The sequence below is a fragment of the Amblyomma mixtum genome, chromosome 3 (genome assembly GCF_055824585.1).
Source record: "Amblyomma mixtum isolate Tamu chromosome 3, ASM5582458v1, whole genome shotgun sequence".
NCBI lineage: Eukaryota > Metazoa > Arthropoda > Arachnida > Ixodida > Ixodidae > Amblyomma > Amblyomma mixtum.
The window spans coordinates 253,405,057-253,549,235 of NC_143014.1; the positions used below are offsets into that span (position 1 = coordinate 253,405,057).

The 144,179-nt window shown below is 47.7% G+C and overlaps 1 protein-coding gene across 1 annotated transcript; it reads left to right on the forward strand.

The window, feature by feature from the left end:
* The first annotated feature begins 6,650 nt into the window (after positions 1-6,650).
* On the forward strand, positions 6,651-64,291 carry LOC149354392 (nose resistant to fluoxetine protein 6-like). The gene is made up of 15 exons (XM_089575975.1): positions 6,651-6,834; positions 15,940-16,151; positions 18,943-19,054; positions 19,911-19,995; positions 20,648-20,736; positions 34,138-34,317; positions 34,625-34,718; positions 34,942-35,028; positions 53,785-53,950; positions 54,901-54,983; positions 57,004-57,126; positions 57,324-57,444; positions 58,061-58,250; positions 58,976-59,118; positions 63,995-64,291. The coding sequence occupies exons 1-15, from the start codon at positions 6,651-6,653 to the stop codon at positions 64,289-64,291; spliced, it is 2,166 nt and encodes a 721-aa protein (XP_089432101.1).
* The last annotated feature ends 79,888 nt before the right edge of the window (positions 64,292-144,179 follow it).

Here is a 144,179-nt window from a genome sequence, read left to right on the forward strand (position 1 = left end):
TGATATACAGGGTGTGCCAGCTAACTTGGACCAAGATTTAAAAAAAAAACTAAGCGTTCTTCTAACCTGAAATTGCGTGGATGTTGTTAGGGTTTATCTAAAGTTACACTACTATTTTTTCGGTCCTCCTATTTGAATAATTAGTCGAGTTAAATAAATTATTTTTTAAAATATAGCTTGAAACGTTCAGGCGTCAATAGGAAAGTTGTGGAGCTCCACAAATATTGTCCAACCCAGGCACTTCCAACGAAATAGACTTAGCGTGGCGGTTTTTATGCGGGAAAAAGAAAAGCCCGCGCAGTTTAAAAAATACCACGTGACAGTGCACTCCGTGCGGCCGAATGCGCCGCGATTACAGCGCTCTTATCCGTGTTTTGTAAGAACCATCACTCGCTTAGCGCCTTTCGTGCTGCCCAACACAGGGCTTCGCGTTGTGCTTGGTTCCAAGATAAGCGCCAGTGGGCACGGGCGGCAGTTGAAAGAAAGCACGGCTCCCGTTTCTGCGGCGATTATTGCGCTTTCACGTTAGCAGAATGCATGCGGAAGAACGATGACAATCTCATGAGTTTGAATTCGGGAGCAAGATCCCAACAAGCAAAGAAGTATATAACAAGCCTGATAACGTCGCGTGAATTACACTGAGGAACAGGAGCCGCGCTTTCATTTGCCGCCCGAACCCACTGGCGCTTATCTTGGAACCAAGCGCTACGCGAAGCCCTGTCTTGGGCAGCACTAAAGGTGCTAAGCGAGTGATGGTTCTTACAAAACAAGGATGAGAGCGCTGTAATCGCGGCGCATTCGGGCGCACGGAGCGCGCTGTCACGTGGTATTTTTTAAACTCCGCGGGCTGTCGTTTTTTTCGAATAAAAACGGCCACGCTAAGTCTATCTCGTTGGAAGTGCCTGGGTTGAACAATATTTGTGGAGCTCCACAACACTCCTATTTACGCCTGAACGTTTCAAGCTATATTTCAAAAGATAATTTTTTAATCTCGACTAATTATTCAAATAGGAGGACCGCAAAAATAGTACTGTAACTTTAGATAAACCCTAACAAAATCCACGCGATTTCAGTGCAGAAGAACGTTTAGTTTCTTTGTAAATCTTGGTCCAAGTTAGCTGGGACACCCTGTATAAATGGCGCATCTCACAGTGTATGGCGGTATACTATGGAACGTTTAGTTTTTACGTTGTGGAGTGAATATTTTGGATTTACCTTGTCTTTTTTTATGGGTCTCATAGCGTTAGATATTTTCTGGGAAAGAGATAAAGTGATGCATAAAGCGAAAAAGAAGTTTTAGGGAGGCAGACACATTATTTTATCTTCTACAATTGATTACCGCTGGAAAATCCACAATCACCAGTGGTCTGCGAACTATTCTGATGTGCCGTAGCATTTCTACTCGGGTTCACGATCTGAAGGCAAACTAAATTGATGGGTCGATTCTTTGCGCGGGGGACTGTTTCATGTCCAAGAATAAATCTGCCGTTAAATCCATGCAGCAACGAGACCCCTGTGCGCATTTAAATCCAAATGCAGCCATATGCAGTCATAGCTCATTCCGGGGATCACTAAACGCAGTGTTGCGCATGGCATGCCGTTCAGAACAAATCTCAACGAGAAGTCAGGAACGCCGGCGCGAATATGCGAACACTATGGCGCACTCTAATCTTAGGAATCAACCAATGCACGCTGGTCACCGAAACTGCAGTTGGTAAATTTCTCATTTTCTGGCGGAGCGTTCGGGCACAAACCTTTGCTAAGCGCCAGAACACATAGCAGTCATTTCGGCATTTCAGTAAATGAGGTGGAACCAGGAACTTTACGCTGCAATTGCGAATGAATTGTCAGAATAGGAAAGCGGTGTTTCTACCTCCATGTCTTCGGAATGGCGTTCGCAAGTAACTCATCCTTCCCTTATAAAAGCACCTCATTGATGTTATTAGCTTTTTATCGGAATTTTACTAACCCCGGCTTACAGTGTGCCACCTTTTAAAAACCGGCATTTAATTGTGCAGCTGCACAAGCACTGCACATGTTTTACGGTACAGGGAAAATGTCCTTCAGGTTCACTTCAACTCTACTGCTCATTCTTACGATTTACTTTGTGTAAAAAGAAGTCAGTTTGTAGCTAGCTTCTTGCGAAAATTTGGATTTCCGGAGGCGCTTCTGCTTTCCTGTAGTCTAACATAACCCGTCCGATATATATATATATATATATATATATATATATAGACGAAGCTGGCAGTGGCGCGGGACGGAGCGCTCGCGCTAGGTCAGCGGCCATTAAATCATCTCTTATCCATCGTTCATCACGCCTCATTCTTCGGCTGGCCGCCACGTTACATTTGGTGTGAGGTGCTGGGTCCCTCCATCGCCATCCTCGTCACGGAGCTTCGGCGTCCTGCGCCTGCCGTGAACGTCGGCCGTGAGTACCTGGTCGCTCCGCAGGGCCGTGCCCCAGCCTGCCCGACATGAACCGACGTCACCGCTTACCCCAGCCCCGTCCCCCGCCCGGACCACAAGACACTTCAACCTGACACCGCTGCCGCGACCATAATGACCCGACCGACGCAAGAACCTGCCCACACAAGAGGATACCGCCCCCCTGCCCCTGCCGTTCGATGCGTCCAAGGACCTCGGCCGTCAGCTCCGGGCACCCTACCGCCCGGATGCTTCGTGGACCGGGACTCATCCGCCTATCATCTCAATCATCGTGGCGGCCAGCACTTCATCACCTTGCCACTTCTTTTCTGCAATGAACGCCATCGCTGAATCACGCATCCCTTCGTCCACGTCTTCCTCAGTTTACGATCTGGACGATCGCTTGGTGGCCCCGGGTAATATTACGAAGAAGCCGAGCTGGCAGTGGCGCGGGATGGAGCGCTCGCGATAGGTCAGCGGCCATTAAATCGTCTTTTATCCATCGTTCATCACGCCTAATTCTTCGGCTGGCCGCCACGTTACAATATAATCGGCTGCTTAAGGCTGAGACTGCCCAAAACGCAAAACCTTTACTAAAAACTAAACAGGTGATCAGTGCTCAGGAGCGAAGCTTAATTGGATATAAGCCAGCGAAAGCTGTCTGAAGCCGGAGTCTTGGAGGTATGTTTTGAAGCAAATCGGCTGACGTTACGTAAAATAGCAGTAATTGTGCTACAAAAGGCTCTTGGAAAATTTGTTTTGACAACCGTAGAAGCAATAGGCGTAAAAGATAAGTGTGCGCTTTCTGTAAGCAGAGCGAGAGGTTTGCACACATTTGAGTAAACGGAACGTGGTATAAGCGTTCCTGATAAGTTGTATTGATGCAAAACTATCGGGAAATAGCATATCAATAGTATCGATAGTTTTTTTTTAAACTATCGATAGTGTAAACAAACTCGATCGAACGATAGAATCGATAGAACTATCGAAAGTACTAACTATCGATAGTACTATCGAGAGTGCGCTATCGATCGTACTATCGATAGTTTTTTTGCCATCGATAGTTCAATGGTGACTCAACTATCGATAGTATCCATAGTACTATCGATAGTTTTGCATCACTACACTGAACCCATCGCTGAGGTACCGCCACTAGTTGCTCGCCAGCCGTCATTGAGGGTGCCCACTGCCAAAGAAGTAGTCAAGGCTGCGTCCTTCTGATTCCGATCATGTTTTCGTGGTTCCGGATTCAGCATTGACGCCCTGGCTACTAAAATGTTGTTTCCATGGCCAACGACAAAAAGTGCCAGTTCTTTGTGACTACTGGAAAGACATTCTATCGGTCATGTGGCGTTTATTGAAGCAAAACATTTGTTTCATCATTTTGTTTTATTTCTGTCTGTTTAAAGCGAAAGCTGCACTTTGGTGCATAACGCTTTGGTTAGTTTTTTTTCTATTATTCTTTCTTTCTTTCGTTTGTGCGCATTCTGCTCCCAAGCCTCTTAATTCGTCGTACTTCACACTCTCAGCTGCTCAGTGTGTCCACGGAGCACATTCCCGTCTGGACCTTCCAGGAGTGCGGATGTTCCTTGCGACTCCTCTCGCGAAGTATTCGCGCCTGCCGACGTTACCGTCGTGCTTTAGCCCTCGCCGCGCCCGGCCCCACCTCGTGCCTGCCCTCCGGACGAGCTCGAGGAACACCGCGCGCGTCCAGCGCCGTCCGGCGCTCTCCCGCCCCTACTAGGGCTTCTCCACCAGCCGTCGGTCGCTTAGGCGGCCGCGTTCCTACTACAAGTAGGCCTCCCTACACGTCGAACCCGCGGCGGTCGCGTCGTCTACCCCCACCGGGACAGCCTCACCGGGCCGCCGTCGTGTGCTGCAGCGGCGGCGGCCCCTTCCTCCCTGGATGCTCCCAGCAGCTGGCACAGCGGATACCGATGGCGGCGGCCTGCCCACCTCATCAAGGACTGGTGCGCCAAACTTGGACGTGAGAGCGGCCTGCCTGCTGCCCTCTGCCCTCCCCACGTGCACTTGTGCGCGCGGGGCCTCATCGCTCCGCTCACCATGGCGGTTTTCAGCGACACCATCCAGCTGCCCCTCTGGAGCGGCTTCCAGTGGACTACCCAGGACACTGCAGTGCTCCTGCTAAAGCCCGCTGGCCTTCGTGGTGCTAGCATCCTAGTGCCACTGCTGTGTACACAGCCCGTCACGCGCCGGAAGAAACGCCGGTCTACAGCGTCCCCCGCCGCGCTGCTCCCTCGGAGCAGTTACCTGCGGTCTTCACCTGCTGTCGCGAGGACCATCATCGTGACAGTGTCCTGCTGACAGCCCCGGCTGCCATGCAGTCCTTCCTGGCCCCTGGCTAGCCTTCCAGCTGGTCGGAGGCCATGCTGCTTGCCTCCAGCAAGCCCCCAACGTGCGCGCGCCACTCCCAGCGTGCTGCCGTTTATCTCCCCTTCCCCGGCGGGCCTGCCTACCTCGGACAACTTGGATACGAGTGCCCTGGATTTCGGCAAGCTTGGAGACGGCGGCGACTGCAAATCCCCCTCCCCTTACCCTTCCCAACTCCCACTTCCCTTCCCCCTGGTCCCCAAGAGTGATGCCGTGAACAAGGCCAACATACGTCGGGACCAGTATCCCCCCCCCCCCAAGAATATACCATAATGATTCAAGTCAAGTCAAGCACTGACCTGAATCATTTTGGCTGTTGCTTTTGTTGATGCCATCCCAAAGAATGACGGGCGCGCCCCAGCGACCAGAAAACCATGCACGAGAGGGAAAAATTATGAAGCTTTTCTTACTTCTCACTTTTCCTTTCATCTCTGGAGAGGAAAGAATTGAGCTTCTTGTCGAAAATACCTTTGCCAGCTACGGCTCGTGAGATTCGTTTCACGTCGGTGCATCGTAACGCATTCCTTTTCCTCCCCGGTCTGCTTGTCCCAAACGGGTAAGCTGTGACATATTTTGTGCAAAGGTATCAAGTCAGATTTAGGGTAATTAGCCCTACTTCGGGCACTTGCAGTGTGAAATGTGTGCGTGCTGAGGATGCATTTAATGTTCTCAATTTTTTGCCTAAAAGTAGTTTCAACAGTTTTTGCAGCGATTCTTCGGAACCAGTATTGCCTACACTTCGAGTAACGCTTTCGGAGTCAGCTATCGTTCAATTGCTTCAAACAGGTTCCACTTAAAGCATGGCGACATCAATGCAAAGAGGCACGTCCTCGGGCTACGAACGATTGCTTCCCTCCGCTGTTAGCGCCAAGTAAGAGAGGCACTAGCGAATATGCGACATGGTAGCATTTGCATCAACGTCCCTCTCTCACCACATGCATTTTGCCAAGCTTGCGAAAGCGTGTCACGGACTTGCTGGCAGTCCCCACACGTTTTCCGTTCATGGCACGAGCAAGATTATGAAACAGCAGAAGAGAGAGTGAAAGAGGTCGTTTTTTCGCTTGAGGTTAGATCGGGAAATATATTGGTCATGATAAAAAAGCGCTAATGCAGAGTGACTGGCTCAAAGCGGCATCCTGCACTGACGCGGCCGGAGTTTGGTGGGACAAGAGACAAAGAAGCAAGACCTGCAGCTTGCACTACACCCGTTGCAGCCTGCTCAGCCCTGGCTTGTCGGTTTTGTGCCCTAGAATGCAGTCTGTCTGCTACTATACCGCGATTTACATCGCTGAGCTTTAAACGATCTTCACTACTGATTTTGCGGCCCGTGCAAATTACTTGCTGCCCGACAGGAGACTTCGACGAAGTGCTTCCGGTAGAAAATGACTCGTATGGCACCCATTTACTGCACAATATTTCTGTTATTCAATGCGTGCTGTGTTAAGTCGGCGACACCTTCAAGTGTCACTGCTAAACCGAATGTCAACGTGGAGGCTTCGACCACCAGTCTCAGGCTATCAACAGTTACAGAAAAGCCAGAGTATTTTGTAACGACACATGTGTTTGCTCAGTTGCTGCCCGACAGTCAAACCACAATTCAGGATGGAGCAGCCACGGCTGAAATTTCAGGGACCAACGGTGAACAAGCATCTGAAAAGGGGGGGGCTGTCGCTGCAGCTACCTCACCTGCGACGCTTGACTCGACGCACGCGATCACGTCAGCGTCTGACGCTTCGTACGATTCAACAAATTCAACCCCCATAAGTACGCCAAGCCTCGGCTTCGCATCGGTCGTGACTGAGCCTTCGACTGCAGAGGCAATGACAGCGTCTACCATGCAGCCAACAAAGAAGGCAAGGTTCTTCGACAATATCCGCAGCACGATCAAGAAGCTCATGTCCACTGGAGGTGGCGATTTCACCCGCCAGTTGCTTGAGGCCGACATATCAGCCGACTGCGTCCTCGGGTTGCTTCAGTTTATGCGCGCCTTCCGAGAGCTTGAGCCATGGGCTCTGAGACGTAAGTATACTGCAGGTATACTATTTGCTTTTTAACGTGTTCAGTATCGCTCGATTCTAACTGCGTAATGAAGTGACAGTCGCGTACTTCTCAGTGCATGAATGTCCCCGGCTTCGTTCTTACAAGGAGATTTTAAACTGTGAGGCCGGAAAGTGCTTCGATGATATTTGTGTGACTTTTGTTTAACGTATTACACAGATGTCGCAAATTTATTTTTACTCCTATGCATTTATTATCCTGTTTAGAAATGTAAATATTCTTCCTTTATTATATTTCAGAGTTTCTTTTTTTTGTTACTTGGTAGGTACAGCGCTGTTTATTTAGTATGGAAACTTAGTAACGCCTCCTACATACACCTTGGTTCGTAACGAGTACTATTTAAGCAAGAGAATATTTCAAATGTGCCGTAGTATTTTTTTGTAATGCATGAATATTTACTTCGCCGAGAAATGTTTCGTATGTGACAGTGATCATGAGGCACAGGCTTGAATGTCAAAGCAAAAGCCTTAAGCGGTGTCGAAAAAAATCTCCTTTCCTTACTCTTTGTGTACAATCATAATGCGCTGCATCAACCATTTATTAAAATTTTCGCTTGTTTGTTAATAGCTAAAATGCAACAGAAAGGTGGAATTACATAGCGAAGGAGCTGAAAGTTGAAATTAAATGATATTCGAAGTTAGGCTTAAAATGCAGTGGACCGGAGTGGTGAACAATGTCGAAGGAAAGACTCTTCCAGTCCCGAGCCATTTTCACAAAGAAAGAGCATGTAAGCCCATTGGTATGTGGTGGGGAAGGGTAGACGACTTTAAACTGGCTGATTAGACTTGAAAGGCGGTGAGCTGTAGAAGTGAGTGAAATATCAAGTGGTGCATGATAAACTTTGTTTTAACGGCACATACTAAAGATTGGACGTCTAGATTTGAGATTAGTGAGGTTAATCTGGGATTTAAGTACATGGCCGCTGGTATGGGCCGAAAAAGTATGTCTGGCTATGCGATTCTGAACCGATTGGAGGATGTTTGAAAGGCTAGATTCTTGAGGGTCCCAGACTGAGCAAACGTGTTCTGATTTAGGCCGGACAAATCTGCGATAAGTTAACGTTTTAATCTAGGGAGAGGCGAGTCGCAAGTTTCGATGGAGGTAACCAAGAGTGCGAGTGGCGTCGTTAGTAATGTTCATTACATGCGCAGACCAACTGAAAGTATTAGAAGAGGTGATGCCGAAAGCAATTATAGGAATTAACAAGGGGTACTTCAGAGCGGCATATCACACATTTTCAGGGTTGGTAGTGTTGCCGACGATAAATACAGATTAATAACGCTTATTTGTGTTTGAGCGCAATCACCCCTTCAGCGCCGCCGCGGTGGCTCAGTGGCAACAGTGCTCGGCTGATGACCCGAAAGACGCGGGTTCGATCCCAATCGCGAAAATCTAGTGGCCCGTATTCTGTGCGTTGCTGGTTACAGAACCCCAGGTGGTCGAAATTTAAGGAGCCCTCCAATATGGCGTCCCTCATTGCCCGAGTCGCTTTGGGACGTTAAACCCCCTATACTATAAACCATTCTTAGCAACGCTGAAGGTTGTGTTGAAGTATGCAAGAATCAGAGCTGTTATTGAATATGCAACGGTAGCATTTCACAATGAACAAAAACGCTACAGAACGACATTTTTTCTTTAAGGCCATGCTGCAGCTCACAAAACTTTGCGAAAAAAAATTCCGGTGGTTTAGCATTGCGAAAGCACGCGTTTTTACAGGTGGACACCACCGCCACGTGCCTTAAAGCGAGATTGAACTGTCCGCTGGCTAAGGGAGTCAGTTATACCCCTTTACTTTACTCTTTTACAATCAACGGAGTCAGCCTTCAGGTGGTTTTCAGAAAAGAAAGGCGCTTAAACTCCTAATGTGCAGGTTGACGCCACCGCCTACTGACATCGCGATCGAGGTGTCCGCTGACCCAGTGAGCCAGTTACACTTGCGATACAGAGGCTTTACACAGACACCGCTTAAACCCGGCGAGTGCGACTAGAAGTGCTTCCGCAGTAAAAAACACCGGCATTGTGTTAGGTGCTGTTATGGACGAAAAATGGGTCCGGTATTCTTTTAGCTTCATCACACACTAACTTCGACTTAGCCACCCTTCCCGTTCCTTTGGTGCATATACACCTCCTTCCCCCTGGATTACATTAATCCTGGTGAATTTTTGCCCGTAGATTTGTTTCCGGGAGATTTTATTCGGCAGTGGATGCTCTCAAAGGGTGTGGAGCATGAGTGGATGCATCCATTCTACGCCCACTGCGATTGCATCGACTCTCTTAGACAACCAGACCAAAATGACTAGGGACACCAGACTGTCCAGAGCGCTGCGACTACTTCGATGTACTCATACTACAGCCCCGAGTGCACCTACTGTAATCAGATAACTCATAACCGTGCAGAAAAAATAAAAGGATGTTAGTGACGGAAAATAGCACAATGTATCCTCAGCACCAGTGTGCATTATTCAAAGAGCTCACTTTTTTCTTGCTTTGTACGCTCACTTTAGACACAGTTAAAAACCAACTACAAAAACTTTGAATAAGAGATAGAGGACACAACAAAGGGGCACTCGCAAATGAAACGAAGTTAATGAAATCTGCTGTAACCTATCTACCGCTCGTTCAAGTGCGCACCGGAAACGGGCGAGGAAGTACATGATCAAAGACTGACTGAAATTTCAAGCGGTTAAAGATGAATAAAAAAAATGATTCACCAGCAGACATTTAAATCGCAAAATTAAACCATAAATACTTCTATGATACGCTGAGGCTCTTAGTCCGACTATACTGACACGCAAATGGTTTAATGAAAAGTAACATTTCAAAGACGAACTGCAAAAGCATCGGCTGCCATATTCTGACAAGAGAGCGAGTGCATCATTCTCCCTTCCACTGCTGCAGCCAATAAGAAAGTGCGTTTAAGTAGCAGCCTTCCGCATGCTGGTTTCCATTAATGTTCGTACTTTCTTCAAGACTTCCTTCTCGCGTAATTTATTTATTTGTCGGTTTTATTTCTTTCTCATTTCTCGTGCACATATACGCGTGCGGAATGCCGATTTCACCGGGTTTCAACATATGTTTCGGCTGCTGGTGCCAAACTCCTACGTCTCTGCTTGTTCCGTATCAGTTCGGTTGCGGCTTTTAATGAAGGCTGATTGACCAAACTTGCGGCTTAGTTGCGTATTGAGTTGCATCTTAATGCGTTCTGAGGTACACCTTGGACAAGACCGCCAAGTTGAAGGGAAATTTTTGGCACATTTCCTTCATTATCCTGTCGTTTACGTAAGCACCCCCAAGATAAGCGAAAGCAAGGCGGCGTGCCCCTCAAGGAAACTTGCGGTCGGCTGAAAATGCAGAGGCAAAAGGAGCCGTTTTAGAAAGAACCTTTTGAAGAAAACAACAAAATTCGAACAAACACACCTATAAAGAGCAAAAAGGTCAAAGTAGTGCCTTCGCCAAATCGTGAGGCACACACGAGCCGCATTTCAATCTAGTAAATCAAGGCCGAATAGTCGCGGTGCTTAGCATTTCCCGCAATTTATTATGCACAAAACTTATCCGGTGAACTTGCCGTCTGCAGTTGTTGGAGGATAAAGTATGCGCGTTCTCCATAGTTCAGCCTGTATGCAGATCCTCACAGGGTTTAGATGACGACACAGATTTTTAATATGGAAGCGTCCTCACTTACTCGCGCATGCGCCTTTCATTGTATACGCCAAGCAAGGCTTCTGTTTCAATAATTGTGTACGCTACATGGCCCATTATTTTGGCGCTCCATTCCGACTAATAGCCCTTGGAAAATAATGGTTCTTGACTTTGATTTGGCGTACTATGTGCTATTTTTGTATAAATTGCGGTGTTCCGGATGTTAACCCACACCGCAGTGAACGCGTGTTGACCTTCATGCACTACTCGTTAGCCCGCCACACTTTGAATAATCCTACCCGCCAGTCGGTGACCAGCCCAGTTTGTCCTGAGGAGACATCCACCTCACATAGAGCCAGTGACATGCTTAGGTATAACCACTGAGACTAAATGACGAGTGGCACTCCGTTCTACGGTTTTCGGTTGCATTCTGCAGGCGGCAGAGTTCCGTCTAGACGGAACTGTATCCACAGCCTAAGGAAGGAATCTAACGTCTTTCAGCAGTGCTGTGGACTGGTGCGAATCTTTTTCTCTTCACTGAGTAGACCAGTTTTTTTTTAATGCTGAGCGAACAATTGTCTCACATCAAAAGGCTCAATCGACGTAATTCATTTTCATTTGTAATTTTAAGCTAAAAAGTCCTTGTGCTGAAGGAAAGCTTGAAATTGTTTCGTATACTTTGCTTTCACGATGTTAACACTTTTTCTGCTTGGTATAGTTGCTCCCTGGTAAAGGACTCGGATGAACAGTCATTTTCACATCCCAAAAAGGTCTCTTCACACATCACAATCATTTCGAATCTTCGATTTAATTATTTTATAGTTTGCCTGCCAACAATTTAAGTTAAGCTGAAGTAGATGGCTAAGAATTAATTTAGACGGCACTGGAAAGCAGAACACAGCACTAATACACCGTGGTACGGCCCAGTAGCTCGCCTAAACAAGTTGTAATAGCTTTTTGGACCAAGAAGTGATTTCCAACGGGATGAAAAACGCAAAGAATAGGAAAAATAATACGGCTAAGTACCTTCTTTTTTTCGCTGCACACATAACATCGAAAAGCTCACCTGCATAGATGCAGAATATACCTGAGATTTGGACTTGCTTCCAAGCTGCTGCTTGCATGAACCTTTTAACCACACTGTCTTAAAGCTTAGCTGCGCAGGAATGTTTTGCAAATAAATCAACCTTAGTCAAGCGCGCAAGTGCTGCGGCCGTAGCTGCCCGCACAAGGCGCGTGGCTGCCCGTTAGAGCTCGCGGCTTAATCTCACAGCGTTAGTCCTTCCAGAATGCACCGAAAAATGTGCATGTCCTGTTGTGGATACCGCTACTTTATTTATTTATATTATTTATTTTGAACCTCAAGGTACCCGGCGGGACATGAAATGAGGCGTGGGCTCTTCAACAGTGGTTGATGATGACTACTGCGTGGTAATCATTAAGATGATACAGCTTCCTCGATGGCAGTCTTCAAATGAGCAGGATCAGGAATTTGCGCTAGGCGCTGGTAAGGCCATTCGAGTCGTGAGTTTTGTGCACAAAAACTGACTTCTGAGGTGGAGTAGCGCGGGCACGATCCGGGATGGCGCTGTTAGGATCGCCTGTGTCAGGTATTCGACACAATGGTTGAATGAGCTGGCTGTTGTGGGGTGAACAAGAAGGAAAAAAAGCCTTTGATAAATGTAGAGGCGGGAAATTCGTCCAAGTGAAGCGAGTGAAAGAAGCTGTAGCTGAAATTTTAAGTCATATGCAAGAGTATCGTGAGTAGTGCGAAAGAATGTAGCGACCAGAAAAATGTAGCGACCAGAACAAGAGCTGAATAAGGTTAGAGATGTGGATCAGAGATAGCGCTTTCGAATTCAAGTTTAGGTCGCACAAGTGTTGTATAAGTAATTTTGAGGAAGAAGGCGCCTTGTGCGGGTTACGACAGAGGTACGTAATTGTTCGGTTATATGTATTTATTATCCGGTTAACGTGGCAATACAATGATAAATTACTAGTGAGGTTAATACCAAAGTATTTAAAGGATTTAGCGGAAATAATAGTAACATCGTTAACTTTATCAGCAGGTGGAGTAGAATTTCGGCGGTGGTGAAAAGAAATCACTACAGTCTTTGTATTTGTAGTATTAAGGGACATTAGCGATGGAGTACACAATTTATGTATGCAATACAGGTCATTTTGGAGGACAGATGCATCGTCGCGTTAGTTATGGGGCGGTAGAGTACGCAGTCATCGCTAAAAAGGCGTATGACAGATGTTACTGTGGAAGGCAGGTCGTCGATGTATATTAGAAAGAGAAAGGGGCAAAAAATTTTGCCTTGGTGTCCTCCTGAAAGAACACATAAGGCATGAGAAGTCATTAGCGCAAACAAATTGAATGCGGTCGGTTAAAATGCTTCAAATTCAGTTCAGGACATATGGATGAAGGCGCGAAGTTTAAGTAAAAGGCGGGAGTGCGATACCTTGTCGCAAGCTTCCTCGAAATTTAGGAATAGTGCATCAGTTGGGAAATTGTGGTCAAGATTGGAATGAATTTCATGCAGCAACCAAACTAATTTGGTTTCACATGAGTGTTCCTTTCTGAATCAGTGCTGGTTTGGATGAAAGTGTGGCTTAGCGGTGTTATAAGTGTAGCAACGTTAGAGTAAGGACGTGTTGCATGATCTTGGAGAATACACTAGTCAGCGAAATGGGTCATCAGTTGTCCTTGGATGATCGGTTACTTTTCTTGAAAGCTGGAATGACCTTGATAACTCGCCAGTAATGTGCAACGGAGCCTGCTTCAAACGACTGCTGAAAAATGAGGGAAAGAATAGGATTGCAAACATGCTTAGGCTTTCTTAAAACTGTCGACTTAATTCCAGAGATAATGCAGGAAGATGACAATTTAGCCAGTCGATAATATTAAAAATACCTTGTGAGTTGAAGGTGATGCTGTTCATTAGTGGAAGCGGTAATGGGGGAAGATCAGGAATATTATGAATTTCTTTATTAATAAAAGCTAAAAAAATAGCGTAGTTCGATATGTGGAGCACCTCAGATACGCGTACTGGTGAGCACGTGCTGTAGCAGAGTGAAATAATAGTATTTATATAAGGGTTAAATGTTTCGGGGAGCGCTTTGGGTTTGTTTATAGCGTCTCAGGTACAGTAGTAGAAAAGAAGAGGTGTTTAGTTTGGATAGTGAGGACGGAATAATGCTCGGCATTCAGGTGGTATTTTGTTCTGTGCGCATCCGGTGTTAGATAAATTCGCAGAACAAGAAAGGAGCTTTTTATCGTCATTTAAACGTTTTAGTTTGATATTAAGCCATGAAGAACATGTTCGCTCTGTTGCCGCTGAGGGTAGGAATGTAGTCTTATCAAACGCAACAAAGTGAGTTTGAAGAGGCACCAGTTCGACTCAGTAGAACGTAGTTGATAAGTAGAGGCGATATCATTAGGGAATTCATGTTATTGTAGTCTCCTTTGTCGTATGGTGCCAGTATTTTTATGCGAAGCATATTGCTAGAGCTACCACTCACGCCGTCGCCGTGGGACCCCCCCGTGACGCCGTGACGTCACACCACGTGACACCACGTGACACCGTGACGTCACACCACGTGACACCATGACGTCATACCACGTGGCACCGTGACGTCACACCACGTGACATCGGATGAGAGAGCCGGCCTCCACCTTGCGCCGTCGCCGCGGGACCCCTAGCCGTCACACCACGTGACACCGTGATGTCACACCACGTGACATCGGATGAGAGAGCCGGCCTCCATCTCGCGCCGTCGAACTGTGTTTCAACCAGTGCGGACAGTGGTGTATCGACTCTGGTGCAAGAGTTAAACTGTGCTTCAATCAGTGTGGACGGTAGTGAGTGTAGTAGTATGTCGACTCGTTTGGAGCGTCGGAATGCCTATAGACGACAAAGGCGCGCCATGGAATCCTCCGAAGAACGAGAGCACCGGCTGGAAGAGCGTTGTTTCTAATACAACCACTTGAATGTCCTTGTGTCTCATACTATAAAGAGAAGTTTATTGACTTCCAAACGATCAGGACAAAAATATCTGCCTCTCCCGTAACCGACAGTACAGTAAGCATGAAATGTTTACGGGCCTAATGTCATCTCGGAGGACACCCGAACCGCACCGTACAGGAAGGGAGGAACGCCACCACCCGTTCGGCGCGATGCCTTGCCCTTTGAACGCAGGCTTCCGTGGCAATCCAGGCGCTCACCCAACGCGCGTCTCGGGGTTAGTCGGCGTTCCGCTGTAGCCATGCCGTTGTCTTCCCCCACGACGAAGGCTTCTAGTGGTTGTATTAAAATGACCAAGTATTCAACCAAGGAAAGCCACGTATTACCAAGCCTAGCCACTAATATGCTTCGCATTCCCCAGGCTCAGCCAAGCTGAGCCTCAGCAATTTTTTTTCGGATTTAGGACATCAGGTAATGTTGGTAGAAAAAGTAGAGTGAACTACTACGTGGTCATTCTGGCTCATAACGTAGGAATGAGTAGAAGTGGTGAATAGTGTTTAGTTAAGTTCGTTTTCTTGAAGGGCCTTTAATCACGGGTGCTGCACAAAGGTTTGTCTTAATTGCGACATTATGCCTACGGCATATGTTAAGTCCGAATAATTGGATGAACCCCAGATTCCTCGATGGAAGCTATACAGCAGCGTGGCGCGGTCCCCAGATCTAGCATTCGAATCCAGGTACCCATGGATGTAACTGTTCATCGGCATGCAAGTGATATATCCCAGGGATATGGCTATTCTTAAGCTATTTCTCTGACGGATCCAGACAAAAAAAAAGGAATGTAGAAACCATCAAGTTTTGAGAAAAAAAAGGAAGGTAGAAACCATCAAGAAAGTCAGTAAATACATAAAATGGAAGGAAGCGAAAACCCAAATTTTTCTCCATTTAAATGGGGGAAAAGTGAATGTGACAGCTGCTCTTACTCATTCTTCCCTTCCTGAGCTTCTCTAATAGACTGAGCCGCGTCAGTCTGACTGACGCGGGAAAAGCGAGATGGATCGCAAAATCGCATATGGAGCTTTCGACTCCATGTCCAGGTCCACGTGGTCAGCAAATGAACACAAAAATTTGGGGTTGTTACCTGCTTCAAGGATGGCAACGGTGACGAATTCCTTCGTCCAACCATTGATGTAAAATGAATGATGAACACCCTTTACTTAAGATCTACAGCGACCAACTCATGACGAAAAATGCCCCTTTCGTTCTTTCTAGACCTCAGCAAGGCAGCCACAGTTTTGTGCTCACTAGAGCAACGACAGCTGTGCCGATTATAATGTCCTTCCGATTGTAGTAGCACGTTTTGTGGTTGAAAGTTTTTTCTTTGTCTACTGCCCCACCCGTCTGAAGAAACTACCCAAATTTTCTCTCCCTCTTTCTCGTCATAACATTCACGCAGTATTCGACGCCACGGCCAAGTATCCGACAGGTTTACTGCATGGGACATCGGCTGAGCTTGGTGCTTACGACGAGTGCATCAAGACCGTGGTGCGGGACGAAAATGGCGCAGAGAAAGTTCGAGGCCAATATTGCAATATGCGTTTCTCAATCATCGACGAAGACTCTTTCCTTGAGGAAATCCGGCCGGCTATTGCTTTTTCCCACAGGAGGGTGAGCATTTGACGGCTTCTCGCTGTATGTTTTTTCTATTTATTATGCTTATTCCCATCCCGAGAGCTGCTAAAACTGTCCCCATCATAAAGCCGTTTCAGCGCTCTCGCCATAAAGAAGTGCTTCAGGTCTTAAATCGAAATGAGTAAAGAACTGAGCATTACCATAAATAAGCCGCGTCAACTCCTCCGATGAAAGGATCCCGGCGACATAGCCGCTGAACCTTCCCTGCGAGAACAGTAACTTCCAGTGACCTTGGTAACCTGCATAACTTGCTTTTTGACTGCGTTGGATATCATTCAAGTACTCTCAAGTATGAATCGAGTTGACTTCTGTGCTCATGACAACCTCCGCCTTTGCTTCAGTCTTCGGCACCCTTTTTTTCCGATTCAATTCGCCATTCGAGGCAAGCATCGAATAAACCAGACTGAAACTTGCTCTTCTCTCTTCACGTGATCTCTACGCGTAATCCTCAGCTTCCACAACGCACAGATTTACATAGGGGTTCGAGTTTCCTATGCCATGCGGGCGCGCACGAAAGCGCGGGCGAACTTACGGACAGTGAGTTGACAGTGAGCGCTGTCTGTCATAGAGAGTTGACAGTGAGCGCTTGTGTTTGTCTCTTCTTTCCTTGGTTCCGTCTGCTGCGCTGCTCTTATGCAAATAATGTACCAACTAGATATTCATTTCTTGGTGTTTCCTGCTGTTGAACTCACATTCCATGGCGTACTTGAAAACATTACGCGGAAAGAAACCGAAGTGCCTTAAACCCAGGCGGATAAGACATGAAATACAGAAAAATGGCAGTCGGAAAGTGAAATGCGAGAGTCTCATAACCAGGTGATCAGCGAAATAAAATAAAGAAGAGAGCTGGGAGTTGCAGGCGCCGCGAGAAAAAGTGAGTGGCCACAAGAAAAACAGTGGCGCCACTGTAAATAAGAATTAAGTGGCCCGTCTATTCATATTCTGGGCGGCGGCTATGTCGGCGTTGTTACGTCTGGCCTTCGTCGTGGGGAAGACAACGACATGGCAGCACCGAAACGCCGACAAACCCCGAGACGCGCGTTGGGTGAGCGCCTGGATTGCCACGGAAGCCGCGTCCGTCTGCCCGGTTGAGCGAGCGTTTCCCGTACACCGAGTGTGAACGCGCGTTCGAAATGCGCGCGAACGCCGCTCATGGACATTTCGGCGTCTGCGCTACGTGGTTGGCATCGTTCCCCTCTCCCAGCGCGTGACGACGGCGTGATCTCTCGGGAGCGAGTGAGTGCGTCGGTGTCTGTGATTGGTGCCAGTGAAACCCGGCCCCCATCTAGGGACCCTAGGGAAGAGAACTCTTAAAAAGCCGGCAGCGGCACGGCCGAAGAGCTTCTTGGTCATCATGGTCTCCTGTTGAGCTGTCGTGATGCAGCGTTCCTGCAGCTCACTTGTAAATATTCCTGTATAAAGTCCTCTAATTGTCTTTTCCAGCAGCCTCGTCTCAGTCGTCCCTGATTCTCTCTCCGGCACACGTCCATGCTACCTCGTCCGTAACAAACTGGTGGCAGCGGTGGGATGCTGCTACCTCGTCCCTAACAGCGTGTATGCAAGTCGCGTGCTGCGCAACGTCCGGAATAAGTTTCCACAACGTGGCTGAGCAATGCCTCCGTGGCGACAGCAGGGCAGAAAGGACATGTCCGGATCTGGCTTCGAACATGCAGATCTTAATTGGACGTCCCTCGGACATTCTTGGCTTGGTGGGTGAATGCCACACGGCCTTGTCTTGCGCATCCCCTGAAGCAATCACCCTTCTATGCGATGTAACACGCGGAGCCTGTGGGCCACTTGGAGACGTCGAACAGAGGGAAATGGAGAGTAAATGTAAAGACGAAGAGGACGCAGACAAATAAAAAAAATAGGACTCGTTTATCAGTTTAAAGAAGCCTCAGCGACAAATTAGAGGAACTTCAATTTGTGCTAGATTTGGACTGACGTACGGGAATGCATATGTGGGCCGAACGATGCGTTGTGTGAATGAACGTGCGGCTTAACACGAAAAGAAGAGGGAGGCCGGTATTTTTCCCAACATTGTGCAGAATGCCATGCGTGTCACCGAGCGGCAGACCAAGTGCCAGCGGTAAAATGCTCGCGCTACGAGAAGTGTGAACCTCGGTTTTATGAGATAGATTCTGCAATAAGGAGATAAGTAGAAGCTTTCCAAACAAGGAAGAGAGGAAGAGATGTGTTTGTGATACCATGAGCCTTTCCAAGTAGGAGGTTTTGTATCTTCGGCACATATCTTGGTATTCCTTTAATTTGCTTGCTTCTCAGCGAATAGTTAGATGAAGTGGTCACTTGTCCTGCGTCGTCCTTCCGGTGTGTTTGACTTTGTAGGCGTTATTGTTTCCCTTCTGAAGTACTCAACGACGAGTACTACACCCATCAGCATGACCGAAAAAGAGAAGCTCTATCTGTGTACCTCCTACCCTGCGACATGCTCATCGCTGCCTGCCGCTGTTTATTAGTTATATATGTCGTGCATTCATTTTTCCCCGCATCTGCACTCCAGCTTTAAAAGACCGACTTTAAATCAACAATTCAGATGTTGTTTTCCCTTGCCTTTGCTTAACTTCTTCCGACGCCTTCCGCTCTAAGCTAATATCAACACTATGACGTTGCAAGGATCTGTAGTCAATGATAGCTGGAACGGCAGCCTCCAGATTGTATATCCCGCTGCACCCAAAGTTCTGCTTCGCTGCAGAAAAATTTGCGCTTTAACTCTCCACTATACCTGTCATAATCTTTGCTTTCTCAGGCAGACAAATTTGCGAGTTATTCCGTAGACAAGAAGCTGCCCGGTCTTCGCCTCGGCCTGTGTTTCGTCAGCACATGCAGTGCGCAGGACCTGACGAACATCGCCCAGACCAGTATGTATCGCAAGTTCTCTAAAACTTAACAACACAAGACCAGCTGCCTTATTTCACATAACTGCTCCTATAAAGCCTGCTGGTCGAAATGTGGGGTGCAACAATTAACATTTTGATTTTCAGTAACGATCATTTAGTTTTTTGTCTCTCATTTTCGCTCCGCGCTGTTCACCAAACAGAACCGGCGCTACTCAGCGCCCTTTGCGCGTCCAGCTGTTCCGCCCATAAGGTCGCAGGATGAAGCCCAGGCTGCTACCGCGCTCGAATTTCGACGGAGGCAGAACATGAAAACGGCCGCTTGCTGGGCGATGCCACTGCGCGTCGAAATACCTCAGACATTTCGTTTTATAAAGTAAAATGCAAAGAGCGATTTTGTAAGTTTTTAACATTACGAATAACCCATTTTAGTAGCGATGCTATCCTACCAAGAAAAGAGTGTAAAGAAAAAGGAAGCTGTAATTATTTTAAATCTTGCGCTACTACGGTGTTTATCGCTAATAAGAGACAGGCACAGTTTACAAAGTGCTGATAACCAAATCTCCGCCAGAATCGGTTCATACGGCTATTTGATTGGCGCTACATTTTTCTTTTTTGCGGCAGGAAACATGTGAACGAGTATAAACACTCCTGGCGGCAATTGATGGCGCCTGTTTAGGTTGCGTTGCTACAGATAGTCCAGGAAAGCAACCGTCCTGTGCTTGTGCGTTACGATAGATTATTTCCACTAACACAGGCAATTATGAGTCGATAGATGCCTCACCTTCTGATTTAGCAAGCATCCTACGCTCGTCAGTAAATTTGTAACACGTACACATAGAGAAGTTTATCCACAAATAATTTTATATTCTGTTCTTAGTGGCAGGTAGCGCAGCCAAGGTTGTTGTCGACAACTGTGTGACAAGTGTGGACGACGGAATAAACAGCACTCAAGCAGGGATCATGTAAGTACACACCATAGAGGCACACGCATACAGACACGTACAGTCGTCAGTAATTTGAGATGGCAAGAAGTTTTAGCACTCATTTATTAGTTACAATTAAATGTGACAAGCTTAGTTTTTGTTTTTTAGATAGTTTTCTTCTTAACGTGCAATATCAAAAGTCATTCTGACACTTTGTGAAAAAATAATCATGAAATTCGCAGTTTTTTGGAAAACGATTTTTCCATCTCATATGATAATGGTCACTACTGTCATCATCAACCTGACTACACCCACTGCAGGGCAAAGGCCTCTCCCATGTCTCTCCAATTAACCCTGTCCTTTGTCAGTTGCCGCCACACTGTACGCACCAAAAATGTCTATTTTGGTGGGCAGTTTTTTTGGAGGCTTCCCTGCCCTTTTTCAAGGTGAAAAACTCGTACTTAACACCAATGTTCTGCAATTAGGAGCAAAAATGTGTATCAAAGAAAACTTAAAATGCGTCTTTTCCGATTACCCCCGAAAATGGGAGCTTGCTGGCGCTTTACCAATAAGAGCAAAGAGGAAAGAAAGAAAATCATACTTATATTGCACAGCTACCAGTGATGGCACACTGGCAATGCTAGATGATCGTTCTTTGAAAACAACGCACTTTTTTTGCAATTGTGTGCAGAGCTTTCTTGGCGGTCCTTGCGACGGTTATTGTTGCTGCAACAGGCTTTGATCTGCTAACGGAAAAGTGGGACAAGCACCAAAAGAATGGTAAGTAAAATTCTTATCACTGAGAAAACAGCAAGGGAGGTTATAAGCGTCATGGCCAGACGACAATAGCGTGTACTGCAGCGAATGGCCTTTAGCAGCAGCAACAAGCTTGCCGAAACAAAATGAAAACTCTGACCTGCATTATAAAAAATCCCTGGATACGCAGACAGCAGGTTGTATGCTTTTTTTTTTGCTAGCTTCTTCACAGGCAGACGCAAGAATAAGTTAAACTTTACATTTTTTGGCATGAATTCTCTATCAGTATACAGCGAATCTTACGTTCGCTAGTAGTTATTCTAGCGCCCACTGTTCCTTCAGCAATATTGTCACGGTGGTAATCAGCGGCTGAGGGTCAACAGCGGCGTAGCCGAGACGTGCGCTTCCAGGTGCACTTTCACACACACACTTCCTCTTCTTCTTGAAAGGCGCTTCCGTCTGCACGAGCGCTGGCGTCATGAGCCCCCTCCTCCGAAGGCATCGACCCGATGCCGCCACGAACACAGGAGTGGTCTCGAGAAAAGTTAGTGCGCCCTTTCGTAGTAGGGCTTCAGGCGAACGACGTGGACCACCTCGGGGCGGGGGTGGCGGCGAGATTGTTGGGGCTCGTGAGGGATGACTTCATAATTCAGGGCTCCAAGGCGTCGCACAATTCGGTAAGGACCGAAATAGCGGCGCAAGAGCTTTTCACTTAGGCCGCGTCGTCGGATTGGGGACCAAACCCAGACGAGGTCACCCGGGAGGTATTCAACAAGCCGCCTCCGTAGGTTGTAGCGTTGCGCGTCCTGGCCCTGTTGATCTTGAATGCGAAGCCGTACGAGTTGGCGGGCAGCTTCGGCGCGTTGTAAGAAAGATGCAACGTCGTCATTTGGGTGGTCTTCGTCATGGGGCAGCATGGCATCGAGTGTTGTCGTCACCTGACGGCCATTAACGAGGCTAAAGGGCGTCATGTTGGTGGTTTCTTGTACGGCTGTATTAAGGCGAACGTGACATAGGGCAGGATGTCGTCCCAGGTTTTATGTTCAACATCCACGTACATGGAAAACATGTCTGTAAGCGTCTTGTTTAGACGTTTCGTCAGTCCGTTAGTTTGGGGATGATAGGAAGTCGTCCTACGGTGGCTGGTGTGACTAAAAACTAGAATATGGTGCAAGTGCTCAGAGGAGAAGGCAGCCCCTCTGTCCGTAATTAAAACTTGTGGAGCTCCATGACGTAAGACGATTTGATGCACAAAGAACTGGGCTACTTCGAGGGCGGTGCTACTCGGAAGGGATGCTGTCTCTGCATAACGCGTGAGATAATCAGTGGCTACGATTATCCACCTTTTCCCGGAGCCTGATGTAGGGAAAGGTCCCAGCAAGTCCATGCCGACTTGTTGAAATGCTTGCGAAGGCGGCTCAACGGGCTTGAGGAATCCGGCTGGCTTCACGGGCGGGACCTTACGGCGCTGGCAATCCCGGCAAGTGCGGACGTAGTGTGCAACGTCATGACCCAGGCGCGGCCAGTAGTACTTCTCTTGAATTCTCGCTTGTGCTCTAGTAATCTCAAGGTGGCCGGAAGCTGGTTCGTCACGGCAGGCGTGAGGAATTTCATTGTGTAGGGACACGGGGACGACCAGCAAGTACGGCCTAGTGTTGGCAGCGAAGTTCTTCTTAAAGAGAACACCATTACGTATGCAGAGAGTCGACAAAGAGCGCCTGAAAGCTTTAGGAACTGTGCTGCTGGCTCCTTCAAGATAACGAATGAGGTCGCGAAGATCGGGGTCGGCGCGTTGATGCTCGGCGAAATCGTTGGTATGGACGGCACTCAGGAAGGTATGGTCTGAACTTGGAAACTGCCCACACGATGGCGAGGCACTCTTTTTCAGAGGCAGAGTAGTTGGCTTCTGTCTTGGAGAGTGCACGGCTGGCATAGGCGATGACACGTTCTTGGTCTCGGTGAACTTGAGCAAGGACAGCACCCAAACCAACTTTGATCGCATCGGTGTGTACCCGTGTGTAAGCAAGCTCATCAAAGTGCGCCAGCACGGGGGGTGACTGTAGGCGGCGTTGAAGCTCTTGAAACGCCTTCTGCTGCGGAGGTTCCCACTTGAAAGGGTACATGCGCTTTTGACAGGTCAGTAAGGGGTGAAGGAATTTTAGCGAAATTCTCCACGAAGCGGCGGTAATATGCGCATAACGCGAGGAAGCGACGAACTTCCTTTTCGTCACGCAGCGGTGGATAATTGGCAATGGCGGATGTTTTTTCAGGATACGGAAGAACCCCTTCTTGGTTCACGACATGGCCTAAAAACTTTTACTCTTCATAAGCAAAATGGCATTTTTCAGCTTTTAGAGTAAGGCCTGATGACGTTATGGCCTGCAGGACCTTCTCGAGGTGACGAAGGCGCTCCTCGAAAGACGGCGCAAAAACGATGACGTCGTCCAGGTAGACCAGAGAAGTTTGCCACTTCAAATCCGCAAGAACGGTGTCCATGAGCCTTTGGAAAGTCGCGGGTGCCGAACAAAGACCAAATGGCATCACCTGGAACTCATACAAGCCGTCTGGAGTGATGAATGCTGTCTTTTCGCGGTCTCTTTCGTCTACCTCAATTTGCCAATATCCAGACTTCAAATCCATGGAAGAAAATTATCTGGTGTTGCACAAGCGATCCAAGGCGTCGTGAATCCTGGGCAGCGGATGCACATCCTTTTTAGTGATGTTGTTTAACCGACGGTAGTCAACGCAGAATCGTAAGGTGCCGTCCTTCTTCTTCACAAGCACTACAGATGCCGCCCACGGGCTCCTAGAAGGGCGAATAACGTCGTTTGCGAGCATTTCTTTCACCTGTGTGGTAATAGCCTCACGTTCTTTAGTAGACACTCGATAAGGTGACTGTCGGAGTGGCGGAACATTTTCTTCTGTAATAATGCGATGTTTCGCAAGATGCGTCCGCCCGATGCGTGGCGAGGACGCGAAGGCACCACGGTAGCGATTGAGCAGTTCCCACACTTTGTCTCGTTGGTCGAGCGGGAGGGTTGGGTTAATGTCGTACTTAACACCAGCAAGTCCGTCGGGCTCAGTTGTTGAAGCAGTTGTTAAACTGTGCACACACCTATTGTCCCTAAGAGCGTCAATATACGCCACAGTCGTCCCCTTGTTAAGGTGTTGGTGTTCGTAGCTGAAGTTGGTGAGAAGAACGTTGACCTTGCTATCTTCAAGGAAGACAACCGCCCTGGCGACGGAAATTGCTATGTCCAGTAGCAACAGCAGCTTGCTTTCGACGACAGCCTCAATTTGCCGTATGTGCTTTGTGCCGACGGTTACCATCACACTGGAACGTGGAGGCACGGTCACGTGTTCGTCCAGAATGTGCAGCGCCGCTGGCAGAACACTCCACAGATATGGCCTTCGCGGTCGAGAACTTGACGGGCTGCGATTGCAGATCAATAACTGCACCGTTTTCGGTCAGAAAGTCCATACCGAGTATGACGTCCCCGGAGCACTCGGCTAACACTACGAACGTTGCCAAGAATGTTTGGCCTTGCACGGTTACCCTCGACGTGCACATTCCCGTAGGTGTAATTAAATGTCCCCCTTGCAGTACGCATCTGTGGGCCGTCCCAAGCGGTTGTGACCTTGTTTAGTGCCGCGGCGAATTGTCCACTAAGTACTCAATAATCGGCACCAGTATCCACCAGCGCGGTTATATCGGCGCCGTCAACCGAAACCTCCAAGTCGGCAGTTGGTGGTGTTTTCCTTTGGGGATGTCGAGGCATTCGGTCTCGGCTGCGGTGCGTCGAAGGAGTTCGGCATGCAGGAAAGGCGTCGTGGGCATGGAGGGGTGCGTCAGGACATCGGCGAGTTTTGAGGTACGTGGGCTCAAGAATCGTCGGTACGGCTATGGAATTCGGCGTTGGTTGAGAAATGTCTTGTGGCGATGGAGGATCTTGCATAATTCGTCGTTGAGCAGCCGCACCTCCAGAGGCTGCTGTATCTAGTTTCCCCTACGGGGACTCTGAGACTGGCCTCGTCCTGGGGAACTGTAGCGACGCGGTGATGGAGATCGAGAGAAACGGGGCTGTACGGAGTCCGCTTGCGAGATGTAGTCCGCGATCTCCTGCTGTCGTTCTCCATACATCGGACAAGGACAACCGACGGGGAATCATCGAAGGCCCATCTCTTTGTATGGGCAGCGGCGATAAACATGTCCAGCCTCACCGCAATGGTAGCACAGCGGCTGATCGTCTGGCGCTCTCCAGACATCCGTTCTGCGGCGTCCTAGCCGCTGTGGAGAATTCGGCTGGGAAGGTGGAGTTCGTGTAGCGGCGGAGGCAGGTGTGTCGTAACGTCGGTTCGGCTGGGATGGAATAAAACGGCGTGTGATGGCGGCGTAGCTGAGATTCGGGGGCTGAGGCTGCACAGGGCCGGGAACAGGTAGTGCTGTACAAGTACCTAGCGCTTGCTGCACCTCCTCACGGACAACGTCAGCAAGTGTGCTAGGCTGAGGCTTTTCCTTGTCCGGAAAGAGCTTCGCCAGTTCCTCCCTCACGATACATCGAATCATCTCACGTAAGGAGTCTGCAGAATTCACCGTGGCACCCTCCACAGTGGCGGTGAGCACCGATGCAGTCGTACGGTCGTACTGCCGGGCCCTCATGTCAAGGGACTTTTCGATGCTGCTCGCCTCCTTCACGAAGTCAGCTACAGTGACTGAAGGACTTCGAACCAGGCCGGCGAACAGCTGCTCCTTGACACCTTTCATAAGGAAGCTCACCTTCCTCTCCTCCGACATGCTTGGGTCCGCACGCCGGAAGAGCCTCTTCATTTCCTCCACATACACAGTCACATTCTCGCTGGGGAGTTGATGTCTGGCCTTTAAAAGCAGGTCAGCCTTCTCTTGGCGCAACGTGTTGTCTTTGAAGGCTTGGAGGAACTCCGTTTTCAACGTATCCCAGGTTCCAAGGCCAGATTCATTGTTCAGAAACCAGGTCCTCGCGTAGTCTTCAAGGGCGAAATAAACATGCCGCATCTTGCAGTCAGCGCCCCAACCATTGTAGATGGCCACCCGGTCATACTGGTCCAGCCAGTCTTCGGCGTCCTCGTGTGGTTGACCGTGGAAATGGGGTGGCTCTCGCTGGTGGTGTAGCAGGACCGGCGACGCTGTAGCTGAAGGATTCATTGTTGTAGCACCTGCCCTCCATGAACACGGGAGGTAAGCCCTGTAATCGGTGACTGCCCTGGTGGACTGGCGTGTCTACCTTCGGTATTAGTACGGGGCTTGAATTGCGGCTTGAAGGGGGCGTACAGTGCATTAACGACGTACCCAGCACCTGCACCAGATGTCACGGTGGTAATCAGCGGCTGAGGGTCAACAGCAGCGTAGCCCAGACGTGCGCTGGTTGGTTGGTTGGTTGGCCTCAAGTAGAATGGCACATACCCACTACGGGGGAGTGGCCAAGACACAGGCGGTGAACTGTTGGAATGACTAGGAGTTTTAGCTTCCAGGTGCACTTTTACACACACACACTTCCTCTTCTTCTTGAAAGGCGCTTCCGTCTGCACGAGCGCTGGCGTCAATATTAGGGCGAAAAAATCAAAAGCAGTTTTATTTGCGCCTGAAAATAAACGCTTGGCCTCTAGTCGTGAGCTAAAATTAGGGCCTTATGAAACAGATATCGGGAAAGAACAAAAATACTAGGTGTCGTATTCTACAGTCAGATGACATGAGACAGTCATGTTGAGAAAATGGCTAAAAGAGTCTAACCTGCAGTAGGTGCCTTATTTTGAATGCGTGATCTCTTTCCGATATCCATTAGACTACGAGTTTACCACGCACTCTTCCGTTCACACCTTAACTATTGCACACTAGTACGGGGAGCTACTACAAAAAAAAACGTCGGCACACTTCTGTGCCTAGAAAAAAAAAGCCGTGCGTTGCATAAAGAATGTGTCATATTTCCATCCTTCAGCCTCGCTATTTCGACAGCATCATGTCATCAATATCGAGTTTATTTATAGTTACCCCCTCCTCTACCACTTTTATTTTGCTAATGAAATGTACAAGAATTCCTAATGACACTCTCAGGTGTAAAGTTACGCTGCAATATTTCTAAAACACGTGCCCCTGAAAAATGGTTCATTCCACACCACCGAACTAATTACCTTCTGCAGTCATTAAGTTTCAGTGTTACTAAATAAAATCAGCCTCTCTAGTTTTAATAACGCTGGAATAACACGTAAAATTTTCCATTCAATGTTTCTGGAGTGATCCGTGTTTAGTGTTTCTGTCGTAAAATGGTAACGCGTACAATAAACACATATACATGGTTGTTTCTCTCTTATGTGCAATTATACTTTTTTTGCAGTATCATGTTCATGTTAACCCTAGCCTTGGTATAACATCTCGATATCTTTTTTTATTCAATTACTTCACCTCTTATTTTGTAAATTCATGATAAAATGTGACCTTTTCTTTAAGTATAGCAATTGATATCTTGTACAGAATTTTTTTTGTTGTACTGCTGTCACTGTTGCCTGCCGCCGGTTTCCAGGCCTCGTCAAGCTGTTGCTACAGCTTTTTGCCTGGGAGACCGTCAACATCGTGAAATGTTGAAAAAAAAAGGTGAATTGAATTGAAAGCACACATACGTACTCTCCCCAACATAGACCGCGAATTTTGTCACGATCTTTTTTGAGGTATTGCCTAGCAATAGGGACGTCATGTTAACTTGAAATGAAATTAAATAAATATCCAAGAGTGGGAGTCGAACCCGCAGCGGTGCGAACAGATCACCTTCGCAGCCCTCTGCGCGACATCACTAGGCTATCGCAGCGCTATTTTTGCTTTACTGCTTGGAAATCAGTCCCGCTGAGCACCCAAAGGCTTTAAGTGGCCACATACAATTCCGCAATGCAGACGCATATTCTGAAGTCTTCATACACCGCACTCCACTCGCCCATCGAAATTGTTGGTGGCATACACATGCGTCAAGAACCAGCAGCCATTCAGGCGGCCGGTACTTCCCAGCATAAACCCCGGGCACCAAGGCGCACTGTTCATTGAACAGATAATTAGATGAACGAGGTGGTTTTGTGCGTCGATCCTTCATGCGGCTCTTCCCCAGGCTAAGAAGTCTCATCAGCATTAAAAAAATCGCATGGAATCGCGGATTCTTTCAGGACAAGCAAGAACCTCATAGTGTAAGGCAATATCTCAATATCCTTTTTTATTATCCGCTGAAGTAAGTCCAAGAAAAAAACGTCATTCCTGCACCACGCAAAGCAATAATCGATCCTCTCTGGTTAGCCGCACAGCCGACAGCTCATCGAGAACGGGCGCGAAGCCAAGCTTTTACAGGTAGAGTCGAAATGTGGAGTAAAAAAAAAAGGTTTTTGCAGCTGATTGAATATACATTAGCTGAACTCGATTTTATAAACTAGAATGCATAAAACCAAGGTAAGGCTGCCGATACACGGGTAGAGGGAATAGAGATTCTATTATTACTTTTGTCGTCTGCCTGCTTGACAGGTCGTGCAAATATTGCAACGAAAACCGAACCGTCAGAAAATCAAGGTATCAGCAACCTCCTTCAGGAAACTCCACAAAGTTCCCTCACGGCCATAACCAGTCAAAGCAAGCAGATAAGGCAGACAACTCAGTCATCTACTAAGCGCCGCTAGCAGAAAGGCATTGCTTGCAGCTCTGAAGAATAAAAACCGTGAAACCAGCTGATGAGCAAACAAGTGAAGAAGCCAAACTCCTCCAGACTCAAGGGAAAGAAATAAATTGTCTCTACGCATAGGCTTCCAATGAGAGCACCTAACAAAGGTCGCGAATAGTCAGTGCAGCGCTTGTACCTTAGGCTATAGAACTGGCAATCGAAGCGTCCGCACGAATCGCATTTCTGAAGCGTCATCACCTTTGTCAGCTTGGACGTACACTAAATACCTGCATTAGCTATAAAAGATTAATCCAGGGGCATATGTTGATGACATAAACAATAATAAAGCACAGATTCAACAGTTTACCACAGAAAAATGTCGGGGGCCTTAATTAGATCTCCGACGCTTAGGTACTTTGCAAAACAACCATCTCTACGGGAACTTAGTGGTAAAAGCCAGGCAGTTCTTGCAAATGAGGTATTAGAGATTCAGTAAGATGGACATACTTCGAATGTCGTTGCTAGGCTGTCGCCGCTGCCGAGCACGACTCGCCGCCCTCAGCGCAAATTTACCGTTAGACAAACTAATTGGGACCAGCTACGAAAATTTCGCCAGGAACATGTACAGTCAACACAGGTACCCTTCGACCTAGACACCTGGACTACCCAGTTACAGGAGGACATTCGCCAACATACCCAAACGCTAGACACTACCCCAGACACCCCCGTAATTGACAGTAAGCTCGCGCACTTCCTTCAAGCTCAAGAACGCATAACACACAGATGGAAAACTCAAAAACACAATAGGAAACTAAAACTCAAACTGGCACAGCTTCAGACCCAAATAGAACACCACAGTACCACTCTTTGCAAAGCTAACTGGAATCAGATTTGTGACAATCTCCGCGGCAATCTCTCCACAACCCGTGCCTGGCACCTCTTACGCCAGATGCTAGACCCCACGAAATCTAAAACCCAGACACGCCTTAGCATTCGCCGCCTTACTCATAACCACAGGCAGGACACGAACGCCTTCCTCGCGCAGGTGAAATCAACATATACCACCCCAGGTGACCCTTGCAAGCACCCCGAGTACACGGGTCCACCTCAACCCCAGCTTGACGCCCCTATTACAGAGGCGGAATTTCGGGCAGCCCTTTTGAAATTACGCAATACTGCACCCGGGGAAGATCAAATTACCAATGCTGTCATCCGAAACCTTGACGATGCCTCCATATCTCATCTAGTCACCCACTTTAACGAGTGCTGGAAGTCAGGTACACTCCCTGCCACCTGGAAGCATGGAAAAATCATATTTATTCCTAAACCCCACAAACCCATCAACATAGAGAATATCCGACCAATTTCTCTGACATCTTGTCTCGGCAAGGCATTCGAACACATAATTTTTGCCCGACTAACCACGTACATGGAAGACAACCACCTTTTTCTGCACAGCATGGTGGGCTTTCGTGCGCATCTATCAGCACAGGATGCCCTACTACAAATTACAGATGACGTGCTTGATGACACGATCCCCCACCTCACTAAAGCTATTCTGGCGGTTGACCTCACAAAGGCATTTGACAGGATTCGACACGATGCCATTTTTCGAGAACTACAGGCACTACAGGTAGGCTCAAATACCTACAACTACGTTCGCGCCTTTCTCTCGGGCCGCACTGCCTCCCTGCACATAGCTGAGCTGAGCACACCACCTTATACACTCGGCGAGCTTGGAACACCCCAAGGCGCGGTCCTCTCCCCCCTTCTATTTAATATTGCTCTCATCCCCCTAGCTCATAAACTCGCTCTCATCCCACACCTAAGGCATACCTTGTACGCTGATGATATTACGGCATGGACCACTCACGGATCTGATGGAGAAATTGAGGAAACTCTTCAATTAGCAGCTGACACCATCTCCGCTCATGCGTCATCTATTGGGCTCGAATGCTCCCCCTCTAAATCCGCGCTTCTCCTCATAAGACCGAAATCTGCAGCTAATTCGCCCATTCAAATCACTTTACAAGGAACCCCTATCCCCGTCACCCCCACCCTCCGTATCCTTGGCCTTTACTTGCAGGATTCCGGACGCAATGATCATACCCTTAAAACACTCAAGACCTCCACGCAATCCGTGTTGCAACTTCTACGCCGCGTATCCTCCCTGCACAAAGGTTTAGACGAAGCGGATAGCATGAAAGTAGTGCATACTTTTACACTTAGCCGCATTTTATACGCAACCCCATATCTTAAGCTGAACCGCAAAGAAACAGAGCGAGTGAACGCCATGATTCGTCTAGCAACCAAGGCAGCCTTAAACCTACCCCGCAGCACTGGCACAGCCAAGCTCCTTGAATTAGGCATGCATAACACCATTCAGGAACTAGTAGACGCGCACCTTCAGACACAGTATCTAAGACTTGCCGCGAGCGCAACTGGCAGGCATATCCTCGCTTCCCTTCGCATCAACATTCCCGCTAATCAGACATCCCTTATAGCCATTCCTCGACACATTCATACCCCCCTCGTTGTGAAACCCCTTCCCCGGAACATTCATCCCCAGTACCACATCCCTCGCCGCATGGCTCGCGCTACGGCCCTACACAAGTATTACGGACAAGCCCAGGACGCCATTTGGGTAGACGCCGCGTGCACAACTCATGAAGCTGTAGCAGTTGGTTACAATCCAGCCCTAGCACAGCCCCTCACACACCGCCTTCCCTCGGGCTGTACGTCTGAGGAGGCAGAGGAAACCGCCATCGCCCTAGCCCTTGTACATTCCAATGCAAACTACATCTTTAGCGACTCCAAAACGGCTCTGTTCAACTTCGCGAGAGGCAGGATTCACGCCCCTGCTTGGAAGTTGTTGAACACCCCCTCCAAAAACTTACCACGCAGGGTAGAGCTCCAGTGGGTGCCGGCTCACTCTGGGAATCCAGGAAACGAGGCTGCCGATAAATTGGCCCGAGGTTTGATTTGCCGGGCTCAGGACGGCCTCGGTCCAGGTTTCTCGAGAGAGCGGGCGCACACCTTTGCAGAGCTCACGCAAATGCCCCGCTTGGACCGTCGGACTTACCCTCCTCCACACCCCTCCCTTACCCATTCCCAACAGATCCTCTGGAGACGCCTCCAGACCCGCTCTCTCTCATCCCCTCAGCTGCTATCTCTCTACTGTGGCACCTCCCCTGCATGCACCCTGTGCGGCGACCCTCACGCCACACTCTCCCACATCCTTTTCGGCTGCCCTGCTGATCCTCCCCCGCAGGGACAGCCCGCGTTATCAAGTTGGGAGGACTGGAAGGTCGTGCTCTCGTCTCCGGACCCGCCATCGCAGCTTGCTGCGGTGCTTCGGGGTGCCGACGTCATGGACAAACACCGCATGAACGTTACGACGTAGAGTGGGACCGTGCGGTGGTCCAGGGACCCAAGGGGGGTCTAAACACACTTGCCATGATAAAGTTTTTCTCTCTCTCTCTCTCTCGCGTTAAACTACAACACACTCTCGCGCTGTGCATTGCACGTCGTCGCCTTCAGCAGCTTGCAACAGATCAGATCAGCTTAGCCTCGATCAGAGCTTAAACTGAGTCTTATATCGTCACCAAACCCGCAGGCGACCCTTGAAAGCAAAATTTTGAGCCAAACAGGATAAACACATGCTTTCGCACGCGTGCTCGCTTTAACTGCGTTAAAAACCTACCATTTTTTTTAGTCATCTCGCCAATATGACGAAACTGTGTGGCAGTGACAACATCTAGTCCGGAAGAAGCCCCGACATACCGGCCGCATTTTCGGGGTTCACTGAACAGAAAAAATGTTCTCTTTCGGTTACACTGATGAGGCTTATTTACTTCATTTATGGCTGGATCCCACAAGTTTGAGCAAGGCGCTGTGGTGGCTCTATGGTTATGGTGATCGGCTGCTGACCCGAAAGACGCGACTTCGATCTCGGGCGTGGGGAAAACATTTCGATTGAGGCAAAACGCTAGAAGCCTCTGCGCTGTGCGATATCAATGGGCGTTAAAGAGCACCAGGTGGTCGATCTTATCATGGGCCCTACACTACGGCGGGCGACCTTTATATATAGCCTGAGTCGCTTTGAGGTTTTAAACCGCACAAAACCAAACGAGTTTTACCGACGGCACGAAGTTTCACACTTTTGAAACTGTCTTGATATATACTGCGTTGAGACTCTGTCAGCCAAGTTTAGCGGGGTGGTATTGGGTCTCCTTGGCCTGGTCAAGTTCATAGCTTTTAGCTCAGGAGGTCTTTCCAATTTCTGGAAAAATAAAATATGCATGCATGTAATATATGTATGTATATGTCCGCCGCAGTGGATCAGTGGTTATGGTGCTGCTGACCTGAAAGACGCGGGTTCGATCCCGGCCGCGGCGGTGAAATTTCCATGAAGGCGAAATTATAAAGGCCCGTGTACCGTGCGGTGTTAGTGCACGTTAAAGAACCCCAGGTGTTTGAAATTTCCGGAGCCCTTCACTACAGCTTCCCTCATAGTGTGAGTCGCTTTCTGACGTTAAATCCCCATAAACTAAACTAAATATATATGTATATTTCACTTTTTCACTGAAGTGTTTACTGCTCCAGCAAAGACGCGTCTTCGACTGTCCGAAATCTTTTACATAATCTAGGAGTGATCAGCCTTTATGCCTTATATCTACGAGGGGGTACCCAAAAGAAACCGGAATTATTTTTGTTCGAACTTATTTGTTCACATTTTAAGCACATACCTTCAATTTCCTTCAAAGTATTCCCCACTTCCAATGATACGCTTGTCGAATCTTTCATTCCATTTTTCAAAACATTGTTTAAATTCATCTTTTGTGATGCTTGACAGTGCCTCCGTCGTCTCTTTCTTCACCTCAGCAACATCAGCGAAACGCTTTCCATCAGCCTATTTTTTCATTCTAGGAAACAAAGAAAGTAGCACGGGGCAAGGTCGGGAGATTATGAGGGTTGAGAAATAGGGTCATGCCATTTTTGGTCCAAAATTGTCGGTGAGACAGCGCTGTGTGACCAGGGGCATTGCCATGATGGAAAAACCAGTCACCCGACCACCACAAATCTGGCCGCTTCCACCGCACACTGTTGCCCAATCTTTTCAAAACATCCAAGTAGAAAGCCTGGCGAACTGTCTGACCCTGCGGAACAAATTCTCAATGGACGACTCCTCTCACGTCTAAAAAACAAATCAGCATTGTTTTGAGGTTTGGTTTCACCTGACGAGCTTTCTTGAGGCGAGGTGAATTTGAAGTTTTCCATTGGCATGATGGTTGCTTTGATTCAGGATTCGATTCAGGAACACTTGATTTGTCCCCATAGCATCGTCCTTGTACGTCTTTCTTAATATTTCAAGAGTTTCCATTCAACTTTTTCCGAGCAAGAGTCCGAATTTCACCGGCGCACGCTGTTCACGAAAATCAGCCATTGCAAAAACGACATTCACACAAAACAGTCGTCACTCTAAAACACTGCCTAAACTAGTCTGACCTCCTTCAACGACGGCACTCGGCTTACTGACTCTGGAATGTTCGTTCTATGTGCTCCTAGTGGCAAAACGCGGTACCACAGAAGCTGTGCTGACCAAAAAATTTAGTCCGGTTTCTTTTGGGTACCCCCTCGTACTCTGCCTCATTGTTCTGATTACACAGCGTGGTCCTGCACATTTGTATAAGTGCAACCATGGGTAAAGTGTGTGTCGCTTCCGAATTCATTCTTTTCGCTGATCTGTTTTTTTTTCTAGCCATTCCATACAAGTGCATCATGGCGTTTTCGGCCTTGACAAACACAAGACTGGTCATGAACATCAACAAGGACAAGAACTCGGGCAATAACTCTTTCCGTTTCATGCATGGCATCCGCTTCCTAAGCATTTTCTGGATTTGCCTCGGACACTCCTACGGAACTATTAGCGAAAACTACTGTGAGTAAATGGCAACCATTTATTTTCCTTGTTGTTTCGCCTTTGCTTATGAGCTTTTTTGTGTTTCCAAGCTCAATGTCAGATGTGCTCTAAAAATATTGCCACCAAAATAAAAAACGCGTCGCCGACGCTGATTTCAAGAGCTGGAAATCGATACAGAAAGACTACGCATGGTAAATGCGCTTAGCTTACGGGTACATCACTTTAATGGAGTGTTATTGCGTACTGAGGCCTGTTTTCATGGAACGTCACTGCGTTTTGTTTGAGTACAATCATTTTTACAGAGCTTTTCATGTTCTTTCTGTAGCGGGCATGTTGAATGCCGTGCACTACTTTGAGCGCTGGGAGACGTTGATTATTACAGCAGGGTTCTTGGCTGTCGACACTTTTTTCTTCTTAAGGTAAGCTTCACTGATTTGTTATGCCCAGGTGCACAAAGGTTTGAATATTGTCTTTGTGATTTCTATATATTTAGAGATTTTTATATTTGCCGATTCGGTGTTTGCTGTTACCAAACTGTATTTTTCCTCCTGCGGTCAGCACTAGCGCATTTACTTTGCTTTCAACTTTTCAGTTATTTTCAAAAATGTTACTGCACAAATCATAGCGGTCTGTTCCTTGCAGCGGATTTTTACTCTACTACACACTCAGCAGACAGCACCGGAACCGTTCTGTGGTCACGGTGGTTGCACTCATAAGAAGATACGTAAGGTAAGTTCTTGCACAAATCAATCCATGAATGCTAGGGTGCGCTCGAAATTTTTGGAACTTGGACTGCCTTTCAACATTTTCCGCAGCATATTTCGGCAGCTGTTGTTATCGCTCTGATTGCTTGAGACTCACGTCGTTTATTTTTGGAGGGATGTGACTACGAGCGAAATATGTACGCTAATTTTACTGGTGATGTCTACGAATTTTCAAGTTAGGTTTCAAATGAATCAGAGAAGGGACCAGGAAGCGGGCGTCCACATTCATGCGAAATTAATAAAAAAAATCACAGGGTGGTTACGAATGTGTAACACGAATGTTTGAGCGTTAGGTGTGGTTTGACCGCGAAGAGTTCTTCACAGATTTGTTCTGTTTCACAGCGACAGCTCTTAAGGCCCGTTCTTGGGTTTCGCGTGTTAGTAGTGACAGCAGAAGTAGGCGTTGTTGACATGGGTGAGTGCGTAGCTATAGGAACCACTCGGATTGTAATTACAGTAGAACGAGGATCGTACGAGGAGAGTATGGGAAGGCGTAGCCGATGGGTGGTGAGACCGGTAACCGTCCAGAAAGTGTTTACCGTTGAAGGACGAGGGTGTGGCGAGAGTAAAGAAATCTCCAACCGGAGGAGGGTTGCGACAGCTTAAAAAGGTGCAACCAGTCTGTTGTTGCCACTGGTGCTACCTGGAGAGTATAGTTCCCTGGAATGAAGGGGGAGGGTTACTGTTGAAGGACTACGTTATGGCAAGCCACCTGCCAACCAAGGCAGGTGGTAGGTGGCAAGCGATAGGTGGAACTGCGGACGGCGATGACGACGGCGGGAAATTGAAGAACGAGCTAATAACAGCTAATGCTGTAATCAAATGTGCCGTATACAGCTGGCAATTCAGGAAATATTCTGGGAAGAGCGCGTTCCCTACAGGTCCATAGTTGTTGCGAGGCCAGTAAAGTTCACTCCAGCGTGATGAGTCCGGCATACCTGGCTACATAATAATGCCTGCCACCTTGCCGCCTGGGACGTGGACACTCTTCCCGAATTGAAAGACACATGTGAGCGACTCAAGAGTTGCAACGACAGCTTGCGCTTGTTTAATCAAGAGCTTAATTGATGCATTTCTTACGGACGAGGACGCGGCAGAAGACTATGTCACTGGTGGAGTACGAATATAATACCGCAATGGCCTTCTCGCTACTGCACTGCCACATCGAGGAGCCTCAGGCGCACACTCCTGATGTCGGAGGGTTTAGCGTTGCTACAGACTCTTCCATGGAGTTCTGTCCAGCAACTATGCCCAGAGAGGCGGGGACCACTGGACATCATAGCCGCGTTGAATGGTGCGGTAAACAAGACTGGACCGACTCCCATGACCACACCGCACGCAGCAGGAAAGACGAGGCACACTCGAGCCCAAGCTCCCAGCCTTTGAAGCTTGTTTTGTTCTGCGACGAATCCAAGCAGGGCTAGTATTGCTTCTCCCGATCATTTAAACACTGGACAGAACGCTGCACGTTTGACATCGGCCTGCACGAGAACAAAACCGTCTAACAAAATTCGACTAATGTATTAGTTGCACAACTAAGGGTCAACAATCGAAAGACTGCCGCCGTAACGTGCGTTGTCAGCAGTGCGAAGGCAGGCATACGGCCGACAGCGTGCAACCTGACTTACTGCTTCAAGAAAAGCTGCACCAAGGAGAAGCACAAGGGGAACGTTGTCTCGACCAACGAGGTGCCAGAAAGTTGCCGGGGTCTTGTCCAAACCCCGACAGATCGAAGAAGCCTTCTTAGGCTGCCGTAGTGAGTGCTACCGACTTCAGGCAACAGTGCCCTCCTTTGAGAAGGAGGTGGATTCTTCAAGGGCCATGTAAATGCTCGCATGAAGTAAGGGGATAGCGGGGCATAGGGGATAGCGGGGCTGTAGTGCGCAGACGGAGGACAATGACCGGAAGGAGGGGAGCTATTGTCCCTCGCCTGTGTACTACAGTCCCGATATTGCACTATAGCCCTAACCATAGCCTCCTATAGTTTTCATGCCTGAACATTGGCTGAAAAGCAGTCGTTCAAGCAAAATCAAGGCTACCAGCGCTCCTTGCGGGCGAAGTGTGAGGACACAAAGAGGGGATTTTACTGTGGCCTAACGAGAGCGTCGTGCTGGTTCGCGCGCACTTCAGTCTCTGCAGCGCGGGTTGTCTTAAAGCCCTTCAATAATTATGGAGGGACTTTAGGTTGTCTGAGATGCGAGCGCTTCGTCACGGCCAGCGGCAAAAGTAGGCGCGCTGCGATGAACCAGGAGATGAACGAGGTTTCAGGCATTCCCTGATGCGAGGGCCGCCTGGTTGCCAGCTCCTCATTCATCGCCGCACGTATACGTTTGCTGATCATCGAGGAGCGGCCCTCGCAGCCTTGACAAATGTAGCGACACTCTCCTCCACTCCCGCGCTTTCCGCCGCTGGCCCAACACGGAACACACGCTGGCAAGCGACCATTCCATAATAGCTACGTCATTTGACACGAAATTGCACTAACTACACCCCATGCGCACTCGCACTACCGAACGGGATAGGCTCAGACACTTCCGGGTGCAGACTGCCCCCGGTCAGATCAACAACCTAAAGGAGTGGATCGCTGTACTCAAAGACGACGTCAAGACCACCACGGTCGAGACGCCTATTGTGGAGCCGGATCAAACGACAGACTCTAAACTCCTCCACATGTGGGAAACGCACGCCAGCCTGCTAAATCGCTGGAAGAAACAGACACAACAGAAACTTACGCAATCGTATAGCGCAACTCGAGCGGCAAATCGGAACCTACACACTACAACTGCGAGAATAACAACGGGGGAAAATTTGTGATAATATTGTTACGCCGCGTAGCGGCTTACTGAGGACTTGGAGGAAGAAGGGGGAGGCGCGCGCAGGCTAATCTGGGCTCCGAGCTGTTTGCGATCTGTGTTCCGTCCAGCCTTCACCTGTATAAAACCCATTTCATCCGCTACATTTGGTGGAGGCGCTGGGTAAACGCGTCCTGGATTCACCAGTACCCCGTCGCAGCCGCCGTGTAGCAGGTTTGCCACCCTTATCGCCTCACCAGTTCGTTTCAATGGCTACCACGCAAGCGACGCAGACGCAGGGACTGTGAGCTGAAGAGGAGATGACCTCGACCCATCAGCGAGATCCGCGCACATTCCTCGGCGAGACCGAAGAGGACGTTGAAGAATGGCTCCGTCATTACGAAAGGTGCAGCAAGTACAACCGTTGGGACGCTACCGCCTGCCTGTACAACGTTGTTTTCTTCCTTGTTGGCACGGCTCTGACTTGGTTCGACCACCACGAGGAAAATCTTACGACCTGGAGCCGGTTTGTCGAAGAAATCAAGAAGACATTCGGGGATACTCTTGCGAGGAAGGAACGCGCTGAACATCAACTTTCCCAAAGAGCTCAACTACCCGGTGAAACATGCACGAAATACATCGAGCAAGTACTGAAACTTTGTCGCATGGTCAACCGGCAAATGCTAGAAGAAGACAAGGTAGGGCACCTTCTCAAGGGGATTGCTGAGGACGTGTACAACTTCCTGATTTCCCGAGACACCCTTGCTACGGTGTCGGATGTCATAAAGCAATGGCTTGCATTTGAGGCGCTTAAAGCACGCCGGATAGCACCTAAGTTCGGCCGGCTCTCCAATATGACAACCGTCGTCAGCATCGACATCCCCGAGCCAGAAGGCGTCGCCTCTATAGTCAGGAGGATTGTACGCGAGGAGTTGGCGGCTCAGCGGCGACGTACAAATTTTGATGAACTTTACCAACAGGCTTCGAAGCCCATGCCATCATGGGAGCAGCGTACGCAATCGACTGCACCAAATAACAACGACCCATTTTACAACTCCGGTATTGAGCAGAGCCAACAGTCGAAGTCGCACCCGTACTTCCAGCAGCTTCCATCCCATCCTGGTGAAGTACCTCGTGGTGCGTCTCGTCGTGCGTCCGTCGCCTCTCCTCGGCCTTTAAGGGATCCTGCTGCGAGCTACCAAAGCCGCCAGCCACCGGTATGTTACGGCTGCGGGTTCAGCGCACACATCTCCCGCTTTTGCCCGCGTCGCCGATTTTCTCTACCCCCTGTGCAACGCGCACCACGCTTCAGGAATGACGCCCAGTGGGAGCAGCCACCCGCTACCTTCTATCGGCCTCCTTCTCCCCAACGCGGTGCACGCAATGACTCCCCTGTCTCCGATCGCAGCATCACTCCGCCGCCGCAGCGAAAAGGCCGTTCACCATCCCCACGTCACCGTTTCGTTTCTCCACCGCTGGGAAACTAGGCGGTGCGACCGATGGAGGTAAGGTCGCCGGACAGTCAGCATCGCGAATACCTCTACCTATAATCATGCTCAAGAACAAGGTGTCAGTGACTATAGACAATGTTGAAACGGATGCTTTAGTTGACACTGGTGCCACTGTGTCCGTTATGAGCTTTTCAATTAAAAACCGCCTTCGACAGAAAGTTATGTTTGTGTGGTACAGAATCGGTACGCTTTGTGGACTTGGGGGTGTAACTTTAGCTCCGGTTGGCCTGTGCTACGCTTCAGCTGTGCTTGGTGACGAGTGCTACTGAACAGAATTCGTTGTGCTGAGACGTGCCACGCATGACGTGATCTTAGGTGTTGACTTTTTGCGCGAGTGTGGTGCAACACTAGACTTCAGTGCCGGTGAAATTTCTTTGAAGCCAAACATTATCCCCGTATTAGTGGATAATTTGCCCCAGCCTCATGAAGGAGTTCTCTCCCTGCAGGAAGATGTGCTGGTGCCGGCGATGACGGCAAAATTTGTGCCTGTGAAATCACCCCAACCTTTCGTGGGCACGAACTCATTAGTCGTTGAGCCAAATTTCTCGAACGGGGCGAAAAAAAATATTTTGGTGCCACGCTCGGTCGTCGAGGCAGTGGATGGCGGCGCACTCATCTGGACTGTGAATGTGTCAGAGGAGCCTCTTCGTCTTCCTTCTGGTTTAGCACTCGCAAGATTTGAGAACCATGTGAGCCACGCCATTGAAACTATTTCTGATGTCAGCAGAGCAGCGCCCGGGAAGTCTGACATTTCTGCTGAGCTTGAGCGCATGGTCAACAAATCACTCCCGTCTAGTGAACGCCATACGCTGCAAGACATCTTGGCACGTCATGCTCAAGTGTTCGACTTTGCCTCTACGGGATCGGCTAGCCATTTCCCAGCCTCTCGAATAGAGCATAAAATTAACACAGGAAACGCACCCCCTATTCGCCAGAAACCTTACAGAGTCTCCCCGGCAGAGCGCAAGATCATTCAAGAACAGGTGGACGAAATGCTGCAGAAAGGAGTAATCCGCGAATCTTCCAGTCCGTGGGCCGCCCCTGTGATCCTAGTGCGGAAAAAAGACAACTCTTGGCGATTCTGCGTTGACTACCGTCGTCTAAATGCGCTAACAAAGAAAGACGTATACCCGTTACCTCGCATTGACGACGCAGTCGATTGTCTGTATTCGGCGTCATATTTCTCCTCTGTAGATTTGCGATCTGGTTATTTGCAAATTCCTCTGAATCCATTCGACCGTGAGAAGACAGCCTTCGTAACCCCAGATGGTTTGTAAGAATTTAATGTAATGCCATTTGGATTATGCAACCCCCCCGCAACGTTCGAGCGATTTATGGACACGATCCTTCGTGGCTTAAAATGGGAAGTCTGCATGTGTTACCTGGATGATGTCATCATTTTCGGCAAGACCTTCCAAGAGCACAATGAAAGACTCTATATCGTTCTCGAATGCATCTGATCGGCGGGACTCATTTTGAACTCAAAGAAGTGCCATTTTGGGAACCGGCAAACTCTAGTTCTTGGCTTCCTCGTCAACCAGGATGGTATCAGGCCGGATCCGCAGAAAGTCGCCCTGAAAAGCCTTCGGAGCTTCCTCGGACTCTCTTAATATTTTCGTCGCTTCATTGCTGGCTTTGCGCAGATTGCCCACCCCCTAAGTTCTCTTCTGCATAAGGATTCGCAATTTGTGTGGACCCCCGAGTGCGACTCCTCCTTTCATCAGCTGAAATCTTCTCTAACGTCAGTACCCCTCCTGCGGCACTTCGACCCTTCTGCTCGGACGGAGATCTACACTGACGCCAGGGGCGTCGGTCTTGGGGCGGTGCTTGTCCAGCTGCATGGTGGGGCTGAGTACGTTACTGCCTATGCCAGCCGCACGTTAACAAAATGTGCGCGCAACTACACTGTCACCGAATTGGAGTGCCTCGCCGTTGTGTTCGCTGTGCACAAGTTCCGACCGTATCTGTATGGACGCCACGTCACCATTGGTACGGACCATCATTCTCTCTGCTGGCTCATCGGACTTCGCGATCCATCTGGTCGTCTGGCGCGCTGGGCATTGCGCCTACAAGAATATAACTTTGCTGTTTGCTACAAAAGTGGGCGCCGTCATAGTGATGCAGACTGCTTGTCACGCCACCCGTTGCCAACCTCAGCCAATGATGAAGACGGTTTCGAGGAGTGTTTAGCCTCGTGCGAGCCGACGTTCCCCAGTATGGCGACCTTTAGCCGAAAGCAACGTAGGGACCTTTCACTGCAGCCCCTTATAGAAGCAGCAGAAGGAGGAGTAGATTCAACCCCATTTATTATCAAAGATGGTATTTTGTTCAAGAACTACTCTGTCGATGGTGCTGCCCTGCTTTTGGTCGTCCCGAAAAGTCTCCGGTCGCAAGTCTTGCACGCTATGCACGATGACATCACATCTGGTCATCTAGGCTTCTCTCGTACCCTCCATCGAATTCGGCAGCGTTTCTATTGGCCGCAAGTTTATAAGACCACCAAGCAGTACGTTGCGACATGTGAACAATGCCAACGCCTTAAGGCACGAACCACCACGACGGCCGGTCCTTTGCAGCCCGTCAGACCACCCATTTCCCCTTTTGAAAAGATTGGAATTGACATGCTTGGTCCTTTCCCAAAGTCTGAGAGGGACGCCGTTGGGTGATTGTCTGCGTGGACTATCTTACCCGATACGCCGAAACCGCGTCTCTCGCTGCCGCCAAGGCTGATGATGTTTTGTCGTTTCTTCTCTACTCTGTTATTCTTCGCCACGGCGCATCCCGTGTTATAATAAGTGATCGTGGACGGCAATTTACTGCTGATGTCGTGGAAGAAATGCTCCGGCTCTGTGGATCAGACTACCGGCACTGTGCTCCGTACCACCCGCAGACCAACGGTCTTACCGAACGCACCAGCCGTACCCTGACAACTATGTTGTCCCTGTACGCCGCTTCGTCTGACCACCGAAACTGGGACGCCGTGTTGCCATATGTGACGTACGCTTATAACACGGCAAATCATGAGGTCACAGGGTATTCTTCCTTCTATTTGCTATATGCCCGAACTCCCCGCGTATTCCTCGATACCATCTTCCAGTTTTCCCTCAACGACAACGCGTCCGTTGCCCAGATACTCTGCCGTGCCGAAGAAGCCCGTCGTATAGCCCGTTTACGCACCCTGGCCTCTCAACGCCGCTCAAAAGAATACTACGACTCACATCATCGAGCAGTCACTTACTCTCCTGGAGAGTTTGTCTGGCTTTGGACGCCAACCCGCAGGCGAGGATTGTATCAAAAGTTTCTGTATAAGTACGATGGCCCCTTCGTCGTGTTGGACCGATTGAATGACGTGAATTACGTTATCGCCAAGGTGACGACGGATAAACACCGTTCCCGCAAGACACAAGTCGTTCATGTGGCCCGCTTGAAGCGCTGCCAGCGTCGATCTGCCTGACATTCTCGAGGACGAGAATCGTCTGCCCTCGGGGAAATTGTTACGCCGCGTAGCGGCTTACTGAGGACTTGGAGGAAGAAGAGGGAGGAGCGCGCAGGCTGACCTGGGCTCCGAGCTGTTTGCCATCTGTGTTCCGTCCAGCCTTCACCTGTATAAAACCCATTTCATCCGCTACAATATGAATGGGAAGATGCGATGCAAAAAGATGTGGCTCTTGCTCCACCACCTGCTCGACCCAACGCACACAAAATCCACACAACGCAACCAACTCACGACACTAATTCACCAGTATCAGGGTACAGACGCAGAGCTAGTCGCCGAACTGCAAAAAACGCTACCTGAACACGACGCATACAGACCCCCTACCGGCGTACGAGGGCCTCCCTAATGAGACCCTGGACGCAGACATAGTAGATGCCGAGGTCTGGTTTGCTCTGGGTCAGGTGCGTACCACCTCCGCGGCGAGACCGGACGGAGTGTCGAGCAAGACGCTCAGAAACCTAGACCCCAAGTCTGTCGCGGCTCTGACAGACCTAATGAACACGTACTGGAGGGAAGGTGAGATACCCCAGGAATGGAGGCATGCACGGGTGACCTTCATCCCCAAACCGGGAAAGAAACTCTCGATCGAGAATCTGCCGCCCACCTCCATCACGTCTTGCATCGGAAAACTCATGGAGCATGTCATGTTTAACCGAATGCAATATTACGTTCAAGACCGCGACCTACTTCCTCCCACAATGATTGGCTTTAGGGCTTGCTTTTCCACGCAGGGCGTGATGCTCCAGCTTAAAAGGACGTGCCGGACCCCCCACCCGGACCGCGACGAAGGCAGTGCCCGGGCTAGACCTGAACAAGGCCTTAGACAACGTCTAGCATGAGGCCATCCTCCCGAACCTCTCTAAAATAGACCCGGGGGAACGGACATTCAATTACGTCCGATCATTCCTAACCGAGCGAACCGCAGAGCTTGCATTAGGTGGCCTCAAATCGGAGGCCATTCCTCTGGGAAGCCGAGGCACGCCCCAAAGCTCGGTGCTCTCTTCTTTCCTCTTTAACCTTGCTCTCATTACACTACCCCTCAAACTCGCCACCTTGCCGGGGCTGCAGCACACCTTATATGCGGACGACGTCACCCTAGGGTAACCACTGGGAATGACGGCCAAAATATAGGATACCCTGCAGCAGGCAGTTGATATAATTGAAACTTACGCGTCGGGAAAGGGCATTGAATGCTCACACTCAAAATCGGAACTACTTATTTATTTATTTATTTATTTATTTATTTATTTATTTATTTATTTATTTATTTATTTATTTATTTATTTATTTATTTATTTATTTATTTATTTATTTATTTATTTATTTATTTATTTATTTATTTATTTATTTATATTTTACCCGCAGCGCCATTTGGCATTACAGTGGGGGGTTGATACATTAACACAGCGCATAAATGCAGGTAAACACAAAAAAAGAGAAACAGGAGCCCCAGCATTCACAAAGTAACCAAAGAATAACAACATTGACGCAATGCGCATCTATGTACAGAATTTGGGGTACAAGAAAGTCAACTGTGTTGTTCACCCAATAAAGGTGTATTTTAGGAAAAAGCACCAACGCAGTAGACATGCATCTGCAAAAAAACTTCAAATGTGTATTTCACGCAGGTATACTGCGCATTGACAGGAAGACACAGGTATACACAGTGAAACGCACGAAACGAGGAAGCAGCGCACAGATAACGACGCACCGTCTAGCTATGAAATGACGTGACATTGTTCAAAGCGGAATAGGATTCATTTGATGAGATGGAAGTAACAACGGCCGGCAAACGGTTCCACTGACGAATGGTCTTCGGAAAAAGAGTCGCTGTATGCTGCCGTCCTGCACTTATATTCCTATTCTATTCTTGCATGGGCAAGCCCTATTCTTGCCCATGTTTATAACATAATATTATCAACAGGTACCTTTCCTAAGAGGATGCAAATCACCCGCGTTGTTCCCGTCTTCAAGCGCGGTGATAAAACTGCACTGAATAATTATCGGCCTATATCAATAGTTTCAGTATTTTCTAAGGGCATTGAGAAGATAATGCATGAGCGATTACTCTCATTCTTCAACCGCCACCATTTGATTGCAGACTTTCAACATGGTTTTAGAAAGCATCGCTCTACGGAAACAGCCCTCCTGAGCCAAAAAGAAATAATTTTAGACGCGTTCAGGTGTAAGCATATGGCATTAGGCATATATATAGACTTCTCTAAGGCTTTTGATTTAATTAATCATTCCATCCTTCTTAACAAATTAGAAATGTATGGTGTGCGTGGAATTGCCCACTCGCTTTTGTCATCTTATCTGTCCCACAGGTCACAGTTTGTAGAAGCAAATAACGCAATATCTTCACGGAAGGCAGTTGCCACTGGTGTGCCGCAAGGAAGCATTTTGGGTCCACTTTTATTCTTAATTTACATAAATGAAATTGCAAGCTGCACAGATAATGCTACATTCGTTTCGTATGCCGATGACACAACCATTTTTATTACAGGCAACGTGGAAACAGATTTAGAAATAAAGGCTAATAAGATACTGTCTGACTTAGAACGCTGGTCCGCGATAAACTGCTTAAAAATCAACCCGATGAAAACAAAAGTAATCTTGTACACGCCTAGAGGTAAGATGTTGACAACTAATATGAATTTGTGTCTGGGCAGTGAGCAGTTAGAGATAGTGGACTCCGTTAACATCCTTGGGGTGCATTTTGCAAAGCACCTTACCTGGAATGAGCATGTTGATCACCTACAATCAAAATTGTCATCTGCCATTGGTGTCATTGCTCGTCTGCGTCGCATTCTCCCGACCAAGGTAAAATTAATGTTGTACAATGCACTGGTGGTATCTGTCATGCAGTATTGCATCATGGTGTGGGGCACAACTGGCGTGACAAACTTGCAGAAACTACATTTGCTACAAAAAAGAGCTGTACGTTACATAGCTGATGTCCATTATACATACTCCACAAAACCACTTTTTCCAAAATATGAAATTCTTCCTTTGTTTTGTTTTTATAATTACAGGTTGATGTTGTGCTACAAAGGTTTTGTAAAGTTTGGCATTGATTACATAATTCATCTGGCAGAACTACAAAAAAAACACAAATATTCGTCAGACCCGACATAAAGAAATGTGGTTTGTACACACCCCGAGAACCTCCTAGGATGAGCAATCTCTATCTTATACATTACCTTCGCTGTTAAACTTACTAGACCGACAAAATTTTGATCCCTCCAGAAACCGAAACTGTCGCATTAAACATTTTTGTCAACTTCTTCATTTGCAAGACTAAACCATGCCTTCCTATTCGCCTAATTTTGTTCACCACTGTTGCTTATGTGTGTTGATTTATCTGTATTACCTTTTGTTGCTTCTCCGATTGATTGCCGTCTTGTTTCATTCTGTATTACCCGTTGCTTTGTGATATTTTTTTCTTTTTTTTTGTGTAAGACTGGCCGTCGTCCTGCTGTCATGCCAACTAACAAGGGGTCGGGACCTCGTCAAGCTGTTCGAGCTTTTAGTCCCGTACTCCTCCTTTTCTAAGGAAATAAAATGAATGATTGATTGATTGATTGATTAATATTCATGTACCTTTTGATAATGGTCAAGGCGTGCGGATACGTAATGTTGTTTGAAGATGTATGTTTCGCGTGGAATGCCAATGTGGGAGTAGTATATGTTATGGAAGAGTTTGAGCCTCAGCTTAGTTCTCCTCTGTTCTAGTGATTCCCAAACAAGGACTTTTTTTGCTATTGTTGCAGTGAAGTTGCGTTTGCATGACTTACCAAGTACGTATCGAGCCGCCAAGGACTGAACTTTCTCAAGTTTTTCTTTGTCACCTATGGTAGGAGGATCCCCCACCGTGCTAGCATACTCCAACACTGACCGCACTTAAGTTTTGCAAAGGAGTTCTTTGGTAGCTTGCGGGAAGGAACGAGTGTTTCGGCGGAGAAATCCTAAGGATTTGCAGGCCTTTCCAACTATATAACCTACGTGCCGATGTCAGCAGAGCGATGACGTGAAATAGACACCTAAATACTTAAATTCTTCAACTATTTTCAGACTTGCATTATTTATAGTATATGTGGGTACTAGCTTTGTACGTTTCCTCGAAAACGCCATGCACACTGTTTTGTCCAAGTTGAGATTCATTTTCAATTTTCCGCACCGTTATGAACAGTGTCAAGGTCGTTTTGAAGGACATCACGGTCAGCATTACATGTTATAACTTTATACAGGATACAATCGTCTGCAAACATCCTCATGTGTGACGCTATATTTTCAGTGATATCGTTAATGTACAGTAAGAAAAGAAGAGGTCCCAAGACGGAACTCAGAGGGACGCCTGATGTTACATCAACAACATCAGATTCAGCTCCATGCACCATTACAAATTGACGTCTCAAAGTGCAGATATTCACTTACCCAGGCAATTATGCGACAATCAATATTATAAGAGTACAATTTCTTTATAAGCAAATCATGTGGAACGGTGTCAAAAGCTTTACGAAAGTCTAAAAAAATATAGTTGACAGGGGTGCTGGCATCTAAGGCTTTGGCAATGTCATGGGCGAATTCAGTCAGCTGCGTGATGCACGACAATCCTTTTCTGAAACCGGGCTGGTAGGGGTTTAACAAGCCATGGTTTTGAAGATGTTTTATAATACTTGAATACAGAATATGTTCGATAAGTTTGCAGGGAACTGAGGTAAGTGAGATAGGACGGTAGTTTGACACTATATCGAGGGCCGGATTTATATATCGGAACTACTGAAGCGACTTTCCAATCGTCCGGAAGGGAACTATCTGCCAGTGATTTTTCAAATATTATTTTCAAGAACTTGAGCTTCACCGGAGAACTACCTAGTAGCATCGTGATGCCATTCCAGCTAAAAAATGATTTTCTGAGGATGAGGCTGTAATCGTGAAGGGCAAGGCTGAACCGCTGGTGGTTTTCGATTTCTTAGAAAATACTGAGGCAAAATATGCATTGAAACACTATGCTTTATCTGCAGCATCACTGACTTCTGTTCCAGCTTCCAGAAGAAGTGGAATAGATAGGTTATCCTTTTTGTTTCTTTTTATGTATTTCCCAAGTTCTTTAGGATTTTGGCTGATTCTAATGTGATTTGAATCAAAGAACGCTTTCTTCGCCTGTTTCAGTTCAGATTTTACCTGATTTGTTAGTAATTTAAGCTTATGGAATCCATTAGTGATTTATTCTGTCTCACTGCTGTATAAGCTCTCTGCTTTCGTTTTAAAAATCTTTTTAATGACACATTGAACCATAGTTTGCTTCTATTTCTTTTTGGAGTTAATATCCAGGAAGGAACAAAGCGGTCACGGAGCTCTAAAACTTTTCTTTTAAAGCATGACCAGAGCTCTGCAACGTAATTAGTTTCAGCGACAGTTTCAAACACAACATAATAACTATCTAGTGCTAAATTAATTTCCGTTATGTTGGCCCTTTCATAATTGTAGACATGACGACATTTAGAATATTCCTTCACGATTTCTAAATTTAATTCATATATGACAGCCTCATGATCGCTAATTCCCGGCACTACTCTTGTTGACTCAACTAGTTCAGGTTCGTTTATGAATAATAGATCTAAGATATGCTCCCTTCGAGTTGGTTCAAGAACATTTTGGTTTAAGGAAAATAGGTTCATTAAATTTACCAGAGCCTCATTGAGCCCCCCGGTGGCTGGAATGCTAGCTTGCTGGTGCCAGTTGACGTTAGGCAAGTTGAAGTCACCGCCAATAACTAAAAAAACAAATTGTAATTACTTCAGTCAAAGAAGTCAGTGTTATAAGGTGATGAAATGCACTTCCGGGTGGCCGGTAAAATGAACAGATAGATAAGGTTTTACCATTATGGAGCCTCAACTGACATCATACTGCTTCATACGATCCGCAATCGATGTTTATCTGGGATGACTGAATTTTTTTGTCGACCAGGATGAACACACCCCCTCCATGGCCATTGCGATCTTTCCGGTAGCATGCATAAGATTCTGGAAATACCTCACCATCACCGATATCGCTCGCCAACCATGATTCAGTTCCAATAACTAGCGATGGCTTGACAGTATGGAGAAGGCTACTGAATTCATCAATCTTATTTTTGGCGCTACGACTATTCACCACCAGACACGAAAGCCTCGCGAGTGTACCGTTACGTGGTCATTCAAAGCGTACAACTTCGCTAGTGGCGTCATCGTAGATGTATTTGGTGTCATTGATAAGCAGCATGTCTAGCTTGAGTTTGACGTTATCAGTGCTGTCTGCTCTGCATTTTGCGAATTCCCAAAGATGCCGTCTTTTTCGTCTTAATGTCTCCGAATAATCCTCGGACACGCTCATTCCTGTGCCTTTGAAGCTTTTGCGTTTTGCATAACCTTCTCTTTTTCCTTAAAAGAAGAGAAATGAGCTATAATCGGCCGTTTTTTCCCCTGCTTGAATTTTCCAATCCTATAAACCCTTTCCACTGTTGAGAGCGAAAAACCGAGATTTATTTCGCACACTTCCTTTATAGCGCCTTCTGAATCGGACCAAGTTAATTTCGTGCGGGTTCTTATCTTCTATGCCGTAAAAAACTAAGTTGTTACGCCTGCCGCGGTTTTCAAGCTCGTCAACTTTCGATAACAAGAATTTCAAAGATTTTTGGTTGGCTTCACTGGTCGTTTTACATGCTTGCATTTCCGTCTCAACTTTCGCAATCGAAGCAACCCGTGATTCCAAAGAATTAATCCTGTCGGTTAGAGCTTGTAACACTGAGCTTTGTTCTATCTGATTGGTCTCAATAATTTCATTTTGGCCATCTAGAATCATCTCCAACGTAACTTCCGAGTTTGCCCCTGGATTTAGCTCAACATCTACACATACAATGAGCAAGAAAAAATAAAAAGAGAAACGCCGCAACAATACGAATCTAAATCGTGCACGACGCGTAGGAATTAAGTGAGATCTAATACACTTGTAGAGGGCTTGGGGTGTAACCGGCAGTAAAAACACTGAACTGCGAGCAGTACGGTAGTTCACTAACCTGCACAAGCAGCAAAAAATGCGTGAGTGGCACTCCCATCGTCGCGCCGGTTCCACGCCCCGGTAAAGCGCTGGGGATGTCCTCCTTTTGTAGGCGGTTTACTTTGTCGTGGTCCCAATGTTCGTGGTCCCAATGTTCATAGGTCGGAAGACTGCACTGGTCAAAATCAGCTGCCGCGCATGTCATGCGCTCAGTGTAATTGCCTTGGGACGCTTTACTGTAGACTGTCGATGCCGTGCACATTTCGTTCATGTTAAGCTGGGTGGCATGCTGTTTCGTAGCCACAACAGTGACAACAAGCACAAGGAGCAAAAAATTCGTGAGTGGCACTCCCAACGCCGCGCCGGTTCCACGCCCCCCTTTTCGTCGTGGTCCCAATGTTCGTGGTCCCAATTTTCGTAGGTCGGAAGACTGCACTGGTCAAAATCAGCTGCCGCGCACGTCGTGCGCTCAGTGTCATTGCCTTGGGACGCTTTACTGTAGACTGTCGATGCCAGTCTGCTCTTAGGGCCAAGCCACGCGGTAGAAACACAAATCTGAGCCCGCCGAACCATCAGAATCTGTATGTGCAAGGGCTTCCGATCGAGGAGGTCCAAACCATACGCATACTGTGCATGTACATACAGAAAAATCGCAAAAAAAAAAACGAAACAATCAACAGACTCACGGCCACGGTCAATGAGACTGTGCGGCTAATCAGACGGATCTCCAGCAACAGATGAGGCATGAAAGAAAAAGACCTATGTCGACTTGCGCAGGCTTTCGTGCTCAGCAGGACTGTCCATTCCCTCCCCCGCGGTACATTAGTGGAGCGGGAGAGGTTGTCCTTTACAACCTCACTCTATATTCTGTCCATTCCCTTCCTTGCCTGCAACTGCAGCTCGCGGAAAGCAACAAGGTCGACACTACAATCCGGCAGGCCTACAAGGCGGCCCTTGGGCTCCCGCGCAGTACGTCCACGGAAGGTTGCTGGCCCTTGGGGTTCACAACATACTCTCGGAGCTGTGCGAGGCGCACCTCGTTTCCCAGCTCGGACGAACCAATCGTACGAGCGCGGGAAGGGCCATCCTATACAGACTAATGATGGGCGAACAGCACCCAGAGAGGGACTCGAAAACGCAGTTACCCATGGACATCAGGAAAGCTCCTTTGATTAAGCCCCTACCCAAGAACATGCACCCCGCGCACCACGAAGGCCGACGAACAGCGAGGGCTGGCTCCGTACACACCATATGCGCCCGGCACGACAACGTGGCGTACGTGGACGCAGCGGAATACCGACACACCCCGAGAAAAGCGTTTGCACTGGTCGCGGTGAACGGGAACGGCGCTCTGTTGACGGCCGCGTCGATAGAAACCACCTCCTCCGAGACGGAAGAGGAAGCGGCAATAGCTTTGTCTGTAGCGAACACGCGCGCTGGTATTATATTCAACGACTCCAAAACAGCCATTCGCAATTTCGCGAGGATCACTTTAGGCTGTGAGAGCGGTGGGAGGCCGTGTTGGTCAGCTTGGACCCCAAGATTCAAGTACGGGAAATCGAGCGGGCCAATGAGGTCTCCGCCAGCCATGGGCTAGCGGCCACCTAGTGCGTGTCTCCTGCAACGTGCTCTCTACGCAATAAATGTTTTACAATCCAATCCTCGATTCTCCTCTCCTGCAGGCTGTGAGCGCTGCGCACGGCACGATTTGAGGGCCATCGCTTTGAAGGCCAGCTAGCAATGACAGCGCTAAATGTGAGCCCTTGCGGCATGAACAATCAAAGCCTACTCCATCCTTTTTTTTCGGAATAATGACGCTCCGCTAAAAGCAGATTTAAGATTGCGCTGCATTTTCGAGAAAGTATTGTTCTTTACGACGCTGTTCTTTTCCAGTCGAGCGAAGCAAAGATTCCGGTAATTTAGTTAAAGATGTTGTTTCACAAGAGAAGTCTCAGAAGCACGATAGTGGCTACCTAAATGCTAGGACATTTTCTTTAATGCGTGGTATGCATTTTTTTAGCAAGTTTAGGAGCGAAACATTTAAGCTTGGCTCCTCGAAGTGATGCACTCCCGCGGCTCTACTGCTTGGTCAATATAAATTTCATGGCTGCTTGAAAGAGAACAATTTTATTTTATAGTTTTTTCGTTTTTCATTGACTACAGCAGAACCGTACCTGGCCAGGGTTGGCTTAAAATTTCTCGATGACTGCTGGTACCAAGGGATGATGAGGTTAAGTTGTGCAAAGATGACGCTCCCTCGGTGACACATCTTGAATAGTTCCTCGAAGAAACTTAGGGAATGCTTGTAATGCCTGTGCTTAATCAATATTCACCACTGTAGCATGATCGGAAATGATGTAGTCATCGTGTGATAGAGTAAACTTCACGGAAAAATTGGTACTATTTTATAAACTACGGAGTTGAAGATTCTGAGGTTAGTTTGAAAACGTCATTCACTGTTGTATATCATAACGATTTCACCCATGACAAGTCAAAGCTCACACTAAAAAACATCTTTTCTGTGACTCGCTCCTCACGTGGCATCATATACCTCGGAATCGCGGCAGAGTTGTGCAGTCGCGACGGTCAAACGAGCACCTTAATTTATTTAAATATTAACAACTGCAATCATCCCTAGAAAGACGATGCTATAATGTCGTTACAGCTACTAGTACAATAGAGCTCTTGGGCACACGGGAGATAGATTGCCATATACTCTATAAAAATCACGTTTTCTATTCTGCGCCACATCATAAGCTCGCGTGTTTACTAGCAAAAAAATAATCTCTACGATGCATCCGTTTTCCGCGGAAACCCATACTGAGATCCAGAAATTAAAGTGACTGTTATAGGCGCATTACATACGCCAACAATCGCGAATAGAACACCCAGAGCAATGCCATCGAATGGAAAGAATATCGTGCGAAAAGCCACACTATGACTAGCGAATTAAGCAAGATTATCAGCTTTCTGATGATCTCGAAAAAAGTTTCAAATAGACACACTACACTTTAGATACCAAGAAATGTCCAGCATCTACCACAGGACAGTGTGCTTCGTCGCAACAAAGTCGTTGAGGACGATATTGTGGATTCACTTTTTTCTGAGGCTGATGTCACTTTTTCCTCGAAAAATCGAGAACAGTACGAAGCCATTTTCACGCCGGCTTGTGCACTGCAATGCGCTGCAAACGGGTATAACACGGCACTAAATGAACAGTTCCAATTTTAAGCGCACAACTCAAGGGAGCTCGACCTGCAGCTGAGGCAGACGGCCGGCGCATGGCGGCGAAGAAAAACAAAAACACGACCAAAACGATTCTTACACCCGCGCATTTCCAGGGCGACTGCCTGAGGGGGCCAATCATAGTTCAGAAAAGCGCCGAGCAGATAGACGGGCGAGGAGGATGTGCGAGGGATTGCGGCGTGGCGGCAAAGTTCACAGAAATGCGCTACTTCCAATATCAAGGGGCTTTATGACGAAAAGTGCGACGGCCGGCATCCATTGACCTTGGCGCCGATGACCAGACACAGAAAATATAGGAAGTTGTGCCTTAATCGATATGGTCACTCTATTGGAAATTCCTTTCTTACGGAGATGGCACGTTCGAAGACTTTGGAAAAGTAGGAATGCTGATTTTTTTTTACGCCCTTTCGTCGGGCATTTCTCTGAACTTAACTCCCACCAGCTATTCCAACCCGATGCTGCTGTCAATTTCTATAGCTTCTATTTGCTAGAACACTGGATGAAATGTAATTAGTTCAGCGATTTTCAGAAGCGTAGCAGACACCGCACGGATTGATGCTGTCGGCTGAGCTTCAGATTTCAAAATGCCAAGCAGTCGCTTTATGTTATACAAGGCCCTTTCTTCTCACCCACAGGATCACCGTACCCCTGTTCTTCATGTTCATGTGCATGTACTTGCTGCCGCTGATTGCCTCTGGACCCAATTCAAAGGACCTTTACAATAAGTTCTACGCTGAAATGCGCAAGCATTGGTGGGATTTGCTCTTCATGATGCGCAACTGGAGAGCGGACCAAGAAGTGGTAATGTGAAGACGTTTTTACTTCTTTCAACTTGAACGAGCTACCACAAAAGTTCAATTTGGTGGAGTAGAATTGGAGTGGTCAAATTTATGGCCCAGTCCAGCAAGCTACCGGTATCCGCGCGCGCGCGCGCACGCACACGCACACGCACACGCACACACACACGCAAACGCACGCACGCACGCACGCACACACACGCACGCGCACACACGCGCTTACGCAGAACGCACGCCCACGAACGCACAAAGAGGCACATGTAATACAGCCAGAACCGCCTTACAGACTTTCCCAGAACGCCATAATCGGATTGTTGGATCGGTCCCCGCACCTTACAGAATCAGGGCAGAATAATATTGATCCAAAAAGTATAACTGCCTCTGGGGTTTAGGTTTCGAGCAGACATTTCTCTTGGGCAGCATTTGTCACTCGATGCCGTAGAAGTGTATCATAAGAAAATTATTCGAACGACATAATTGCTCCGCCAGACTCAGCGACTTCGCTTTGCTTTTTAAACTTTGCTTGGCTGTGAATGAAGTAGTTTCCTCTGTAAAGCTGACTTTGTCGTTAAAACGGCGGGATTGTATTTGTAACTGACTTCTTTCATCTAGAAACACTGGTGGATAGTTTTTGACGATTTTTATGAAAACGACTATTTAAATTTATACATTTAAAAAAATAGGACGAATGGTCGTTACTACACAGATAGACTCAATGTGAGAGATGACCAAGAAAAGCAGACCTGTGTCAACTTTCTTTCACATCTTGCAGCAGTGGTCAACGACTTCGTCGGGGGCAGGTCAGAAGTTTAGCAATGTGCAACGCGGTTTGCTGTCTCCGCCCAGTCTATGAAAATAACTTAATGCATTATAAAAGTGTTGCAGTTTTTAAGTGCATAATGTGCATGTGCCTTCCCGCCATCTGTTACTCATCTTCATCTATTTTTCTTTCAGACCATCTTCAATCATCTGTGGTTTCTTTCCGCAGATTACCAACTCTTCCTCGTTGGCGTCGTGGCTATTCAGGTGCTCAAGACGTAGGTACCTTCCGTTCTATCTGCTGAGGATTTCGAACAAATCAGTGCACCTCTGCATCAAATGACATTTTTTCTTCGTGCATCTTTTGATACCTAGCGCTCATCTTTGTCAGCACTTGACATTAATATTTTATTTTAACTGTATGAATGCGCGGACACCGAACACCTCGAATATCAATAAAAAATTTCTAGTCGTTAGATTACATTTGATTCCAGAATTTTACATTCAGCATCCTCGAGGTCAGTACAACCCTTTAGTAGATTAGCCAGGATCGTGGCGTATTAGGTTAATGCGTGCAATATTATAAGAGGAGCCGCTTCAAATGTAAAAATGAATCCGCAAAACTTCTTTCAAAGTGAAAGGAAGGCTTATGAGCCCATCAAGCGCTGACACGAAAGAATATTGATCAGGTTTCTTTGTAAATGCCTGTTTAGCAGCCCAATTTTTGAGTGTATTCTCTTGCTGAGAACATTGCACAAAGATATAATGCTAGGCCTAACACTGTTCTCCTGACATGACATCTTTCAATGTTATCTTAAGAGTGCCGAAAGAACGACTTCTTGGAACAATATTAGGCTCTGCTCAGTTTTCACCACAACGGACGATCCTTTCACATTCCCGAACTGTAGCGCATCGAAGACAAGCGACGAAGAACGAGGTGAACAACACAGCGCTACTTCCTGCTCGACCAAATTTTCCAGTGTCAATGTATTGCCGAACCTTATTCTTCGCGATCTCCACGTTCCGAGAATAGGTGCCCGGCTGGTTGCCGAAATTTAAGCGATATTCTGCAAAACCGGGTTTTTTTTAGAAATCCGGCACCCGGGCAAGTGCAACCACGCAGGCTGGAAGCGTAGAAAGCGGAAGCTACCTGACACCTGATCTGGAATTTGCCAGAAAACCAACGCTATATGCCTGTTTGCGTGCCGGTGACTAACGCCCACGTTTTACTGTTTGAACGGCGGCGCTCGCTGGGGATTTGATGTTTTGTTTTAACGGCTATGGCTTGTTTTACCATTTTGAAAAAAAGAATTGCAACTATAATCGCGATCCCCATATTTGCTTACTTACTATACTACCCAAGTGTTACTGCATATGGAAACATCATAGAATAAGGGCGTTCATCTGTAATGAAGTAGCATGGGCAGTTGAGCTAGTTGGTAATCCATTATACGAAACAACAGCGCAATCAGACTAAAGCCGAAGCTCAGAACGAACACCACAAGCGCTGTTTTAAACTGCAGGAACTTATTTTCGTTTCATATTCTGACCTTGCGCTCTTGATTTGCTAAATGTTTAAGTTTCTTCCTTAACTGGGCGATCAATTGTACGATCCTCTGCGCAATTTTATCTCTTGTCGCTTCGAATCCAAGAAAAAGTTATCAAATTTCCATGTTATTCAGTAATCAATGGGACTTTCTCCTCATACTCTTGCTTTCACGATGGCGAAATGAAATTGGCAGTGACATTTTATTTGTTGCGCTCTTATATGTCGCAGGTATAAGCGGAACATTCTTTACTTTATTTGAAAAAAGCATTGCGAGTTCCAAGGCATGGAATTCACATGTTTGACTCTCTATCCCTCGTCACCTATCAACTTCTAATTTTTGGAAAGCGAAATGTTTGGTCCTTTATTCCCCATTCAAACCTGAAAATTTTCCTGCATTGCATTCTCATCAAATACAAATTCTCTCTTCGCATGTTCCTCAGGTGTCTAATCGATCGCTATCATGAGTTTATAGATAAAGCGTGGTGGCAAAGAATAAACGCGATGCCCTGTAAGTATCTACTGTAATTACTTTAAAATCACGAAATACATTTTATGATCATTAAGAGTTTTTCTTTGGAAAATCAACATGCGCATTCTCAAACGGAGGCCCATAATACACTGAGGATGTTTTGTGAAATCAGCAGACTTATTTTAGATTTCTGATTTCACACTGATTTCTGTTTACATAACTTTTAAACACATTTTTTTTGGCATGATGGTCTAAAAGCTATTTCCATCTCTCTCTTCAGGAGAAAGTGGCTCGTCGCCTGCGCCTTCGCTCTGCTGTCCCTTGTGTGTTGCGGCATCTCTGCCTGGGAGATATACGGCACTAATATGACACCGTTCGTTGTAGCACTCGCAGAGAACTTCAGGTAATACTTCTTGCTTCCCACTCTGTAATCTGACGTGGAACTACGCGTGAAGCGTCTGGTCGGGAGACAACGAATATTCTCAAGGACATTAAATAAAACATGTGCATTTCAGAGCGCATAAGCCTGTTATTAGCTCGGGCGCACGTTGATTCTCACCAAAATAAAATGGCGACATCTTTTTTAAATTTTTCTTGCAGCACTGTTGTAGACACGCTGAACTACTCCTACTTGCATCCTTTCTATCATGGCGTCTGCTTCTTTTCCGGCTGCCTCACCTTTCTCCTCGTGGAGAAGTACGGCAAGGCGAAGATCTCAAACGTGAGTCAGACGGCCTCGACGCTGCTGCGGAGAATTCGCGATTTCACGTAGTACTGTTCTGAACATTGCGCACTATTCTGAACACATTGGTTTTTCCAAAGAAAAACCAATGGAAAATTCTCGGCCGTTTTGACAGCCAGATAAGATGTTCTACTTCAGGAGCATTGCGTGGCGTCTCTACGGAACCGATCAGTAGCTTCTCAGATCAACCTTTGCGTTTTAATGATGCTCTATGTTTATCTAGAGATTTTTTGTGTGTTACCTAAACCCACCGAGAATAAATTCTGGCGGTGTTTGCAGCAACAATAAAAGTACACCTGCCAGCTGTAAGAAGAAAAACATAAGAAAACTGGATATTTCGGTGACATGTCCATGGAGGCAAAGTAGGGAGAGCAAAGGTGCTCCACTTTTTGAGAAGTATAACATACCAGTCATTATGAATACTGGCCACCACTAAAATCCTGAGTGCGATGAATCAACACCAGACACGTTATTTGCCACGCACATATCAGGGATGAACAAATAGGACGCAAAACAAAACGGAATGCACAATATTCACGGTGTACGTCTCGTTTGATTTTAATCAGGTCTTCGGTTTCATGGCAACTGTTTGCAGATGATCCTGGCTTCATTGTGGTGCATAAGCCTGTTCTGTGGACTGTATTGCCTGTTCATGAAGCTTGAGTGGTACCGAAGCAACGAACGCCACTCTGAGACGAGGCGGATGTTCCATGCTTTCACGGACCGCATTTTCTGGTCCGTTTGCGTCGCCTGGTTCGTCTTCACCTGCGCCACTGGCAGAGGAGGTACGGCTAACCGCGTGATTTCGTAAAATACTTGATTGGACAGCTTGTCATCTAGAAAGGTTCGTAATTTGCGAAAGCGTTTACTCGGCGGTTCTTCGTGCGTATGCACACGTGAGCACGCACACACCCACACATTCACGCATGTACGCGCACAGTTCACGCAGAGAGAAATGGAGCCTCAACATTTTTTTTTACCCTAGTGTGAGCCGGATAAGGAAACGTTGGGAAATCTTGTCACTGCTCACTTAACGCTATGTCCGATGAAATGCTGTGAGCATTTGGACTACTGCTATTTATAGAGCAGCTTTTCACTTTTTCGCCCAGTAAGGATCTAAGCAAACTGGGCATACCTTTGAACCAGTCATAGATTCAACGCCCCTAAGGAGAAATTAGGCGAAGCGGTATCATGCTAAAAAGCAGAAAAAATTGTATCACGTTCCTCGCGAATATGCTGATAGCGCAATACGATGTTCTAACTAATGCCTGAGACAAATTTTTTTACGTTCATTTTTTTTTAGTCTTTTACCTTTCTGTGAGGGACTAGTACATTTTTCCTTAGCGGTACCAGGCCGGAGCCTGAATGAAGGTTTCTGCTTCAAGCCTGTGGCAGTTCGCTTGGGAGGCTAATTGTAGTTGCGTATTGTCACAAAGAGTGACAAAAATTTGTCCTTTTCTGTGCATTCTTCGTATTGTCTGTGACCACTTCCGGGATCTAATCAACGCAGGACTCGTCAACCGCTTCCTCTCCTGGGATGGATTCGTGCCGCTCAGTCGGTTGTCATTCTGCGTCTACCTTATCCACGCGCCCATCTATGTCGTCACTCTTCATGTCACCAGGGAACGCATTTTCTTCTCCCACTACACGCTGGTAAGTTCGCTGAACATACTTTGAGTGCCTGCCACATTAACCTTCTCGACTTTTGCACTGTCTGTTGGCGACCTAGGCGTATATACAGGACACGTTGGCTAGGAAAGACACCAAGGATCCTTTTTCCCTTTTCATAGTGCGTTAGTAGAAGCCAAGAACAAAGGTGTCCAGAACGAGCAACGTATTATAGCAGTTAGATTGCAAGCACATTTCAAGAAATTCAAACGTTTCCTAATAAGCGCCGAAGCCTGACTTTTCTTTACACAGAATGAACAAAAACGATTTGAAAAAGTATATAAAACTGCCTGGCATATAGAGTATTTTTTTTTTCCTTTTTTCTAATGGTATACATTGAAAGGAGGTCTGCTTACATTAGTGTGAACAGATGTAAGCTCCAGCTGTTGAATATCGTTAAAATGAAGTTCGGAAGGGGCCTGCAGTTTTATAGTTTACTTCTTCACATTTTCTGCAGCACCATGCAAGTGTAATTGCAGAGGTATACATACATACAGAAGTCGAACGTACAGTATGGGCTAACCACCTGTACAAGATGCAATTAATGGCGGCAAAAAAGAGAGCGTCAAACATGTATTCACATCCGTCAAAGTTCTGACAAAAAAGAAAACACAAAAGAATAAAACATTATGGGGTACGTAAGCAATTCTAATGATGTGTAAATGAAAGAGCACTGTTTGGAATTCAGTGTGTCACTGAGTTGTTTTCGTGGGCTTCGGGTAAACATTCTTCGCTGCAGCAGCTCGCATCGCACGTTTCCCTGTGTTCCAATGGTCACGTACTTCATCGGCCGTGAAGGACAACCTGCGGTCACGCTTTGCTGTCTCGCCTGATGATGTAGACGCGAGCAATTTAACTTGGACGGCGAAGGCTCCATAGCCGCAAAACCTCACTCTCCGAAAGCTGAAGGCCCACTGACGAAGGGAGAACGGACTTCCCCTTTTGTGTAGTCTCTAGCCGCATTTACATGATACGACTGGGGCGCATCGTATTTTGTAGCGTATGTCGCGGAGCTACACGACACTGTTTACATGTACCACATCAAGTCAGGCAGGGCAGTGGCATCGCTCCGAGTGCATGCGGCGGAGTAGCCAGCCGCTACCATTTTGAGCCTGGTCTGCTTTGTCATCACAGTGAGGGGGTTTTGTGTAGCAACCCCGGGATGGAGGAGGGGAGCCCCCAAACCTGTTTCCATTCATCGCAGGAGTTGCCTTCCCGTTCTCGGAGGGAAGAATCGAATTTATGGTGATGAGGTCACTGGCGTGCCGCATCTCTGCCACGCTTTTCTGCCACGTGTGCCTGCCACGGGTGCCTTGCCACGGCTTTCTGTCTACGGGTGTTTTTCACAGCGAAATAATGCTCTCGCATTGTGCGGTGAAAAGCAACTGAAAACTAAACATTGTGAAAAATTTGCCTGTGTGCTTGGGCTTTTAAGACTCTATATTAAATTATAACACATCTCCAAACCAAAACTTTAATTTGAAACCAACGTTTGGGAGCAACTGAGCGCTGAGCATGTCACAAGTCCGACAACAGTGATCGGAACATAGCGTATACGTCTGGCATCCCACGACCTGATGCGCAAGCTTGTTCCATTCAATGATGGCATGCAGAAAAAAAAAGAGTGCTTGAAAGCATCAGGACGGCATTTTGTCTCGTAAATTTTTCATCAACATGAAGCAAACAAGTTCCAAGATTAATATCGATTTCATTGAAGCATATGCGGCGGAGAAATTCCAACCTAATTAGCAATCGGCGCTCCTCTAGCGAGTCCCAGTTAAGCTCCTGCTTGGTATAGCTACTCTGAATATTAAAAGAATAATTTCTAGCAAAAAAACAGAGCTGCAAAATTTTGAATGCACTCCAGCGTAGCACAATGGCTCCCAGTAGACTCAGGAAATTCCTTTTTAAAAAGATTAACACTAGTTATGCTTTTGTAGAAAGGTATTCAAATTGCTTTCTCTGAAGTGAGGGCAGCGGAAAAATAAGCACTGAGATATTTACAATCTATTCTTTTAGATAAAGGCTGGTCGTTTAAAAGATAATCCGACGCAATATGAGTACTCCTTGCGCGTAAAGGGAACACAGTAGCATTTTGCAGCATTCAAAGTCATGTACCAGTTTTCGCACCAGTGTTGAATGCGGTCCATGTTTTGCTAGAGATTCTCTGTGTCATATGAGGCACTAATTGAATAATACAAAATGCAGACATCCGCTTACAACAGCACTTGGCAAGTAACATTTCTGACTATGTCCCTGACATAAATTAAGAGCAGCACAGGCCCTAACACCCATCCCTAAAAAGTCTGAAAAGTGACCGTTCATCAAAACTCGTTGCTTTGGCCCTTCAATATAGTACTTAATTCATTTTCAAAACACTTCGCTTGTTATGCCAAGAAACTGCAGCTTATGAAATAGCAGGACGTGGGGAACTGCGTCGAAGGCATATTTAAAATCCAAAAATACGCTTTCAACCTGCTCCCGGCTGTTACACACAAAGAAGAAGTCATCACTAAATTCTTCTAATTGCGTTGTACATGAACGGCCAGCCAGAAAACCATGTTTGGATTCAGTAAAAATTTTATTTGGTTAAAGGTGTTTAATCTCAGAACTACAAACGATGTAGTCGATTATTCTACAACAAATGCAATTAAGGGAGATAGGCCTGTAATTTACAAGACTTTTCCGTCAATCACCTTTGTGAATCGGAACTGCGTTGGCTTCTTTCCACTCCTCAGGCAGAGAGCTATAATTTTATGCGATTTATTCAACAAATGAAGTAAATAATGCGCAATCATACTGGAGCTGTACCGCAGGACATAAGAACCGTCAAGCCCGCCTGCAGAACTAGCTTTTAAATTCTGAAGCAGCTTTTAGGCTCCGTTGTGGATATAAACTACAGAGAAAGTTTACTGCATCGGAATCGGAGCGAATGCACGGATTTGTGCTACGTAAAGGACGACGATGAGCATGCAGTGCCACGGGACGGAGTGCTCGCGCTATGACAGCTGCGAAGAGACAAGGGAACAGACGACGGACAATTTGCCTAGAGTTTGGCAACCATCGGGTTATTGCTTACGCACTAATGACCAGGTCTGGTATACCAGTAGTTAGCGCCTCAGACACTGTGGGGAGACTTCCTGAATAGGGCAGAGTAGAGAAAGAAAATTGTTAAATGAACAGGCCTTCTCGTAATCGTCATCCGCCGTAACGCTGTTGCAGCCTATTAAGTACGGTATGCCCTTGGGTTCTCGTCCATGAGTTTTTAAGAGTTCCCACATCTACTTAGAATTTGTCTGCAGCTTAGCTCCTAAGGCTGAAAAATAGTTGCCTTAGTGTCCTTTTCCTAATCTTTATTTGTTTGCCAAAGAGCTTTAGAGAGCCATAGAGATTACGATCCGTGTTTCTTGCTTATCTGGATAGGAGGCGATCCCTTTGGTTGATAAGCAATTGAGTCTCACAAGTTAACCCGGGCTTATCGCCTGGACTTTTTCGAGACATGCATTTTCTATGAATGCGCTGGTCAATTACTTTTTCAAGTATATTTTTAGTCATTATCCAAAGCCCATTAGGGTCTAAAATTTTCCTGGCAACAGTGAATTCTGCTAGGAGGGATTCAAGCTTAGTGAAGATGGAAATATAGTCGCCCTTCTTATGGAAGTAAACCCGTGTGGAGTAAACCCTTTTGCTTCTAAAAATTAAAGGCGCACCTAAAATGATTCGGCGCTTTGTCACGAACGTCTTCAAATTTAGCGCAGTTTTGGCCAAAATAAGTTTTTCGTGATCATTGACAAAGCAGTTGAAGAAGCGTCTTCAAACCTCCCGAAAACACCCCTCTCCTTGCCTAATCTCCACGGCCGACAAGCGAGATGGCGCCAACGGTGCAATCGCTGAGAGAGCGGCTTGTTTTGCTTCATCGTCGCCGCAGACTGCGCGAATATCCGACTTCGTCATATTGTTTAAGACAAGTACCCCAAACAAATGCGGTATAAAACAATTCTTCCGACTGAATTTCATATCTGTGTGAAGTTGGAGCTCACATAATTCTCCGGTTTAGCTGAAAGAAGCATACGACAGCGTGCCTTTCATACGGAACAGCCCGTCTACTAGACTTCGGTGTAATAGACCGCTTAGAGAGACACCGAGGCCAATTCGGGACAACTCTGTAAAAAGTCATTTTCAGCTCTCTTTCGCTATACTGACGTTCGTCGGGCAGCAAAAATCGCATTTATCGGCCAGAAAATTGCAATAAAATGTCATCCCTCCAGTTCATTCATTCTCCGTACATGTTCCCTTACGAAAAGGACGAGTTCGCACCGTATTGACGTGTATAGTGGCGTAATGTAGCCTCTGAGATCCCACACCAAACATGATGTCGAAGCACGTATTTTTCTCGTGAAGCAGCCCGGTGAGGGCGACAGCTAAATGTCGGATTCGGGTTTTCCTACCTTACAACAGCTCCGTTTTCGGTGACAATGGTCTCTTTTTCATCAGAATGGCGTAGTTTGTTTATACAGGGCTACTTCTCTTTGTACCTAGTGTTCCTTGAAATATTCTAGCTATTCAATTTGAAATTATTCTTCGAATAGCCTATTTGCTTCCGATTCGCTTCGAACCTGAAATTTTCTATTTGCCCACACCCATAAATCAGCGAGGTGGGCGGTGCTGTTCGCTCCCTCTTCGTCGCACGGTGCGATGAATTCTTGGTAGCGTGCCGCGCTAGATTTTTCGTCACGCGAATTTCAAAGGGAGAGTTTGCTAAAATAGTGTCAGCCTTAATGCAGCTACCAATTTCAAGCAAGTTAGTGACAAGCGAGCTTTTTAGGTTGCCGCTTCATGCTGCTGTACTGCGGCTTCGCAGGTGTCTCAGTGCTTCGCCGTGCTGGTGTGGAGCTACATTCTGAGCTACTTCCTCTTCATCGCCTGCGACGCTCCCACGGGGCATCTAGAGAAGCTGGTGTTCATGCCCCAGCGGCGAAGGGACACATCGCAGAACGGCGCGCCGGCGAACGGTGTCATCAACAGCGGGATCAACAACCACAACAATGTCAAGGACTTGCCTGTCGGCATCATCGAGGAGGGCATAATCAAGAACTTCAACGGGGCCTCACCGCCGGCAGGAGACGGAGCAGAGTGTGACGGAGACTGCCGTTTATGATGCTACTATCGTGGGACACGCTTGTTGGGGGACGGCGTAATCAGTGTGCGATGATTCCTCAATAAATGCACAAATAAATAAATCAAATCACTTTTATTCAAACAGCTAGTAAGAAAATTGGCAGTGGCTTAGCTCAGCTATGCCAGGAGATACGTAGTGAGAGGTACGGTATATCCCTGGTTACGTCCAGTTGTTTTGCTTATCGTCATGGTGCGACCAGTCGAGTTTCTCGCGTCTCCTACGCTGCACAGCGTCGGCCGTCGGTCTCGTCGGCCGCCATGACAGTGTGTTTTTCCCCCGGCGCTTGGACCGCGACATCCCCTCCTCTTCACCGTTGCCGCGCATGCGTAGTAGACCTGCGTGTCGCGCATGCGCCGTCTCTCTCTCGGTGGGAGGCGAGCGACGTCGGTTCGCGGCACACCAGCTGCGCGGCTGTGACGTCGCTAGTTTCCTCGCGCATGCGCACAACTGGCGCCGATGGCCCACAGCCAACCAGCGAGACTGGATAATGTAGCCCTCCCTAGAAAAAGTAATTTTACTGCTCTGTCTCTGTCCTGTAAGGGGAGGTGGTGATTGGGCCGAGCGAAGATTGAATGAAGAAAAGAAAAGCAAGGAAGTTATTTCTGTTGCGATTTTGGCGCGTGCGAACTGTAGCAGGCAACTGTGTGGGGTACACAAGTGTACCTACCATAGAGCATGCCGCAGTGCGTTGGTCACATGCCGATAATGCCAGGCGGGTACCACAGGCTCAACGTTCTTCTGTGCTCTCTCCCTCTATAATCCTTGTCTCGCGAACACATCTTTGTGCACTCTATCTCTCCGCTACTAGCCTTCTCCCAGATTAGGACGTGCCGCCAGTCGGATTTGCGGCGAAAATGAAACTAGCCGCGAGCAGCGGCAGGGCAGGCGCTGGCATTTTACCAGGACCTTTGATTGCGTTATGACGCCAACTGACGAAAGCGCACGGAAGCTCCATCCGATGCAGCTTGGCTATATGCCACTTTATCTACCCTGGGATCATTTTTACTTTATTCTTTTACGCGGCAGCGTTAGGGTCCCGTTCTACAGGAAAGACGATGTCGGAGTTGCCGTCGGCGTCGCCATTCGTGCGGCTGCCAAAGAACTGGAGGGGACACGTATGCTCCGCATTAAGGGTATGACGCGATAGCGTAACGGGTTAATTCCCATATATGCAGAATTGTTCAATTTATACATTACGTTCATATATCCCTGGGAGCCCTCATACTACTCCTGGCACAGTGGTGCAGCGGTTTAAGCTATGAGCCACTGCCCTGCGATGACATACATGCAGGTGCTGCCTCTGGTGGCCCTAGTGCGACCGGGTTGCCCTTCTTGGGCCACCAGTCATTAAATTAGCTGCCACCTGCCACGCTGGGCAGTTTGCTCACTATCCGCTGAGCTTGTTGTGATGAAGCCTGAAGGGCAGGAGACGTAGGTGGCCCACCTCCCTCCTAGGCTGCTTCTATGGGGATTTTTAGTGGATGTTTCGCTCCCAGTAAACGACTCCGACGACGCCGATGGCGACACCGCATTTTCTCCGACACAAAAATTTCAACGCTATGCAGTTAAAAATCATTATTGGCCGAAAAAGAGGCTGTTACAAGAGGCTGGCAGAGATGGCGTCAACAACACCAGTGATGCATCGGGAATTTATCGATCGGAGCAACAGAGAGCAGTGCGCCACGCGCAAGGGCCATAGGCCAACGGTTTCCTCCTCACCCTCATATAAACACTCAGCAGACAACAACTCATGTGGCTGTATCCCCGGACCTTTGGATTCCATGTCAAACTGCCGCGAGTCCTCGCAAGCACGTTCGTACGGCTTTTTATGGCGTGGCTTTGTATGTACTATCGGGGACAAAAGTGGTATACTCCACGCGGCGGGAGCGGGAGCAGTGGAAAACGGCGTTGCAACGCCATCTGCAGGCTGCATCTCGGACCCAGACAACCGATCTGTGACCTTTATTATCAGCAGTCATGTCGCTTGACTCGTTTCAATGTTTCATGCTTTTGCTCGCCAAAATGCCGACTGGCGCCGCAGCGGAACCAATCTTGTGGCCCTCTTTTCTTTGTGTGTCTTCTTTTTTCAAACGCGCGTTCAAGATATGGCTTGAGAGCCGGCGCGCGCACCATCATGATGCGATCAAATGGCCGCGTGCGCGTGGCTAACTTGTCGTGGAAGCAGCGCAGATTCGAAACATTGAAACGAGCCAAGCGGTATGCCTGCTGATAATAAAGGTCACAGATTGGCTATCTGGGTCCGAGATTGCGCCTGTAGATGGCGTTGCAACGCAGTTTTCCATTGCTCCGGCTCCCGCCGCGTTGAGTATACCACTTTTGTCCCCGATAGTACGTCGTCATCCTTTCACATAATTATTATGACTGTGAAAAAGGAAGCAGAGCCTGTCTCTCCGTGGACAAGAGGAACAGCTGTCGCGTCATGCCCTGAAAGGCGGAGCACTAGTGTCCCCGCAACTTTTTGTTCTCAAAATAGTCCATCATAGCATTCCGCACCGAACGCTATTCTAAAAGGAGGATTTTTCCTGAAAATTCCTGCACCTGTGCAAGTATTCTCTAATCCCATTAGCCGGTGTATATTGTGCACCTGCTAATGGGACTAGAAAATTTTCATTTCGCTCTAGCTGCTGCCTTGCTTGCCAGGCCGCTTATGCAATAGACAGCTGATCAACAGCGCCTTTTCTAAACATACGAGGAAGGTCACCTAAGACTTTACGCAATTTTAAAGCTAGGCCTTTTGAGTTACAAGAACGCTTTCTTGAGCATAGCATTGTCAGTGGTGTGGTACATTAGAATATGGCTAAGACGTGCTAACTAGCAGGTTGGTTAACTAATATTGAATAGTTATCTCTTTAACGATTACTGATAGGCTCCTTAACTACTGACCGGCCATTAGCGCGCCGTAAGTAATACTCATATCAGTTTTTAGTATTTCGAAAATGCTGTTACACCATGTGCTGTGGCCGAATAAATTTTGGCTGTTTCGTTGAGTTACGTACATTGGAGAGGTTGCTTTGCCTGCAATCTTGTCGAATGCGCATGTGTTTTGGCGCGATGTAGCCAAAATGAGGTGGCCCACAGCGTCGAGGGTAGCAACATTTCCGAGATTCTAAAAACTAATATCGATATTACTCCAGCTTAGCTACACGCATGTCAATAATTAAGGAGCTAACATTAAAAGTTAAAAAGTTACCTATACCATATTAGTTAACCAGCCTGCTAGTTAGCACGTCTTTTCCGCATTCGGATGTACTACACTGCTGACAATGCTATGCTATGTAAAATGCTATGAAAAAACGCTCTTCTAAAGGTGCATCTTCAAGGGCCCATCCGAGGCGCACGAGCGCAGCGCCTACGCGTACCAGCGCACGCCGGAGCCGGTGTGCGCATGCGTGAGGCGCAGGCGCCGGAGGTGGCTCGCTGGTTTGCGGTCGCTGTAACCAATCAGAGAGCGTTGATCTACGGGCATCCGTTATTGCCTTTCGCGCCGTTTTCATCGCTGAGCTGAGCTGAACGCGAGTACTAGCGGCAGGAGACTACAGACCATCGAGTTGCGTATGCTCTCTGACGCTTGTCGCAACGCGTGGCGCTGGGCGCGTAGGCGCTGCACTCGTACGCCTCGGATATGTCCATGGAGATGAGCCTTAACCCAAGGAGCCTATTTTTAAATGCTGTGCAGTCTTGGGCGACACACCCTGTATAACGCGTGCCAGTAGACTTTCTGATATCTCAATGGCTCGACGCAGAGTTATCCTCGGTGTTTTGTCATGCAGGCAAGAAACCAAGGAAGTCAGTGCTATGGACGCCTGCTTCTGAAGAAGAAAATAGCAGGGAAGAGGGCAGCTAAACAAGCCTTTGTATATTTTGAAAACATGTGCCTCTTTTTTCACAGCTGTATGGGCTGGATGGCATTGATAGTGGCTCTCAGGCAGAGAAACACCATGAACTGTTTGCTTTCTATATGGCTTCGAATTCAAATTGTGCATTAGCTTCTGTACTTAGGTTTTGCTTTTTGCGCGCTTTTCTCTACATTGATGTATCGAGTGCTCTGCCAGATGGGAAGACGGGGAGGGAGGTGGTTGGCTGCGGTTTTCAGGCAAGTTTCTGCCTTTTGGTCAGCCCCCTAGAGAACTGTATCAAGTTTCTCTAAACAAAGATTTGATCTAATTTTATTATGGCCATTTTTGCGAATTATAAGTGGTAACCAAAGACGGAGAGCCATGTTCTTGCAATTGAAGCATCTCAGGCAGACTGTGCTTCATGAGCACGGACAATCTACAAAATTTATTTTGCCGTTAGCCGCGAGCGGATGTAGACTTTTTCAAAAAGTCCGTATGCATGGAAAGTGGCAATTAACTTGCAGATACTCATTTATTGCTTAGTCAAAGCCACGCAGCACAGCACCGTTTGTCACACGTCGGGCAATTTTTGGCAAGAATTGGCAGGAACATTGGTCCTACTCTTGCATTTGGGCCGAGCGCTACCACTTTGACACATTGGCACTACTTTCATGCTCGTTTAGGGCCAACGTTCGGCCAACGCAGGCCCAGCGTTCGTTCTGCAGCATGGGCCAGTAAAGATCTCATACTGGCATCCAACTTCCAAACATTGGTATCCAGCTGTCGAATAATGGTATCCAGCTTTCGAGCACTGCCACATGCAATATGACCTACTCGCCAATGACCGGCACTGTGGATTGTGGATGTGCCATTCTACCTAGCAAATATTCATAAATGAGGGTGCCGAAGAATTCCTAAAAATTGAGCCGTTTATTGCATTGAGTTACAAGAATCGCGCTTCTAGCGCACGCAGGATGTCTTGCGCTACCACCAGCCTGGGGAGTAAAGAATGGGGGGCCCAATAGCATGGTGGCAGAGGCTATTGGAAAATCATTTACTTTCAACTTTGGTGCGTGCCGATCATTCTGGTTTAACAACGCAGCTCGTCAAGCTGCTGTGGCACGGCTAAGGCATCCATAAAGTGCTTAACGGACCTGTCCTCCAGTGAACTGATCAGTCATATCCGAAGTAATCGTTGAACTCCCCTTGCAAGAGGACTGTTGCACTGCATTCAAAGAAATTCATCGTCCAGCTGTTGCACGAAGACCACAGGATGTGTCCAGCCTGCTAAGAGCTGCATGATGTCAAGATAAGCCTAATTATGGCTGTTACAGGACAAAAAGAAAAATGACTAAATAACGCCGAATTTTGTGAGACGCAGTCTGCGTGAAGGCACCAGAAACATATTTTGCAGGATTTTTTTCAATCTACACTTAAAACCAAACACCACATTAGTTAGTGGAAGTTAATTTACTAAACTTGTCTTGTACCAAATGGCTGAGTTTTAGGCGCCGTGTCGCACCCCTTGTATACATATTTAGTGCGATAAAAGCAAATTAATGTGATATTAGAAACAGATTAGGTTCGTTTAATGGGGTTTAACGTCCCAAAGCGACTAAGGCTGAGACGCCGTAGTGGAGGGCTCCAGAAATTTCGACCATCTGAGGTTCTGCACTGACATCGCTCTGACATTCGTGCACTGACATCGCACAGTACACGGGCCTCTAGAATTTCTCCTCCGAATAAATTCAACCGCCGCGTAGAAACAGATTAATGTATTATTTTGTTCTAATACCACAACTCGCATCTCTAAATTGCGAGGCAATTTTTTTATTTAAGTTAAGATGCACATGTTGTAGTATCCCTTCCACATGGACGAGAAAACAACATTTTTGATCAGTTTCTTTTCATTGGGTTAAAAATACGGCTTGCGATTTTTTTGGGAACTGCGCTGAACGCAAGAAACTCAGGGCACCTTTTTTTTTAATCTAGCAGTTTATATTGGTCGCTTCGCATGCATGCTATTTGGGATTCGAAACTGCGACCAGAAAACCTCACAAAAGCACTCGCCTTATAGTCCAGAGCAATGCCCTTTTTAATTCAGAGACAACATGGGCAAATGCTTTAGCCAGAAACTGCGGATTTTCTATTGCGCCTGCAAAAGCGGAAGTCAAGAAGAAACAGTACGGAAGTATTACACATACTCTTACCGACTGGTCTGCAGTACAAAAATAATTAAGCGGTTCTGATTCCAGTCGTGCATAAGCGATAAATGACAAGGGTATTCTCAAATGCACCCGATCTCATGTCACATGAGTTCAAACCCGCTGTTAGACAAAGTATTGAATGTTTATGAATTCATATCACCAAAGACGAAATAAGAAGTTCTTACCATTCGGGCACAAATGCACTGCGCACGACGCTAAGCCAGACATTTCGCAATGAGAGTAGGTACACAGAAGTCCTCCTTGTATTTTGGCTCGCTCTCTTTTCCGGCCGCAAAAATAAGGCCGCATGTAGCCAAAGCAACATTTACTCCCAAAACCACATTAACTTCCAGACGTATAACAAGATAAAAGAATATTAGTGCTTACAAATAAGATGTCGCACGCCAGGCTACGAATCGCGTCGGAGCTCTCCAAACATATGAGATGTGGATTTTCGCTTGCACAGACTGTGAATGGTTCCAGCTCGAGTGTGCATGCTTTTTCGTCGCGCTGGTTGTGTGTATGGGAACTGCCGTGCCAGCCAAGGCAAGATACGTCGAGTCAAGGATGTGTCATTGGGATGGATCGCGCTGTTCCAAGGCGAGTTTCAGGGGAGACGATGGTGGGAGAGAGGGGGTTGGCTGGAGGGGGGAGGGCATTATCCTTTAAACAGGTTCTGCGGTCAGGAGAAAAAGCCTCCAGTTGAAAGGTGGAGAAAGGGAGATCGTAGGAGGATGGACGAACGGCGAAGCGCGTAGCTGCGCGCAAGAGAAAACAGCTTCGAGCAAGTGACAAAAATCAAAAAGAAAAATTGGCAGAGGCTTAGCTTGGTTAAGAAAGGAAATTGCGAAAGAAACGCCTCGCTGCGTAATATGCACGCCATTTGGCTAACCGCTGTTCCCGTTCTTCATCCGTTTCTTCAGCGCGCCGCCGTTTCTTAGCTGCAGCACATCGTTGCAACTTCGCGTTGTACACGTCGTCCGACATGGCGTTGTGGATCCGCTACGACGACTGTTACGAGCCGAGCTGGGGCCCTGTTTCATTCTCTCAGTCTGATGTCATCACAGCGAGCGCCTCCTCGAGGCAGCGGCGCACAGCTGCTGCGCGGCGCGGTGTGGTGAATCCGCTAGGACGATCGCGACGATACGATTTGGGGCCCTGTCTCTCTCGGTCTGGCGTAACGTCATAACAGAGGTCATGCTAAAGGTCAATGGTGGATCCGCCAGGACGACGCTGAAGGCTCGCACTTTAAGCACTATTGCTTTCGCAATAAAAACTAGCGCCTCGCGGGGGGGGGGGGGTTAGCGCACTACCTGGAAAAGAGCGCAGCTGAGAGAACAGGTGGGCAGATATTGGACTTGATAGAGAGTGGGGACGGGGCCCATACATGTGAAAAGGGTTTGGAATTTTTGGAGAATGAGTCACAGGTAGTACAGAAGGCAATATCTAGCGCAAACAAGTAGATGGGAAACACGGAAGCGTCAAAGTACTGTTACAAAACCGCAGCAAAAGCATAATGTTCGGCGCCAGAAAACGTTTAGATGAAAAACGTGGAACTGAAAAATGGATTTCGCCAAAACGACTTCAGGCACTCGTGTATTTGCGGAGCCGTGTGATGAGGCTTCTGTTAGTTCAATATGCTTAAAATGTTACGACAAGATAAAGAAACATAAAGCAATAAATCATTATGCAAGCACAATGCGTGCTCTTTCATAGTTTTATGTGCCGTGCATGTCCTGAACAAGGTAGGTTAGCATGCGTCTAACACCAGTTGTCAGTCGATTTATTCGCTGGTCGTCGAAGAATCCTCAAACTCTTTTTGGTATGCAATTTTCAGGCAAAATAAGCACAAACAAACAAAAGCATGTTGAATTGTGGCTCGCGACTACTTCCTGTGGTTTTCATCAATAAAGCTGACGTTCGAAAGCAAAAAAAAACTTGCGAGTAAATAAGCAAAGACATGAGCAAGAGCTATATAGCCTCCAATCAAAATTACAAAACAGAAGAATAAAATGCACAAACACGACAATTTCTAACATTGCGATTTGCAGAAGAGGAAGGAAATATCAAATCAAAAAACATGGGGAAGGCGCGATCACGGGGCACGACGTAGGGTAGCGTAGGAATGTCTTAGCGCGTGTACGGGTGCGTTTATGAAGCATCGGCCTAATATTTCACGTGCACAACGCATAATTCGAAATTACGAGCCGACTGCTTCGTTTCTGGAGATTGCTAAAACTGCGCACAAAGTCGATTTAGAGAATGAATTTGCACTAAGCTATTACGTTTGTATCGCTCTTTCCATGAGGCAGACGCGCGCTGCGCACTGCGGCAGTGAATTCCTAGAGCGAATAAAAAAAAGTGATTTTTGAAATAAAAAATTTAATCGAAATAAATTTATTTAATTTTTGTGGAAGGCGCCTTTGCGCTGGTTGTGAGACACTCGCTCGAGCAGTGGGTGCAAAACCGCTTTGAAATGCATAATGTTCCATGAAAAAAAAAGGCAGGTAATTAGCCCAGAAATCCGACAAACGGAAGGGCATGAGCTCTGTCTGTGCACTTCTGAAACAAAAATATATTTTGTTTATTTATTTATGGTTGGCTAGGCTGTATATTATTACAGGAATTATTCCCACTGGGTCACGCCAGAGTGATTTTTTAATTACTAAATTTGGAGGATATTTTAGAAGAAAATTAGGTGATTATGTAGTGCAGCCGCTCCTAGTTACCTGGTATTAACGATAGAATTCTTTGCATCAGTGGTTGTTGGTCTGGATGGTGTCGTCGTCGTTATTGTGCGACAGACCGGTTCCTCTGTGCCGGAATAAGGACATTGAATAGGTTGGGGCAACCGAAAAGGAAATAAAAATAATAGGCCCCTGCCTGCACCGTTTACACACAACAGGCTTAACCCAATTGAAAAATAAAAGAGGAGGCCCGTAGGCAAGTTGTAATTTGACCACCCGTGGGTGGAAAAATAAAATAATAGGGAAAATGCTACATTAGCGACCCACAGCCGAGAGAGCGGGCCCGGGGAGGCTCCCCTGACCTCCCCTGGGAAGTAGCGGAAAGGGAAATGGGACGTGGGAAGGGAATGGGGAGAGCGAGTTTTTTGCTCTGATCCTTCAATTATCTCGACTCCATTACTGGCCCGCCTGGCCAGGGCAGGGAGAGCATCGAGATTGCCCAATGGTGCGGCCCCACTCACGGGATGCCCGACCACCCACCATACGCAACGGGCTCCGACCGTCGGAGACAGGAAAACCTAACACGGGGTCAGTAGCTACCTGGGGCTCCTCATCGCACACTAGAAGGCCTTTCCCACCTGCCGGCTACTAGCCGTCGAAGGTTTTTCGCGGTTTTTCGGACACCGGAAGTATGTGTGATAGTACCGAGCCAGTGGAGGTCCAGAACGTCAACGGCCTCGCGGCCTCAGAACTGGTCGCTCCGGGGGGTCCGTCTGTGCTTCCTCCAACCATCCATGCACTTATTTCCTCTCCTAGCTTACACTTCTCCTACTGAGGAGAGAGTGTTCAAGGCTGGGCGACCGGGCCACTAACCAAGAACGTTGCTTAGGATGAGATGACCCGGGCCTACTCCACCGGTACTCCACACATCTTCGGTTTTCGCCAGACTCTTACGAGGCAGTACTAAGCCCTCATCCCCCGGCATCCCGCAGGCGGTTAAGCCTGCGGCCGGCCGTAAGGCCGCTTCCCTGAGGCGGCGGTCCTCAGAGCCTGGCCACTATGAACCCCCGCGCGGACCTGGTTTCTCCGTAACCAGAAACCGACGCGTCGGTAGCCAGACTTGCACGCCCCCGCGCGCAGAGGAAGGAAGGTAGCATGTATTTGAAAACCTTTTGGCGTTTTGACATGCCTTCCGGGCCGGATTTCGTGGGTCCAACCTGAGTATAAACCCAGGCCTGCCTCCGCTCAGGCATTGGACCTCACGTGCACGACTGGCCCTCACAGTCGTCTGGGAGTCGCTGCCACTCCCATTGGGGGTTTGCATCCCCAGAGGATGGGTCCCGGCCATCCCATCCCCACTGCTGGCATTGCACCGAAACAAAGCCTAGTAGCCGAAACTACACCGGCCCGTATTCGGTGGCGGGGGGGGGGGGGCCACGAGCAGGCTGCACAGTCAGATTTCCCCCCCCGGAATAAGGAAAGTCCACTGACAACCACCAAATTTGTCGTCACTCCTTTGTGCACTCAAAAACATCGAAGGAGCAAAAACAAAACTCCACGGGAGCCGCTATACAGCGAGCGAATGTGTTTTGAATGCTTCCGAATGCGTTTGGAAATTGTTGTGAAGTACAGCACAACTGCATTCGGTCCGAATGCCAGTACGAATGTCGAATACCATGCCACTTAAAAGTGCGCGTAGCGTAGCCACTTAAAAGTCCGCGTCCTCATATGCTATGATGTGCTCCAGGAACATCTGTTTTGAACGGAAGGATCAACGTAAAACATCTAGTTTGGCAACGTATACATGCCAAGTATAGTTAAACTTAAATGAGACAGGTTTATAAAGGTCTCACACCTCTTATCGAGAGTTCAAGTGACTCTTTACGAGTTCCAAAAATTATATAAACTGTCTCTCACGGGTTCGGTGACTAGCGCGTTATCACCGAGTCCTGACAATGAGGGGTGGCCGTTTGATGCCCGGGTAAGCAAACGTAGTAAATGAGACCGAGGCGTGTTAAGAGGTAACAACAACAAAACAACGTTTATAGTTTCGATTGAAGAAGGCGGCAGCTTTTACAGACGCGTAATGTACATTGTACAAAACAGTTGCGGAAATCACATAGCCGTAAATACACTGAATGAAGTTATACATTGAATATCTCTACACAGATCAGAACACAAGTGAGAGGCCAATTAGCTACTGTCGGTAAAAGTTCAGAAGGGGAAAAAACATACAGTCAACCGGGAAGCGCGGCTGCAGTCCATCCACAAACACGAAGTCAGTGCGGTCCCCGAAGGCGACGTCCTTCCAGAGCAGCTTGCGGTTTCGAGGATGCGGTGCGGCGGCTCGGAGACCCGGGAGTTCGCGGCGGCAGCGTCTCCACTGACGAGCGGACTCAATTTCGTGTCCATACAGCCCCCTTTTAAAGCCCTCGGGCGCCAAAGAGTAGTCGTCGAAAAAGCAAACACCAAAAATCGCAACAAGAGCACGTAGGCACCTACACTTTGACACTGCATGGCCGCCATCTTGGAGGAGGAAAAATTAACGGACAACTAAAAAGAAGCCCTAGGCTTCGACTCTGGATTCGGTGACCTTGGAACCGCAAAAAAGTAAAACACACCCAAAAAGACAGTCACGTACGCCGTGACTTTTTTCCTGCTAATGGTCAGCTCAAGACTTCGGCAGTATCAGGGCAGACCTTCAGCCGCCTCCGCTTTCGCAATGCGAGGGGGTTGTCTAAATAACTGAAACAGCATGCATGTATTTTTGCAGTTCCCGAGACACATTCAAGGAAACGCGGACGCATCAGTTTTATACAAACAAAAGTAATTTACAGACTGCCACTACTTCTGTGACATGGCCCTCCACTTTCGGATTGTTATCGGAAAATATCCAAGACCCACAGAATTCGGCGAGCAGGCCTGTGCACAAATAACATGCAGTGCACAACATAAGCACTTACATAAAACTAGCCCAAAATTCAAGTCAGAGTAAATTGGCCCCATGGTACCTGAATGCTTAATTAACAGTGGGAATGAATATCGCGTGAAAAGTCTACAGCCTACTAAGAAAGTCAACACCGACGTTGTCCTTGTCCTTTGTATGCTCGACGATGAATTCATATTCTTGGAGCAGCAAGCTCCAGCGCAGGACTCTGCTGTTTGGCGGTTTCGCTCGTTTGATGTAGCTCAGTGGTTGATGGTCCGTCTGAACTATGAAAGGAACCCCGTACAAGGTAGGTGGAAAACTTCCGTATTCCCCAAACTAACGCTAAGCACTCCCTCTCGATTGTGCTGTATGCTGCTTCCCTGGGGAGCAATTTTCTGCTCGCGTATGCCACCGGGTGAAGCGTGCCGCTCTTCGTATCTTTTAAGCAGGTTGGCGTGAAAAACCTTCCTCCCTCCGGCTGTCCCGATAACGTAGTCGGCCTCTCCTTTCTTCTCCTTGATCTCGAAGGGCCCCATCCACTGAAGAAATAGCTTGTTGTTGTCCGTAGGAAGCAATGTTAGGACCTTGTCTTCCGGATTAAACAGCCTCTCTCTGGTTTTCCGGTGTACAGCTTTGCGTAGCGCGCCCCGGCCTTTTCGAGCTCATCGTGCGCTAGCTTGCACGTGTCTTCCAGTCGATTACGGAGGTCAAAGACGTGCTGGTATGTGGTCTCCGCCTCCTCGTCGAGGTGATGGTTTGTCCAGAGCTCCTTTAAAATGGCCAGGGGTCCCCTCACGTGCCGCTCATACAAAAGCTCGAAGGGTGAAAAGCCCAAACTTGCGTGTTGGATTTCCCTGTATCCGAAGAGCGACGACGCCAGATAGCGGTCCCAGTCTCTCGGCTTTTCGGCGCACATTCTTTTAAACATCAATTTCACGGTACCATTGAATTTTTCGACCATCATGTTCGCCATGGGGTGGTACGGCGCGGTATGCAGCTGGCGTATGGAGAGAAGTCGGGCCACCTCCTTCATCAAGTCAGAAGTGAAACCCGGTCGCTTAGGACTTCGTTAGGGACTTCAAACCGAGAAAACATTTCAACCAGTGCCTCAGCGACCCTCTCAGTTTACACGCTTGGCAGCGCTACGGCCTCTGGGTACCAGGTAGCATAATCCATTAAGGTCAGGATGTACCGGTTGCCATGCTTGGAAGGGGGCTGGATTGGGCCCACAAAGTCTAAGGCCACTCTTTTGAATGGCGTTTCGATGAGCGGCGTCCTCCCCAGCGGCACCCGGGCGACCCGGCTCTTCGGGATTGTCCTCTGGCAGATGCCACAGGAGGCGACAAATCGCTTCACGTCCGCGTTGTTACTCGGCCAGAAAAAATGTTCAAAAATCCGGTCCTTCGTCTTTTGAGCGCCTACATGTCCGGCCATTATTCCGTCGTGAGCAGTTTACAGCACCGCTTCGCGATGACACTTGGGGACAACCAGCTGACGCACGATCCGCCCAGTTTGCTCGGTGTAGATTCGGTACAGTACCTCATCCTCTTTCTTGAATTCGATTTTGCCTTCCGAATCCCTGCACGTCGGTTTCTTGCCAATTTGGGAGAAGCAGTGCTTGAGTGATTGGTCATATCCTTGCTCCTCGGCATAACTCTTCCTTGGCGGCACCACTGCGACGTCGGGGGTTTTAAGCGCTTAGAACATCTTGTTTTGCTCTCTTGCTTTGGCTCTAGTTACAACCGCTGCAACTTCCTCTTCAGCGAGAGCGTTGCTCACCGGTTGTTCAACCAATCCCCTCGGGTCATCTGGAGCTCTTGCGCCTTCTACGTTAAGAAGAAGAAGAACTTTAATTACATCACATGATGCAGGAAGCCTGCAGAAAAAGCTGCCAGAAGCCAGATTGACAGGGCCGCAGGCTCCCTTTCATTGGCAGTTGGCGGAATGTCGTAAAAAAAAATTATACACAGCATGTTTTATCACAACATGCAAAGAACAAAAAAAGTGAAAATACAACATGATACGCTAAATCATATATTCTGTTACCTCATTTCAGTGTAACACGTACTCACATTTTTAATACAATCATGGGGAAATATTATAGGCACAAAATCACATTTACTTCATTTTGAAAAGGTCGCACAGTGCTTTGAAAGTTATATTGTCGAGTTGGATGTTATTGGCTTGCAAACCGTTTAGTAATCGGGGTAACTTGTTTTGCAGCATTTGTAGACCGCATGTAGTTCTACCTTCCATGGTTCAAAATGACGCGTCTAGTATGAATCTACATTATTTTCTAGCTGAGCGATGTTCTGAATAGTACAATTGTTACATTTAGTTTCTTGTTTGAACAAGTTGCAAAGCCGGTAGTCATAGCATTTTTTTACTTGAATTACATTGTATTTTTTTAATAATTCGTGTGTGTGGTAGTGCATTGGTACGTTTTCGACAGCTCTTAAAAACTTTTTTTTGGAGAATGAGCACTCTGTCTATAACAGATTTAGTAGTTGATGCCCATACGAAGTGACAATGATTAAGTCTAGGGGAGAAAAGACCATTATAAATCAGCATCAGAATGTGGCGAGGAAATACATGGTGATTTCGCGAAACAATGCCTACTATTTGTGATAGTTTTTTTTGTAATATAATCTATGTGGGCATTCAATGACATTGTGTTTTGAAAAAGGACACCCAGGGTTTTAAAACTAGACACAATCTCTATAGGAGTTGACCGTAGTGTAATTGTGTTTTGTGTGTCTATGTTTTTGTTCCTAGTATGATACAAAACTGCTTTAGTTTTATCAGCGTTAATCTTCAAGCTATTTTTTTGGGTCCATTCATCAAGCTTAGGAAGCGCCACATTTGCTCCAGCTATTGGCTGATCACCTGGTTCTCCTGTGAAAAACACGCTTGTATCATCCGCATAGTTCACAAATGTAGCGGATGGAGCGATACCGTAAACATCGTTCACGTACAAATCAAACAAAAAGGGGCCCACAACAAGGGCGGTACACCCTGGGAAACATGAAGTGCATCTGATAAAGAATAACCACTGGCTACAATTTTGGTTCGATGTTTAAGGTAGGATTCCATAAGAACACCGGCCTTTCCGCGAATGCCATAATGTTCTAACTTCCTAATAAGTACTGCGTGGCTAATAGTGTCGAATGCTTTCGAGAAGTCAACGTAAAGGCCCAAGACTATCTTACCTTTCTCCAAACCGCTTAAAATGTGTTCTTTCTGCGTCAAGAGGGCAAGTTCTGTGCTAAATCCTTTGCGGAAGCCGAACTGGCTACTAGCTAGCAATATGTGTTTTTCTTGAAATGCTGTAAATCGGTTTAAAATAGCTTTTTCAAAAACTTTGGAAAGGACCGGGAGAATTGATATGGGCCCATAATTTCCCATATAATTTTTGTCACCTTTCTTATATAGCACGCTAACTCGAGCGACCTGCAATTTGGGCCGAAATATGGCCTGCTGAAAGCATAAATTAAGTACATGCATTAAGCATGGAGCAAGAAAATGCGCAACGCGTTTGATTGGTTTTACCTGAATTCCATCTACGTCTTTGGCACTGCTATTTCTTAAATTCAGAATTATGCTTGCAATTTCTGTTTCACTTACTGGAGTCAGAAACACCGAGTTATCATTACGCGGAAAGTTAGCTAGGTCATTGGAGCAAATGGCGGTGTTACCTTGAACAAAATGTTGGCTGAAAGCGTTCGCAAGGGTTTTTCTTGTGAGCTCAGCATCATGGCTTTTTATCTTACACACATTTTCACTCCCTATCTTGTAATTTAGCATCCGAGAATTAAATCATAAAGCGGCTCCTCCATGCAGAGCGCCGTGATAATCCCAGAAAAACACGCGTGTGAACAGGCGTCGCAAGTATGTACCCCGACAAGTACCCCGAAAAAATGCGGTATAAAACAATTCTGCCAACTGAATTTGATATCTGTGTGAAACTTGAGCTCACATAATTCACCGGTTTAGCTGAAAGAAGCATTCGACGGCTTGCGTTTCATACGGAACAGCCCGTCTACTAGCACTGCGGTGTAATAGACCGGTTAAAGAAATACCGAGGCCAACTCGGGAAAACTCTGTAAAAGGTCATTTTCAGCTCTCTCTCGCTATACTGACGTTCCTCGGGCCGCACAAATTGCATTTATGGGCCAGAAAATTGAAATAAAATGTCATCCCTCCAATTCATTCATTCTACGTACCCTTACGAAAAGGACGAATTCGCACCGTATTGACGTGAATAGTGCTGTAATGTAACCTCTGAGATTCGACACCAAACATGTTGTCGAGGCACGTATTTTTCTCGTGAAACAGCCCGGTGAGGGTGACAGCTATATGTCGGTTTCGGGTTTTCCTACCTTACAACAGTTCCGTTTTCGGTGACAATGGTCTCTTTTTCATTAGAATGGCATAGTCTGTTTATACAGGGCTACTTGTCTTTGTACTTAGTCTTCCTTGAAATGTTCGAGCGATTCAATTTGATATTATTCTTCGAATAGCCTATTTGCTTCCGATTCGCTTCGACCCTGAAATTTCCTATTTGCCCACGCCCATAAATGAGCGGGGTGGGCCGGTGCCGTTCGCTCTTTCTTCGTCGCACGGTGCGATGAATTCTTGGCAGCGTGCCGCGCTAGATATTTCGTCACGCGAATTTCACAGGGAGAGTTTGCAAAAAAGTGTCAGCCTTAATGCAGCTACCACTTTCAAGCAAGTTAGTGACAAGCGAGCTTCTTAGGTTTCCGCTTCATATTGCTGTACTGCGGCTTCGCAGGTGTCTCAGTGCTTCGCCGTGCTGGTGTGGAGCTACATCCTGAGCTACTTCCTCTTCATCGCCTGCGACGCTCCCACGGGGCATCTATAGAGAAGCTGGTGTTCATGCCCCAGCGGCGAAGGGACACATCGCAGAACGGCGCGCCGGCGAACGGTGTCATCAACAGCGGAATCAACAACCACAACAATGTCAAGGACTTGCCTGTCGGCGTAATCGAGGAGGGCACTATCAAGAACTACTTCAACGGGGTCTCGCCGCCGGCAGGAGACGGAGCAGAGTGTGATGAAAACTGCCGCTTATGATAGCGCCACTATCGTGGGACACGCTTGTTGGGGGACGGTCTATTCAGTGTGCGATGATTCCTCAATAAATGCATAAAAAATTACGAGGAACTTTAGCGGCTAAAGTGGTGAAAGGCGAAAGCCTGAGTACTGTATTCTGCTACGCGATTGTTCACTGCAAATTTTGTTGGTGCATTAATTAACTGCCAATTAATGACGCTTAAGCTTCGCCTTTAGGAGTGGAACGCGACAGCGTGTTGTAGCGCTGCCACGGAGTCGAAGGAACGCCACCACCGGTTCGGCACAATGCGTTGCCCTATGAGCGCAACGCTTTTTGAGAAAAGGAAATGGGGCTGTAATTCTCTGTCATCTCGGTGGACACCTGAGCAGCACCGTACAGAAGGGAGGAAGTGTGAGTGAAAGAAGAAAGAGGGGCCGTAATGAAGAAAATGAAAACTGTATTTGAGGAAAGGAATTTGCGCAGTAACTGCCTCACATATTTCGGTGGACACCCGTCAAAATTCGCGCGCGGTGACGTCACGACAATTTGGACCATTCTGAAACGGGGACAAATACGCCTTGCTCGTCGGTAAATTGGTTTTTGAGGAAAGGAAATGTATCTGTCTCTCATATCGCGGTGGACACCTAAACCTCGCCGTAACGGGAAGGGAGGAAAATGGGAGTGAACGAAGACACCGTATTCACTAGACGCACCTTTGTTCATTCCAAACCATCGAGCTGGCATGGCGGAGTGGTACCGTGCTCGACTCGCACTCCGGAGACCGGGGTTCGATTCCCAAGCTCGGCCAACTTCCTAGTCGGTTTAATTTGTTTATCTCGTCTGACTAGAAAGGTTAATTAGAGTAATTGGTTAAGTAAGCAATTAACTAAACTCAGTCAAGCTTATTGGAGCATCACTATACGATCCCTTTAATTGGTTGCATGGTTAGTAACCAAAGTACAATTGGCCCCGTTTGAAATTCGCGCACTGTGGCGTCACGACCGTTTCGACCAATTGAAAAGAGTGACATTTCTGTCGACAGCTCCTGCTTACAACGATGAGGCATTAAAGGCTCATTTTTACTTGATTCTTTTACGCGGCAGCGTAAGGGACCCGTTCTACAGGAAAGAAGATGTCGGAGTTGCCGTCGGCGTCGCCATTCGTGCTGCTGCCAAAGAATTGGAGGGGACACGTATGCTCCGCATTAAGGGTATGACGCGATAGCGTAATGGGTTATTTCCCATATATGCAGAATTGTTCAATTTATACATTACGTCCATAGATGCCTGGGAGCCCTCATACTGCTCCTGGCACAGTGGTGCAGCGGTTTAAGCTATGAGCCACTGCCCTACGATTACATACATGCAGGTGCTGCCTCCGGTGGGCCTTGTGCGACCGGGTTGCCCTTCTTGGGCCACCAGTCATTAAATTAGCTGCCACGTCTCACGCTGGGCAGTTTGCTTACTATCCGGTGAGCTGGTTGTGATGACGCCTGAAGGTCAGGAGACGTAGGTGGCCCACCTCCCTCCTAGGCTGCTTATCTGGGGACTTTTCGTGGATGTTTCGCTCCCAGTAAACGACTCCGACGACGCCGATGGCGACACCGCATTTTCTCCGACACAAAAATATCAACGCTATGCAGTTAAAAATCCTTATTGGCCGAAAAAGTGGCTGTTACAAGAGGCTGGCAGAGATGGCGTCAGCAACACCAGTGATGCATCGGGAATTTATCGATCGGAGCAACAGAGAGCAGTGCGCCACGCGCAAGGGCCATAGGCCGACGCTTTCCTCCTCACCCTCATATAAAAACGCAGCAGACAACAACTCATGTGGCTGTATCCCCTGACCTTTGGATTCCATGTCAAACTGCCGCGAGTCCTCGCAAGCACGTTCGTACGGCTTTTTATGGCGTGGCTTTGTATGTACGTCGTCATCCTTTCACATAATTATTATGACTGTGAAAAAGGAAGCAGACCCTGTCTCTGCGTGGACAAGAGGAACAGCTGTCGCGTCATACCCTGAAAGGCGGAGCACTAGTGTCCCCGCAACTTTTTGTTCTGAAAATAGTCCATCATAGCATTCCGCACCGAACGCTATTCTAAAAGGAGGATTTTTCCTGAAAATTCCTGCACCTGTGCAAGTATTCTCTAATCCCATTAGTCGGTGTATATTGCGCACCTGCTAATGGGACTAGAAAATTTTCATTTCGCTCTAGCTGCTGCCTTGCTTGCCAGGCCGCTTATGCAATACACGGCTGATCAACAGCGCCTTTTCTAAACATACGAGGAGGGCCACCTAAGACTTTACGCAATTTTAAGGCTAGGCCTTTTGAGTTACAAGAATGCTTTATTCAGCATAGCATTGTCAGTGGTGTGGTACATTAGAATATGGCTAAGACGTGCTAACTAGCAGGTTGGTTAACTAATATTGAATAGTTATCTTTTTAACGATTACTGATAGGCTCCTTAACTACTGACCGGCCATTAGCGCGCCGAAAGTAATACTCATATCAGTTTTTAGTATTTCTAAAATGCTATTACACCATGTGCTGTGGCCGAATAAACTTTGGCTGTTTCGTTGAGTTACGTGCATTGGAGAGGTTGCTTTGCCTGCAATCTTGTCGAATGCGCATGTGTTTTGGCGCGTTGTAGCCAAAATGAGGTGGCCCACAGCGTCGAGGGTAGCAACATTTCCGAGATTCTAAAAACTAATATCGATATTACTTCAGCTGAGCTACACACATGTCAATAATTAAGGAGCTAACGGTAATAGATAAAAAGTTATCTATTCCATATTAGTTAACTAGCCTGCTACTTAGCACGTCTTTACCTCATTCGGATGTACTACACTGCTGACAATGCTATGCTATGTAAAATGCTATGAAAAAACGCTCTTCTAAAGGTGCATCTTCAAGGGCCCATCCGAGGCGCACGAGCGCAGCGCCTACGCGTACCAGCGCACGCCGGAGCCGGTGTGCACATGCGTGAGGCGCAGGCGCCGGAGGTGGCTCGCTGGTTTGCGGTCGCTGTAACCAATCAGAGAGCGTAGTTCTACGGGCATCCGTTATTGCCTTTCGCGCCGTTTTCATCGCTGAGCTGAGCTGAACGCGAGTACTAGCGGCAGGAGACTACAGGCCATCGAGTTGCGTATGCTCTCTGACGCTTGTCGCAACGCGTGGCGCTGGGCGCGTAGGCGCTGCACTCGTACGCCTCGGATATGTCCATGGAGATGAGCCTTAACCCAACGAGCCTATTTTTAAATGCTGTGCAAAGTCTTGGGCGACACACCCTGTATAACGCGTGCCAGTAGACTTTCTGATATCTCAATGGCTCGACGCTGAGTTATCCTCGGTGTTTTGTCATGCAGGCAAGAAACCAAGGAAGTCAGTGCTATGGACGCCTGCTTCTGAAGAAGAAAATAGCAGGGAAGAGGGCAGCTAAACAAGCCTTTGTATATTTTGAAAACATGTGCCTCTTTTTTCACAGCTGTATGGGCTGGATGGCATTGATAGTGGCTCTCAGGCAGAGAAACACCATGAACTTTTTGCTTTCTATATGGCTTCGAATTCAAATTGTGCATTAGCTTCTGTACTTAGGTTTTGCTATTTGCGCGCTTTTCTCTACATTGATGCATCGAGTGCTCTGCCAGATGGGAAGACGGGGAGGGGGGTGGTTGGCTGCGGTTTTCAGGCAAGTTTCTGCCTTTTGGTCAGCCCCCTAGAGAACTGTATCAAGTTTCTCTAAACAAAGATTTGATCTCATTTTATTATGGGTATTTTTGCGAATTATAAGTGGTAACCAAAGACGGAGAACCATGTTTTTGCAATTGAAGCATCTCAGGCAGACTGTGCTTCATGAGCACGGACAATCTACAAAATTTATTTTGCCGTTAGCCGTGAGCGGATGTAGACTTTTTCAAAAAGTCCGTATGCATGGAAAGTGGCAATTAACTTGCAGATACTCATTTATATCTTAGTCAAAGCCACGCAGCACAGCACCATTTGTCACACGTCGGGCAATTTTTGGCAAGAATTGGCAGGAACATTGTTCCTACTCTTGCATTTGGGCCGAGCGCTACCACTTTGACACATTGGCACTACTTTCATGCTCGTTTAGGGCCAACGTTCGGCCAACGCAGGCCCAGCGTTCGTTCTGCAGCATGGGCCAGTAAAGGTCTCAAACTGGCATCCAACTTCCAAACATTGGTATCCAGCTGTCGAATAATGGTATCCAGCTTTCGAGCACTGCCACATGCAATATGACCTACTCGCCAATGACCGGCACTGCGGATTGTGGATGTGCCATTCTACCTAGCAAATATTCATAAATGAGGGTGCCGAAGAATTCCTAAAAATTGAGCCGTTTATTGCATTGAGTTACAAGAATCGCGCTTCTAGCGCACGCAGGATGTCTTGCGCTACCACCAGCCTGGGGAGTAAAGAATGGGGGGCCCAATAGCATGGTGGCAGAGGCTATTGGAAAATCATTTACTTTCAACTTTGGTGCGTGCCGATCATTCAGGTTTAACAACGCAGCTCGTCAAGCTGCTGTGGCACGGCTAAGGCATCCATAAAGTGCTTAACGGACCTGTCCTCCAGTGAACTGATCAGTCATATCCGAAGTAATCGTTGAACTCCCCTTGCAAGAGGACTGTTGCACTGCATTCAAAGAAATTCATCGTCCAGCTGTTGCACGAAGACCACACGATGTGTCCAGCCTGCTAAGAGCTGCATGATGTCAAGATAAGCCTAATTATGGCTGTTACAGGACAAAAAGAAAAATGACTAAATAACGCCGAATTTTGTGAGACGCAGTCTGCGTGAAGGCACCAGAAACATATTTTGCAGGATTTTTTTCAATCTACACTTAAAACCAAACACCACATTAGTTAGCGGAAGTTAATTCACTAAACTTGTCTTGTACCAAATGGCTGAGTTTTAGGCGCCGTGTCGCACCCCTTGTATACATATTTAGTGCGATAAAAGCAAATTAATGTGATATTAGAAACAGATTAGGTTCGTTTTATGGGGTTTAACGTCCCATAGCGACTAAGGCTGAGAGGCCGTAGTGGAGGGCTCCGGAAATTTCGACCATCTGAGGTTCTGCACTGACATCGCTCTGACATTCGTGCACTGACATCGCACAGTACACGGGCCTCTAGAATTTCTCCTCCGAATAAATTCAACCGCCGCGTAGAAACAGATTAATGTATTATTTTGTTTTAATACCACAGCTCGCATCACTAAATTGCGAGGCAATTTTTTTATTTAAGTTAAGATGCACATATTGTAGTATCCCTTCCACATCGACGAGAAAACAACATTTTTGATCAGTTTCTTTTCATTGGGTTAAAAATACGGCTTGCGATTTTTTTGGGAACTGCGCTGAACGCAAGAAACTCAGGCCACCTTTTTTTTTAATCTAGCAGTTTATATTGGTCGCTTCGCATGCATGCTATTTGGGATTCGAAACTGCGACCAGAAAACCTCACAAAAGCACTCGCCTGATAGTCCAGAGCAATGCCCTTTTTAATTCAGAGACAACATGGGCAAATGCTTTAGCCAGAACCTGCGGATTTTCTATTGCGCCTGCAAAAGCGGAAGTCAAGAAGAAACAGTACGGAAGTATTACACATACTCTTACCGACTGGTCTGCAGTACAAAAATAATTAAGCGGTTCTGATTCCAGTCGTGCATAAGCGATAAATGACAAGGGTATTCTCAAATGCACCCGATCTCATGTCACATGAGTTAAAACCCGCTGTTAGACAAAGTATTGAATGTTTATGAATTCATATCACCAAAGACGAAATAAGAAGTTCTTACCATTCGGGCACAAATGCACTGCGCACGACGCTAAGCCAGACATTTCGCAATGAGAGTAGGTACACAGAAGTCCTCCTTGTATTTTGGCTCGTTCTCTTTTCCGGCCGCAAAAATAAGGCCGCATGTAGCCAAAGCAACATTTACTCCCAAAACCACATTAACTTGCAGACGTATAACAAGATAAAAGAATATTAGTGCTTACAAATAAGATGTCGCACGCCAGGCTACGAATCGCGTCGGAGCTCTCCAAACATATGAGATGTGGATTTTCGCTTGCACAGACTGTGAATGGTTCCAGCTCGAGTGTGCATGCTTTTTCGTCGCGCTGGTTGTGTGTATGGGAACTGCCGTGCCAGCCAAGGCAAGATACGTCGAGTCAAGGATGTGTCATTGGGATGGATCGCGCTGTTCCAAGGCGAGTTTCAGGGGAGACGATGGTGGGAGAGAGGGAGTTGGCTGGAGGGGGGAGGGCATTATCCTTTAAACAGGTTCTGCGGTCAGGAGAAAAAGCCTCCAGTTGAAAGGTGGAGAAAGGGAGATCGTAGGAGGATGGACGAACGGCGAAGCGCGTAGCTGCGCGCAAGAGAAAACAGCTTCGAGCAAGTGACAAAAATCAAAAAGAAAAATTGGCAGAGGCTTAGCTTGGTTAAGAAAGGAAATTGCGAAAGAAACGCCTCGCTGCGTAATATGCACGCCATTTGGCTAACCGCTGTTCCCGTTCTTCATCTGTTTCTTCAGCGCGCCGCCATTTCTTAGCTGGAGCACATCGTTGCAACTTCGCGTTGAACACGTCGTCCGACATGGCGTTGTGGATCCGCTACGACGACTGTTACGAGCCGAGCTGGGGCCCTGTTTCATTCTCTCAGTCTGATGTCATCACAGCGAGCGCCTCCTCGAGGCAGCGGCGCACAGCTGCTGCGCGGCGCGGTGTGGTGGATCCGCTAGGACGATCGCGACGATACGATTTGGGGCCCTGTCTCTCTCGGTCTGGCGTAACGTCATAACAGAGGTCATGCTAAAGGTCAATGGTGGATCCGCCAGGACGACGCTGAAGGCTCGCACTTTAAGCACTATTGCTTTCGCAATAAAAACTAGCGCTTCGCGGGGGGGGGGGGGGGGGGGTTAGCGCACTACCTGGAAAAGAGCGCGGCTGAGAGAACAGGTGGGCAGATATTGGACTTGATAGAGAGTGGGGACGGGGCCCATACATGTGAAAAGGGTTTGGAATTTTTGGAGAATGAGTCACAGGTAGTACAGAAGGCAATATCTAGCGCAAACAAGTAGATGGAAAACACGGAAGCGTCAAAGTACTGTTACAAAACCGCAGCAAAAGCATAATGTTCGGCGCCAGAAAACGTTTAGATGAAAAACGTGGAACTTAAGAATGGATTTCGCCAAAACGACTTCAGGCACTCGTGTATTTGCGGAGCCGTGTGATGTGGCTTCTGTTAGTTCAATATGCTTAAAATGTTACGACAGATAAAGAAATATAAAGCAATAAAACATTATGCAAGCACAATGCGTGCTCTTTCATAGTTTTATGTGCCGTGCATGTGCTGAACAAGGTAGGTTAGCATGCGTCTAACACCAGTTGTCAGTCGATTTATTCGCTGGTCGTCGAAGAATCCTCAAACTCTTTTTGGTATGCAATTTTCAGGCAAAATGAGCACAAACAAACAAAAGCATGTTGAATTGTGGCTCGCGACTACTTCCTGTGGTTTTCATCAATAAAGCTGACGTTCGAAAGCAAAAAAAAACTTGCGAGTAAATAAGCAAAGACATGAGCAAGAGCTATATAGCCTCCAATCAAAATTACAAAACAGAAGAATAAAATGCACAAACACGACAATTTCTAACATTGCGATTTGCAGAAGAGGAAGGAAATATCAAATAAAAAAACATGGGGAAGGCGCGATCACGGAGCGCGACGTAGGGTAGCGTAGGAATGTCTTAGCGCGTGTACGGGTGCGTTTATGAAGCATCGGCCTAATATTTCACGTGCACAACGCATAATTCGAAATTACGAGCCGACTGCTTCGTTTCTGGAGATTGCTAAAACTGCGCACAAAGTCCATTAAGAGAATGAATTTGCACTAAGCTATTACGTTTGTATCGCTCTTTCCATGAGGCAGACGCGCACTGCGCACTGCGGCAGTGAATTCCTAGAGCGAATAAAAAAAAGTGATTTTTGAAATAAAAAATTTAATCAAAATAAATTTATTTGATTTTTGTGGAAGGCGCCTTTGGGCTGGTTGTGAGACACTCGCTCGAGCAGTGGGTGCAAAACCGCTTTGAAATGCATAATGTTCCATGAAAAAATAGGCAGGTAATTATGCCCAGAAATCCGACAAACGGAAGAGCATGAGCTCTGTCTGTGCACTTCTGAAACAAAAAATATATTTTGTTTATTTATTTATGGTTGGCTAGGCCGTATATTATTACAGGAATTTTTCCCACTGGGTCACGCCAGAGTGATTTTTTAATTACTAAATTTGGAGGATATTTTAGAAGAAAATTAGGTGATTATGTAGTGCAGCCGCTCCTAGTTACCTGGTATTAACGATAGAATTCTTTGCATCAGTGGTTGTTGGTCTGGATGGTGTCGTCGTCGTTCTTGTGCGACAGACCGGTTCCTCTGTGCCGTAATAAGGACAGTCCACTGACAACCACCAAAGTTGTCGTCACTCCTTTGTGCACTCAAAAACATCGAAGGAGCAAAAACAAAACTCCACGGGAGCCGCTATACAGCGAGCGAATGTGTTTTGAATGCTTCCGAATGCGTTTGGAAATTGTTGTGAAGCACAGCACAACTGCATTCGGTCCGAATGCCAGTACAAATGTCGAATACCATGCCACTTAAAAGTGCGCATAGCGTAGCCACTTAAAAGTCCGCGTCTTCGTATGCTACGATGTGCTCCAGGAACATCTGTTTTCAACTGAAGGATCAACGTAAAACATCTAGTCTGGCAACGTATACATGCCAAGTATAGTTAAACTGAAATGAGACAGGTTTATACAGGTCTCACACCTCTTATCGAGAGTTCAAGTGACTCTTTACGAGTTCCAAAAATTATATAAACTGTCTCTCACGGGTTCGGTGACTAGCGCGTTATCACCGAGTCCTGACAATGAGGGGTGGCCGTTTGATGCCCGGCGTAGCCGGTAAGCAAACGTAGTAAATGAGACCAAGGCGTGTTAAGAGATAACAACAACAAAACAACGTTTATAGTTTCGATTGAAGAAGGCGGCAGCTTTTACAGACGCGTAATGTACATTGTACAAAACAGTTGCGGAAATCACATAGCCGTAAATACACTGAATTAAGTTATACATTGAATATCTCTACACAGGTCAGAACACAAGTGAGAGGCCAATTAGCTACAGTCGGTAAAAGCTCAGAAGGGGAACAAACATACAGTCAACCGGGAAGTGCGGCTGCAGTCCATCCACAAACACGAAGTCAGTGCGGTCCCCGAAGGCGACGTTCTTCCAGAGCAGCTTGCGGTTTCGAGGATGCGGTGCGGCGGCTCGGAGACCCGGGAGTTCGCGGCGGCAGCGTCTCCACCGACGAGCGGACTCAATTTCGTGTCCATACAGCCCCCTTTTAAAGCCCTCGGGCGCCACAGAGTAGTCGTCGGAAAAGCAAACACCAAAAATCGAACAAGAGCACGTAGGCACCTACACTTTGACACTGCATGGCCGCCATCTTGGAGGAGGAAAAATTAACGGACAACTAAAAAGAAGCCCTAGGCTTCGACTCTGGATTCGGTGACCTTGGAACCGCAAAAAAGTAAAACACACCCAAAAAGACAGTCACGTACGCCGTGACTTTTTTCCTGCTAATGGTCAGCTCAAGACTTCGGCAGTATCAGGGCAGACCTTCAGCCGCCTCCACTTTCGCAATGCGAGGGGGTTGTCTAAATAACTGAAACAGCGTGCATGTATTCTTGCAGTTCCCGAGACACATTCAAGGAAACGCGGACGCATCAGTTTTATACAAACAAAAGTAATTTACAGGCTGCCACTACTTCTGTGACATGGCCCTCCACTTTCGGAATGTTATCGGAAAATATCCAAGACCCACAGAATTCGGCGAGCAGGCCTGTGCACAAATAACATGCAGTGCACAACATAAGCACTTACATAAAACTAGCCCAAAATTCAAGTCAGAGTAAATTGGCGCCATGGTACCTGAATGCTTAATTAACAGTGCGAATGAATATCGCGTGAAAAGTCTACAGCCTACTAAGAAAGTCAACACCGACGTTGTCCTTGTCCTTTATATGCTCGACGATGAACTGATATTCTTGGAGCAGCAAGCTCCAGCGCAGGACTCTGCTGTTTAGCGGTTTCGCTCGTTTGATGTAGCTCAGTGGTTGATGGTCTGTCTGAACTATGAAAGGAACCCCGTACAAGGTAGGTGGAAAACTTCCGTATTCCCCAAACTAACGCTAAGCACTCCCTCTCGATTGTGCTGTACGCTGCTTCCCTGGGGAGCAATTTTCTGCTCGCGTATGCCACCGGGTGAAGCGTGCCGCTCTTCGTATCTTTTAAGCAGGTTGGCGTGAAAAACCTTCCTCCCTCCGGCTGTCCCGATAACGTAGTCGGCCTCTCCTTTCTTCTCCTTGATCTCGAAGGGCCCCTTCCACTGAAGAAATAGCTTGTTGTTGTCCGTAGGAAGCAAAGTTAGGACCTTGTCTCCCGGATTAAACAGCCTCTCTCTGGTTTTCCGGTGTGCAGCTTTGCGTAGCGCGCCCCGGCCTTTTCGAGCTCCTCGTGCGCTAGCTTGCACGTGTCTTCCAGTCGATTACGGAGGTCAAAGACGTGCTGGTATGTGGTCCTCGCCTCCTCGTCGAGGTGATTGTTTGTCCAGAGCTCCTTTAAAATGGCCAGGGGTCCCCTCACGTGCCGCTCATACAAAAGCTCGAAGGGTGAAAAGCCCAAACTTGCATGTTGGATTTCCCTGTATCCGAAGAGCAACGACGCCAGATAGCGGTCCCAGTCTCGCGGCTTTTCGGCGCACATTCTTTTAAACATCCATTTTACGGTAAAATTGAATTTTTCGACCATCATGTTCGCCATGGGGTGGTACGGCGTGGTATGCAGCTGGCGTATGGAGAGAAGTCGGGCCACCTCCTTCATCAAGTCAGAAGTGAAACCCGGTCGCTTAGGACTTCGTTAGGTACTTCCAACCGAGAAAACATTTCAACCAGTGCCTCAGCGACCCTCTCAGTTTACACGCTTGGCAGCGCTACGGCCTCTGGGTACCTGGTAGCATAATCCATTAAGGTCAGGATGTACCGGTTGACATGCTTGGAAGGGGGCTGGATTGGGCCCACAAAGTCTAATACCCCTGCTACACGGGCGTTTCGAATGCCTTCCAACCGAATGTCATTCGACTCGACTGCCAAACGTGCGCTGCTACACGACGTTTTTGAACGGCATTCGGTTGGGATGACATTCGAGTCGACGGAGCTACGCGGAGACATTCCAGATTTTGGAATGCCTTCGAGCCCGAACCGACCAATAGCCGTCGCCGCTGCCGTCGCTTTGCCCCGCCCACAGCCGAGCGACTGCTTTCGGCTCTGTGGCTGTTCATTTCGATACCCGCTGCTCGCTTTTTTCTGCTGTTTGTTTAGGAAATAGCTCGTGCTCTGTCTGAGGGAATACTTGAAGATAATATTACACCAACGAACATTAACCGCGTCAGCATGAAATTTTCACAGGAGTGCGCCGATGAGGACTACTGTACTCATACTGTTGTTTACATTGCTGCGTACGAACAGCTAGAGCTCTTTTCATGACATAAAACGTAATCTGTGTTTTAGTTCTATTAAACAACCTGTTTTCTTTTTTACCAGTTCTACCCGTGCTTGTTTACGCAGTGCGACAATGTGTCGGAAGCGATGATGCGATCGCACGCTTGAGAAACACGACAGCCGGGTTGTTGACATCGAGCACGACCGGCGCTTCTCGCTTCTTGTCCCGCCTTCCTCCGACGTGACCAGTACTTTATTTCAAACTACTTCATGCAGAAGTATGTTTGGCGACCATTCGCTTTAACTGGAACGGCCTAACTTGTTATCCACAAGCTAGCGACGGCGACGACTGCTGCTGGCCGTAAAGCCCGACTCGGCAGTCTGGGTCACATCGGCGTTTGCCGTTCTTCGTGTACGTGCCCTACGGTGTAAGCAATAGTTGATTTCAGGTCGCTGTTGCCAAAACTACACTCGGTGACCATTTGCATTCGCCAAAGCTTGTGATTCGCTCTTCACAACCACCGCAATCACAGATCCAACCCGGCGGACTCGCTAGGCCTAGTCGTCGGGGAAGGGAAGGGAGCCGTCGTCGACTGAAAGTAATTTGGCAAGCGCTTATCGCTGGTGAGTGTTCAGGTGTGCACAAGTGAAATGTAGCCGTTCGTATAGCTCATTTAGAAGCGCGAACACATTCACACGGCCGCCTCATCATCGTGCTTTCGCTCAGCCGCCGACAAGGCTGACCGTCCGCCGATCGGATTCGTCGGTGTCGTTGGCCTGACAAATCTGTCCCATTACAATGATATTATAGTAAACTAGATATTTCACTATAATGACATGCTGCTGTTGAGCGTGATATATAGTGTCGTTGTCGGACTAGTGTGACCGCCGCCGTCGTCGTCGTTCTACACTGGAAACGAGCTGAGGCTTTCGAATGCGTTTGGAAAGTGTCGTGTAGCACCGCGGGAGTCCGTCGAGTCCGAATGTCATTCCAATTCTCGAATGTCATTCGACTCGGATGTCATTCGAACGTTGCCATGTAGCACAGGTATAAGGCCACTCTTTTGAATGGCGTTTCGATGAGCGGCGTCCTCCCCAGCGGCACCCGGGCGACCCGGCTCTTCGGGATTGTCCTCTGGCAGATGCCACAGGAGGCTACAAATCGCTTCACGTCCGCGGTGTTACTCGGCCAGAAAAAATCTTCCAAAATCCGGTCCTTCGTCTTTTGAGCGCCTACATGTCCGGTCATTATTCCGTCGTGCGCAGTTTTCAGCACCGCTTCGCGATGACACTTGGGGAGAACCAGCTGACGCACGATCCGCCCAGTTTTCTCGGTGTAGATTCGGTACAGTACCTCATCCTCTTTCTTGAATTCGATTTTGCCTTCCGAATCCCTGCACGTCGGTTTCTTGCCAATTTGGGAGAAGCAGTGCTTGAGTGATTGGTCATCTCTTTGCTCCTCGGCATAACTCTTCCTTGGCGGCACCACTCCGACGTCGGGGGTTTTAAGCGCTTAGAACATCTTGTTTTGCTCTCTTGCTTTGGCTCTAGTTACAACCGCTGCAACTTCCTCTTCAGCGAGAGCGTTGCTCACCGGTTGTTCAACCAATCCCTTCGGGTCATCTGGAGCTCTCAGAAAATTGAAATAAAATGTCATCCCTCCAATTCATTCATTCTACGTACCCTTACGAAAAGGACGAATTCGCACCGTATTGACGTGAATAGTGCTGTAATGTAACCTATGAGATTCGACACCAAACATGATGTCGACGCACGTATTTTTCTCGTGAAACAGCCCGGTGAGGGTGACAGCTATATGTCGGTTTCGGGTTTTCCTACCTTGCAACAGTTCCGTTTTCGGTGACAATGGTCTCTTTTTCATTAGAATGGCGTAGTCTGTTTATACAGGGCTACTTGTCTTTGTACTTAGTCTTCCTTGAAATGTTCGAGCGATTCAATTTGAAATTATGCTTCAAATAGCCTATTTGCTTCCGATTCGCTTCGACCCTGAAATTTCTTATTTGCCCACGCCCATAAATGAGCGGGGTGGGCCGGTGCCGTTCGCTCTTTCTTCGTCGCACGGTGCGATGAATTCTTGGCAGCGTGCCGCGCTAGATATTTCGTCACGCGAATTTCACAGGGAGAGTTTGCAAAAAAGTGTCAGCCTTAATGCAGCTACCACTTTCAAGCAAGTTAGTGACAAGCGAGCTTCTTAGGTTGGCGCTTCATATTGCTGTACTGCGGCTTCGCAGGTGTCTCAGTGCTTCGCCGTGCTGGTGTGGAGCTACATCCTGAGCTACTTCCTCTTCATCGCCTGCGACGCTCCCACGGGGCATCTAGAGAAGCTGGTGTTCATGCCCCAGCGGCGAAGCGACACATCGCAGAACGGCGCGCCGGCGAAAGGTGTCATCAACAGCGGAATCAACAACCACAACAATGTCAAGGACTTGCCTGTCGGCATAATCGAGGTGGGCACAATCAAGAACTACTTCAACGGGGTCTCGCCGCCGGCAGGAGACGAAGCAGAGTGTGACAGAAACTGCCGCTTATGATGGCGCCACTATCGTGGGACACGCTTGTTGGGGGATGGTCTATTCAGTGTGCGATGATTCCTCAATAAATGCATAAAAAATTACGAGGAACTTTAGCGGCTAAAGTGGTGAAAGGCGAAAGCCTGAGTACTGTATTCTGCTACGCGATTGTTCACTGCCAATTTTGTTGGTGCAATAATTAACTGCCAATTAATGACGCTTAAGCTTCGCCTTTAGGAGTGGAACGTGACAGCGTTGTTTAGCGCTGCCACGGAGTCGAAGGAACGCCACCACCGGTTCGGCACAATGCGTTGCCCTATGAGCGCAACGCTTTTTGAGAAAAGGAAATGGGGCTGTAATTCTCTGTCATCTCGGTGGACACCTGAGCCGCACCGTACAGAAGGGAGGAAGTGTGAGTGAAAGAAGAAAGAGGGGCCGTAATGAAGAAAATGAAAACTGTATTTGAGGAAAGGAAGTTGCACAGTAACTGCCTCACATATTTCGGTGGACACCCGTCAAAATTCGCGCGCGGTGACGTCACGACAATTTGGACCATTCTGAAACGGGGACAAATACGCCTTGCTCGTCGGTAAATTGGTTTTTGAGGAAAGGAAATGTATCTGTCTCTCATATCGCGGTGGACACCTAAACCTCGCCGTAACGGGAAGGGAGGAAGATGGGAGTGAACGAAGACACCGTATTCTCTAGACGCACCTTTGTTCATTCCAAACCATCGAGATGGCATGGCGGAGTGGTACCGTGCTCGAATCGCACTCCGGAGACCGGGGTTCGATTCCCAAGCTCGGCCAACTTCCTAGTCGGTTTTATTTGTTTATCTGGTCTGACTAGAAAGGTTAATTAGACTAATTGGTTAAGTAAGCGATTAACTAAACTCAGTCAAGCATATTGGAGCATCACTATACGATCCCTTTAATTGGTTGCATGGTTAGTAGCCAAAGTACAATTGACCCCGTTTGAAATTCGCGCACTGTGGCATCACGACCGTTTCGACCAATTGAAAAGAGTGACATTTCTGTCGACCGCTCCTGCTTACAACGATGAGGCATTAAAGGCTTCCGCCTTAATAAATTAATAAATAAAATCAGTTTTATTCAAACAGCCAGTAAGAAAATTGGCAGTGGCTTAGCTCAGCTATGCCAGGCGATACCTAGTGAGAGGTACGGTATATCCCTGGTTACGTCTAGTTGTTTTGCTTATCTTCATGGTGCGACGAGTCGAGTTTCTCGCGTCTCCTAGGCTGCACAGCGTCGGCCTCGCTCTCGTCGGCCGCCATGACAGTATTTTTCCCTGGTGCTTGGACCGCGACATCCCCTCCTTTTCACCCTTGCCGCGCATGCGTAGTAGACCTGCGTGTCGCGCATGCGCCGTCTCTCTCTCGGTGGGAGGCGAGCGACGTCGGCTCGCGGCGCACCAGCTGCGCGGCTGTGACGTCGCTAGTTTCCTCGCGCATGCGCACAACTAGCGCCGAAGGCCCACAGCCAACCAGCGAGACTCTGGATAATATAGCACTCCCTAGAAAAAGTAATTTTACTGCTCTGTCTCTGTCCTGTAAGGGGAGGTGGGGATTGGGCAGAGCGAAGATTAAATGAAGAAAAGAAAAGCAAGGAAGTTATTTCTGTTGCAATTTTGGCGCGTGCGAACTGTAGCAGGCAACTGTGTGGGGTACACAAGTGTACCTACCATAGAGCATGCCGCAGTGCGTTGGACACATGCCGATAATGCCCGGCTGGTACCACAGGCTCAACGTTCCTCGGTGCTCTCTCCCTCTATTATCCTTGTCTCGCGAACACATCTTTGTGCACTCTATCTCTCCGCTACTACTCTTCTTCAAGATTAGGACGTGCCGCCAGTCGGAATTGCGGCGAAAATGAAACTAGCCGCGAGCAGCGGCAGGGCAGGCGGTGGCATTTTACCAGGACCTTTGATTGCGTTATGACGCCAACTGACGAAAGCGCATGGAAGCTCCATCCGATGCAGCTTGGCTATATGCCACTTTATCTACCCTGGGATCATTTTTACTTTATTCTTTTACGCGGCAGCGTAAGGGTCCCGTTCTACAGGAAAGACGATGTCGGAGTTGCCGTCGGCGTCGCCATTCGTGCTGCTGTCAAAGAATTGGAGGGGACACGTATGCTCCGCATTAAGGGTATGACGCGATAGCGTAATGGGTTATTTCCCATATATGCAGAATTGTTCAATTTATACATTACGTTCATAGATGCCTGGGAGCCCTCATACTGCTCCTGGCACAGTGGTGCAGCGGTTTAAGCTATGAGCCACTGCCCTACGATTACATACATGCAGGTGCTGCCTCCGGTGGGCCTTGTGCGACCGGGTTGCCCTTCTTGGGCCACCAGTCATTAAATTAGCTGCCACCTGTCACGCTGGGCAGTTTGCTCACTATCCGGTGAGCTGGTTGTGATGACGCCTGAAGGTCAGGCGACGTAGGTGGCCTGCCTCCCTCCTAGGCTGCTTCTCTGGGGATTTTTCGTGGATTTTTCGCTCCCAGTAAACGACGCCGACCACGCCGATGGCGACACCGCATTTTCTCCGACAAGAAAATCTCAACGCTATGCAGTTAAAAATCCTTATTGGCCGAAAAAGTGGCTGTTACAAGAGGCTGGCAGAGATGGCGTCAGCAACACCAGTGATGCATCGGGAATTTATCGATCGGAGCAACAGAGAGCAGTGCGCCACGCACAAGGGCCATAGGCCGACGCTTTCCTCCTCACCCTCATATAAACATGCAGCAGACAACAACTCATGTGGCTGTATCCCCTGACCATTGGATTCCATGACAAACTGCCGCGAGTCCTCGCAAGCACGTTCGTACGGCTTTTTATGGCGTGGCTTTGTATGTACAGAGGGCAAAACGCATGTCTAGAACACGTTCTGAGCGTGTTTCGGGCTGATCACGCGATAACTACCGATAAGATTTGGTTAAATATAGTCTGGATGTAAACATGTGCAGTTAAACGCATAGAATTTAGTCGTCAATTTTTGCCTTCTTGGTCTGAGCGGCTGTGGGAGCGACGGAAAACACAGTTTGGTTGCCCTCTTACGTCGTCATCCTTTCACATAATTATTATGACTGTGAAAAAGGAAGCAGAGCCTGTCTCTGCGTGGACAAGAGGAACAGCTGTCGCGTCATACCCTGAAAGGCGGAGCACTAGTGTCCCCGCAACTTTTTGTTCTGAAAATAGTCCATCATAGCATTCCGCACCGAACGCTATTCTAAAAGGAGGATTTTTCCTGAAAATTCCTGCACCTGTGCAAGTATTCTCTAATCCCATTAGCCGGTGTATATTGTGCACCTGCTAATGGGACTAGAAAATTTTCATTTCGCTCTAGCTGCTGCCTTGCTTGCCAGGCCGCTTATGCAATACACGGCTGATCAACAGCGCCTTTTCTAAACATACGAGGAGGGCCACCTAAGACTTTACGCAATTTTAAGGCTAGGCCTTTTGAGTTACAAGAATGCTTTCTTCAGCATAGCATTGTCAGTGGTGTGGTACATTAGAATATGGCTAAGACGTGCTAACTAGCAGGTTGGTTAACTAATATTGAATAGTTATCTTTTTAACGATTAATGATAGGCTCCTTAACTACTGACCGGCCATTAGCGCGCCGAAAGTAATACTCATATCAGTTTTTAGTATTTCGAAAATGCTTTTACACCATGTGCTGTGGCCGAATAAACTTTGGCTGTTTCGTTGAGTTACGTGCATTGGAGAGGTTGCTTTGCCTGCAATCTTGTCGAATGCGCATGTGTTTTGGCGCGATGTAGCCAAAATGAGGTGGCCCACAGCGTCGAGGGTAGCAACATTTCCGAGATTCTAAAAACTAATATCGATATTACTTCAGCTGAGCTACACACATGTCAATAATTAAGGAGCTAACGGTAATAGATAAAAAGTTAACTATTCCATATTAGTTAACTAGCCTGCTACTTAGCACGTCTTTACCTCATTCGGATGTACTACACTGCTGACAATGCTATGCTATGTAAAATGCTATGAAAAAACGCTCTTCTAAAGGTGCATCTTCAAGGGCCCATCCGAGGCGCACGAGCGCAGCGCCTACGCGTACCAGCGCACGCCGGAACCGGTGTGCGCATGCGTGAGGCGCAGGCGCCGGAGGTGGCTCATTGGTTTGCGGTCGGTGTGACCAATCAGAGAGCGCAGTTCTCCGGGCATCCATTATTTCCCTCCGTGCCGTTTTCATCGCTGAGCTGAGCTGAGCGCGAGTACTAGCGACAGGAGACTACAGGCCATCGAGTTGCGTATGCTCTCTGACCCTTCTCGCAACGCGTGGCGTTGTGCGCGTAGGTGCTGCACTCGTGCGCCTCGGATATGTCCATGGAGATGAGCCTTAACCCAAGAAGCCTATTTTTAAAAACTGTGCAAAGTCTTGGGTGACACACCCTGTATAACGCATGCGAGTGGACTTTCTGATATCTCAATGGCTCGACGCAGAGTTATCCTGGGTGTTGTGGCATGCAGGGAAGCAACCAAGGAAGTCAGTGCTATGGACGTCTGCTTCTAAAGAAGAAAATAGCAGGGAAGAGGGCCGCGAAACAAGCCTTTGTATATTTTGAAAACATGTGCCTCTTTTTTCACAGCTGTATGGGCTGGATGGCATTGATAGTGGCTCTCAGGCAGAGAAACACCATGAACTGTTTGCTTTCTATATGGCTTCGAATTCAAATTGTGCATTAGCTTCTGTACTTAGGATTTGCTTTTTTTTTCTCGCTCTTCTCTACGTTGATTTATCGAGTGCTCTGCCAGATGAGAAGAGCGGAAGGGGGGTGGTTGGCTGCGGTTTTCAGTCAAGTCTCTGGTTTTTGGTCAGTCCTCTAGAGAACTGTATCAAGTTTTGTCTAAACAAAAATTTGATCTAATTTGGTTATGTATATTTTTGCGATCGAATTACAAGTATTAACCAAGGACGGAGAGCCATGTTTTTGCAAATGAAGCATCTCCGGCAGACTGTGCTTCCTGAGCACGGACAATCTAAAAAAATTATGTTGCCCTTAGAACTGAGCCGCGATGATTATAAGCGGATGTAGACTTTTTCAAAAAGTACGTATGCATGAAAAGTGGCAATTAACTTGCAGATACTCATTTATTGCTTACTCAAAACCAGGCAGCACAACACCATTGGTCAAACTTCGGGCAGTTGTTTGCAACAATTGGCAGGAAGATAGGTTTACGAAGTTTCTGAGAAACTACGAAGTTTTGAGAAAGCTGTATAGCTTTCCTTTGTAGCCGTATGGCTGCGCTCGGGTGGATGCCAATGAGTAATTACTCCCTTATTACAAATCTACTCCACCTTGGGGGATTCCCCTAATACCTTTTACCAACACAGTTCCCACTTCGAGTTAACTACGAAGTTTCTGAGAAAGCTGTATAGCTTTCCTTTGTAGCCGTATGGCTGCGCTCGGGTGGATGCCAATGAGTAATTACTCCCTTATTACAAATCTACTCCATGTTGGGGAATTCCCCTAAAACATTTGACCAACACAGTTCCCACTTCGAGTTATTGATCAATTCGCTCTCGTCCTACCATAAGCTTGCCGTCCTGGTTAGCTCAATTGGTAGAGCGACTGCTCCGGTGAAGCGGTGGTCCTGGGTTCGAACCCCGGACCAGGACGAATTTTTCTTTAACTACGAAGTTTCTGAGAAAGCTGTATAGCTTTCCTTTGTAGCCGTATGGCTGCGCTCGGGTGGATGCCAATGAGTAATTACTTCTTTATTACAAATCTACTCCACCTTGGGGGATTCCCCTAAAACATGTGACCAAGATAGGCCCTACACTGGCATTTGGGCCGAGCGCTAGCACTTTGATAGATTGGCACTACTTTCATGCAAGTTTAGGGCCGACGTTCGGCCAACGCAGGCCCAGCGTTCGTTCTGCAGCATGGGCCAGTAAAGGTCTCATACTGGCATCCAACTTTCAAACATTGTTATCCAGCTGTCGAATAATGGGATCCAGCTTTCGAGCACCGGCCCATGCAATATGACCCACTCGCTAGTGACCGGCACTGTGGATTGTGGATGTGCCATTCTACATAGCAAATATTCATAAATGAGGGTGACGAAGAATTCCTAAAAATTGAGCCGTTTATTGCATTGAGTTGCAAGAATCACGCTTGTAGCACACGCAGGATGTCTTGCGCTACCACTAGCCTGTGGAGTATTGAAAGGAGGGAGGGGGGGGGGTGTAGAGAGGGTTGGCGGGAGGGGGGAGGGCATTATTCTTTGAGCAGGTTTTGTGGTCAGGAGAAAAAACCTCTAGTTGAAAGGTGGCGGAAGGGAGATCGTAGGAGGATGCACGAACGGCGACGCACGTAGCTGCATGCGAGGGAAAACAGCTTCGAGCAAGTGACAAAAATAAAAATAAAAAGTAGCGCTTCGCGGGGTGGAGAGTTAGCGCGCTACCTGGAAAAGAGCGCGGCTGAGAGAACAGGTGGGGAGATATTGGACTTGAAAGAGAGAGGGGACAGGGCCTATACATGGGAAAAGGGTTTGGAATTTTCAGAGAATAAGTCACAGGAAGTACAAAAAGGCAATACCTGGTAATACCTATAGCGAACAAGTGGATGGGAAACATGGAAGCGTGAAAGAATTGTTACAAAGCCGCAGCAAAAGCATAATGTTTGGCGCCCGAAAACTTTGATGTGAAAAACGTGGAGCTTCAAGATGGATTTCGCCAAAACGACTTCAGACACTCGTGTATTTGCGGAGCCGTGTGCTGTGGTTTCTGTTAGTTCAAGATGCTCAAAATGTTACGACAAAATAAAGAAATATACAGCAAGAAAATAATATGCAAGCACAATGCGTGCTCTTTCGTAGTTTTATCTGCCGTTCATGTGCCGAACATGGTAGGTTAGCATGCGTCTCACACCAGTTGCAAGTCGATTTTTTTGCTGGTCGTCGAGGAATCCTCAATTTTTTTTGGTGTGCAATTTTCATGCAAATTAAGCAAAAACAAACGAAAGGATGTTGAATTGTGGTTCGCAACTACTTCCGGTGGTTTTCATCAATAAAGGTGACGTTCGAAAGCAAAAAAAAAAAAGTAAATAAGCAAAGACATCAGCAAGAGCAATATAGCCTCCATTGGAAATTACACAACACAAGATTAAAATGCACAAACACGACAATTTATATCATTAAAATTTGCAGAAAAGGAAGGAAATAGCAAATAAAGAAACACGGGGAAGGCGCGATCACACGGCACGACGTAGGGAAGCGCAGGAATCTGTTAGCGCGTGTACGCGTGCGTTTATGAGGCACCTGCCGAATATTTCACGTGTGCAACGCATAACTCGAAATTACGAGCCGACTGCTTCGTTTCTGGACATTGCTAAAACTGCGCACAAAGACGGTTTAGCGAATGAATTTGCGCTAAGCTACTACGTTTGTATCGCGATCTCCATGAGGCAGACGCGCGGTGCGCACTGCGGTAGTGAATTTCTAGATCGATTAAAAAAAGCAATTTTTTAAATCTAAAATTTTATGAAGTTATATTTATTTGATTTTTGTGGAAGGTGCCTTTCGGCTAGTTGCCAGACACTCGCTCCAGCAGTAAGTGCAAAAACTCATTCAAATGAATAATGTTCCATGAAAAAGAGGCGGGTAATTATGCCCACAAATCCGACAAACAGAACAGCATGAGCTTAGTCTGTGCACTGCCAAATATATATATATATATATATATATATATATATATATATATATATATATATATATATATATATATATATATATATATATATATATATATATATATATATGGCTTGGCTCCGACATATATTATTACAGGAATTATTGCCACTGGGTCACGCCAGCGTGCATTTTTAATTACTAAATTTGCAGGACCTTTCAAAAGAAAATTAAGTGATTAGTGCAGCCGCTCCTAGTTACCTGGTATTAACAATAAAATTCTTTGCACCGGTGGCCGTTGGTCTGGATGGTGTCGTCATCGGTCTTATGCGACAGACCGGTTCCTCTGTGCCGGAATAAGGACAGTCCACTGACAGCCACCGAAATCGTCGTCACTCGCACTCAAAAACAGCTGAGGAGCAAAAACAAAACTCCAGGGCAGCAGCTATACAGCGAGCGAATGTGTTTTGAAAGCTTCCGAATGCGTTTGGAAAATGTTGTGAAGCACCGCACAGCTGCATTCGATCCGAATGCCAGTTGAAATGTCGAATACCATTCGGCTCAAATGCCACTTAAAAGTCCGGGTAGCACGGGTGTTATGACAGAATTGCAGTAGTAGTAGTCGAGCAATAGCACTGCGCTACTACTCTAATACGGCTCGTATGTTATGATGTGCTCCAGGAACATGTGTTTTGAACTCAAAGATCAACGTAAAACATCTAGTTTGGCAACGTATATGTACAGTCGTGAGCAAAAGTGGAGAGATCGGCGCTTCGGCGGCGGGAGCAGTTGCGGGGCCGCCCCACGGCGCTGCTATCTCGCCGCGCTCGCTCGCTGCGAGAGTGCCTCGAGTGACGACAAACTTCCCCCTCGCTCTCGCGCGGGTGTTTATCACGACTGATAAATTCCTAGTGCGGATTTCGGCTACTCTGTTGGTGAACCCCCCTCGCTCTCGCTTCCCCGCGCGAGAGCGAGGGGGAAGTTTGTCGTCACTCGAGGCACTCTCGCAGCGAGCGAGCGCGGCGAGATAGCAGCGCCGTGGGGCGGCCCCGCAACTGCTCCCGCCGCCGAAGCGCCGATCTCTCCACTTTTGCTCACGACTGTACATGCCAATTGTAGTTAAACTGAGATGAGAACGATTTATACAGGTTTCACACCTCTTATCGAGAGCTCAAAAGACTTTTTACGAGTTCAAAAAATTATAGAAACTGTAGCTCTCTGTTGTAGCAATACATTGAATGTTGTCATGTCGTTTTAGCAGATGGAAAAGGTTGACCGCATTTTGCCAGCATACTTTTAACACTCGATGAGTGATGGCAACGCTAGGCCAATATAGACCGCTTTCTTAAATGACGTAGTCAATTCTGGCGAATAGTGGGGGAACTCTGAATAACATGGCCCATGATAGCCATGTTTTTAAGTTTGCACAACCGAAACAGAGAGAGGACTCCTGCTGACCTGCCCCATGATAGCCAGGATTTTGTGATGGCACAACCGACAATGGCAAAGAGTGGGAAAATTATGGCTAACCTGGCCCATGAGTGAAAGGATTTTGTGATTGCACAGCCAGTACTGGGAAATCGGTGAACATCCAGGGTCATCACTGGATGCGGTAAAGAGTGGTAGAGCCAATATCAAGCTCATTGGGAACTCTGGGCCTACTTAGGGCCATCCTTTGCCAAAGGTATTTTAATATTGGCCCGCTGTCATGTGCGACCTGGGAAACGCAACGATATGCATTTCTCAGTTTCGGCCTACTGACCTCCATCACTTCAGGAACATGGGGCCGACGAAGTGACACGCATGAGCCACTTCCCAAGCAGCACTGGCAACCGGCCCAATATTGGAAATGGATGTCCTCACAGTGGTCCTATATAGGACCGACCTCTGCCAATATATTTCCAATGTTTTGCCGATTGGCTGTGCTGCTGGGGCTCGAGTGAAAAGCGGTCAATCTTGTGCCTCCGTGTTTGCCGTTGGTTCGCAGCTTGTTCGCAGGCAATGGACACTTTCCCGCCTATATCCATCATTGTCACTTTTTTTGCCCACTACGTCCATTTTTCGCATCGTACCGCGCAGGATAACGCCCCCGTCTTCTCTGTGTGCCTTACACACACGTAACCCATGATCAGCTGACAGAACTATTTTCGAATTCTACGTTACGAAGTCGAGCACAGAAACTGAAAGCCTGAACAATCGCACGAATAAAAAAGCATAGAGTTACACGGTGATCACACATGAAGGTAATTCGGATGATGAACACCAGCCTGCTTTCTTCGTGCTTTTAGTGCGAAAGCAATTCTAGCCGCTCTCCTTAGATTTCAACGGTGTCGGTGTGAAGCTGCTGAGTAGCAAGTGTAACTTGGTGACTGGGTCAGTGAACACCTCAGTCGCTCTGTGAGTAGACGGTGTCGTCTACTTACGAAGTGAGGCAGTTATGTGCCTGTCCTTTCCTCAAAACCAGCGGAAGGTTTAGACTACGTTGATTTTGATTAAAGCACAGGCGTATAACTGGCTCTCTGGGTCACTCGACACCTCAGGTGCGCTTTGAGGCACATAGCGGTGATGCCCAATAGCAAAACACTCTGTTTTCGCACATCAGTTTGTGCTTACAAATGCTAAAACGCCAGCCATTTTTTGCAAGGATCTTCTTGGCCATCTTTCGCGGGCAGCTTCCAGCTCAGACGCCCACACCTCACGTTTAGCAAGAGCCTGATGCTTGGCCTCGGCCTATTTCTTACTGCTAACGTCTAAGTGGGTGCAACAGCCCTTGCTATGCTTGCACCTCTCCCAGTTGTTGAGCCTTGGGAGTTTGCCTACACGGCCATCCACATGCTTCTGCAAGACGTTGTTCGTCTGTGTGACTGACGCGTGCTTCAGCCGCACAAGGAAACTCCGGGACTGGCAGCGAAATCTCAGCGCTCTCCGGCAGCCTGTTGCGATTTAGATACCCCAGAGCGGTGCTGCGGCGCCACAAGTCGCAGCACAGCTCTAGACACCATTGTCCAATCTCTGTGGATGCGCCGTTATACTAAACCAACGATGGACGCTGAACGTACTGAGTGCGATCTGTAGCCGTGTTCACTTGGTGGACACCTGGACTGAGCAGTGAAAAAGTTAAGGAGTGGGAGGGGCAGACTATGATAAAGTGATAATATTAACCAGGCATGCGTCTCTCGTCGTGCAGAACGCCTTGTTGTCGCGTCCTGCGCTCCGGTCGGATGCGACGCTGGTTCAACGCTAGCTTCGGCCGCGCGTTAATCATGCGCCGTGTGATGGCAGTACTTTTAAAGAACCCCAGGTTACAAAATTTACCCGCTACTCTGCACTACGACGTCTCTGTCTTCTTTCTTTCACTCTGTGAGGGGAAAAGGCCCCCAGCAGGTTCGAGCGTCCTCCGAGGTGGGGCCCCGGAGGATCCAGAAAAATCGTCCCAGACCGAGCACGTCCGTAGATCTAACAAAAATGGTTTTACTTAATACGGGAGAGCAGTCACTGATGGGTATGGAGCTATGCGGCCGAGGGTCGAGGAGTGGTTCCGGTGTGAGATTGCGCTGCCCGTCGCCAGGAAGGCGCCGGGGCCAAGTACCTCCGCGGGGCTGTTCTCCCTGCGACCGGAAGTCGGGCGCGGAGCTCCAGCATCAGTGGCGCTGACGACGCGCCAGAGAGGAGACGGCCGCCCAGGTCTGGGCACCCGGGCACGGCCAGGAAGGCACCCCTTCACAGCAGGGGGTCCCAGCCACGGGACGTCAGGCGCGATCCGACAGCAAGGCCGGTAGGATCCCCGGGCAGGCAGCACCTGCCTGTGCCCGGCACGGCGCCCGCTCTCCGGGGCAGCGAGAGGTAGGCAGGAGACAGGAGACAGCAGGCTCCTGGTTGCCCTGAACTGGGCAAGGACAGCTTCCCCAGGCCTGGCCACCCGGGTTCAAGGGCGCTATGCTGGAAGGCCCGAGTTTGCTTAAACTCGGAATCTTCCCGAGCTCTGGCGACGCCCTTAGATGAGTGAACTAATGGTAGCAAGACAAAATCCCACCCTCGTCACGCCTCCAACTTCATTGGGTTATCTGGATATATTCCATGCTTTATCATCACACCGTCGCCACCTCATGGGCTTCTTGGGCGGTCTACAAAGAACGGGTCACGTGAGCCAACCGCCGGTGCACTTTTCATTTGTGTGTCGCTCCACCAAGTGCATTGCGTGTGCAATTAGACAAACGAGGTTAGTTGAATTTTATAATGCATTAGTACACCTTTATAAGCATTTTATAGTGTGCAAGATTTGGATTTAGAGCGCTTTAGAGTGATTCATGCATTATTAAATTTTGCTTTCTACCGCGAGGCAACGCTACCAACGCTACGGTCCCGTCATCAGCTGACTGCCAATGGCGACGAGGTAGATAGCGTAAACGGCGCGGCGTAGGGCGTCAACAAACAGGCACTGCATTACTTAGACATGAAACCAAATGTCGCCACTTTTCCTCGGGTTCTTAAGTTTTTAAGGTGAGATTCGTAATGACGGTCTTTGAGAAGGCGTTTATAGACACATGTCTCAAGTGAGCCCGCGAAAATTTGAAATGGACCGCGAAAATTTAAACGCGTTAGTCCGTGCTTAGAAGCAAAGCCACGCCTCCACCGTGGGCAATTGCTGTAGTAGTAGCATGGCAGAAAGCAGCTCCACACCACCTCCGGCGAAAAAGGCTAGGTCGGGACGGCATGCTTCCGTTCGCCAGAAATTACAGCTGCTTGACTTTTTTGAGCAGCATCCCCGTTTAGCAAGTCCGAGCAGCGACTTATCGTCATCTTTTACGGGGTGCGAAAGAGAGCGGTTGTGGCGAGAAGTTGCAGAGCTCCTCAATGAATTGGGGCCCGCAGTAAAAGATGCAGCTGGTTGGCGACGGTTTTGATCACAACTCGTCGCACAAACTAAGAAAGACGTGAGCGTCGTGTGGGCCGCTACCAGGTAAGTTAGACTGCTGTTGTTATTTGTAAACAAAAAACGACAGTTCCTTTGCCATTCTGCGTTATGTGCGCAATGAAATTCACTTCATTCGTTGTACTTCTTAGCTGTGCCAGCATACAGTCGCGAGGCCGCGCTATCACTTTTATTTTTAGCAACTTTTGTTCACTTTAAACTCACTGGAGTAAATGAATAGGTAGATAGGAAGGAATAGTAGCAGTGGTGGTCGTATAATAATTTTGCACGGGTAACTTTTCATCTGGGGATTGCTTTTGCAAGACGTACACTCATACGCGTTTTGTTCTCAATTTCAGTGAAACGGGTGGTGGAAATCTGCCCAATATATGGGGAAGGGTGCTTGCATTGGTTGGCCTTGACTCTGTGGTGGGTTGAGGGCCTTCACTGCTCTTGAAGGACCCTACACTGGTGAGTGCAGAACAGTGTGTGCAGCAATTTTAATATGAAGTGTTCTTGCCGAGTGCACAGTGGTTTTCTTCGCCAGGCATCTAGGCACTTTCATGAAGCAGCCAGCAAAGAGAAATCCAATTTCAGAATATCAGCGTAGACCAGTTCTGCCCGAATGAAATTAAAAAGTAGTCAACATGCATCTTGAGAAGCTGCTTTGTATCAAAGGCTGGGAAACCTTGCTGCATATTTGAAGTTCTACTTGATGGCATTCAATAAGGCACCTTTAGCATGGTGTGTGTGCCCATCACGCACACGTCAGGTTTTCTGCATCTCCTCTTTGGGTTTGCCCATTTATTTGGCTCCTATCCTGTTCAACCGCATTATTTTGGCCAGGCATTGCACTAAATTCGATCAATCTACAAGGATGAGACTGACGCTAAGTCGTTATTACAACGTAATGAAAATGGCTTGACGAGGAAGACGTGATGGTTATGATGTGACAGCACCAGTGTGAGGGCAGCAGTGCAATGCTTGACAGCATGGTGAGGACAGCACGCAAATTAATGATTGGCTGTTGCCACTTGTCCTTGCCATTTCTGTCATTGTTGTCTTTCTTTAAACAAGAACGCTTCCCATCACGCAGGCTTCAGCTGAAGTTGTGTCGCCACCCAATTGTTACATATGTGTAAGTTCACCATGCAGGCACAGTGCATAGAGAGCATAAACTCTTCCATTTTCACTCAACTACTAAATGGCATATATAGGGATGAGAAAGGAATTAACACATCGCTGCACAGTTTGCACTCAACAGAAAAGTAGGGTCAAATGAAGCGCCTTAATACACTTTAAACAGATTGCTACATTTGCTTTTCTTTATGCATCTTAAGCACTTCTTTTCACAATGTTTTGCAGGAGCCACAGCCCTCGACCAGCCAGTCGAACACCCAAGCAGTCTCATTGCAGCACTCAATATCAGGCATGTCATGGGAGTTTTGTATGAAACTTGTGCACAAGATTTCAGAGTCGGTCAATCACAACTCACTGCTCTCTGTTCATTGCCAGCTAGTAGACGCATTCACCTTGTTCTCTGTGATGCCGCGGCACAGAAGGAAACACTCCTTAACATACGCACGCTCGGCCGCAGTCGTGGGGAAAGCGAGCCACCACTTCTGCCCAGCCGCGTCGATAAGCGCGTCGGAGACGTCCCTAACACAGCGGCTCACAGTGCTTTGGTGGCGTCCAATAAAGCGGTCTGCGCCGACGCTCCCCTGGAAGCTCCCGGTGGCGACGAACTGGAGGGAGCAGAGGACTTGCTCTTCGACCGAAAGCGAATGAAGCCCGGTACGCATTCTCCGCAGGCGTGTGTCGTAGCCTAACTCTTTAAACAACCACCGTACCGATGTTTTGGAGAGGCGAAAATGTCGCGGGAATTCGTCGTCGGCCATGGCAGTAAACGGGTCCAGCCGGCCGTACTGACAATTGCCGTCAGAGTAAGCGATGACCCAGGCTGCTGCTGCTGCCGCCATGACAGTCCCGAGATGAATTCGGGGCACTTAACCGTTCACGAGTTTAGCTCCGAGTTCACCTGTCAATCAAAACCATTGGTCACACCCCCGGCGTGCCGTACATAAATTATAGGCGTACGCGCTATGGGTGGGCCACTCCCAACATCCCTGCCGGCTGCAGGTATGCTGCGCGGCTGTACTGATTGCTTACAGACATCGACGATGTTGACCATCGAAATATAACAGGCAAAACGGACGTCATCGCTGATTAATCTAAGCACCTCTGCGAAGGACACGCAACGTGGCGACAGCCGCCGATTTCTTCGCTCGCATAACAAGATTGCACAACACTATAACCTGTTGCAACCACGTGAGACACAGCACAACGCTGACGGCGCGTCACACCTGCTTGCAAGTCGTCAAACATGGAGCACGATGACGAAACGGTGCTTGGAGCACGCTCTACTCCAACAACATCGCATCACAGGTGTTTGGCTGCGCCGTCCTTTCATCGGTGATAAAGCTCAGCATCAATGTGTCAAACACATCCGGGATCGACAAACGGTCGCTGCTCTAAACCCAGTGCAATAAAGAGTTTGTAATTTCCAGCACGCAAGCACTGCGTACTTCACAACCGTAACACCTTTCTCTGTTTTAAGTGCGATTCCATCATTACAAACAGGATCCCACATCTGCCCGAACGATATTATTGCGATGTCACTGCGGTATACAACGGCGATCGACGTTAGTGACAAAACCAGTCCGCAAAACCTTGAAGTGCGCGACGTAAACAAATACTACGCAGATACGCGCGCCACCACCTTCACAGCTTTTAGTCAGCGTCTGATGACATAGGATGAGTTGTGTCGCTGAGTAGCACGCTCTTCGCATCCGCATGCCCTAAAGAGGCGTCACACACAACAGGCATACGTAATGAATCATTGAATACAGCCAAACAGCAATTCTTTTCTCACACCGCATCACAGGCACTCGCACGGCCAATTTCTACCGTTGAGACTCGCCAAGAGTGTACTAAAAGAAATGGTTGGCCATAGCGGGGTGCGGCAGCGGCCGTAGCAGCGGAGAACTCCACCTGAGGTCGCTGCAGAGAGCAACAGTGTAGGGTGCCTCGATGCCAGCGCCGCGGCGCTGGCATCGAGGCACCCTACAGCAGTGACGGGGGGGGGGGGGGGGGGGGTGCAGTGGAGTTCAATTTTTGACTTTTGTGTATTATGCAACCCGGAAGATGCATGACTGTTATATTTTGATATACGACACAATAAAGTATATTAACGCAATGGCCGAAAAATAAGACAGATTCAGCGTGTAGTAGTTGCCCAGTCTTTCCTGTCGAAGGCAGCGCTACCGGCGGCGTGTCAGCGCAGAGGCTCTCTCGTTTTCGACACGGTGGGCTGCCGCTCTAGTTCGTACGCAAGCCACGCTGCAAGCAATGGCCTCACTATCGCCTCTAGCGGCAGAAAGTGTCAAATCTTTGTTAATTGCCTAAAGCTATGCTTTTCAACAACGCTTTATTGGATTCACATTTTAAAATACATTTGGAAATGAATAAATGTTCATAATATTATCTGTTGCCTTTTAACGTACTCGAGAGAAGAGAAAGGGTTGATACAAGAGTGCACCTAGTGCGCACTGTTCGTCTTCGGAATTGGAGAGACAGATAGAGCCTGAAAGAGAAGACACGCTTTTGACGCGCCCGAAAAGGCGTGTCAGACAGCTAGCGGCGAGTGTGCAGATAGATAGCAGAGAAGTCACGGTTTCGCGATTGCTGATATGGCGCTGATAACTTCAGGTAGCGCTGCGGCCTGGTATTGCGCAGTGTATTGTGCTTGAAGTGTGAAACAGGCGCGCAGGGTGCGCTTGTATCGCCTTTACGTGGCTTTATCTCTACATTTTATTGTCCGCTGCCTGCGCACGTTCCGCGCTGTCTTCGTTCACTGACTGCCGTCATCGCAAACTCGGATGAAACTCGGGCGAGCGCCAAACTCGGGCCTTCCGGCATAGCGCCCCAAGAAGCCGTGCAGCAGTGACCTCGCCTGCTCCGTTCCCCGAGCTCGTCTCCTCGCGCCGCTTGTGCCACGCCCCGCGTCTCTCTTCTTTTTCTTCACCTTCCTTCTCCCGCCTGAGCGAGCGTCAGGCCGCCGCTAGTGCCGAGGGGCGCTGGTGGCGCATCACACACTCCCTCCCTCCTCGCTACTCCCACGGCACCGTTGAGGGGTCCACCGAACCTTCATAATGACAGTCCTGACTGCTACGAACGGGCGGGGAACCATGGCCTTAAAAGCTCGCGCTGAAAAATTGCACTCTATCTCGACGTCGACAGTAGTCGTAAGCATAAAATGCATTGTAAGAAATGTGTCTCATAGATGCCGGTAGCCGCAGCCGGCTACCGCCATTTGTTGGCTATTGGCTATGCCCTTTAGCTGCTGAATGGGCAGCCTCCTTCAACCGCTTCTATACCCTTCAGACGCTGGGTACACAGTAGCGGACACGACCTGGACCCAGTCACATGCTCGTATACAAGGCGGATTTCAGCCTTTGAATTCCGCGCCCTAAACATTAGTCATCGCCTGTCAAGTCTGGGGTTCTATCGCAGGTAAACGGTAAACCGAATTGGGTATGTAAGCAGCAACTAATTATGAACGCCTCAATGATTTCTTGCGAGAACAATAAGCACAGCATTTATTTTGACTCGCTCTCTCTTCAAATAATAGTGAACGAATACGTTTAAGATGCGAAATGTGCTAAACATGTTGCTCCGGTTTTCATTTTGATAGACAGAGAAAAATTGCCGTGGTGAATTTTCAAAGTTTTGCGTTCACAATCGCCGTCATGGTGACATAAAGTCGAAAATTCTAAAGTGGTATTTTATCCACTCCTATTTTATGTTATCCACTCCAGGTGCCATGATTCTTTGAGCTGCATGAGCGGCTGCGTAAAGCATTCTACGGTAATACAGGCTTCGAGATCCGGGGTAGGCGCTCCTGGTAGATGAGGGTGTAAGGATGGAGTTCGGTATTCCAGATATATCTTCTGCGGAGTGCCTGAAAGAGGTCCTCATCCTCCCCAGGGAATTTGTAGCCGATGAGTTCGAGTTTTCCGGTGGTTGCGGATCTGGCGTTGTCAGAATGACAATCAGGTAACGAAGCATGGCCCCTGTGGGGACTTTGCTCTGGCACACTAAACACGAACCTACCAAGAAAATATTCTCATGGGTATAAAATTATTCGTCTTCTAGCGCATTAATATTTAAGGAATTAACTTTATGCAAAAAAAAGGACATTGAAGTGAAGGGGACACTTAAATTTACTTACGCCTATATACGACTGCGAAACCTTTGTGCACCACTGCTGTTACCATTCGGGCGCTTGCGGGTGATTATGTCTGAGGTATTCTATGCGTTTCTGTACATTAGTTCGCGTTGGCCACAAAACCACACACCATTCTGATCTCCGCGGGTTACGCCCATATGTACAGAATCAGTCATTTTGTACTTAATATTCATAGATGGCGGTGGGTCCTTATCCCAATACCAGCGCAGTGGCGCAGCGGTAAAGCGATGTACAACTGCATTGGCTGATGGCTCTTCCCTTCACAGAAACCCGCACAGAATGGGCGATCCATGTTGTTCTCCCCAAGAAACTTCTCGCGCAGCTTACGGGAGTTACTATCCGAGCTTAATCCTATCGGCTGCAGATTGCGCGGCGCTCCTCGGAACTTACAGAGTTACTTCGTGAACAGAAAGCGTAGGCACTTTCTGTATACGCCACGCATGAGGCAAGTAATGCTTCCGCATTAATAATTTATGCCCGCCGAGGGAGGTTTTTCGGAGCGCAGTTGGAATATTATTAGTTCCTTCAAAGAACTGGCAAAGGGGGCAAAGGGAACTCTTTTTTTTCATGCCCAAAGGGAGGTTTCAAAGGTAGCCTCTGGGAATTAATTTTGGGACCATTTTGGTCTTGCAGAAAACGTCAAAACTGTTTCTCACTAAAGAACGTATATTTATTTTTTGGTCCCTCCCCTCGGTGGGGATTTTTTTTTAAGCAGCTACATACAGTCTGGGAGCCTTTTAGCAAGAGCCGAAGCGGTACTATGCAAATAATTTATTGCAGTACACATAAACATTCCACAGATAGAGTACACATTACAGTAACACAGTACAGTAACACATTTCACACACGCCGCCGCGGTGGCTCAGCGGTTACGGTGCTCGGCTGCTGTCCCGAAAGACGCGGGTTCGATCCCGGCCGCGGCGGCTAGAATTTCTTTGGAGGAGAAATTCTAGAGGCCCGTGTACTGTGCGATGTCAGTGCACGTTAAAGAACCCCAGGTGGTCCAAATTTCCGGAGCCCTCCACCACGGCGTCTCTCATAGCCTTAGTTGCTTTGGGACGTTAAACCCCATAAACCAAACCAAACATTTCACACACTCAGAGGGAACAAAGAAGAACAAAACCAAGGTGGAGATTTCATCTCAGGTATCAAGCGGCAGAATCCAGGAAGGTAAGGCAGCGAATACTTGTGCCGCGACGAGGAGGTGCCGCGGCACAAGTATTAGAGAGTTATAGCATAGTGCGATCCGCTACCGTGTACCGCTTCGGCGAGGCGCCACTGTGCGTGCGTGCGCAGAAAGCCCCGAGGGCGCTAGATGGCGACACGTGCTTGTCAGCTGCAGCATGCCTCGATAAAGTTAATAGGAATACTTAGCTTCGATTTGCGTTTTTTTTTTTAAATACTCGAAGCGGCACTCTGTTACACAACATGCGTTCAGAGCAGCAACGACAAAGACCAAGCTCTAGATCACCTTTTTTTCACAAACCTTCGTTCTTTGCCTCACATTGTTCAGAAAGTTCTAGGGGCCCTCACACAAGATTTCTATATTTTACCTAACCCGGCCATTGCCCACCCCAAAATGCGTGCTGTTCAATGGCCAACTAACCGTCAAGTCACCGTGATTCTTCATTCGTCATGTTATTAATTACGACAAAATCAATCAAAGTTTCTCTGATTCGAATTGCATTAGGAAGAAAAAAAAAAATTGCCGACGATTACGTTACTCCCTAATGCAAAATTTGAGTGCAGCTCATCAGCTGTTTAAGCTTTTCGATAGTCTGAGGCAAAGAATTTCACCAAAACATGCATGTAAATTTACAGACAACTTGTTATTTTTCACACATAATCCTTCTTCAACAAACACTCGACTAACAATTTTTGATCGTCATGAAGGAAGCTTTGTGGACGGAGAAATAGATGGATATATGCTCGATTTGCTGCACCAATGCTTGGTTCTCAAAGACAAGGTCTGCGCAAGTATTTCGCGAGGTTGTCACAGCTGTGGGGGACGTTACGAACGAGAGGAACGGGATGTTCTCCCGCATAAGTGTTAAGAAATTCCCGCTTGTCTTTATATCTACATTAAAGTCCCCACCCACCGTGGCACTCTGACAGGTGACAGCGTTTCTGGCACAACGTTGGCAATGTCAAAGCATGCAGCACACGTCACCACCGTCACGTAGTTTAAAGCAGGATTGAATCGGGCAGTTATGCGCCTTCCTTCTGGCTCAGGTGTCCACCGAGATGTGTGAGACAGATACTGCGCATTTCCTTTCCTCAAAAACCAATTTACAAATTTTACCCTCTGCTTTCCAAGCCCGCGCTCTATTTGGTTCGCAGCTGTGGGAGACAGATACTGCTCATTTCCTTTCCTAAAAAAAATACCGAAGACACCCTGGAAAATCTAAAGTGTGCTTGGCAAAAGCCTTGTGGTCAATCCACTGCTGATTCCCTGAACCGCTTGGCGCGGAATCACTGGGCCGCTTCGGAGCCATGCATCTCACTCTCTAGACTGCAACGAGACGTCTGGCGAAGGAGAGGCTGTGTAGCTGCCACCGCCGACGCGCGCGCGCTCGTTCTACCGCTACTGTGTGACGCCACGGTTGGTATGCATAGCTGTGCCCTCCAGTGGCGAGCCGGTTGCTAAGGAGGGGAGGAGGTTGCGCTTTTACTTTCTCCTTTCCAAGCTCCCGCTGAAAGGGTGTTCACTGCTGGTTACAACGGACAACGGCGACGGCAACGGCAATGGCAACGGCGACGCCGCGAAACGCAGAAACGGGCGCCTAAGAGCAGCGCTCTAAAAAAGCAAGCTTCATGTTCTCTCTACATTCCATTGCATTGTGCGCATGCTCTCTTCATCCTATTTAAAACAAGTGTGTAGAAAGTGTTGGTGATACGAATGGCACTGCGAGTACATCCTTATACGCGCCGAAGCCCGTATACAGGGAAGAGCAAATAATTTATGTAATCCAGAAATTCTACCAGTTATGTGCGCACATATGCGCAAGAGATCGAGAATGCATAAAGGATAAATGCCGCGGGCAAAACCACAGATATTAACGGGCAACTTGACGATTGCAGAAATGGTATTAAGCCCCACCTCGATGGACACCTCCGGGGCGTACACGCGAAGCGCCTGCGCGCCCATCACGCACCGCGACGGGCGTCGATAAGTGGCATTCACCTCCATGCTCCTGGGGCTGGCTCGCTCCCCCTCCCGAGCCGACTGAAAGAATGTCAAGCCGTGAACAAAAGATGGTTGGGGGGCGCTGAAAGGACGAATTAAACCGCGAAGAAGAGTTCGGGGAACACGAAGCTATGAAGAAAAGAGTCCTCGAGAGCCCCGCGGTCCTCCGATTGTTGTCAACCGGACCCCGCTTCCGACGCGCGCGCTAGCGCCCGTACGCAGGCGCCGATATCTGACATGCACAGATATCTGCGCACCGCTCGCGCCTGCTCGCGCGTCGCGCCTCGCGCATGCGCATACAGGCTCCAACGTACGCCCGTGCGCGTAGACGCTCCGCCAGTACGCCTCGGAAGTGTCCATCGAGGTGGGGCTTTACACTTTGCACACAGGACCAGTCATTTGGGTGCCACTTGTCGCGCTTGGTCTTTACCAGCCAGAGGTGTATTTTGGCTTCTCTCGGAAACTGGAACATCTTTCAGTCATTACGCGAGAGGTTCGTGCACGGGGCGCTCGACACATTCAGCACAAAAAACGCTGCGCGCGCGTCTTCCCCAACCGGCAGCACTAAAGCGTTGGAGCCGCAATGGCCGCCGCCGTTCGGAAAGGCGGCGTTGGCCGCTTCAAAGAATGACTCCACCCTGCCAGGGGGCGCGCTCATCGAGGCACCCTAGTCAGCTGCGTGCGCGCCAGGTGCGTCGAGACCAATCCGCTCGTATGCGCAGTGTAGTTCTGGGGAGCGGGTCTCAGTAGCGCATCATGCTAAGCTGTAGCTCTCCCCATCACGACGTAGCGGTAGCGACAGCAGCTTGGGGCATCCGCAGCGCCGGGCCGGTGGGCACGTCTGCACACACGCCGTCTCGGCACGGAAATCAGTCACTAGCCACCCTGGAGCTGTCAGCGCACGTTAAGGATCCCCAAGTGGTCGAAATTTCCGGAGTCCTTCACTACGGCGTCCCTCATATATGGAGTCGCTTTGAGACGTTAAATCCCCATAAACCAATCCAAACCTACCCAGAAGCTAAAGAACATCACTGTGGCTATAATTGAATGCATCATAGCCAAAACAATCGAATGCCGCTGCCGCGCAGCACGGCCGCAGCGCGCGGAACTGCCGTTCGAACAGCTGTTTGAGGAAGTCCGGGAATCTATGAAACGAACAGCCTGACGGGCGTGTGAAACGGTGTGGGCATACACACCAAACTGTCCTTCGCAGCACCAACTAATCCGACAACACGAGCGACGCAGGTTGCAGCGTAGTTTCCACACAAAGGCGCTGGATGGAAGCCGAGCACCAGCTGGGCGCACGTCGTGGCTGCCGCAGAGTTTGGTAGCAAGGAAATGGTACGCTCAAGGAGCCGCGGCCGGATAACATACACACATGTAACTCGTGTAATAGCCGCTCCTCCCCCCCCCCCACCCCCCACCCATCTTGGAGTTCACAGTAGATAATTTGAAGAAAAAAAAAACTGTCAATGAGTCATTGCGTTTTACGTTTCTATATATTCCTCGCAGGATACGTTTCCCGGGGAGGCACCGGGCTGCGACGGCTGCCTTAGCTGAATTGTTAATTACTTAATTATTTAATCAATTTATTTATTTATTTACTCATTTATTCAAATACCTCACGGGCTCTGACTGGAGTATTATGTGAGGTGGGTTACATAACTGGGGTGCGAAAAAGAGGCAAGCAGAAAATGGTTATTTTAACGTCATTATACAATAGCAAGCAACCAACCAGAAAATAAAACTAAATTGAAGAACACACTGCTGAACACACTTCAGAACAAAATGCTCCTTATTTTTTCTTTGAAAATAATATAATCTGAGATGTGAACAATGTTGTCATGAAGACTATTCTAATAAATGATTGCATAGGGCAGGGTTGATGAGTTGAGTGCAGTGGTGCTTCCCGAAAGGCGTTTAAAACTGAGGTGATTATCCAATCGGTGAGATGTGCGGGCCGGTTTTGTAAGAGGTAGTGAGAAGGAATGATGGCTGTAAACAATTTTATGGAAGAGGCAGATAAGTTCTATTGTTCTGCGAGATTCTAAGGATGGAAGGGATAACGACGCCTTAATGTTAGTTACGCTGGAATGTCCGAAATAGTTGCGAGCAATGAAGCGAGCGGCACGATTTTGTACGCGCTCTAGGGAATGAATTAAGTAGTGTTGGTGGGGTGACCAAATGGAAGATGCGTATTCAAGTTGAGGACGGACAGATGTCTGATATGCCAGCTGCCGTGCGGAAGAAGGTGCACCCCTGAGGTTACATTTTAAGTAACCAAATATAGTACGGCTAGCTCTGGCAGTAATTTTTTCTATGTTAGGTTTTCCATCAGAGATTAGGTAAATAGTGGACGCCAAGGTACTTGTATGACGACGCAATAGTGACTGGACTGTGGTTAAGCTAGTAAGTGAAAAGGTAATTAGACTGTTTACGGCTGAATGCCATTAAGTGGCATCTATCAGTGTTAAGGGACATTTTCCATGATGCGCAATAGTTATTAATGCGGTGTAGATCTTCTTGAAGAGCGATGTGATCATTAAAGGAGCGGATTTTGCGATAAATAACGAAACCGTGAGCAAACATTCTGAGTGTTTAGGTAACGCGTAAAGCCCCACCTCGATGGACACTTCCGAGGCGTATGGGGGGAGCGCCTACGCGCACGGCCGTACGCTGGAGCCTGTCTGCGCATGCGCGAGGCGCGACGCGCGAGCAGGCGCGAGCGGGGCGCAGATATCTGTGCATGTCAGACTAGAGATGTGAAGGCCTGAAAAAAACACTGAAATTTTGAAAAAAAAAACGTTTTTTTTTTCGTTTTTCTCAGACGCGAGAAAATGGAAAGAAACATCGAAAATTTCACAATGCAATTTCAAGGATTTATGATTGCTTGTTTTCAGTTTAGGTTTTTGTTTTGCTTAGAAAACCATTACAGTGTGCATCGTTGAACGATTGGAGAGCAGTCGTCATCGCCGGTGCCATGTAGTGATTTTAAAACGTTCGTGCTCCGAGTACGCGGGTTGAAGGCCAGGTCACATCCAGGCTTGACTTAAAACCACACTAATACTTGAACTCACGGCTGAAGTAGAACAAAATGGCTGCAAATGCTACAGCGCGACACACACGGCATAAATACCATAGGCTGCTGTGCACGTAAGCGGTTTTAGCCAAATACAAGCCTAGCTTCTTGATTTCCAACGTAGCAGAGTACAGGACATCCGCAGGAATTTGATCCAGGACAGGGGTCTGAGACTCAGCAAAGCACGTGGCCCCATCTACCTGGTGGCAAGGCCTTTGCACCAACCAGCCGCTAACTCCTCTGGCTTGCCGACTGCAGCAGATACCACAACCAACCGCCAGCTGCGAACGAAACTGGTCACGTTTCGGAAACTTGCGAACAAGGATTCGCAACAGGCTTTCAGGGGAACGCGTTCGAAAGCTTGTGTATGTGGAGTCGAACCTAGCTGTGAACACAAGTTCATCCATGCTGCTGCGCTTAGTGCCGCATTTAGCGACAGTGACTCTGAGTCCGATATGGAGTGACTTATAGATCAGTTTTCATGTTCTCTTTCTCGGTGCAATAGAACAAGAAGTTCGTTCAACAAACATGATATTTATATCTCTATATTCGCCTGAAGTGCAAATCAATGTTTATCTTCTCGGTGCAACAAAACAAGAAGTTAGTTTCACAATATGACATCTATAACTGCATATTCGACTGAACTTCGGAGCATTAGTATTGATCGTTGTGCTGTTGCAACTAAATCTATGTATGACACGTTTCGCAAAATGTCCAATTTTTCATGAAAAAAAACCTGAAAAGAATGGTTTTTTTCCTGCCCTTCAAAATTTCTTGAAATTTTGCATCTCTATGTCAGACATCGGCGCCTGCGCACGGGCGCTGGCGCGCGCGTCCGAAGCGGGGTCCTGTTTACAACAATCGGAGGACCGCTGCGCTCTCGGGGAGTCTTTTCTTCACGGCTGGAAGCTCTTTCAGGTTCCCCCAAATCTTCTTGGAATCCTTGCAGCTCCCCAACCGTCTTCTCTTCACGGCTTGACATTTTTTCAGACGGCTCGCGAGGGGGAGAGAGCCAGCATGGAGGTGCATGCCACTTTTCGACGCCCATCGCGGCGCGTGCTAGGCGCGCAGGTGTTTCGCGTGTACGCCTCGGAAATGCCCATCGAGGTGGGGCTTAACGGTCGGTTGATGTAAATCAGAAACAGTAACGGGCCTATTACACTATTTTGCGGTACGCGTGATGTTACATCAATTAAAGGGGATGAACGCTTATCAATAGAAGTGAATTGTTTAAGAAATTTTAAAAAGTTTCGTATCCAAGAAGTTGTTAATGAATCGAGGCGCAAGGATGAGAGTTTCACTATTAAACGACAGTGTGGAACGCGGTCGAAGGCTTTAGCATAGTCGAGAAATATACAGTCGATTTGAAGATTTTCGTCCATACCGTGAAGCGGCTCATTAGTAAACTCGAGTAGTTGTGTTTCACATGATAACCCTTTTCTCAACCCATGCTGTTTTGAAAAGAAGAAACCGTTGCCTTCTAAATGTAGGGCCGTGTTAGATGCAAAGATGTGTTTGAGAAGTGTGCAAGATATACATGTCAGCGATATTGGGCGATAGTTATCAACGTCAGTTCGGTCACCGGATTTGAAAATTTAAATAACTTTTCCAATTTTCCACTATCTCGCCTGTTGAAAGTGATAGCCTAAATATATGAGTGAGTATGACGCTGCAATGAGCCACGGTATGTTTCCAGATTTTTGAAATAATCTCATCAACACCACATGAAGTACTTAATTTCAGATTGTTAATCAATGTCGCATCGCCATCAACAGCAACGTCTATTGGGGTCATGTAGTCATGGTCATATTCTGGTGCCGATGGAGTATTTAAATTGCCTTCCTTCGTGAACATATCGGCAAAAAAGTTATTGAAAGTATGAGGGCGTTCGTCTTGAGCAATGGGATCTCCAGCATCATCAATGAACTTAAAATCTGAACAAGTCTCGGAAGGTGATTTATGTTTTCCAAAATTTTTTTTATTGTGCTTAAGGAATGATTTCAGATAGTGAGCCATGAACTTATGCCTAGGTTTCCGTATGGCCGCGCAGTATTCTTTATCGGCGTTTTTATGTTTTTCCTATGATGCGGGGGTTCTCAGCCGTTTAGCTGTTTGGAAAAGTCGTTTTTTTTTGTTCATCAGCGTACGAAGGTTCCTGTGGTACCACGGCTTAGATTAGTTAGCACGGAAAGATATGCGGGGTATATAGGTGTTCATTAATTCCGCGAGTTTATCTTTGAACTGACACCAGTTTTTGTTAACAGATTGATTAAGAAAGGATTGCAGAAAGGAATCGCAGAAGGTATGTAAACCGAGGTTGATGGCATCGTAGTTTCCTCTGTTATAGTCGAAGCTCTATTTCAGAGGTGGTCTGCGTTGGCATGACCGCATTTTTAGAGTTAGATGCAGCAGTTTGTGAGGGAGATCGGGCTTACATTGTCTGGAGCCGAAGTGAGAACAACGTCTAATATGTTAAAGCCGCGCGTAGGATGAAAAACTAGTTGAGTTAAAGAAAAGTCTAATGTTAGTTCAACGAAATTAAGCGAGTCCTGTGCCGATCCAGTTAAGATATTCCAGTTAAATCGGGTAATTCAAATCATCGAATAAATAAAGGTAGGCCTTTGGGAAGTTGCTCCTTATATCGGAGAGGTAGACATGCAGATTTGTTACGAAAGTTTCTGAACCGAAAGTTTACTTCGGCTAATTTTGTCCTCGATATAGTGTGCATGCTATGAACAAAATTTATATTTAATATTAGGGCTGTGAAGCGTCTAGAATTTTTGTTAGAAGCGTTCAGAAACCTCGGTAGCAGACGACGCAGTCCTCTAGCGGTGTGCTGGACAACTAACAGTCCTTACCGGCAATGACGCACCATTGAGACACCGGCATCACCGCCTCGCCAGTTTCAGGCGTTCTGAAGTGAGTGAGCGCCCCTTGTAAGCCCTTCCTCTGGCGCGTTTCTCGCTTTTTTCACCGCGAAGCTCGATGGTCTCCGAAAAAAATAAACTGCTGGCATCATGTCGACAAAGTGCGTGGCCGCAGAAAGGAATACGATTAATGCGGAAAGCACCATGTGTGCCTCTCGGCCACTGCCTTTCACCCCCGATCTCGAAAGCTGGTGTCAGCTGTCTGGTGCTCGGGTTTTAACGTGAATTCCCCTCTCTTCTCCAAAAATTTAATGGAGGGTGACTGACGCTTCTGCCTCGTGCTAACCCCTTTTGTGGGTTGGCCTTTGTCAATATAACTTTCCCGGTCTACATCATGCATCAGAGCACGCACGTGCTTCTGGCCTGATCGGCAAAGCATGCCACGAACCGAGAAGGTTAAATTTGGGAGAAGAAAGGCTTCGAGGCGTCTCTAATCGGGAGAATAAAGAAGACGAGGGACCGCTCGTCACAAGCTAGCTTAACCGGTTCGGAAGCTAAAGTGGACAGCTTTGCTCAACGAGCAGCGCCCTTTTTACGTCACGTTGTTTACACCAGGCAGAAGTCTTAGGCGAGGTCTGCTTCTTCTGAAGAGGAATCAACATATGCGCGCGTTTATTGCAGGTACAGCTCTGCTCAATGCGCAGTACTGCCGTCGTGCGCCCCAGTGTATCTGATGCCTCGAAGATTCGCAGGCCGGGCTAAGAATCCTGGAAGGCCACATGAGCATTTCCTAAAACGCAGAATTTCTTACTGCCTCACACCGTTCATACTTGAGGTCGATTACAGGAAGCTTCAGCATTACCATCAGAGGCGCGTCTCCAAGACCTCAGAGACCTGCACGCATGTTATTCGAATGATAATATTTTCAAACGAAGACAACGCGTAATTTTGATTATATGTTCGGCATTATTACTGTCAGTACAGATACACTGCATGCGATGGGGTTCGCCAGCTGTGTGGTTTGAAAAGATTAGAAAAACTTTTCCGTCCATGCAGTACACGGGCTTTAAGTGATTCTAGCTAAATACAGCAATGAACGCAGCGCATAAGTCTTTGTTCATATGAACCGGCATGTATTTTGAAACGCGCAGTGGCTTGCCTGACCGAGGTACGCAAAGATGAACCAGCCCACCATCGGCACCGCATTGATGCCACAGTCCTGGAAGAGAAAAATATATATTTATTTTGCAACGCAAATTTTGCTTCTGGCATATTCTTTCGCTTAACACAGCGCTTAATTCTCTTGAGCTCCCTTTTTAGACATCCAGCTGTTTTTATTGATTTACCTCGCGTTCACGGCACCTGCTCCAAATTCCTATGCACAGGAAGGAATACCTTTCGAGGGGGGAGAAAAATGAGAAGGAAAAGGAAAATGAGAAGGCAGGTCATTTTTTTTTATCAAGACAACAACCATATTGCACGCACAGCAGAGCGCACATACGCGGTTGGCACGCGCGTGCCCGCTCAAAAAAAAAGAAAAAAAGCCGACTTGATAATACAAGCACTTCTTCTACTTGGCCTCTATTTGAATATGCTTCTTTCCTCCGCTATGTCTGAACTTTGCACAATCTGTAATGGAATACTGCCAGGCAAACGCTCACTAGCATTGCGGCCCGATCGTCTTCGCTGCGGTTGAGCGAGGAGTTTTCTAGACTGCCACAGGAAATAAAACACGTTTAAAATTTTTCTAGGGCGTTTCATCCGTTCTAAGATGTGTGTTTTCATATATACTTAGTATTTATTGCGCAAAGTGCTGCACGCGCTACCGGTACCAGCGCTTTGCCCCAGCCGCAAGCAGCAGACGCTCCGAACCTGTCCGGACTCCAGTCTCAAACATGCGCCACTTCCGGCGGGCGGCAATGGGGCCCGGTTTTTCAGTTTCGGTGATGAAAACTGATTTTTGCGTGCCGTTGGCACCGTAACTTCTTGAATCTGGAGCGTAATGTTTTGTGGGTAGCATAATACGGGGGTGTGCTATGAAAAAACTACCTTTTCACGGTTTGAAAAATTTCGGTCAAGTAGGCCTTTAAGAGAATGAGGAATTCTTATAAAGAATAACTGAGAATGTCGTCATGTCTACCAACAAAGTATTCTACGAGCCTGAGCACGAGCGTGTCTGGCACGATGGCTGGCGGGAACGTCCATAAAGGGTATACCAGGTCCACGCCAATTCGTCTGAAAGTACGGGTCGCGGTCATACAGGCTGCGCATTATCTGGTTTCCGATGTAGTCGGAAAAATTTACGGTCAATGAGCCGCTTTCTTCTAAAAAGACCGTGTCAAAATATTTTAGAAAATGCTGCCCTTAAACGAGTGTGTACGCTATTAATTTTTTCTCTCCCCTATTAAATTTATTCCGTCACGAATATTACCCTCTGCTGTCCAGCAGTTCGGTGTCCGTGCAAGACTTGCCTGCCTTTGTTTTTATTCTGCACCTTTATGTAACATTACAACGAACATTTTGAATGCACCAAAGCCTTGTAGGAGGACGTCGTTATCATGGTAGCGATTGATGCAGTGATGTCAATAAAATGTCTGGCCAGAGTTGCTGTGTTGGCCACTCGCTGCTAAAACGGAATTTTTGAATATATCCGGAATTAGGCCACGTCATGAATAGCAAGCTCTAAAAGATGTTTCTATTTTCATTTAATCGAGAGCTCTAATCATAAAAGAGCACAATATATGTGCACTAATTTACAGGCGGGACAGTCAGCTTTGTTCACTAAAAAATTGGCTCTCAAGAACGCGCATTTTCAGAAGAGTCGGTAAAGAATCGGGAGAAATCGGATGCACCCCAAAACGAAGGGCTTTACATATGTCTCGTCCTGGAGTCTCTTAACCACTACGGTTTGTCTGGAAACGGGTACCAAGAGAAGCTAAACCACCGAGTTTTACTCTATTGCTATTTCGAGCTGGTATCACATCGACTTTGTGTAAAAATGTGCATAACAGGGAGGCGAGCAGTGCGAATAGATGAGTAACACAACAAAGCCGCTAGGACATGTGTTCCTCCCTGTATTCATTTGTGATCGTCCTATATTCGTGCTGGCTTCCCGCGCTGAAGACCAACCAGCCCAAAACAAAATTCTAGTGCAATAGAGAGCTCGATTTGTGGGTTATAACAAAAGCAGTTAAAAGATCTTTGTTTCTTTTTTAGCTATCAGTCAGGATTTGCTGGTTATGCAAAACCAATCCCTTCTGCGCTTTTCCTTGATAACCTTTCAAGAAATATATCTAGCAATCAAAGAGGCAAGCTTTGCTTTGAAAGTTATTGATGCAGATCGTGTCGCAGCCCATCGATGAGCCGAGAAAATTCTGGCAAGGAGTGTGAATGTTCACGCGACGGGAATGCGGAAAGCCCTTGTCATAAAAGTGAACTTCCCCCGGTCGTCTGCGCAGTGCCTTAACTGAACCTCGAGAGCAATTAGTTAGAGCATATTTCTCATTTTGCCTGTTCCTGTGTTGTGTAGAAGCGGACTAGCGGTAAATAACACGTAGCGTCAAGAAGATATTACTGATTCGTCCGAGATGGCCTGGGTGGGCGGGGGGTGAGGCGATGAAGGGAAGCACGCTCAGCAAATTTACTTTTGCTCCAATGATATTCGTCCACTGACTGTTCTGGCCTAGTCCTGGGAAGTATCTTTATATCTCAGGATTGGACGTCTTCTGATGGGCATATTTCTTCAGTATGTCCTCAGTTTCCTCCTCTCGGTAAAGCGACATAACCAGGACTAGCACATCTTTAGCAAACAACAGGGCGAGATCCAAGCTCATAAGTTGAAAAACCTATATCTTTATTCCGCAGCGAGAGCTTTTTGCGCTGGCTACGACGCTTTAGACATCTGAAGTGAGCATTATCACTAACGCCATCTATCAACGAACAGGGGTGCGATAAAAAATCAAGCAACATAGCAGTGACGCTATGCGAGAAAGCGATAGCAGCTTTAAGGTTCCGGGTACGTTACGGTGATGAGATGGTTCCCCCACTATGGGACAATTTCGCATTGCCCCTCAACACGATACTTCACGGAAGAGCGTCGTGAACACTAAAATAGAGCGAACATTTATCGAATCACAAATTAGCAGGTATTAAACAAGGAGTAACACAAGGTGGAACAGAAGTTTACACGTGTCAGGACTTTATATCACTGTTTACCGCGAGCATGTGATCTTTGCAAAATATGCGTAATCATTTTGTGCAATGCTGTGCAGCGGTAGGTACGGTATGATGAATAGCGATGTGTGTATGTACAGTATGCGGCTGGTCGGAAGTCGCACAGAGAAACCTTGCGTGCAATGGACGTAATCTGAATGATGGTTACGACGATCACACGCGGTGTTTACGTGGGTCAGGGGAGAAGCCATGCACGAGCTTTGATTTCGCCTCCATCAAACTGTTGAGGCTGTAGAAAAGACGGAAACTGTTTCTATGGCTGAACTTCGGCCCTAAATGGTAAGAAAAGGAAATCGGCAGATATCGCAGCCTGCACGTTTGGTATAGCCTTCGGTCGGGGTCTGAATCGCCGTGGCAGTCAGCGGCACTTTATATACAAAAAACACAAAGTTTGCAGGTAACGTCGGCGTAAAAAGTCCGGAGCTTCACAAATTTGGCTGCTCTTGACAGCGATACCGATGCCTGGCATGTAGTACAGCCTTTTCGTAGAAACATGTGGAAGATGAGTAATTACTCCCTTGTTATAACCGCTCCAGCGCTACGTACAGCATGATAGACCCGCGTACCTGCGGCGATAGGCAAAAACACCGCTTAAAAATTACACTCGAGAACATATCCGATTAAGTCCAAATAAGGTCAAAAGCTAAAAGCGTTATCAGATTCGCATTCGCGGCGCAAGAGTCAGTACACACAATTCATCGTGCTAAAAGTCACACAAATGCGGCTCACTTCCCGTGGAAAAAATTGCAGCACTTTCAATTTAACCAGCGCTTGCGTGTGTGACTAAATACTCCTAAAAAGGTATTCATGTACGATCGGTACTGGCGGAACCGAGCGAAACAGCTTTTTTCACCAGTTGAAGGTGCGGACAAAGGTGAAGGCCCCCAGTACAAGGGAGCCGCCAGTGTTCGTTCGAGTCGCACGTCAGTTCGATGGCGCGCACGCAGAGCGAATTTCACGGGCCGGCCTCGGCAAGCACCAAGGTGACATCGACGCCCTCGCCGCTTTCGCTTTTGCCCGTAGTCACTGGCCTCCAGCTTCCATCGGCTGGGAAGAGCATGGCTCTAGTCTGGTCGTCGACTTTTCTCAGGACGTCCAGCGTCAAGAGGTCCACGCGAATGTCCTGGACGAAGACTTGGTCGCTGCATATAGGGCAGGACCAGGTCGGCTGCAGCGTGGCCTCGTTGACCATTAGGTACGCAGCGCCGTCGAAGCACTGCACGTGACGGCAGTGCACTCCGCGGCAGGGGATTCGAATCTGCCATTCAGCCAGCGGGCAGGTTAGAGATACCTGCGCGTGACAAGTAACAAGAGTGGCATGGTTGTAAGCGACGCTGATAAGTCAAGTCACCGCCCCTCCTTCAACGAGCACACGCGATTAATACTCAATGGAAAGCCGGCGCGGTTGTTGAGCGGTTATGGCGCTCGGATACTGACCCAAAAGGCGTATTCGATCCCGCACGCGATTGTTCTAAGTCCAATTCCGATGGAGGCAAAATGCTAGAGGCCCATGTACTGTGCGATGCAGAGCAAGTTAAAAAATTGCAGGTGGTCGAAATTATCCGCAGCCCTTCATTACAGCGTCCCTCATAGCCTTAGTCGCTTTGATACGTTAATCCCCCATAAACCATAATACTGAATGGACAGTGGAATTGAAGTTAAGTGGACGCTAAAGAGAAATTGAAGTTGGCAATTGTATCGATAGAATGACCACTGCTAATCTCCCCCCCCCCCTCCTGCCAAAAAAAAGAACACTTCTGAAAAGAAAGATCAGGTAATGCAGAAAAGAGCAAGATCTATAATACAGGTGCCATCGTCACAGGCCAACCTGGCAACTACAAGCGCGATGCCGAAAACACCAAACAATGGTGCATCTCTCAGGCTGAGAAAACTTCGCGAAGTTTAAGTTTCTGAATATTGTATGAAGTTTTGTTTCGAAACAGTTAATGAACTTTTACAACGCTAAAAAAGACTGAAAAAGGAACCTAATTATTGGAAACTAAAGAAAATCAACACTTCGCGGCGCCACAGACGGACAGTTCTGTTTCGGTATGTATCGGCGCTTCGCCAAAACTTACCGAAACGTACTGACGCCGATGTGCCAGCTTGGTTTCGTATTTGACGGGCCTCGATTTAGAAAACCGGATCAGGAGAGGAAATCAAAGCGCCCATTTAAGGGCTCCTCGGACGAAGTTCATGCCTCGGCACGCACCTGCGACGCTGTTTTTGTTGGCCTTTACCGCAATTTACACTACGCGAGAGCACTGCGCGCTATCTCGTGTCTCGTGTGTGCCGATCACCGCCAAGGTACGCAAACCAACTGCGTAGTCTGTAATCTTTTTGGTCAGCGCCGTAATAGCAATTCAGCGCCGTAATAGCAACGAAGATGGAGGCTACTACAAACAAAAATGTTGCACAATATGTGTGGCGCTGTAGGCTGTCCTAACAGCCATGCCGAGCCACAACCGGGCAGTAGCATTGTCAGCAGGATTATGTATCATCGAGCACCGCCAGATAAGCCTCGGTCGACCACTTGATTAAATGCTATGTCGAAAGTGAAAGGCAGGATCTGAAACTGTGCTCTATATTTTTTCAATGAAAACTGTTGCTCACTGCATCCTTCAGTGAACCTTTTGGAATTCCCTGGAAGCTCCGCAAAATATTTCGATACACGGTTCCATCCATAATACCGACAAACGTGCAGAAGACCTCACTGGGGCGCGACGGACGCAGTTCATTGAATATTCTACCTCCTTCGTAGCACAACAATGTCTTCAATTATTAACCATCAGTCATGACGGCGGCTCGGCGATCACAGCTGCTGCACTGGTAGCTTAATTAGCAAACTGCCGACTCGTCGGCGCTCGGATATTCTTGGTGTCCAGCTTGTCCAGACGCCTCAGCCCTCAAAAGCATATAGCACGTTCTGTGACGCTGAGATCACTAAAATGTAGGCTGAAATTCCTCGCGAGGATTTTGTTGTCAGGACAGCAAGGCGTGTGCAAAGGAAGCGACGGCTGATAAAAGATGCCCGTAACGGCCTGCCGGCGGTATCGGTCAGTTCTGCTGTTGCTAGACCGCGCCGCGCTCCGCCAGCAATCACAGAGTCCGCGTTTGCGTAACTTTTCGGAAATCACGTCCACAGAGGCTCGCGAGTTTGAATCAGAGGTCGGGAAAAATTTTTCGACTTCGAATCCAAATCACAGCAATAATGCGTCTTTTCCTGACGGACAAGCGACAACAAAGCCACAAAATGCAGAACTATGTGATTTTGCCAAGATGAATTTGACGGCTCGCTGTAGTGTCCAGTTAAGGGATTACGCGAATAAGGGCTCCTTCCAAATCTGAACTGCTCGCTAACGATTCCCTGATGCAAAATGCGTGAGGCAGCGCATCCAGTGTGGCTGGAAACGCTTAGGTAACATGGTATACGTGAAAAGGCTTCGTTTCTTGCTTTAGACATTCAGATGTACTATCGGGAACAAAAGTGACATACTCCAGGCGGCGGGAGCCGGAGCACCGGAAAACTGTGTTCCAACGCCATCTACAGGCAGCATCTGGGATCGAGACAGCAAATGCGTGACCTTTATTATCAGCAGGCATGTCGCTTGGCTCGTTTCAATGTTTCTTGCTTTGGCTCACCAAAATGCCGCAGTTTCCCGTTGCTCCCGATCCCGCTGCGTGGAGTATGCCACTTTTGTCCCCGATAGTAGTTTGTCACGGAGGTATACACAGTATGTGCAGACAACAACACTCATGCTTAGGAAAATAATTCTGCGTGAACACAGCCGCACCATTAATCCTTCCTTGATGACTTGGTCTCCCTTGGCGAAGTCATCTTCGATCAGAGCCCCAGTGTGTGCCGGCTTGTGCACGAAGCGGAAGCTGTGGTCAATCCAGGGCAGCAGGTGGACTTCGGAGACTCTCACCACTTCGACAACATGCACTGTGGCGAGGGTCGGGATGGCGTCGCCCCATAGGACAAAGTTATTTGCCTCCTCGCGAGACAGGAGTCCTGTTATGTTGACCATGGTCAGCGGGAAGCCGTGATAGGTATCGCCGTTGACGCTCAAGCTGGCCGTGCTACCACTGAGAGCGGACCGTTCCGACTTCGGCGAGAAGTACACGAGTACCATTCTCGATGGACTGAAGCCTGTCCTGATCGCCGGGAACTTCCCGACGTACGAAACCTCGTCTGGGCGCTCTGCCGAGGACACGGAGTCCAACCGCACCGGCTTTACAGCGAGGTAGAATGGCTGGGACGGAAGCATGGTGAGGGCTGCGAGGAAGAATGCGACTCTCCGTCTTGTGACACCTGGAAGAAAAAATGCTGAACTGAACCGTGCATTTAACAGATCGGTTAATGTGCTTACTGTGCTTAAGCTACAAGGCTGAGCGCCCGTACAGATTTCTATCAAAAGCTCGGGACAAACTGACCACGTACTCTTAAGTATAAAAAGAATCTGAACTGGAAAACATGCAACCCTTTACGCTTCTAAGTACTACTTTCTCTGATTATCTTGAAGCGCAGAAAAAAAGGCTCCCTCTAGCTTTACAGGACAGTGGTTTTAACAGTGCTGCGCAGCGGCCATAAAGAAAGATTACCAGAAGTGACGGATCGCCGGAGTGGCGAATGGCAACTCGCGGCTCGGCGATTTAACAACATGTGGAAAACGAGAGCGCCAGGCCGCTCCCACTATTCAGTCTAAGGGTAATTCAGTATCTTGAATAATACATCGCGGGCTAGTTCGAGCGCGCATAATAACATCGCATAAAAACTTCGAATAATGACATAATAACATCGAATAACACATCGCGGGCTCTTCCCTCTTGATTCAGCGCACTCGAAGCTAGTTAAGCGCAGCATCATCAATTCATGCTTTAACAATGCATACAAAAAATCCTGCAACCACAAACTGGAAGATAGCTTTTTAGCCTAGACGCGCCGATTACTGCAGGCTGGTTGCCCGCTGACCCTCTTATCCTCAGCGGCTGAGGCCTTGTTGAGAGCCAAAGAAGAAAAAATAATAAGAGATAAGGATAAGATCGCAGTCATTCCCTACGCACACGGGATTTCACACAACTTGAGAAAGACAGGAAAAAGAGCAGGAATTGTTGTTTTATTTTCAGCTCCGGATCGCTTGTAAAGCCTCTGCAAGCGTGTTAATCAAATGGGTCGTAAGCACACTGGACTCCCCATAAATCATCGCGACCGGTTCGTTTCCTGTGGTCGGGGCATCGGGTATTCTGTCCCCTTATCTTGCGGTGTTGCATACGTAGGCCAAACCGGCAGATGCCTTAAGAGGTTGTCCGAGCACAAATACAATGGGACGCAACGAATCTCAGGTCATCTGGGCATTCACTGCCGAGATTGTAAATGCGGTCCTGAGCTGGGCAACACGAGCGTGCTGCGCAGGTGCGATTACAAAACCACACGAGAAATCACTGAAGCCGTAAAAATCGCGCATCTTAAAGAGAGTTGTGTCAGCACCCCCTCCTTAGCCCTTATAGCTAAAGAATTGCGGTTCTTATCGGTAGCTGGATGGTCTGAGTTCTCCTGTGCGATTTCTGGGAGCGATGACTTTTTATCAGGCTCGGTTGCTCTTTTTATTTTCTTTATGCTGCTGTATGTTTACCCAGGTGTCTGAAAAAAATAAACCCTCAGTTGTAAGTCAGCGCTGTGTGCGTCTCGTCTACTTCCTTGTCCCTGTGTAGCTTGAGCTGTTCTGCCTTGTAATTCAGTAGACGGTAAGTGCTTGCGAAGAAGTCTGTATTCTCTTTCTTTGTGAAAGGCCTGCTTGCAGCAAAATAGTATACAAATGAATGATGATATCGCTGTTCACGACGGCAGTGCTAAAAAGGAAGGCCACGTGCAGAGCCACGCCCTGCCAGCCAACGCCAGAGTCAGCGCTGTGGTGCTTTAACGCATGGAAATCAATGCGCTTCACAAAAGTTCTTCCTTCCGACTTTCTCTCTCTGAAAATGTGGGAATGACCTGGCACTTCCGCTATAAACGTGGTCGTGAACCATAGCATCGCATTCTTCGATTCCACATCTATCGGTCGTCTCAGTTGGTCTAACTCGCCAATGTGTCCTATCGGCCTGTGCCAACAGCAGAAGACACGAGGAAGCCAGATGAATGCTTTTGATTTTATATATATCTACGTTGCGAAAATTCCCTGTTTATGGGCATCGTGCGCCATATTGAGAGCACCACCAACTGCAAAAATCGAACATTTTCGGTCAGTTCTATACCTGGCACGTATTACGAAAGTAGCAGCACGAAGCAAACTTTATGTAAGTACAGATTTCTGCTATAAAACGAATTGAAATCATAAAAGAGTTCTATAATAGCAGCAATGCGGAACTTTGTGAAGATTTGTGCACTGCTGAGCACGTTTACCAAGTTTGAGAATTTGACAGCTACCCGAGAAGGGAATGCGTGGCCGTAACAATGAGCTAGCTTTGCTAGCTGGCGCTAGTTGCTGTCCGCCGCCATCTGGCAGCGCTCTTGGCTAGCTTCTGCCCGAGCAAGCTTTTCACACACAAAGCTTGAAAAGAATGGAAGCGGTTGACAATGGTAGATGTTTGCGCGTCGCTGTCCCTAACATACACTTACACACGGTAGCGCACAAGATACAACGTTCAAACAAAGAAGCCGTACTCAATTTGTACCTGCGGCTTTTTGCTTCTTTACTGCAGAAGCACTTCTTTTTCCATTCTGGCTTTTTCAGCAACTATGTATATGTTAATGCAGTTGCTTACATAGTATGCCGTAATGCCCTGATCGAACGTGTTCCTGTAATTTTCTCAGGACAACCTGTGAAATCAATGAAATCCCGCTTTCCGAAGTTTTCAGCGCTTTTGTAGTTGTAGTATAAAGACAGAAGAATGCGTAGAAAGAACCATTCGTCCGTTATACAGTATTGCATTGCCAAGTGCAATGAAAAACTAGAGAAGACGGTGCGGTGAGAACGTGTGCTTTGCGCGGCTGCCAACAGCAGAAGACATCGCACACACAGGCTAGAAACACTATCGATGAAGTCGAGAGTGTGAAGGAATCTCGTCTGGCCGGGGGAATACATTTCAAAAAACAGAGACGCCGACGAGCAAAATGAAAATTGAAATTGACGTTTCGGCGCCCAGAACACAATCGTGAACAAGGCCCCCGTTCTGGGCGCCGAAACGTCAATTTTAATTTTCATTTTTGCTGGTCGGTGTCTCTGTTTTTTGAGAATAGAAACAATATCCATCGCAAGAGACACTATGAATCAAAAGAGGCGACCGCAGAGATGCTGTGAACTCCACGGTGCGCTCTGCTGCAGACGAACTCTGCACATTCACGCTGCCCCGGCATATGCTCCAGCACTATTCAGTTGCACTAAACAGCAGTCTTTCGCAAACGTCGCCTGCATGCCCGGAGGCATTGACCGGAAATTGTCTTCGGAGCAATTGTGTTGGCAGCCACTTGGATCTCCCCCGCTGCATAACCACCCCGCTGGCTGGTTGCTTTGCACGCTTGGCCATCCTGCTTTCACGATATTATGTCGATTATCGCTTAGTTGCTGGCACCTTGAACGCATTGCTTCAGCATTGGGCACTCTGGGCGCTCCCTTTTGTGCCTCAGTTTTGGCGGCAGGGATTTGTCCTGTCCGCCTATCTACGCCGTCTTTGTCGAACCGTTCAAATTACCCAGACTGAGTCAAATTAACTAGCCTCGAACATGTCATTTTGCAGACAGCAAGCTTTGTAGATTGCGAACGAGTTATTACTCGCCATCCGACCAGGGTCACCACGGCTGCATGCCAACTGCGGGTGCCTACTGTGCCGGACCGCAGAACACGCACACTTTACGCGTGTATACGCTACACTAAACATGCTGCCCACCTGTCTACCGGCCGCAGGTGTGGAGCCTGATGGGACCCAGCCAGTGCACTCGTCCTATGATGTCACCGCACATTGCTCCTTGACTGACCATACCATGCCATAAATTTAGACTACAATGCTGAAGAAGCGATGCCCGCCAGGATCCTGGTGGTCGTCGCATATCATGGCGGTCGTCACTATTCTTGCCTTGCGGTCTAAATTGATGGCAACCCGACAAGGTGCGGTGTCGTCTCAGGAGGAGTGCAGTGGCCTTTAGTTTTTAGAAGGCTCTAGCCAAGCGTGCTGCGCGCACCCTTCTCTCCTCCTCTGCGTTGTCTCAGTCGCAGCACTTGCTAATTACCTTTTCTATCAGCACGCTTCATCTCCTCACTGAGTGCCGGCTCTTCGAATTTCTTCACCGCCATTGCCTTGGCAGCTCGTGAGGCAGAAAAATTGGCGTCGTCTCCGTCACCATAGTAAGGCTACCGCTGCGCCGCTGTCCACCCGTAGTTCGTGCCTGAAAAATCCTAGGAGTACCAGCGGCGGAGGCCTTGCATGCGCAGCTGCTCCGCCAAAGCGCGGAACCGACACCTCATCCCCGCGCGCAGCTGCCGATAACGGGTGTGCTCGATAACGCTGTCGCATTTTACTCTTACAGGCGAAGCTTAGGCGCCCTTCAATTTTTTTAACGCGAAAACATTTCTAGGCTATATCGGCGGTATCGTGTCACCAAAACGTGTCCGCAAAACATGTCCGCAGCATTTGTGACGTTCTCAGAAGAGGAAGCATCAAACGAATGGTTGTGCTCGATAGAGGATGGTGCGAGGGTCTCACTTATAATAGGAAATTGGAAATAGAAGTATGAACTAGAGAAGTTTGCAGAAGACGAAGAGGATGACGATAAGCGTGACATGTATTAATCCAAGAATAAAGAAGATGAAGTATTCGGTGAGGTGGCAAGATCTGATTGGTGGAGAAGAGAAGACGATGATGAGGAAGGTAAGGGTGACGTCATCCAACGACAAGGCTATAAAAGCGCGAGGGAGAGGGTGGCGCGGGTGGGAAGAACAGAGAAGCGGAGGCTCCGGCGGGTCGGGAACAGCTCGGCTGGAAAAGAGCAACGCCGGCTACTGCTCCTGTGATCTCGAGTTCTACGGTATCGCTCCGTAGACTTCCTGCCGTTCCTGAGCCCGTTCCGCGGAGTCAACGGCTGACGCAACCACCTGCTACGGCCAAGGGTGCCTCGAGCGCTGTTGCCGCCCATCCAGGTGGTGCCCCAACGCCAACATCCCCAGCATCGCCTCCACGGGCACTTGGACCGGGAGCTCGTACGACGCCGCCAACAAAGCCGCCAGCGACGCCAGCCTGAGCACTTCGAACGCCACCTCAACCCCGGGTACGTAGATACCACTGACTGGACCCACAACGTTTCATCAGCGCCGAACAGCGAGCACGAACGCCGAACGATAGTAGACTGCGTGTTCCCGGGTCGTGTGTATTGGTAGTCTTTGTGTTTTGTGTTAGTTTTGTTAGTTAATTTTGTGTGTTAGTGTTTGTGTCGCGCAGAGTGCGTTACATGTGCGTCTGTGTGGGTACACCTGTCGCCTAGTCCATTCTTTCGGCTCGAGTGTTCTCTGGGGATCCGTGACCGAGGATGCTGAGGAGAAAAAAAATATGTCAGTGGGATGATTAGTTGATTAGAGCCAAAAATGTCGATAAAAACGTCGAAATAGCGGGGGCGTCGATACAGTGGGTGGACGGGAAAACAGTCGTGGACGGGAAAATAGTGGAAAAATAGGCAAAGGAGCGAAAATAAAGTTTGAAATGAATTTAAATGTTTTTGAGGGATAATTATTCGAACAAAAAAAGTTTCATTGACATCGATTATTTAGTTAATTGTCAGCAGAAACCATTGGACAGTTGAATAGACTGGACGGGGATATAGTAAGTGGACGTGAAAGCAACCACGGCGCCAAATTAAAGAAAAAACAAACAAACAAAATGGTTCATTGAGATAAAGGAACGTATAACTAGTAAATAAATCGAGCTTTAATTAAAACATAATTACGCTTATTCAGTAGTCAAATTACTTAACAAGCAAAAAGGAAATGATAAAGACGCGGGTTCGATCCCGGCCGCGGCGGCTGGAATTTCTTTGGAGGAGAAATTCTCGAGGCCCGTGTACTGTGCGATGTCAGTGCACGTTAAAGAACCCCAGGTGGTCGAAATTCTCGGAGCCCTCCCCTACGACGTCTCTCATAGCCTCAGTCGCTTTGGGACGTTAAACCCCATAAACCAAACCATAAAGAGAGGCGACGAGTGCCGAGGAGTCGTCCATGCTTTCGTATTCTCCCAATGTGGGTCACCGCTGTGATCTCTAATTTTTCTTTTAAGCATTACACGTTTCTTGCAGTTATCAACGGCATGCAGTTATCAATAGCTTTCAAAATGCCACCCCTGTTTCATGCAAGAAGTCTTCGGCTTTGCGGCCACGCTGATGCTAAAAATTAAGAATCGATCTCGAGAGAGAGAGAAAGGAATTTTAATGAGGGAAAGGTGGAGAGGTCGGCCGGTGGTAACATGGCCCTGGCCTGCTACTCCACAAATCGATCTCGAAAGCATGCATAGTGTTGATACGTGCCCTTTCAACGGATAAAAAATTAAGGGGACACTTAACCTTCGCCTTGAGGCTGTAATGCGATAGTGTTAATGGGTCTTTTCGGCGACCTGGGGCCCTCTTTGTGTATCACTTCGTAGATACGGACACTGTTCTTTATTTTAGTTCTTTTTGCTTTAATATTTTTTATTTGCCACAAGATCTCTCTTTAATCAAGTTGAACGAACTTTGTTGAGTTCTTCTGAGTACATCACTGGGGTACAAAACCAAGCTTTTTCGGCGGCATCAGGTAGGTCTCCGCAAAAGCATTTGGGAGTTTCCTTGCATCAGTATCTGAACAGTGGGCCTCACTGGGATTCTCAGATCTCGTTGGTTAGGCGACAAACCCAGGCTAGAACGGGCAGGGAGCTGGTTCCATTTGCACGAGCACAAGTTTGCAATATCTTCTTAGTTTCGAAGCTTATCTATGTCATGCAGCTGTTGCATTGCGCAAGGAAAAAGGCATAGGCAATGCATGGAATTTCTGCGTCATTTGTGTGGCGCTATCAATGGGAGCCTATGCGTCGAGACAATTTGTTCCTCCCTCTGGAGACTGGTGGAGCTGGTCGACAGCACTTGTTTGTTCATCAGCGTGTTTAAAAGTTTTTATTTCTTAAAAATAGCAATCTATTCCTACTAGTTGTGTTTAAAAGACAATTAAGTGCTCATTTTCCTATTCTATTTGCGCCCACTGGTGACAGGAGGGAATGGCCTTTTTGGGTTTTTCCTAAAGAACTCGTCTACGAATTCCATTTCCTCACTGTACGGTTTTCCACAATTCTTATACTGTCTATCCAGACGATAGATGACAAAAGTTCCAAGTGAGACGTTGCTTCCTGTACCGTTGTATTGGCAGCCTTACCTGTCCTTCCTAAACAACACTGTACTGAAGCGGGTGCAACGAATATATGTTCAAGCGGCCGCAATGACTATTTTTAAAAAACTTCACACGTCAATCTTACCTGTCAAAACGTGACTTCGTGAAAAAGGTGCTTTTGTGCCATGGTATGTGAACTGTCTCTTATGTCAGCAGCCAGAAACTATTGATCATTGCTTTTGTGTTTTGTCGTGATGCCGTGTTTTTTTTTTTGGACGTTCTTCAACGGGCTCTCAAAAAGGACATTGAGATTACGCGCTATTCTATAAGATTTTTTCCGACAGTGGAAGGTTCTACGGTTCCATGCCATATTTTAGTGCTCATGGGACTGTTTAGCCTGTGGAAGAGCCGCATGACAGATCGCCATGCAGAGCCGCCACGTTCATCCAAGTCTCTGTTCAGAGAGCAGTGTTCTATGGTGCGGCTTGGGGGGGGGGGGGGGGGGGGCGGGGGATATGATGCGTAGGATCGACATCCTGCCTTGCTGCCTTTACTCGATGCATGTATGTGTCTTCCCGAATATTGAAGTGCGGGCAAAGTGAGAGCAGGATGCTAGTCTAATTGTGTATGACGGCTTGCCGGATGCGAGCTGGTTAAGTCGGGCTTGAAACCTGTCAGGGTGGGCGCACTTCCATGCAATAAAGAAAAAAATTTCTGAGAGCTTGAGGTGCAGCACGCCCGTCTCAAAACCCTAGGGGCAGCGATACGAGATCCAGCTCGGCCGTTTTTTTTTTCGCAGCAATAGCTTTTTTTTCAAAGGCACTGCGTAATTGCGGTGTAATGAATTACTGGTTTCGTTTTAAGCGGTTTAACGTCCCAAACCAACTAAGGCTGTGATGGACGCCGTAGTGGAGCGCTCCGGATAAATTAGACCACCTGGGGTTCCTTAATGTGGACTGATGTACAGTACATGTGCCTCCAACACTTTGCAACCATAAAAGTGCGACCGCCACGGTCGATGTCGAACCCGCGTCTTTCGGGTCAGTAGCCGAGCGCCATAACCACTGAGGCACCGCGGCGGCCCAATGAGGAATTGCGAAGTGTCGGCTTCACTGTTTTACTGTGCGGTGGTTGAGGGGTGTTCGAATTACCCGCGCAAGGTCATGTGGTTGCGACGTCATGATCCTCTCAACCAATCCCGATTTCCTCGACACGCCAAAGCCAATCATGGCGGTTCCTTCACGGAACCGGTAGCTTAACGCTTTTGTGTTGAAAGCGCTTACGTCAGGAAGCAAGAAATGAACTATCCATGTTCTTTAGCTTATCTTTTTATTGGGCATGTTTTGGACCAACTTTATAATTTATTTCCGGTATTGGTTACTAGGACGATGATCTTCTTAACAAAAAATACGAGCAAAACTATTCTCCTACTCACGCTCCCAGTTCGTCATAAGCGCGCTAATATGGGTGACGCTCTGAAAGGGACACTGCTATAAATTGCGTCTTTCTGTCAAATCACCGAAATTGAATTCAGAAGGTGCGATTATCTAAAGCTGCAGTCTTTATTTCGTGTATTTTTGCGCGAATGGCGTTATTTTGCAGGTTTTGTGTGCGCGCGTCAGTTGCCGCCCGCCCAGGCGGGAGGCGTGCGTGACGTCACACGTCTCGCCGCGGACTGCTATCGTCGCATGTTGCTGGCATCGGTTCAGCTGTCGCGCGTGGAAGCTTAGAGTTGGCCGTATGGAAACGTGGAACAGATCGAAAGTTGCAGCCTAGCAAGTGGCAGTGGGAGTAACGAATGTATCATTCAGATATGGAAATGACCATGAACTAGAGGTGCGAAACCCCACCGCCTCATCGAGCGACGACGAGTAAAATGAGCCTGGTGATGAGGGCGCTCCGCAGTGGTCACTGCGCATATTATCGTTCAATTTGTTATGACCCAGACAAGCTTTCCTGAATTAGGTGTCAAAATAATTCGTTTGCCGAAGATAAATCAAGGCGTCTCCTTCATTCATTCCTCCAACCACACAGAAAGAGCAGCCGTGGCGTTGGGATGGAGCGGGGGGGGGGGGGGGGGGGGGAGATTTTAAATGGGTCTTATACACCACGTAAGCTGTGAGAACAGCGGAGTGAATGCTCCGCATATAAAAGTGGCGAACTAAATTGCATCGGCATAGCTAAAAAGCATGCAGCACGCACTTTATGTGACTGTAGCATTGTTACTACGCTGCCAGATTTGCGCGCGTAACTCCCACGAACGAGATCTGGAGGGCGATTCTCGTGGCATCTGCCTGTTAGCAAGTTATCAAGGTTGTTACTTTCTGGTGGTCTCGGGCATGAGCGAACAACGTCTTGGCTCAATTTTCTGATGTTTGCACATGTTCGCATGGAAAAATTATTACACGATATATTTATTTTTCTACCCGTTCAAGCATACATATATATTGCCTGCGGGTGGCTTGTTAATTTGGTGAATGTTCTGCAAATTCGGAATAAGGGAGACGAAAGTGTTTATAATGTGTATTTCTGTTCCGTGTCGCATCCGAGATGATTTTCTGTCAGGCGTTAGATCCGCGAGAAAACTGGAACCAGTGGAAATATTTCTGAAGTGTTTCTTGACAAGGAAAATACCCCTTTAACAAATGCTGTCACTTTTGTAGCCTTCGTATTCTGTGTAATTATGGGCTCTAATATGTGCTACAGAGTGCTCAAATTTTTGCACTAAACTGCGGTCTTGATAAGTTACCTTTCATTTTCATGTAGTTTAGGTCCCCTTTTCGCTAAACTCGGCTGTCATGTTTTCGGTTTTTGGCTTTGTATTCAATATTACCAATATTCCAAAATTGCCAATATTACCACCTAGTATTGGGAGGTGGCGCACAGCTGACGTGGAAGACGACGATGTAGGCTTGCGGTGTGGCTTATCGACCACCATTACCGCTATATCGAGCACAACAACAACCGATTTCTCCTGCCTGGCTCCAGGTCTCCAAGAACGTCTCCCTCACAAACCTGACATTACGTACGGCAAAGCGTCACGTTTGAGGCGCTGTCGCTTCAGTGGCATAATGAGGATTCGCAAAGGAAAGAGATTTATGTTGCAGTCGCTGCCGATTAAATTGCCACTATTAAAATTCGGACCTTGAAGGTTTGACGCGAAGGCTAGCTGCGCCACACGGACCCATTCTTCAGAGCTTATCGTCTTTTGGAAAGGCATGACATGGCGAGTCCCTGCCTCAGCCGCACTACTACTGTTACAACCTTTAGCAGAATAATACTTTGGCACCCCCAACTCTTTCCTGGTCTGGAAGCCGCGTGGATCAAATTGGAGCTCAAACGACTCCGGACACAAGTGGTGGCATTGTCAGGGCGTCCCCTACGTGGCGCGTATGGCGTTCACACAGCTGTAGGAGGCGCACGCCGTGATGCCGAAGCGGCCGGGTCGGCCGGGCATGGAAGCAGGGAGAGGCGTGACGTCACACAATCCAAAGAGCAGTAGTTCTGGGCACCGCCACCAGGTGGAGATCATAATCAAATGTGATGGTATCCATCCGGATGTCGATGCAGGCACAGTCACTCTTTCTGAGGCCCTAGGGTTTAAAGATAACAATGGTCATGTAAATAAATCTGCAGTGGAAGTCAGCAAAAAGCGATTGGAGGATTGGTGGCTGAAAAGCAGAGATGTGGCATAAGGTTAGAATAGTAGGAAACCGTAGGCAAAGTTGATGGAGAATCTTAATGAGAATTGCCAACACAGTAAACAAAAAAAAATAATAAATAAAGAAAAGCTGAGCATGGTGGCAATTGCCACCACCCCGTTTCAAAGGGGGCGCTCCTATCCATCCATCCATCCATCCATGAGGTGGAAAAGTGTTTTCCGCTAGCTTCGCGCAAAATACGATGAGTTTTCAGCCGACTTAGGAACGCCAGCTTTCATGACAGTAGGAAATTATACTGCGTAAATTTTAATGCAGTCTCCATTTAAGAAGGAACGGCCTAGCAGACAATGGGCCCAGCTGAGCCCATTTTGTGCGCATGCGCTTAGCCACAACGTGTTTGCAAGTGGGCTCCGTCATATGGCGCTCACGCACGGGAAATTCGCCCCTCGCGCAAGCTAGTGGGGGCAAGGTGTGGGAGCCTGTGGGCAAGCAAAATGTGGGCGCGTGTACGGCTGCCATCATCTGTGATGCTGCCTGGAATTGCTACGCCATTCCTGCACTGCATTTCATGCTTTGGTCAGGACAGCAGGACCAAGTGCAAACCTTTCCTCTTTAGGCATTCTCGCCGCGTTCTAGTTACTGGGCACTGGCTCCGGATTCTGCTGCTCTCTTGGGTATTTTCGTATAAGCTTTCTCACACCTTCTGCCATCCCTTCGGCAGCGGTTTCAGGCCTGTTCCTTCACGGCTCTCGCCTTCCAAAGTCCCGGTTGTCCCGCAGACACACGCGCCGTCCGTTGGGTTTGCCCGCCAATAACGGCTTTGAAATCTGTAGTAAAGGTATTGTTCCTAGTTATGGTAATGGCAGCAGGTATAAAGGCATGTCCGCCTTTAAGCTAGTACCTAGACCTTGGAACAAAGGGCAAAACGAAGATCGCTCTGATCAGCCTAAGCAGGGGTAGGAGCACGACACCGCGAGGAACATGGTCAAACACTCGTCATTGTTTTTCCGGGTAGCCCTGCTGTGGACCATAGCCGCACCCTCGCGCGACGCCCATCCAAAACAGCCACTGCTGCTTCAGCCTCACGAGCTGGTACAACCGCCGCCTTCAACCAGCAAAAACAGACCCACAGACGGCAATCTTCCGCCATCCCTAGCCGGAACGAACTCCTTCGTCTGGCAACCTGGTGCTACCTCCTGTGCCATAGAGTTTCTTACTATTACCTAGAGGGAAAGCTGACAACCCGTCTATGGGAGTTTGCATGGAGGCCCCTCGAGACCACTTCAGCCACCATGGGCGCTCAAAGCATCATGGGGCGGTGAGCTACCAACTGCAGAACTACAAATTTTGGCCAAAAAATAATCGAAAGATAAAGCTGTTCGATAACTACGAATGTCCTAACATTCAATATCATGTCTGTAAATTGCAACAAACGATCAGAAAAGCATGTAAATGCAAAGTTTGCCCAAAATGAGAGCTGGCTAGATTTCTTATTGGCCAAGTAATGAACACTACAAAAACTAATATTTCGTAATTAACAGATGCATTTTTAAAAGTAAATATGTTTTCGAAAAAAATATTGTTGCTTAGATATTTTAAGAGGTTTTTTAATGGCATTTCGGAAAAGTAAAACCTTTTATTGGCGTCGTGTGTCGTCGTGTTTTCACTACTATCGCTTTTGCGCACTGCGTTCGTGCGAAAGTCGTTTGCGCGCACACGAACAGCGTTTTTGGAATGAAACGTCTTAGTAATGACACTCCGTGTTCCTGAAAAACTACGACTGTCTCGCAACAAGCAGCTCACCGCCCCGTGATGCTTTGAGCATCCATGGTGGCTAAGTGCAGCGCCGCCAGCTTCCCCTCTGGGTAATAGTAAGAAACTATGTCCTGTACGGCCAACCCGCCGCGACTACTTCAGGCGCCACCGTTCTACGTCCAGTTGGGGCACGACACCGGGAGGAACATGGTCAAACACTCGTAATTGTTTTTCCAGGTTAGTTACATGGAAAACGCCACTGGTGCACACACAAACGATCCTTTTCTGCTCGCGGTGTCGTGCCCCATCGAGCTGCGCAACTGTGTACGTAAACATACGTACCACCTACTTTGTTCTCTCTGCCGATCATACTTTGACCTTTCGTTCCTACTCATCATGTCGGGTGGCGTGGAACTAAACCCCAGACCTGCAAACAGCGATTCATCTACTTCTCTTGAAAAAATATCGCAAACTCTGTCGCGTCTTGAGTCAACCAAGGGCACCATACTCCGTGAAATAGCATTAATCCGTGCCGCACAGAATAACATAGAAAGTCTCGTCAATGGTCTTTCCTCCCGAGTTGACACCCTCGAAAAAACAGTAGAAAAGATTCAGTCCGCAGAGCCGTACACATCCTTTAGCTCACATGGCGACGTTGCCAAGCTGACATCTGAAATCAGAACACTTACAGAAAAGTGCGAAGATGCGGAAAGTCGTCTGCGGCGATCAAATTTGCTATTCTTTGGGATTAAAGATTCCAACAATGAAACATGGACTCAATCTGAAACACATATCGTTACTTTTTTATCGGAGAAACTAAACATCGCCATCACAGCTGACAACATCGAAAGACCACACAGGTTTGACCGCTTTCAGGCATCCAAGAATCGTCCCATCATCGTAAAATTTCTGCGTTTCAAAGATAACTCCAAAATCCTTGCCGCATCATCAGAATTGAAGGACACGTCTTTT

Coding starts and splice junctions, on each gene's coding strand:
- LOC149354392 (XM_089575975.1), top strand. CDS start 6,651: ATGCAGCCAACAAAGAAGGCAAGGTTCTTCGACAATATCCGCAGCACG. Junction 20,737..34,137: donor GGACAAGCACCAAAAGAATG/GTAAGTAAAATT, acceptor TTTTTTTTCTAG/CCATTCCATACAAGTGCATC. Junction 57,127..57,323: donor GCACTCGCAGAGAACTTCAG/GTAATACTTCTT, acceptor TTTTTCTTGCAG/CACTGTTGTAGACACGCTGA.